Source organism: Lampetra planeri, chromosome 2 (assembly GCF_965212315.1).
Source record: "Lampetra planeri chromosome 2, kcLamPlan1.2.h2, whole genome shotgun sequence".
Taxonomy (NCBI): domain Eukaryota; kingdom Metazoa; phylum Chordata; class Hyperoartia; order Petromyzontiformes; family Petromyzontidae; genus Lampetra; species Lampetra planeri.
Genome location: NC_136108.1, coordinates 29,192,101 through 29,308,968, shown reverse-complemented (window position 1 = coordinate 29,308,968; position 116,868 = coordinate 29,192,101). Strand labels below are relative to the sequence as shown.

The 116,868-nt window shown below is 44.8% G+C and overlaps 5 protein-coding genes across 11 annotated transcripts; 4 read left to right on the top strand and 1 right to left on the bottom strand.

The window, feature by feature from the left end:
* Positions 1-1,148: 1,148 nt before the first annotated feature.
* TAF1B (TATA-box binding protein associated factor, RNA polymerase I subunit B) lies at positions 1,149-22,258 on the bottom strand. Its single transcript, XM_078611945.1, has 15 exons — positions 21,959-22,258; positions 19,868-19,966; positions 18,166-18,259; positions 17,954-18,051; positions 17,342-17,443; positions 16,839-16,971; positions 15,409-15,562; positions 14,706-14,805; positions 13,431-13,578; positions 11,851-12,028; positions 10,844-10,887; positions 10,071-10,158; positions 9,235-9,308; positions 8,515-8,713; positions 1,149-6,937 (listed from the first exon to the last, which is right to left on the bottom strand). Exons 1-15 carry the CDS (start codon positions 21,971-21,973, stop codon positions 6,799-6,801), a joined length of 1,665 nt encoding a protein of 554 aa, XP_078468071.1. The 5' UTR covers positions 21,974-22,258; the 3' UTR covers positions 1,149-6,798.
* Positions 22,259-24,069: 1,811 nt separating this feature from the next.
* LOC144731006 (zinc finger protein 706-like) lies at positions 24,070-35,950 on the top strand. Of its 7 annotated transcripts, none has more exons than XM_078612002.1 (3): positions 24,070-24,150; positions 31,528-31,664; positions 32,652-35,950. In XM_078612002.1, exons 2-3 carry the CDS (start codon positions 31,530-31,532, stop codon positions 32,745-32,747), a joined length of 231 nt encoding a protein of 76 aa, XP_078468128.1. In that variant the 5' UTR covers positions 24,070-24,150; positions 31,528-31,529; the 3' UTR covers positions 32,748-35,950. The 7 variants fall into 7 exon arrangements, with proteins under 7 accessions (XP_078468128.1, XP_078468091.1, XP_078468081.1 ...); XM_078611965.1 differs by having other exon boundaries at positions 24,123-24,288; XM_078611955.1 differs by having other exon boundaries at positions 24,131-24,297.
* A 6,512-nt stretch (positions 35,951-42,462) lies between these two features.
* On the top strand, positions 42,463-61,753 carry LOC144730950 (14-3-3 protein beta/alpha-like). Its single transcript, XM_078611834.1, has 6 exons — positions 42,463-42,571; positions 44,267-44,581; positions 48,312-48,435; positions 53,270-53,433; positions 57,837-57,932; positions 59,212-61,753. Exons 2-6 carry the CDS (start codon positions 44,288-44,290, stop codon positions 59,266-59,268), a joined length of 735 nt encoding a protein of 244 aa, XP_078467960.1. The 5' UTR covers positions 42,463-42,571; positions 44,267-44,287; the 3' UTR covers positions 59,269-61,753.
* Positions 61,754-64,366: 2,613 nt separating this feature from the next.
* LOC144730939 (uncharacterized) lies at positions 64,367-73,619 on the top strand. The gene is made up of 6 exons (XM_078611822.1): positions 64,367-65,547; positions 66,080-66,263; positions 68,451-68,613; positions 68,910-69,120; positions 70,390-70,531; positions 71,801-73,619. The coding sequence occupies exons 1-6, from the start codon at positions 64,799-64,801 to the stop codon at positions 71,867-71,869; spliced, it is 1,518 nt and encodes a 505-aa protein (XP_078467948.1). The 5' UTR covers positions 64,367-64,798; the 3' UTR covers positions 71,870-73,619.
* A 2,111-nt stretch (positions 73,620-75,730) lies between these two features.
* LOC144730956 (protein argonaute-1) lies at positions 75,731-111,911 on the top strand. Its single transcript, XM_078611846.1, has 19 exons — positions 75,731-75,915; positions 82,149-82,317; positions 83,107-83,227; positions 84,774-84,955; positions 87,118-87,254; positions 88,389-88,523; positions 90,613-90,700; positions 91,638-91,785; positions 94,494-94,613; positions 95,884-96,006; positions 97,210-97,343; positions 98,198-98,382; positions 98,864-99,023; positions 100,167-100,257; positions 101,583-101,777; positions 102,535-102,669; positions 103,852-103,953; positions 104,680-104,879; positions 105,362-111,911. The coding sequence occupies exons 1-19, from the start codon at positions 75,885-75,887 to the stop codon at positions 105,468-105,470; spliced, it is 2,565 nt and encodes an 854-aa protein (XP_078467972.1). The 5' UTR covers positions 75,731-75,884; the 3' UTR covers positions 105,471-111,911.
* The last annotated feature ends 4,957 nt before the right edge of the window (positions 111,912-116,868 follow it).

Genomic DNA, 116,868 nt, shown 5'->3' with positions numbered 1-116,868 from the left:
TGTGTTACTTGGCTAGAGCATAACGGTATTAATCATCAAATCAGAGAGGATTAGCTTCAGCATCACCAGCATCATTAGCATCTTCGGCATCACCATAAGCTTCACCGTTAGCATGAGAATGTCCATAATCATCATCAGCAGCAGCATCGTCATAATCAGAAATAGCAGCAGTAGTATTACCATCAGACTCGACACATTCGTCAATACCAATGCCTTAAAAGGAACAAAATAAGATTGAGGTCAAAGACCGTTCATGTCGAGTTTGGTGTAATTGTGTACAAATTGTATGGCCTACCGTTACCATCGTCATCGGTAGTAGTATCGACATCAGCATAATAAGTAGTGTCGGTGTCATGAGCAGCAACGTATTGGTATCATTAGCCGTGATTTATCCACAGCTGGATGAAGGCTTCCCCAAGTTTGTCGCCATTCTTTACGGTCCTGCAATGCAAGTTTATTATTGCTCCTGTACACGAGCTCTCATCTCATCCACAGCATCAGTAGACTCATTGGCGGTAGAATCATCATCACTTTGGGGTCGATAAACGTATTACTATGTGGCCAGGCTCCATAGCGGAGTGCAAGAAATTCATCATGAGCAGCTGTTGTGTTAAAATTGAGGCAAACAACATCAGAACGTGGAACTTTCACCGTTTTGTGTGGGGAAACGGTGGCTGTTGCACAGTTTTGAAGTATACTCTTAGGTTTTTTCGGTAAAGTCACGTAGGTAAAAATTAAAATTAATAAAAGTAAAATAATAAAAGTAAAATAAGTAACATTTTATTAATTTTAATTTATTTTTTTACCTACGTAACTTTACCGAAAAAACCTAAGAGTACGAATCCTTGCAGTCACGAAAGCTTCAAATCTGAAACAGTTTTGAAGGTTTAAACTCGAGGTCCGTCGCAGAAACGTGGAATGCCCACCACGTGCTTATCCTTGCCTTAGCAAGCTTGTGAGCAGATGCTGTTATGTAATTGCATGTTCCCTGAATGTGTTACTACTGTAACGCCAGTGGTGGCGGATTTGTAACGTGAGAGCCTTTGCTGTACATTGAATGGACTGTCGTCTATTTTACCAGGTGAGCAGCGAGAGAACCGCTTCGGGTATCGACGTTCGATTTCAAAAAAGACCTGTAACAATTGAAGTGTAAAAAAAAAAGTTTATAAAATTAATAATGGCGAAAACATGACTCTCAATAATACATGTTTTACTATCGACAGCTATAAAACAATCGTGCAACACGTGACCTTCAAATGAGGGCGAATGGGGTGATGCAAGGGGTAAGTATTAAATAAAAACAACACCCAAAGTTGAGATTACAAAGCATACGAGTCTCGTGAGGGTGCTGCGTTGAGATGTTTGGTCAATTCCGTTCATGAATATTTTGGAATGTATTTGGAACATGTGGAGAACACCACACATGTACGAGGGGATATGGGCCAAGGTTCTTCAGATTACTGCAATAATCCATTGTTGCACCGCCACCTCCTGGCCATAATGTGGATAAAATGCCTCCCTGTTGAAACCAGGATTGAGCATTTGTCATCTAATTTGTCAGAGCTGAGCCAGTGATGTAAATTCCACATTCTCACGGCGAGGGCCACTCGACAGGATTGTAAATGTTGTGGGTTTACTCTCCAACACACCGATGTGCTGTACTAGTAACGAATTGGCATGTTTTGTTTATGTGACAAACTTTACCAATTGGCTGTATCGGGTGGTGGCGTTTTTAACGATATTTACGCGATCTCACCCAAAACACCTCGATGCACTCGACATGAATTCACGTTTTGGTTATGAACGCTCGTGGGATTTGGGCCATGACTATGGCAGAATTGATGCCTCGATTCGTTGAATATAGATTCTCAGGCTCAAAACACCAAATTGCGGGAGTTCAAATGTTCAATTTAGATACATGTACAGCATCGCACACAATCGGTTAACATGATCCCAATAAGCACTAAAACAACGAATCCATTGTTGAATAAAAACGTGGCCTCAGTGCAACATTCATTCATTCGCTGGGAGAGCAGCAGAACGTTTCTCCGAATCGCGACATTTTTTCACAATCTCTTATTCTACAGCGAAGGGCGCACTTTGGTAATGGAATTATCAGGCAATTGGAGTGGGAATCAAACCATGAACTCTGTGCTAAGTAGCTCGGTGCAATACCCATACGTGTTAAATTGTAACACCCCAATGCGTAATTCTCCTGAAATAGTCTGGAGACTCTGGGAGGCCTCGCTGGATAAATAATGATATACGGCACACACTATATACACAAAGTGTAAACAAGACTGCTACTTGCACGAAAACCCGTAACACGCACACCCATGTAGCACCCCCTATGGGTCTTGACGACCCCTTGACAGCAACAGATCTGGGGGCAGTAGGTTGCACCGAGATGATCTGCAGTAAAATACTTTGAATAACTTCTTTCGCACCGTACGTAGCCAGGTACGTAGCCAGGTGCGGAGGAAGGACGCCAAACTGAACGCAAAAAGCTGTTCAAAAGGAATTGGTTTTCAACTTGTATTTAGAAGCGCATATCTCCAAGTGGATTTCTAAACTATTGGCAATTTATGGACACTCTTCGATTAACGAAATCGAATCTCCGCGTTAATGACAATTCACACGGCACGAGATGCTCAGCACCCGGGAGGCAGCGTCAAACATCCGCGACTGGAGATGTGACAAAGAGCTTAATAGCTCATCAGATTCCTCCTCCAGTCTAAATCAGAGCTGATTTTCAGCAACGAGGTCCAATCACATCCAAACGGTAATGTAAAATACTGAAATGAGTATCTACTGAATGCTAGTCTCAAGTTTTGCAGTCGCATTTTAGACGACCAATTCAATGTGAACCCAGCCAACTCTTGGGAAGCGAAGCAGCAATGAGCATAATCAGCACTTGGACGGGCGACCACCGTGGCTTTCCAAATGGAACTTCTTTCGCACCGCACGTAGCCAACCGTGCCACAATCGAAGGTCTGGCCAGAAGGCAGTGTTGAGCGTTACTCTGCAGCAGTACGCATGGGTTTCTCTCCCACGTGGCACACTTCAATGGAACCAGCCCGACCGAAAGTCTCGAGACTGTGGAGGCTGTTTTCACGGGTAAATAAATCGCCACCGTTATTTTCACATTGGTCATGAAACTGGCCTTTGCTCTTCGTCGTATTATATAAACCTTCGCACCAAAGCCAGCACACGTTTTAGGTTGATACAGGAACCGTTGCCACATTCGTTTACTACCATAAAAAAACACTTTTATTCCGACAGCTATGGAGTATACACGCACACGGCAACTTTGATTTCTCCAAAATCAAGCGAAAACTGGGCTCCTTTGTCAAGACTTTTGATATAAATAAATAAACATGACAGTGGGAATTTTAGTGACTTAGGCAACGGCGGATTAGCCACACACATGCACCCAAAACAATGTTAAAGCCTCTAGCCGTGCGATGTGATCCCTATGAAAACACTTGTTGTTCTGGTTGGCAGTGGCGATAGTGACAAATCGGTCTCCAAGCACAAACCGTATTTTGAAAACAGCACTGCGGGGAGGGTGTGTGTATGTGCTCACTAAGTCAATGCCCTACTGCCTTGGGGTTTTTGTGTCTGTAAAATCATACGGACGGGGTTTCTCTCTTTTTGTTGTTGTACATAACCACTTGCACTATTGACATGCGCGTTTGTTAAACTATCCAAATAAAAACAAAGGGAATGAACGATGGCTACTTGTTGTCGCTGTCACGTTCGTAAAATATGTGCATGGACGCGACCCGTGCTGAAACATGGTCTCTGTGCAGCTCGATTGACCGGGAGAAGTTCAAACTACACTGGTTGATCTTAGACCTTTTAGGAATACAGGGATGAGATTGTTTTCAAGTACAAGTGTGATAATCAACACCCCGACGATTTTTGCAATTCAGGCTAGCAATTTGATTCAATAATCAATTCTATTTTAACACTGGTGAATGCAGTGGTCACTAGTTATGGTATCTGCCACGGGAACCTACTACATACAGCACCGAGTTAGAAAAACATTGATCATTACACACACAATGCGAATATTGTGAATGGGTATTAATCGAATCATTGATGCGTCTTTACACCCCGACTGTGTAACCAGTTAAAAGCCCAATGAGACCGAAAGTCTCTTGCAAAGGAGACCTGGCACATGGGAAACGAAGTAAACTTTCCACATGTCATTATCACTGCCTTAACACGAAATATATAACAGACTGACAAGAAGGACAATGGCCCTTCTTCACAGCACCGAGGGCATAGGTCGACTTGGAGTTTGGAGGTCACCACTTTAGTCTGTAGTGCCCAAGGGAGATCTACTTGTGACACGGGCATCGAGCTAACCAACTTCAAAACACTACAAATCCCCTCGCACCCATAACATCACCATTTTAAGTTTTCCGTTTAATTAAAATGTCTTGTTGGTTAACGACTTGTTTTGCGCAAGAGATTACTTTTTTCCATGCAAGGACAAGGCAGGCATCTTGCCAGCTGGAAACAAAATATATTGCCATTAACAACACTGCCCAGTAAAAAGGGGGACCAGTGCCTCGGAGATTAGTCTGATTTAACCAAGCGTATCCTCAGGCCAGTCTCAAGGCGCTCTTTTTCCGATGAGTCGTTCTCGAGACGTTTGGCCAATTTTTTTTAATCTTTTACGTGCGAACGAGGAAACCGCACCTCGTGATGGATAAGAGGGAGAATAACTCGCATAGCTGCACAAAGATAAGTTCAGCAAGCCACTCGCGAGACAACCTTGCAGGCCGGGGAGTACCAACCCCAGCCTCCTGAATGCTCGACGACGACGACTGCGCAGCAATGGTACATTCCAAATTACTGTACAGTATTAGTATTTGTTCCCAAGCGAGTGCGGCTACACAGACAAGGGGTTATTTACTTTGAAACGTTGCACTGATGAATAGGGGTGTGGCATCTTTCAAAGGAGCAAAAAAAAGGTTTTGTGGTTCTAAATGTACACTGTATGTATGTATACATGAATGCTTGTGCACACAAGCATACACACACAGAGAACCTTATACAGACGGCAGGAGAAAGTGCTGTTAGCGAGCACATATTAGGCCGGCTTTGCACACAAGGTGGTGGTGCCAGCAGCAGACAAACCCCACCGTCACCACTTTGTATGGGGTACCCATTCGGGGCTGAGTTAACCTAGTGGAGGCCAGGCGCATTCAAAGAGAAATGCAATCCTGCGTGAGCTGCACACTGCTCGGGTCTCTTTATGGTAGACATGCTTCTCGTCGAGGGAACGTGGAATTTCCACTCCTTGGCTTTGGGCAGCCAACGGATATAGGAGCAGTGAGCAAGATGTCGAGTTAAGCAGAAGGCTGCGAGTACAAATCCTGGTCTGAGATTGACCCATCATCCGTACGGGATTAATACAATCTGTACCACGTTGTGGCAAGTGAAGTGGCTATGAATTAGACCTGCCTCTGCTGTAGGAATGTGGAATTTACACCACTGGTTCAGGGCTGCGGTGGCGAGATGTGATCTTCCTCCCCTGGGGTGCAGGAGGTCTTCGGTTAGATTTCGACCGCGACGCTTATATATTTGGAGTTTTAATGTTCTCCCTGTAGTCGTGTGGCTTCATCTCCGGGTTTTCCCTCCACATTTAGAAACATGCATTTAGACTATTTTTGCTGCTATACGTTTCCACATAAGCCACTTCTTTTTGCTATAATTTGTGTCCAGGTTCGCTTATGAAAAAGAGCTTCATAGCTGTGAGCTTCACCTGTTAAAATACAAGTTTTAGTTTATAGTTTAGTTTAAGTACCACCACACGCTCGTATAAGCAGGAAACGACGCTGACGTGTTTGAAACGATAAACAGGAGGTGGGTGTTTGGAGGCCGGGCAGCTGAGGGGGTCAGAATGGCTGTGTTGGAGACACCAAGAGTTGGCATTTCACCCGCCCGCGATTAGGCCGGGTTCTCAAGTGTAGCGCAATCGTGGATCTCAAGCCCAGTCACCAACAATTCCACGCAAGAATAACTTAACGCTGCACCTTCAAGATCTAAAAATGAAATGTTTTATGACCTTGCAACACTCTTTGCAGGGAACATAAAAAGGCATGCATGCCCCCTCGTGTGGATGAGAGGCTGCTGACGAACCTGAGGAAGTAGTTCTGATGTTATCTTCCGGGCTCATTCTCTGAAACAAGGTGGTCGACTGCTCACTGCCAGAACACCTTATCATCATCAGCCATGCTTAATCCACTGCTGGACGAAGGCCTCTTTCCAGGCTGTTGCCACCTCTCAGTATCCTGCGCTAATAACACATTTACCTAGCACTTTGCACACGAACTGAGCTCATTGGTCCATCTCCACGGTCGGAGATGCCCCCCTCGGACGCGTTCTCTTCCTCGATGCCGATGTTGCAGCCGGAATATACTTGCGAGATGTCACATGGAAAGGACGACGAACGGTGGGAAGTGGGGGGCAAGTTTTGGTGTTAACTAGCTCGTCTGGTATGCAGGAGGTCGTGGGTTCGATCCCAACCCCTGACGATGCCTGCATATTTGTTGCATGTCTCTCTCCCCGTGGTCACGTGGAATCTTTCTCCAGGTGCTCCGGTTTTTCACTCCACATTTCGAATGTGCGTTTAGAGTCCTTGGCTGCTTTAAATGTCCACATGATAAGCCACTTCATTGAGCTATCATTTGTGGCCAGGTCACTTCTGAAAAAGAGCGACATAACTTAGTGGGCCTCACCTGATAAAATAAAAAGTTCATAGAGTGTTTAATAATTTGGCCACTAGCGCTGCCTGGGCAGCGCGCGCACGGCCGGCAGCAACTTCTTCTCGATAGAGCGCACCGCGCCGAGGAGGTCGCTCTGCTCGGCCCCCAGCATCGATGCCGTCACCTCCAGCACAAAGCGGAAGCTGTGGGGAAGCCTGGGGGGTCACACACGTCGAGAGGGGGGGGCGACAGCCAGAAGTGAGCATCATGCATCAAAAACTTCAGATGTTCCAAACCAAGTGCCAAAGCAATGTCCTCAATGCAAATGTGCTGCTGATGGGGGAAATCATAACCTGTTCCCCCCTTACAGAAGCGAAGGCGACATCGTCTGACAGCAAGATGGGCCTGGGTTCGAGTCCCGATTTGGGGGGCCTTTCTGTTTCGAGTTTGTATGTTCTCCCCATGTCCTCCACGAGTTTCCTCCGGGTTCTCTGCTTTGCCCGAATAACTTAAAAACCCACACACAATGCAACTGGCATTGGCAAAGACATTCCAATGCTGAACAATTACCCACAAATGACTCAACTGGAATTACATAACGATAAATTGTCACCCCCAAATATGAAAGCTTGGCAGAATCCTCCTGGAGTCTTGAGTCTCTGTGAGGCTTTCCTAGGTAAGCAAGCGCTATAATAATGGTTGGGGCACATCCTACACATGGACAGTACACGGGCATGAGCCTGCAAGCACAACGCAGGCTGAGCAAACACTGCAGAAGACGTCACTAAACAAGCTGCTTCGATGCTGCTCACGAAGGTGCTGGTATTAATTCAGGTTGGAATGCAATGCGAGTGGCAGGCGACCTGGTTGTGGGGTCGATGGCACCCTCGGGGTCTATCCTATTATTCGTGTTTCCTCTCGCAAACCACTCCCTTTTATACGGGCGGCGAAGCACAGATAAACGCGGATGATCGCCCAAATTTTCCGCCACTGTCAAATCACTCGGATGACAGCAGAAACCTTCCTGCTCACAACGCGACTTGGCACGGATCAATCGGCGACACGGATAAGGATGGATAAGGATGGATAATCGGCCAACTGTTAGGACGAGATTTGCTCTGCCAGCAATACCGGCGCTGGGAATTAGCTGAGAAGGGGTCAAATGTTAAGTGATGCCCACGGGCGAGTGGGTTGTTGCCACAGCATGGGCGGCACCTCCATCCCACAGGGGTGGGTGGGTGGGTGGGAGGGAGAACTGGCATCTACTGCATAGATGGGTTGGGAAATGTTTTCGAATTTGGAAAATATGGACATTGACACCGGTACACAATAGCCTACTCTTAAGAGTGACATCACAGGATCTTTAATATCAACTTTGAAGCAGGCGGCACGCAGAATATTACTGTTAATACGCCCGCAGTAATAACCAGGGCGACTAACAGGATGCCAACCACGAACCTCTGCAACAAGCAGCGAACGCGCTACCGCTGGGCCATGTCCTCACCCATGACCAGGGATCGGCAAACAAAATAACAGGAGCCATTTTATTCGAATACGGTAAAAAAAACTCAATATGTCAAGAGCCGCAATGTGAATATGATGCGGTGGATCCTTAATATATAATGTCACGAAGCAGTCCTTAAAGAGCCGCATTCGGCTCCAGAGCTGCAAGTTGCCAACCCCTGCCCGCCCATGACAATGGGCTGTGGGCTATTTTTCCTCCTGGGCCTGGCAAGTTGGGGGTCCATGGCTCCACAGCGCCACTTCCCGTGTCCGAAGTTCCCCCACGTACCCATGTTTCCCAGGCTGGCGGGGCGTGCTCCAGTAGCGTCCGCTGCTCACAACGCATCTCTTGAGGCGTTTGTCCATCACGCCAACGACGGCGTGGCCGTAAAAACGCGACGCCGAGTCAGCGCCAGGCCCCGGCGCCTCCTGCTGCTCCACTCCGGCCAGCGAGCGCCGCACCTGGTGCTCCAGGTCCAGCGCCAACTCTGTGCCGGGGTGGGGGGTGGGGGGGGGGCGGGCCGGTAATCCCACAATGCACTGCACATCGTCAAGTGCCCTGACCGCAGCACTACTGGGCCGGGAGTTGTCACCCGGTTCACATCATTGGTGAGTTACATCTAAACCTGTTCTGGGCACCATTTTCACCAATATGCCTTGACCGGCAAGGAGAAGCATGGTCATGACAGGCATTGCGTCGGTAGCCCCTCATCCAGCAGTGGATTGACACACGACTGTAAATGGTTACTTGTTATTATCTGGCCAGGTGGCTCCGTGGTAAAGCGAGTGGCCCGCAATCGGAAGGTTGCGAGTTCAGATCCTGTTTCGAGGTTGACGCAGCCCATTGTCCCTGCTGGAACCGATAAACAGAAGACAACTCTGTTGTGGGGAAGAAGTCAATGGTAGTTGTCTTCTGGATAAACTCGCCCCTGCCATAGGAATATGGAATATCTACAATTGGCTCAGGAGTATGGTGATGACTTGCTGTTGCTGCTACTAAGTGACTCACTCTGCCTTTTGGCGCACATGCAGTGGTAGCTGCGGGAGCTGTAGTAGAACGTACGGCTTTGCACCCAGGACCGCCTAAAAAACGACAACAACACACGGACACATTAACCCCGATGCAGACGTCCCTCGACTTGCAATGCAATTACAGGCAACAGCAAAATGAGGCCGAGTCTATTTTTCAAGGGAGAACTGCGAAGCGAATAAAATACGGAACACATTTGGATAAAACAAATATCGAAGGCCGGTTGCAATGCTGAGCAGTATAGGAAAGCCTTCGATTCGTACAACGTTTAACAAGTCTGCAGGATGAACTCTATAAACGGCGGTTAATATGACCAAAGCTGGCTAATTGTAAAACGAAGCAAGGGGCATGGTCCCAACAGCACTTCCATTCGTACCGTCTAGCAACAAGTCTACCTGTCTGCATCACGAGATGCCATCGCACAAGCGTTTCACAGGTACAAGTTTGACTGTTTAGTCTCACGCCGCACCCAGACTGGAAGGAAGGCATGTAAAGATGCACGGTAGTAGAGAAGCAGCACCCTTCCGGATGCATACAAACATCCAAGCAGCATTTTTATAGATGCAACGATGCGGAAAAGCAGAGGAGCAGCACGCTTCTGGATAAAGAGACGGAGAGAATGAGCACGCTTCTGGACACAGAGAAGCAGAGAAGAGAGAAGTAGCACGTTTCCGGATGCAGAGGACCAGCACGCTTCTTTCTGGATGCAGAGTAGCAGCACGTTTCCAGACACGAAGAAGCAGAGGGGCAAGCATGCCAGCGAGGCAGCGTGGGCCGCGGGTGCGGTTGGCCGTCGCGACATCACGTGACCTCACCCGGAGCTGACACGGGCCTCGGCGTCGCGCTCTCGGCTGGCGAGAGCTGTCGCCGCGCGGCACCAATCGTCGAAGCAAAACCACGGCTCTGTGCAGCAACGACAGAAGCAAGCCTTGGGCTCGCCGATTACGCTCGACTCTCACGCACGCAATGACTTAAGTGAATCAGATTGCAGGTTTTATTTGTCAGCAGCAAGGGCCCGATGAGCTGCTAGGCTTTATTTAAAGGGCGTCCTGCGACTGTACAGATGTTGTACAGTACACAGCTCTTAGTTACAATCACAGCGACAATGGTCACAATATAAACAGTAAGTACCGGCTGTACATGTTACGGGAATAGAGAACCAGTTGTAAATGTAAAGAAAACAAAACATTTTATGGACAAAAAATAAATGAATACATTTAATTTAGGAAAGCAAACACAATCAATAACCGAGAACTCTACGTGTAATCCACACAGACTTGGGCTCACGCTTCTCTGCGGATTTATTATAACTACATCTGTGAAGGAACCTGAGTTCTCGGAGCAAACGGAGGTTTCTCACGGCCGGCAACGATTGAATTCCCAAATATATTGTGATGGGCATTCCAAAACGAGGGAGCAGCCACATTTTTCACAGACGACATGCAAATTATATCAGAATTATTAAAAACAATGTCCACAACCAACACGGCATGGGAAAGCATTCATCCAGCCATGGATTTACAAGGGGGTTGTATAAAAATGTTGTATGCATGCCCTGAACCCATGACCCCAGGAAACTTCCACGTACCTCCTGGCTTGGCAGGGAGCTTTCTCACGGCTCTCGATATTTTCCTGGTTGAAAGCACAAAGCGTCAGCCCCCACACAAAAACACCAGAGCGTGAGGGTGACGGTTAGTGTTGGGCGTTCGGCCTAGGGTCACTGTTAATGTTTCATATCAGGGGTAGGGTTAGTGCAAGTGTCAGTTTGCACATTCACGGTTAGGACTAGCGGAGATGGTTGTGTGGGCTCGAGGTTTAGAACACAGACCTGATAGGCACCGATGAGATCATCATGGGTTATAATCTGGGAAGCCGCTATTACCAAAGTAGTCAGTTAATGGCCTTCGCCCGGTCAGCAATGACTGCACAAAAAAGACAATGAAGATTTTTTTCCTTCTTCAAATTTCCAGATCCGAGAATCAAAGCGATGTTTGGCTCGTCAGCCCAAGAAATTGCACGTGGAAAAGTGCCGTGCACCTCGCGTGGATACGACGTGACTTGAAGGGTTCTCAGAGGTAGTTCTGCGACATTAGCTTCCACGAGCTGCTCTTGTAACACACAGGGGTGATGCATCACGGCTCTACGAGAATTCTGAATGTGCACTACATCTCATGACATTGTGCCAATAGCACAGGTGAGATTAGATTGCTAAACTAAACAATTTGTATTTTACCAGGTCAAGCCAAGAGCTATTAGTTATTTTTCAGAAGCGACCTGGTCACAAATGATAGCTAAACAAAATGCCTTAAGAGGAAATTTATAGCAGCCAAATACCCCAAACGCATGTTTCTAAATGCGGAGGGGAAAAATCAGAGGACCCGGAGAAAAATCCACGAGACCACGAGGAGAACACACAAACTCAAAATATACAGGCATCGTCAGGGTCGGGATCGAACTCGCAACCTCCTGCATACCTGGCGAGGAAGATAACATCTTATTATCGGGGGCGTGGGCTGAAGGAACGTAAAAAATTATTTGAAAAAGAGCCATGTTTTACAGATGCTAGTGCCGATGAATAAAGGCGGCAGGACGCACCACTCCGTGCAGTCGTCGAGCACCAACAGCAGCTTGAGCGCCACCAGGATACTCGCCACCGCCACCAGCTCCAGCCGCAGCGTCTCCCAGCGTCGCGCCGTGGGGTCAAAGGTCAGCCGAGAGGGAATGAGCAACTGTGGCAAGGCCATCACCCAGCAGCACCAGGGCAGCAGCGAGTCTGCAGGGGAGCACAGCAGGGGTAAGCGGACACATGCCACCGCCTTCACGCACGAGCAACAATATCGATGAGCAGGAAATTCGCCTCCATATATATTCGTGCCACCACATATTTAAAAAAAAAGTCTATTGTACATTCCATCATCAGCCAGCATGGGCTTGTGGGAATGGATAATATCAGCAACACTGGTTCAATACAAGCAATACTTCTGAAATTGTGCATCTAAACATCGAGCCATTCACCAACACAGAGTTTCCTTGTGTTGAACCACTGCTGCTGAAAATGCACTCTGAGAAGGTAGTGTGGCTGAAGAATTGTATGCGCATGGATCACGAGGGGATGTGTGGTGCACACGTGCATATGCTGTGCCCAAGGGTTACGTTTGACCACGTGGTAGGCATGCTACAATTTACTTCTCCTCCTCCGTCAGCAATTCTATGAATTGTCACGATTCGGAATTGTGAATCAATTATAAAAAAAAATAATGATTGGATTGTTTTGATGTTTGTTTTATAAAGATTATTTCGCTTCATTAGCTAAAGTGTAACAATGACATATGCTATTCATAACATTTGCATAAACGGTCATTAGTCGATTCTCAAACGCACGATTAAATCTCCGTATCATGAGTTTAGGAATACATTTTTAACAAATTAGATTCGAGAACACGCAAAGGTGTAGTTGCTCACAAACAGCAGGAAGGCACAACTCCCCCCTCATGCACTGCACGCGTGTCACATGACCACCACATCACATGTACGATGCACTCAGCCTTGTCTCAGCCACCAGCGCGAAAAAGCATGATCGTACGGAAGTATTGTTGTTTAATTCTAGATTTGAAGTTTTCGTGACTGCAAGGGTCCATACTCTTTGGTTTTTCGGTAAAGTCACATAGGAAAAAAATAAAATAAAAATAAATTAAATCACGACGTTTCAGAGGCAACACAAGCTTCCGTCTTCTAAGAGGAGGCAACACAAGCTTCCGTCTTCAGGCAATTTTGCTGTGACGGTGCCACCTGAAGACGGAAGCTTGTGTTGCCTCCAAAGAGTATTGTTGTTTAGGCCGCAAACTGCAAAACAGTTCAAAATGTCGTCGTCCCATCGGTCAGTAGAGAAATAACGAGCCTGGTCTACGCCCGTCTCTTGGTACCGGGCAGGCTGAGGCGGTGCAGGAAGCTCGCTGTGAGCACGTGTGGGTGCCTGAACACTGTGGTTGTTGTGGTTGGTGTTGTGGTCATTGTTGTGATTGTTATGGTGGTAGTACCGTGCAGGTCTAGGTGGTGCAGGAAGCTCGCTGTGAGCGCATGTGGATGTGTGACCACTGTGGTTGTTGTGGTCATTGTTGTGGTCATTGTTGTGGTCATTGTTGTGGTCATTGTTGTGATTGCTATGGTCGTGGTACCGGGAAGGCAGAGGCGATGTAGGAAGCTCGCGACGAGCGCATGTGGGTGCACGATGCTTCGCTCCGTCACCTCGGGGAAGCACGGCAGCTCGAGGAACTCAGCGAGGAGCTGAGACTCGCGCAGGACTAGTCGGTAGCGGGGCAACCACTACTCACAGGGATACAGGGACAGGTGGACATGAGGACCAGGGGACAGGGTGACATGGGAACAGGGAATACATGGAAAGGGGATCGTTAAGTAGGTAATAAGGTAGTTATGTGGGTTGGGAGCCAGGCAGTGTTGAGATGTATGCATGTTAGGCAGTGGGTAGGTAGGTAGGTAGACAGCCACCATTTAAACCACGAGGCAACACAATGCCACACACACACAATCTTTGGCAAGGGAAACCTGAACTGTAAAGAAAATACGCAAACTCGAGGCGAGATGAAGTGTTTACGTCCCGAATGCTGACACAAGGCCAATGAATCACGCGTTAAGAACCCCACGCCTACATTGTGCCGAGTCTATTTGCGCTGTTGCTGCTGCTGCTGCTGTCAGCTTCATGTCTCAACTCTCAACGACAGTGCGGGCTTTTCCCTCCAAACACAATCGCGCCAAAACACCATTGTGAGGCTGCTGCGCGTGCGACCACCAAACACGCACCCAACGTGTCCAAACTTTTGTCGCCCACCCCACCCCACCAACGCAAACAGCCCCGTCGCTATGACCACCGCGACCAGAGAGGGGCGGCCAAAGAGGGGCAAGCTCGCCGCGTGGCGCATACTCGGCAACACGAAGGCTGCGGTTGCTGGCACCTCACTGCCGCCTAGGGGTCGTAACGCGAAACGTCGCGTCCAGCGCTGGGCGAGGTGCCGCGCCGCCCGCAAGCCTCAGCACTCAATCGAGCAGAAAATCACCCGGGCGAGTTTTTTTTTGTACTCTTAGGTTTTGTCGGTAAAGTCACGTAGGTAAAAATAAATAATAAAAATGAAATAATAGAAATAATAATAGAAATAAAATTATAAACCACGACGTTTTGGAGGCAACACAAGTCTCCGTCATCAGGTGGGACCGTCACAGCTAGCTCACTTGACTTTACCGACTTGACTTTACCGAAAAAACCTAAGAGTATGAATCCTTGCAGTCACGAAAGCTTCAAATCTAGAATTTTTTTGTAGTGGGAATCATGAATTTTGAATCGCGGCTCAATGCCCCGTATGTTTAAGATCTGACGATGGGAAAGAGGCGACCGCACGCTCGCCGCCCCAGGGAGGGCTCGCCATGCCAAGTCTTACAGTCGGTCTGAAGAAACGAGTATCATGACCATAGATCTTCATCTCCTCGGGGAAGCTCTCAAAGGCGCTGGCGTAGGGCACAGTGCCACACCTCACGAGCCTGCGCACACACACGGAGACAAAAATCCCCCATAGAGCCTAACGGGCTGCTGGGGCAAGTGCTGCTCACGAGCACCTGTGAAGGCCGGCACAGAGGGTAGGTGGTCAACACCACGCTGGGCTGAATTTTAAGGGCCTGGGGTAAGACTGTGACAGCTGCTGTGGAACTTTAAGTAGACTTGGGTGAGGATTGTGTGGCTCCAGAATAGACATTGTACATTTTTATTTTATTTTACCAGGTAAGGCCCACTGAGCTATATAGCTCCTTTTCAGAAGTGAACGGCCCACAAATGATAGCTCAACAAAGTGGCTTGTCACGTGGAATAGCAGCCAAATACTCTGAACGCATGTTTCTCAATGTGGAGGGAAAATCGGAGGACTTGAAGAAAATTTAAGCGACCACAGGGAGAACATGCAAACTCCAAATATACAGGCATCGTCAGGGTCGGGATCGAACCCACAACCTCCTGTATACCAGGCGGAGTAGTTAACATCTCGCCACCGTGGCGCTTTGAGGGCCTTGAATCGATTATAAAGTTGGGGAGATGCCCGGGTGAGATTTTGGCCCCCCCGGTGAGGTCATCCCCGGTCACGTGATGCACACCTCAGCAGGTCAAGCAGGGTGGGCGGCTGGCGCAGCCACATCAGGGCCAGGTGGCAGAAGGCGAGCGAGAGGGAGAGGTGAAGGTCTTCCACGCGGCCGCTGTGGGACAGCAGCTTTCCATCCACCGAGCCCATCTTAGTCTCGCACTCATCGCCTGCGCAGCGTCGTTCATGGCACAATTCGGCAGACGATAGCGTCAAGCCCTCGTGTAATAGCAGTAGTGCGAACAGGATATATACGTGCGTCAATGAGGGTTTATCGCGGTTCAGTCATCCCAGCCGGTTAGTTCAAAACACCTCAGGCTGACCCCACGACCTCATGCCAGTGAAGCCTTTGACACTTCACGTGGACTTAAAGTACACCTAGCCTGGCACAAGGGCTTTGGTGACGTCACTGCCACTTCGTGGCGAATGGCAGCTGCTGCTGTTTCTGGATTGCGGTTCACTCAGTGTATTTTTAAAAAAATACAATCTTCACGAGCTCGAGACTAAATTACAAAGAGCCTACAACAAAATCACCTTGAATCTCGTCAGATTTGCTACGGCATAGCATATGCTTCTGTGTGGTGTCAAAGTATACGCCACTAAGTGATACATACCGGCTTTACCGACAATTTCCATGGTGTTATCTTTGAGGGATGGAAAGGTTGCTTTTGTAATTCACATTTCCATAAAAAAAATATGTAAATGCACGAACATATAGCAACATAAGATATTTATTAATCAATAGCTTATTGATAGAATGAAACAAATACTGTTTATTTTGTCATCTCATATTGAAGTATTTTCATTTCAAAACAGGGAAATGCAGGGTCCATACATATACGCTGTAAATTACGGAAGTTCTATGCTAATCCCTTTCATTCGTACGCCATTTGAGAAGCAACTTGCAAAGTGTTTTAGCTGTGCGTTGAGTCTGGTAATCCAATCGATGGCATCAGGAGTTGTTTAATGTATACGCGTTGGTGTCTCCAGTGTAAGCGTAGTATAATGGGCAGTGGTCGGCTATGTGATTAACAGATCGCACTTCACCACATTCACAATAGGGGCCCATTCTTGCATGTTATATTTGTGAGGAAACATCCACAAATGCGGTATGTGCTATGAATGCGATTAAGCGGAAACCCGTTGCCGTATATTTAGGCTGAAGCCGGGCAATTAAATATTCGCTGTGACATTGAAGACTAATGAGGCAAAAAAAAAACATTAAAAAAACCGGGATGGTCAAAATTAGACGAATAAGAAACGATTCTCCAACGGAATTGTGATAACCAGTCGTGACCATCTACGCGGGAGTGAAATCGTCACGTGCCTGCCCAACAGACGTGCGTGTATGCGAGCCATTTGGTTTTTTGGGCCGTCTTCCTTTACGTCTCTCCAGCGCTGCGAGTGAAAGCCTCTCCAGCGCCGGCGCGTTGGCAAAAGACTCACCAGAGGAGTGGCCGCTGCCGACATCACCACTTGTGGCGTCGCTCTGGGACGACCAGGCGGAGAAGGAGTTCAGGCTCGTCATCTCCAGGTCAATGGGGTTCACGCTCAGTTCACTGCCGCTATCCACCGGGCTCTGAGGCACGCGGACACAGAGACGTGCGAGATGTAAACTAGTGAAACAAAAGCAATGGCTCAATAGCTCGGTGGACGATTGGTGTGGTCATGTTGGAGACACAAAGGCCAAATCCACAGACTTAACTATTTGTTTCAAGACTCAGTTCTCAGGCTTAGAAATTCTCAGAATTATGTTTGCATCTTGGGTTTAAACCTTGTGTTTTTTTGTGTCCTGCATCTTAGACTTAGGTCCTGAGTTTCGGGTTTAGCCCTTAAGGTTTATGCCTAACCTTCCATTGTAGGCTACGGCCTTCAGTCTAAAGCCCTGTTTGAAGTTTTGGCCTCGCCTCTTAGGCCTGGGCCTAATGCCGGGGCTGTGCCGATCATACCGTCATTGGGGGCTTAGCAGGGGCTTCACTCTCCCCGGGTTCCACATATGCCCTGGCCGTGTACTGCAGGTAGCGCCTCCACATGTGCAGCAGAAGATCATCCTGCAACGACAGCAACCGTCATTCACTATAGGTCTTGGCCAGGCTTGGTGCATTAGCGATAGTTATACAAATTGTTGGTGCAAATGCTGTTAAAGAGCCCCTATGAAGGTGCGCAAGCACACAAGGGGGTGGGTGGCCAGCACCAGACCCAGCCACCTTTTTCTCCCAACTGGTGATATTTACACATCATACCAGGTACTCATTTGAGGCTGAATCAGCATAGGACTAGTTTAGACAATCATCACTGATGTTGGCCTTGAGCAGGAATCAAGCCCGGGTGGCCAGGATTGTAGCACAGCACGCTAACCGCTACACAAACACTTCCCACACATAATCATACAGACATATGGTATGGTAGGTAACCGGAGAACTCAAAAGAAACACATGGAGAACAGGGGGAGAACGAATATACACACTCCACACAGAAAGGTGCCAGAGAAGGGAATCGAACCCAGACCATTGTCACTCTGAAGCAACAAGTGTTACCACTGCATCACCGAGCTGCCTTACCTTGAGGCGAGCATTTACGCCCAACGCTTGCAGGGCATCTGCCTGCATGCACAGCACCATTTGAAAGCCTTCGCACGTGTACCACGTGTAGCTGCGCCCTGCACACAAAGCGGAGGCAGGGCTGTGGTTTGCGCGTGGTGTGGAGCTTGAGCACGCATAATAAACACTGTGACAGCAGCAGCAGCAGTGTCAAGATGTGCCTACACTCGTACCAGATTTGTCCTTTCCCCTGATGCCCTTGCTGATGGTGATGACTTTGGCCGAGGAGTCAAAGTAGGCACTGGGGTCATCGCATTCCAGCACCTTCTGCTCACAGTCACAAACGTCCATGTACTTAGCAACTCACAGCCACAACTTACACTGAAACTGCATGTAAAAATATTGTCTTGTTTGCAATTTTACGTCGAGTGTTAATGCGATGGCGCTTTGAGTGGCAGATTTGTGCCAGAAAGGTGCGACATTGGTAAACAAAAATAAAATTGACTTGACTTGCTCACAACTGTGATCACATGATCGCACGTGTCGAGAAGGTTGCGTGATTACTGAATTCGAAAAGCAACAATTCACACCTCCCAAGATTGGACGAACTGTCACGTATTCCTAGTCACGATTCAATTCTGCTTCTTTCGTGTTTCGTTTCTTATTCCGACAGTTGAATTAGAGGAATCGCAACGGTGCCATCTCAGCCCTCTTCGTCACCTGGCCACCTCGACAGCCGTGTAATTGCTGTATGTAATGGTCACATCTGTCCTTACATGTGTAGCTATGACAGGGGTCGGCAACCTTCGGCTCCGGAGACGCACGCGGATTTTTAAGCACCGCTTGGTGACGTGCCGTTATTTATTCAGGACCACTGTTTCGTATTCATGTGCATTGCGGCTCTTGAAATATTGAATTTCTTACCGAATCCTCTTCTTGTTATTTTGGTTGCCGACCCCTGAGCGATGACCACAGGTGTGCCCGGCTATTGCAGCTATCAGCTCTAATTCTGATCACGGGTGTAGGGAGTCTACACATGCATTTAAGATCATTTAGATTATTACATGCTTTTATTTAACTCTGTTGTCATATCCTCAAATCTTGTAACTAAATTTTTGCCCACTTCCCAATGTGCTATTGACTGCAAACTTGGTATAGGTATGTCATACTGATGACAACACTATATTCTATCATTAAAAAATAATATTTTTAAACAATCTTTTTACGGGTACAATTGTCCACGCTCAACTCACGTTGGCTGTAAATCATCACGGTCCCTGACGTTATGGCAAGCTTCGGGGAACCACTTCCTGGAGTCGTGGAGTTCTGCCTTTACTCGTACGGTACATTCTAGATTTTAAGCTTTCGTGACTGCAAGGATTCATACTCTTAGGTTTTTTTCCGGTAAAGTCACATAGGTAAAATAATAATAATAAAATAATAAATGAAAATAACTAGTGAATCACAAGTGATTTAATAGAGTTATTTTTGTATTTTTACCTACGTGACTTTACCTAAAAAAACCTAAGAGTATCATACGGTACATTTCATTAAAGCGTGTTTTTTTAAATAAGTATTTTTTTATATTTTATTTTGCTGCTATAAATGTCCAAATCATAAGCCACTTTGTTCAGCTATCATTTGTGGCCAGGTAGCGTCTGAAAAATAAGTTAATACCTCAGTCGTCTTTGCCTCATAGAATGGGGATGGTTCAGTTTTATTTGCATGTTTGTGGGTGATTTGTTGACCTTTCTTGTACTTTGCACGATCATGTTTTTTCTATTATTTGTTGTTGTAACGTTCTTACCCCGTGCACCTACTGGACATCTGTGAAAAAGAGCTTTACAGCTCATCGGATTCCTCCAGTATAAATATTCTGATTCTGTAGCCAAGTGAGCACGGGCGAGGAGACGCGGCGCTGTCGGCCCCGCTTACGTCCGCCACGGTGTTGCACGACTTGCAGTAGAAGCTCCTCTCGTCCGTGATGCCCCAGTTCACGTCCTGACACACGACGCAGCACTCCGTGTACGAATTCTGCAGCCACAAACACCGTGCGGGGTCCGAGCGTTGAAGCCGACTCGGCACAATTAATATTAACGATTTGCCCCCCCGAGTTTAGACTTCTGCCCCCTGAGGTTATAATTCTGCCCCCCCCCCCCCCCGAGTTCAGAAATCTGCTCCCTCCCTCCATCTGTCCTGTCAACTCCCTATCCCCATGGGACCCTAAGCCAATACGTTTCAAAGACAATGCATATATTATCAGGGCATGTTTTTTTGCATATTTTGTCACAATTATGTGTGGTTAATGCAGACTTGATGCCTTGCAAAAGGTTTATATTTGGTGTTTGAACATCTGAACACCTGTTTTATTGCCAGAAAGGGAAAAAACCTATTCATATCTTTCATACCCATCCCTCCCTGTTCAAGTCCAGCATCAATACTTCCTCTCTCTCTGTCCATGACTTAACTCTCGAATTTTAAAAATTATATAGCTTATAAATAGGCCGTATATTCCCTCGTACGTCCAATTTTTGTTTACATCTTCAGATGCGGCGGTTGCCTTTACGATTCAGATAAATCCAAATTATATCGCATTCCTGTCAGCCCGTACGGTCTGCCCGTATTCTTGTACAGGGAATTTGAGTTTTCAGGTCCATACGGCGTACAGCCGTTTCAATACGGGCACATTTTTTGGCTATTTGCTTGTGTTAATCCCTTGTGATGATGGGACGTTGTAGGATGAACGTTGATATTTTTAATGACCAATAAGGTCTGAATTGGTCTGCAATAGGGTAGTCACTGATAACAATTAGGGGTTGACAGGTCTGCATTTGCTGCGTTTGAACAGAATTACACACGGTTGCCGGGACAATAACAAACACATTTCAAGTTACATAGAAAACAATTAACACGTGTCTTGAATTGAGGACGGTTACATAAACTTTGGAAAAGAGACGACTGAACGGAAATCTACAATCTGCAAGCAGTGGGGCGAGTGAGTGGTGGTTGCGTTGTTGAGACCTGGTGCGGTGTGTAAACATCACTGGGAAGACAAAGGCGGTCGGGCGAGGGGCTGACCACACACCCCCCTCGTGTGCCTTGCCGGCCTTCATTAAGTGCTCGCTAACAGCACTTGCCCCAACAGTCTGCGAGAGGCTATCCGGGGGGGATCTTTGTATTTGTTTTTTGCAGTGTGGTGGGTGATGGTTGAACAACGCAGTATGGATGAGACCAAACGGTGTCTAAACTCAACTTTTTTTGTTATTTTACCAGGTAAATGTCCACTGAGCTATACAGAACTTTTTCAGAAGCGACCTGGCCACAAATGACAGCTCAACGAAGCGACTAATCATCACGTGGAAATGCATCGCAGCCAATTACCCTGGAACGCATGAGCATTTGGCTGAGAGAGAGGCACGCAAACTCCAAATACACATTCTAGATTTGAAGCTTTCGTGACTGCAAGGATTCATACTCTTAGGTTTTCTCGGTAAAGTCACGTAAGGTAAAAAAAAATAAAAGAAATAAACTATTATTTTATTTCTATTTTTTTTACCTACGTGACAAACAGGCACAATTCAAAAAAAATGTGTTATATTATTTTATTTCTATTATTTCTTTATTTTTACCTACGTAACAGGCACAATTCAAAATAATAAAAAGAAAATAATAGAAATAAAATAAAAGTAACATATTATTTCTATTATTATTTATATATTTTTTTACCTACGTGACTTTACCGAAAAAACCTAAGAGTATGAATCCAAATACACAGCAGGCGTCAAGGTTCGAACCCACGACCTCCTCGCATTCCAAGCGAGGTAGTTGACAACTGGCCCAGCGCCGTTCGATCCCAGTCGTCCACGTACGAGGAGGGATCAGTGGAGTGGGCACACGTGGCAGTCGTCGCTGTTATTGTTGCTGTTGTTAGTGTTGCTCTTGTTATTGTTGCTTGTTGTTATTGTTACTATCGCCGCGACTGCTGAAGTTCGCGAATGTGCCCCGGAGGCCCGGAATCTCACTCACCGCGTCGTCGTGCATGACTCCGGCTCTGCGCTCTGCTCCACGTGCGCTCTAAGGCGCCGGCAGGATAACACGCAGCGACTTGGCACACTATGAGAGAGGGGGGAGGGAGGTACAGCTGATGGGGGCCTCTGCCGGTCATCTCAGTCAGCCGGGTCTGTCCCGTGACCCTTCCACACTTCACGCGAGAGCCTCAAGGTGCACCTAGCCTGGCACATGGCGCGTCCTTGCCCATGCATGGTCGTGTGGATCGTCAAATCGACGGAATTTGGATCGATTCCCCGCAGTCGATCCGATAGCCAGCTTTAAAGTCGATAATTTGCGGGTTAATCGCTGCGTCGATACCATTGGCAATCGATCCATGGATCGAGTAATCCCCATTGGTTAGTGTGATCCCCTCCCTCCTCTTTGTTGATTGGCTAACTGCATTATATACTCTTGGTTCTTTCGGTAAAGTCACGTAGGTAAAAAATGCAATTAAAATAAAACAATAAAAATCACGACGTTTCGGAGGCAACACAAGTCTCCGTCATCAGGTGGGACCGTCACAGCCAGATTAGCTGCATCAAGTGAATTAAGTGCATTAATTGTATCGCAGCGCTGTAATTGGCTGGGTGAGACGATGTACCCCAGGTGTGAGGCCGTGGTTAAGTGAAGTAAAGAAATTCCAATTGGCAATTCCAATTCACCCCCCTCCACCCTACATGTGGCAATTATCGAATCACGCCCTGAAAGCCGGCGTAGGGAGAGGCACTCAATCGGCACTGGGCCGATCCAAGGGTTGTACATCAATACATCGACCAGCATATATCGATGCCGTTTATTCGGAGACAATATCAATTAAAAAAGTTAATAGAAATTCCGATATCTTTTTAATCACACTATTGTCATTGATTTGAGGTAATGGTGAAAAATATGGAATTTTGTAAAATATACCGTATAAAGTTTGTTTTATATTAACATTCTTGTTATTTTTCTTCTATCTATGTACGTGACTTTACCGAAAGATCCAAAGAGTACATTAGCATAAGTTACAATACAGTACACGTTTTAAGAGTGCTAATGCGTCTTCCCTCACAGGGTTTGTGTGCACCTGCTGTAAAAGCGCAGCCCTGCAATTGCTCGCTCACGCGACCGCTGGCGAAAAGTTCCTCCACTCGGAGGGAGCTCAAAACGAAGGCCTCTCAATTATGTTTTGGCCTAAACCTTCCACACCCACCAGAGACCTCTTGCAAAATAACAACCGGCTCCACGTGTTATCATTCCACGAGTCGTCGCCCAACGGGTCACGTGAGTCCTCTCAGCCAATCAGCTGCGCCCTAGTCGGCACATGGCGGACCCCTGGGGGCGGCCATGTTAAGTTATTCTTTGGTTCTTTAGGTAAAGTCACGTAGATAAGTTCACAGAAAATAACAAACTACAACGTTTCCATCGCAACACAAGCGTTCGTCATCAGGAAGTGAAAACGTGGTAGTTTGTTATTTTCTTTTACCGAAAGACCCAAAGAATATTAATTCCTGCAGTCATGAAAACTGCGACTTCAGCAGTTTCTTCTTGCTGTGGTTGTCCCACCTGATGACAATTGCTTGTGTTGCGATCGAAACGTCGTGATTTGTTTTATTTTATTTCTAACGACGTGACTTTACCGAAAGAACCAAATAGTATGAGTTTTTTTGGGTCAACCCCCTTCACTGATTGGTTGAGTGGTTTCGAGGGAGGAGTCCTGCCCGCATGACGCCATTGGTCCGTTTGCCCATAAAAGGAAATGAGGGCGTGGATCTAAGGGAAGGGGGCGGTATAACCTGCTGTGATTGGCTCTTACCAATCACGTGGACTTGCGAGGGAGGAGTCGGGACCGCGTGACGCCATTGGTCAGTTTGCCCATTAAAGGAAATGAGGGCGTGGATCCAAGGGAAGGGAGCGGTATAACCCGCTGTGATTGGCTCTTACCAATCACGTGGACTCGCGAGGGAGGAGTCCCGCCCGCGCGACGCCTTTGGTCCGTTTGCCCACAAAAGGAAATGAGGGCGTGGATCCAAGGGAAGGAGGCGGGGCGGTATAACCCGCTGTGATTGGCTCTTACCTAATTACATCGCCCCCCCCCACCCACTTAACTCCATATAAGGCGACGGAAAAGGCGTGGCCTGTTGGGTGCGAAGGGTGGGGTCAGGGGTGGTGGTGACGTCACGGCATTGGTGAGTCCGCGCGGGAAGGCCTCCTCCCCCCATCCCCAGTGTCGGTGTTGTAGCTAGCGGGCAAAGTCGCGCTACGCTCCTCTCTCGCTCACACAAGCCGCCTCACGGTGCAGCAGGGACCACTCGCCGCCCGCCCGCGTAAGAGAGGTCCGGCTTTGTTTGATTTCTCGCGTAGCGTGAGGGAGAGTTGAGGGACGGGGGGTTGGGGGGCGGTAATGGCTGCGGTGATGGTGGCGGCTTCGCATCTCGTCGCGGTTGTTGTCGTCGCTGCTGCTGCCGTCGCTTTTGAGTTGCTTTGTTAATTCGCACGCGGACTCGAGGGCGCGGGTTGTGTACACGCGTGGCCCGCGCGCACCTCCGTACGTTTTAAGAAGAAAAAAAAGACAAAAGCGGCGCTAGGAATCGATTCGTAAGGAATCTAAGCGTCCCGTATTAACGGTGATTCGATTCCTTCGCTGTTGATTCCTTTCGTTTTAGATATCACCGCGGATCGATTCTAGTGTATTTCCCCCTCCCCGATTCGATTCTCGTGCTGGTTTATTCCGGTCCGTGGCGGTTTGTCGCAAATCGATTTAAAAGGAATCGATTCCTCGCGGCGTGGGTCGGGTTGCTCGGTGGGCGATACCGTGGTGAGATTCTCCCCGTTCCTGCGACGGGGCCCCGGATATTCGTCGTGTACACCTTGACATGATCGTGGATATGGTAACCCATGGAATGTTGTGGTGGTGGCGGGGGGGGGCCCATTTACGGAATTTAAAGTCGTGCCCCGTGTGTTGCTGTACAGCCGACTTGTCCGCACGATTCGAGTGAAGTCACCAGTTCATCTTCTTGGTTCTTTCGGTAAAGTCACGTAGTAGGGGAGTAATAAAAATAAAACATAATGAAATACAATTATCACTGTTTTATTTTTTATTATTTCCCTTCTACGTGACTTCACCGAAAGAACCAAGAAGATGAATCCCTGCAGTCACGAAAGCTTTAAATCGAAAATTAAAGTCACCAGTTGTTGCGGCCATCTGGGTTACTCGTGGCAGATTCCGCGTGAGCTTGGGGCATCTACACCGAAGTCCATTAAGGTTCAGTGTTAATTAGTCCCCGTTAGCTTTGCTCTGGGATACTCAGGCGATAACATTGAACGCGAATGATAACAGGCATTTGTCGATGGGTTTCGTTCTGAGTGCTGTTAATAAAACTTGATGTGGCAATAATGATATTCCGGGACGTTGAGCAATACTTAACCACGAGGAGCAATTGTTTATGATGTAGTCTGCGTGTTTACGAGAGGTTTATTACGAGCAAAATACTCTATTCTGAACGCAGATTCTGTGTACCTTTTTAAACAAACAAGCTCTGTTGTGACAACGCGTCCCTAACTTTTGATTTAAAGCTTTCGTGACTGCAGGGATTCATTTTCTTGGTTCTTTCGGTAAAGTCACGTAGAAGGGAAATGATAAAAATATAAAACAATAAAATTCTCACGACGTTTCGACTGCAACATAAGCAATCATCATCAGGTGTGAAATCCACACCAGTCGAAACGTCGTGAGAATTGTATTGTTTTATAATTTTATTATTTCCCTTCTACGTGACTTTACCGAAAGAACCAAGAATATGAGTTCCTAACTGCTAAGAATACAGAGCAGCTGGGGCCAAAATATAGAACGACTTGTGACATCCCTGAGTAAAAGTAAGGGAGTTGCGTGTGTTTACTCAAAGTGAAATCTTGCGATTTGTCTGGCCCCACTCATCAGTCTATTATAACCAATAACTAACATTACATACTCTTGGGTTCTTTCGGTAACATTACATCGTGATAAAATGAGTACATAATTGAATACGTTAATTATGTATACCTGTCAACCCCTTATCAGTGCCTACCTTATTACAGACCAATTCACACCTTATTGGTCACCGTGCCCTTATACATCTCCTACAAAGTCCCATCACAAGGGAAAAACTCAAAACAAATAACCCCAAAAAATCGCCCTATTGAAACGGCTGTACGCCGTATGGAACTGAGAACTAAATTTCCCCGTACAAGAATACGGGCAACCCGGATGGGTTGGCCGCTATGATGACGTCAACTGTAAAAAAGCTCGCACACAGGAACCGGCTTAAGTTCATGGATGGTAAATGACGCCTCTCACGCCATTCTGCATGGGTGAGGTCACGCCGGCCATGATGCATGGGGGTTGACTTTCTGGCAGGTGATTGGCTAATGCAGTGGGCGTGCTGATGTAATTCCTAGTAATAGCTGAGAGCGTACGTTACAATTGCCCGGCGTGTGATCAGTGTTCTCCGATGAGAACATCGACCAAGAATTGCAGCTGGACTTTTTGCGAAATCGTAAGTGACGTTTTCCGTGCTGTGGCCCAGGTTCGATTGGGTATGGCTGTGTGGCAGAGCCGATTCGGCAGACCTCTTCAATGGCCACGCAAGACAGACACGGGCAAGGCCAAATTACTCTACTTAACTAGACCGTCGAGTTGCCTTGACATTTGTTTTGGCTGTATTTAGGATGGTGTTTTGCACAGAAAACACGATACAGGTAATGTCACTTATAATCCATGCACTGTCGTTCCTTGTATAGTGTGGTCATCACCGTAGTTAACTAGGCACAAATGTATTAGTTTAGCAGCTTAAAACCTGATTCACAACAATGTATTCGAGTCTAGGAATTATTATTTAATTTTAACTATCTGTGGTATTTCTTTTTACGGGTTATGTGTTTAACTTCATCCTGTAGTGTGGCATCGCGTAAAGACGATCCAATATGAACAAAGTGTTAGGATGACGTCATGGTGTTAGGGATTTCCCATATTTAAAGCTAGTAACATTGGTCAAAGGTCTTCCAAAAACACGGTGCAAAAAAAACAAATCAAGTGTAAAACGGAAGAGCCTTTTCGGCCAAGGCGATGTCGTAACAGACGCTGCTTTTTCTGTGGGAATCAAATGTTTACGTCCTGTGTCGTGCGACATCTTGTTACGCGCTTGATATGTAATGGTATTGCTAGTAGATTACTTGCAATAACAAACGCATGTTGGATAGCGTTCCAGAATCCGTGCATATGCATGCTCTTTTCTGGTTTAAAAGTTTAGTTTTTTCAATCTTATTTCAGTTCTTCAAGCGACATAATCCATTTGGAATGCTTGGAGTAGTGCAAACATATGTCAGAGAATGATAACGGAATTAGGATTCCGAACTGCTTCTGAAATCCCCTCTATCCCAAGTACTAGATAGTAAACTTTTCCACGTATGGTTACAAATAATGTTTCATAAGTTAAACAACTTTTAAAAAGTATTTTCTAAAATGTATTTCTATTACGTTAAAACCCAAATTTAATGTAATTAGTTATTTGCACATTAGTGAGCTTGTCCGCTCCCTGCACTTGGAGAACCCAGTTTTTAATAATGAACACACTTGGTATTTTCACCATTCTTATTGTGCAAAGCCATCTACTCTTTTAGGATGACTTCACGAGTTCTTTGTAATATTCACTGTTAAACACGACGCATATTTTATGGTTAATACTCCTGCTGTAAGAGCTAAGGTGGTCTGAAACAAGTGCTGCCCTTGCTGCTGCTGGGCCATATCACAAATAAACACAGGTGGCTGAAACCCAGATTCTAACCCAAGGTCTGAGTGTTGCCGACTCAATATTCTGACCCTGAAGTTTTTTCAGCCACCAGATGTGGCTTAAAAAATACGTGACCATCGGGAGAACATGAAAAATGCAAATATATCGGTATCAAATGCACGACCTCCTGCATCCAGGCAAATGAGATAACATCTCGCGAGTTTGTTGTTACCCACCATTGGGTCCCTCAAGTTGAGCCATGTTATTTATGCACAGTCGCTTGTTCCCCGGCTTTGTAAGTGATGCGAATAATCTAGGCTGGCAGGGGACTATTGTATTCGCAGGAAGCCGGGAAAAAAATTATATACATGAGCACATCTCCAATAAAAGTCCCTTGGGTCCAGACTGTTAAGACTAGGTACTTCGTTGGTTCTGTGTAACAGACTGAGGAAATTAGGAGGGATTTGAATGCTTATTAATTCTAGATTTGAAGTTTTCGTGACTGCAAGGATTCATACTCTTTGGTTTTTTCGGTAAAGTCACGTAGGTAAAAAATTAAAATAAATTAAATCACGACGTTTTGGAGGCAACACGAGCTTCCGTCTTCAGCAAAATTACTGTGACGGTTCCACCTGAAGACGGAAGCTCGTGTTGCCTCCAAAACGTCTTGATTGAATTTATTTTAATTTTTTACCTACGTGACTTTACCGAAAAAACCAGAGTGTTATTAATGTCACATGACTTACTACGCAATGCACCACATAAAGCTATGTAAAATTACAAGCATATTTGGAGATGTATTGCCTCTTGCAAAAAGCACTCTGGTGACCCAAGATGCTGTGGAAGGGCATTATTGGAATTGTAAGTGTCTCTGGCACAATATCGATGAAATGGTATCAGTCGGTTATAAAAATTAAACAGCGACCTGGTTGGGGATGTGGCCATGTTTAAAATGGCCATGATGACAGAAATCCTTACAGGCTGCTTCCTGTAACGTTCATTTGTCTGTCTGTTTTCGATTTTATGTAATAGTGACTGCCGCCACATGCTGTTTAAGTGACCAGATGCGGTGGTGGTGACGCACGCTTCGAATCTTGCGAGCTGGAGGTGGGGGCCTGTGGTCGTGCAGAGATGAGCGTCCGTGTTGTGAATGAGACCCTCAACTCTGCGTTCCTAGAATGGCATTTAAACTCTGGATCGAACGATAGGGAGAGCTTTTGTGCTTTAAACAGTAGTATGCCGCCTTGAGATCCGAAGTCTGTCAAATGAGGCCTAGTCAACATAAATACGTTTTTTGGAGTAATGTTATAACATGCACTCCTTACAGGATTTTATTCAAAGAAGTTGGGCCTGAATGGAGGTGAACTTGACTGGAGTCTGGCCAGTTATGGCATGAAAGTGTTTTAATTTTTGTTCTGGAGCTTCCATACAATGTAAATACCAAAGGTTGTGTTGAATGAATCCACAGTAGTTCCGGTTAAATTGTGGGATTGTGTTTGCATGGCTGACTTGCCCTGGTCGTTCTCTCCAATACTGTAATTCTATTTGTCATTCAACGGATGCATGCTGTGGCGTCGTTTAGCCAAATTTTTTCATGACGTGGGTTTGGTCCTACTCGAATTTGTCAACGTTTGCAGTGAATCGTGACAGAAATATAGAAACGCTTTCTGGCCCACGGTCGTAACATTTTGTTCTTAAACCGAAAATAATTATGATAGAGCTATAATTATTAGATCTTTGCTCATGAAACTCATTCTTTAAGGACACTTAAAGATGGGTTCTTAAGATCATTGAGGTCAGTTTATGCTATCGAGACGAAATATACTTTGGATATATATTAAACCCAGTTTTTAAACCAGTGAGCCATAACGGGTATGTGAAGCGAATTCATAATTGCGCTCCATCCTTTCTTGACCTTTAAACTCGCTGCTGGTGTTTTGCTAAAAAAGCACTTTTTTGTCTCTGCTGCAGGTACCAGCCTATAACAATTGTGTGAAGGCTAGCGAGACGAGGCAGCCATAGACACACTCGAGCGCATACAATTAAAAAGCGCAGACGTATTTCTGCGCCGGTTTGCCGTCCCACTGACGAGCCTGTGCCTGGCACGGTGGGATTTCCCGTTCACGTTGGGCAATTGTGGTGTCTTTCAAGCAGCCGCTCTCATGAGATTGCAGCATTTCATTGTCTGTTTGAGGGTTAAAGATGTAGCCCTGCGATTGCTTGCTGTCACCACTGCTTGCGGAAGTGCCTGCACTAGAGGGTGCTGCAGAAACCTCCACTGATGGGTATGTGGCCTACTATAACATCTCAGCCAGACATCTTGGAATAGATGTTGCTGCCTACAAAGTGTAGCCTTTAGACTGTTGGAACAATTGCGGTTGGTAAGCACCCAATGAAGGCTGGGCATGGTACATGAGTAGGTGACCAGCACCACACCTGGTCTCCATTGTCTCGTGGCGATTGTTAAAACACTGCACCAGGTACTCATTTGAGATGGAGTCGACCTAGAGGAGGCCCAGGACTGGTTAGGATAATCGTCATTGGTGGTGGTCGTGAAGCGGGAATCAAACATGGGTCGCCGGGTTTGTAGCGCAGCACACTAACCACTCCGCTCTCCACATTTCCTGCACTAACCTATCGTAAGTTACTGGCTGATATACTAAACTGGTTTATAATAAAACTGTTAATTTGGATTGCTTATCCATTCTGATAACCATTATGCCACGGCAGCATTTAAAAGGATGCAACCCAAAGTCACCAACTGCTTTTTGCTTGTAAGGACATGCCTAGGCTATGTCCTGGACTGTCCAATATGAGCACAAAGCTTACTGTGATGGGTAATGAAGCTTCCAACTCATGTTGGAATGAGATGGATGATTTGTCATGACTTGTAATTTCATTGAATATTTCGATGGTCATGCACAAATCATTGCACATATCAAGCATATAATCAATGTTATTTCGTGTCTTTTTGCATGCCTAGTTTTAATACATTGTGAGTGAGTTGTGGAGTGTCTGACTGTAACTTTAAAGTGTTTTTCTCATCAAAGCCTCAAACTTGCACATCCCAGAATACATTGCTTAGGTGTGTGCTTGTAAGATAATAGTTTTCTGGTCTGCTGCTTGTTTTATCTGCACTGGGGAGTTCAGCTATTCTGCAGGGTGTCTGTTGCAATGGTGATGTGGGTGTCCTCACATGAGGGGTCATTTTGACATTTTTCTGCATATTTTCTTACCGGGGCCATGACCCTAGCACCCAACTGGTGTTCTGTCATTGACGACATCTTGTGGTTTTAAAATGGTGACTCTTTTTTTCTAGTCTGCATGTGGTTTTGTGCACTCCCATACTGTCGCTGTAATACCGGTCTGTGGTTTGGCCGCTTGCGAGTAATTGGTCACGTTGTGATGAACTCTGCATCATGAGTTGCTGGTGCAGTGCGGCATCTTAGGGATTGAGGGTTGCACATATGAGTAGGCATGTATGGTGCCAACTATCATTGGCACATCCAAGGTTGATGCAATGGGGGGGGCATTCGCTGCTCATGCCCCTTCCCCACTCACCCCCCCTCAACACCCCACCCTCGAGACCCCAGAAGTTGGTATTTGATTGCTATTTACCACCTTGGTAAGTTGATAGAGCCACCTCTGTTGGTCATACCATGTGGCCACAGGCAATTAACTGCTGTCAGATTTAAATATGGTCCAAATATTGTGTTATGGGTATGATATGGGCAATGTGTAGGGTTCAATCAGTCTGTATACGTTTGGTGTGTGGTGGTGTGCTTGCGTGTGCTACAGTAATGGCTCGGGGCCAGCAGAAGATACAGTCTCAGCAGAAAGCGGCGAAGAGGGCGGCCGACGCCAAGAAAGCCAAGGGACACGACCAGAAGAGCGCCGCCAAGATGGCGCTCGTGCACACGTGCGGCATCTGCAAGGTGAGGCCATGCGCCCTGGGCTTGGCACCGCAACAACCACCAACTACAACCCATCACAATCACCACAACCCGCACCAACATCACCACCATTACCATCACTCCCACCATCACAACCAACACTGATAACCATTGCCACCATCATGCAAACAACCATCACCACCCTTTGTTGAAATTGAGATTGGGAAACGGTAGTGAGTGGGCTTGTAGCAGGGCACCCATTCATTGATCAAATTTTATCCTTGGGCTTGGTATTGTGCATGTAATAAAAATCTATGATTTACATTTTATATAACTTACCGCTAATTTACATTGAAATAAGTAAGCAATTGAGACGGTAAATACAAACGATGTCAAACGCGAGACAAAAATAATTGATTCCTTAGTTAAATCTCAACCCTGAAACGTGCCAGTGTATTGGTACTTGGGGGTGCGGGTCAATTATGACAAGCCTATTGGAGATTCTGGGCCCTAGTACACATGGGCACAGCACCTATTATAAGTAGGAGACAGTCAGATGTCGACTTTAACAACTGCAGCATCTGGCAGAAGGGTGTTGCTGATGACAGTATGGTGGCATCCATGTTGTGATGATGTCTTTGCCGACCCTGAGGGGCTGCCTCTCAACAAGGGGTGCACAGAGGGCACTTTTGTTTAAAAAAAAACGAACAGGTGTGGTCTTGTAGCTATGTGCAGGGCTGTATACCGGGCTTTCCTGCCCAAGTTTGCAGGTTCGTTAATGAGAATAAACACTTCAACGTTCTGTCAGTCGAATAAAAGTGCTCTCAGAGCACTCGTGAAAGCTTCTCTGACTTTTTGAGGAGGGTGCTGTATTGGGATGTTTGGCCAATTATATTCATGAATGTTTGGTTTTACTGGAGGAACTGGGCTTTGTGGAGAGACCACTCAACATTAGGGCATAAGTCAAAGCTCCGGACAGATCAATAATCCTCTGCTGTGCTGCCACATTTTCACTTGTGGTTGTTGCAGACTCAGATGCCGGACCCCAAGACCTACAAGCAGCATTTTGAGAGCAAGCACCCCAAGCAGCCCATGCCCCCAGAGCTGGAGGATGTGCAGGCGTGATGACCACATGCTCTCCCCCCCCCCGCCCCCCCTCATCCGTATGTGCCCCCATCCCTGGCTGCGCACACACACGCATACACACACGTAATGCCTACTCGCAGGTTAATATACGTGTAGAACAAGGGCCATAATGTCACTTTCATATTCACACACAATCACGGGGTCTCTTCCTGTTCCCTTTGTACCTCGCTGTGCACGCAAGCTATACATGAACACAACCACTTTCACAAATGAAGCTACTCGCATAAGAGCCGTACGTTTCCTCTCGCATACACACAAACACACTTGCCCTGTACGTCCCTTCGTGTCTTGCTGCATACTTACGCTGGACATTCACACTGATGGATGCAAACAAGTGCTCACGCCTCTTGCTTAAAGGATGGATACACACATAATCATACACCTTTGTGCTGTCCCCGTTACCCCTTGCTGTTCACACTTGGATACGTACAGTCTTGTGAACGGACACAAGCTCACATGCACCAACCCCGCATGTCCCCTTCCCTGCTAGACATTAACATAAACACACATTTACATGAACGCATACACAAGTGCCTACTTGTATGCCTACACCACACATACTGAACATGCACAGCCACTTGTGCACACAGACAATCGCACATGCTCTCATACAGCCTCCATTTAACACTAAATGGTGGTAATCACCACTGCAGTTGTCAGGCTAGGTTCCCTTAGACCATTTTGAAACCACCCTTACAAATACAATAAAGACAGTGTTGATCCCCCTTATAGCCTGAACAGACTTTTGGGGTAAGTGCTGTTAACGGGGCACAAGAAGGTGGGTGGTCAGCACCACGCCCAATTGGCTTTTGTCTCCCCAGTGGCAATGGTTACACATCGCACCATTTACTCATTTTGGGGTGAGTCGACCTTGGGGAGTCCCAGGACCTGTTCAGATATCCATCACTGGTGTTGGCCATTGAGCAGGAATCGAACTCGTGTCGCTGAGTTCGTAGTGCAGCACACTGACCACTACTCCCGCTTCCCACAAATGGATTTACACACAGACACATACACAAGCACTCACAGCTGCTCATGAAAAATCTCAAGCTGTAGTATAGAATGAGCATGCCCTTTACTCAGAATTTCATAGCTTGTTTAACCACACAGATTCAGATTTAAAGTGCACATGAGGAGTTACTCTTGTGATGAAAGCTGGCTTTTGTGCAGACCACCAGAGGGTGTTATTCATGGTTTCGACTCAAAGGAGGATGTTGGGGGTACCCTGCACAACAGGTTCATTCACAGCTTTGTTTTTAAATCTTTCCATAAACATTAATTTAACCAGGAAAGCTTCAGTCTTTCAATTTGTTTCGACTGGTCCTTGCATCGGTTTGTTTGACCAAATCCTTAGCGAGTTTGGAATCGTGCGTCTCACCTGGTGTGAGAGTACTCGCTGCATTTGTGTTGTGAGCCTAATGAAGGTTACGTGCAGGCAGACTCGCCATTCGCGCAGGTCTCGTACATGTCGAAAGTGTAAATATAAACGGTGCCGCTATTGGCTGGCTCTACCCTTGCGACCCATTTCCTCCGTGGGAGCGAGGTGCATTTGCGAATGTAATTATTGGTCTCCATCGTACAAGGGTTGCGTAACTGAAGGTCTCTGCAAACAAAGCAATGTTAACACCCAATGGCCGTGCACCCGCTAGGCCCAGGTTGACCACTGGGCCCCACTGCGCGTTTTAATAATCGAGCAATCGGCAGCGTCCCCGGTGTCCCGAGTGGACATGTGATCGGATAGAGGAAACATCGCATTTTAAGCCTAATGAAAGTATTTCCTTTAATTTAATTATGGAGGGTTGTGGTTTTAGGCCTTTACGTGAATCAGATTTGACTCGTGAAATGTGGGTGTTTCCAATGAAGGTGATGTCCATCGCAGCCTTTAATTATTTTTTTGTTTGGTTCTATCAGCTTTGCTGTGGCGACTCTCATTGTTTATTGTTCACACCGTTTGGCATTTGCTTTTCCACTCGGTGTGCATTTTAACATGTGTAGGGTTTCTCAAAATATTTTTTTCACGCAAAATTAAATATGCTCAGTTAATCGGACCTCCACATGGGATTCTTCGAATATAAAATATGCCTTCACCCACAGTTAATTAAAATCGCCCCCTTCTCTCACGTACAATCCGAGAGTATTTTTAGTAGTGTACATAAGCATTTGTGACTTTGCCTAACGTGTGCAAGGATACCTTTATTTTTAATTGGTAGTGGGCATGTTTCGATTCCACGCTTTGTGATGCGATGACTTGTCACGACTTTGGACCATGGTTTGAATCAAACATCGATTATTTTGTTAATAATTATTAGTCTTGTTATGCCTATAGTTGTTAACTTGGCCAATTTAACATTTGCATATATTGTAATGTGCCTAAACCATAAATACAATAGTTGATTCTTGCGCACACCATTGATGCGTTTATCATTAGAATCGATTTTTATTGAAATATTGTTGCCATCACCTACAGTGGAGTAAAATCGCCCATTCCCCGATTGCATTAGAAAAGTATTTTTTGAAGTGTACATAAAGAAGCATGGCTAACATTTTTTAGCGTGGGTCTGCTCACGCTTGCACTGGATACGTTGCAGTGCTCAAGTGTTTCCAGATGGTGGGGCACTTCATCTATATGTCCTTGTAATCTGCTTTAAACAGCCCTGCTGTTATGTTGGGGGGTGGAGTGTAGAAAATACACTTTCACAGAAGGTTACTTTCAATAAAAGTGGGGCTTTTGCGTTCTGGTTCGTTCTATTTACGTTTGCTTTTTTGTTCCTGTGTTTCAGGAGCTGTTTACTGGATGTATATCTCGGGAGGTGGGGGTCCCTGAGATTTTATTTGAGCAGATGTCGCTCTGAACGTTCCCCGGCTTCTGTTAAATGTGGCCTCAATAAACTTTGAAGGGGCATTCCATGCCCTCAGGAACCCCTATAGGCTCGAGTATGTTAATTAATCTCTTTAACAAGTGAAGTCTGCATTTTTTTGGATATTTCCATGTTTTCTTTTAGGTTTTGAGTGGCAGTTGTTTCTGTATCACTTCTGAAGCTGCCAACTTTTCTGACCTTGTATTCATGTATCCACATATTGAAAAATTCTGGTTTTCTTCAAAAAGTTGGTAATCACGCAAGATGCCGTCTGCTGTTTGGTATTTAAGTATGGTGAAGCTAAAATAAAATCTGATTCTTTAACTTTGTCTTGGTTACATTTTTCTCAAATGATTACATTTTATAGTGAATATGATCTCGGAAAACCACACGTGTGAGATCAAGCATTTATACGGAGTTCTGTAGTGGGATGTTTTGCTAAAACATTAAGGCATAGCATGTGGGAGGACTCGACACAATCTCCTGGTGACCTGGCCTACAACATGAAAAAGCCCTGATTTTCACCCCAAGACTTAAAACAGAATGCTTCTGAGACCTGACAAGCTTGGTGCTTTGAATTTAATTTCCAAAAGTAATTTTGGCTTTCGGACCCCTTTTTGTTGAGGGTCCTAATAATATATTTTTTGCAAAGGTACCAGAGTACCCAGAGAAAATCCCACGTATGAGTGACACTCATCTACAGATATGGAAGAAGTCTGCTTGCTGGACTACATTACAGATAACACAGCGGTGCAGAAGGACACAGCCAGCTAACACGAGATGGGCAGTTCAAATTGGTAACCAACAATGTGGCTTTTTAATGGGTTTCAGTTGTCCAGGCAGGCAGGCCACTAAATCGTGATGTAAAATTACGTTTTTCTGACTTTTTCGAGTGGCAAGGTTCATGTCATTATGCTTGATGGAATTAAGGGTTCAGGCGAGCCCAAGAATATAAAGGATTCTGAATACAGCCCCATCAGACTCGTATGCCCCGTTCACGCTCAGAACTCCTGTGAGACCCCAGACTGCGTCCAAGATGCCTAAAACCCACCCACGTAATACATGGATTCATCCATACGGTGTTCAACCTCTACACTAGGTCAAACAACGTCTCTTTTTCCTTAAGTGGTCCTTCACTAATTTTCAGAGGGGGGGGGGGGGTGCACTTTTGCAGATACAATATCAGTGAGGGCTGCCACGTTTGAAACCGTTTGGTTTGAGAGAATGATGGGGTGTTTTTACGGGACCGCAAGTAGACCGTGTGGACCTTGCAATGAACACTGCTGTTCCTGCTCCATTTTTAAATTCTCTCCCATTGTCTCTTCCTAAGTTAGGATAACCTTGCTCAATTCAGGATACGCATAGTAACTCCTACCGAGAGTGCAGTAGGACACCTTTAATAGCGCTACTTGGTGTTACGCCCTCGGCAACTGCTATACAAAGCGGCCTAACCACGAGGCTTATAACCTCCTACGCATTTAACGACAAACCATTGAAGTGAAGGGGTTGGTGGAGGGGGAAGTGCCCGTCCACTGATATGGAGGCCCCTCCCATTTCACAGAAGCCCCCCCCACCGGAACAGAAGCCCCGCCCGTAATGCATACGCTCCTTCCTTTTCACAGAAGCCCCTTCCACCGCAACAAGCCCTGCCCGTTGATGCAGAGGCCCCGCCTATTTTCCCATCGCTGCAGATGCCCCCGCCCACCAGACCAGAAGTCCCTCCCCCACGACGTCAGAGATCGTCTACGCCACAGTTCTAGACCCATGGGACATCGATCGCTATACGTCGTCCCATGTGCTCGTATTCTGCAATAAGGGGCCGTCCATAAATTACGTCACTCGATTCTGGACGATTTTTGACCCCCCCCCCTTCGTCACACGGCGTCACAGTCAGACCCCCCCCCTCATATGACGTCACAAAGCTCTGCCCCCCCCCCCCCCAAAATAAAACATGCTTCAAATCGCTTCAAACTACTGTATTGTCATTGTAATGCGTATTTAATGTGGCGCTGCACTCTGATGTTGTTGTCTATATTTAAAGTTGCGCGTTTTGATGTGACGTCACATTTGTCAAACCCTCCCCCCCCCTCGTCACACATCGTCACAAATGCCTGACCCCCCCCCCCCCCCGGTAGGTGCGTGACGTCATTTATGGACGGCCCCTAAGGGCACGGGTGTGACCAATAAGGTCTGAATTGGACTGTAGTAAGTTAGGGCACTGATGAGAGGTTGACAAGTATGACAATATCCGTTGCAACACCACCAACGTTTTGGAACAACGTTGTTTTTCGTGCCTTGACACCATCAATAAAAAAATACCCTGAAGCAGAGGATTGGCGCATATTGCAAATGTGATTTATACCCTTTGATCCTGACCCACGTATCGATAGTTACATTTTAATGTGCAACATTGTTTTTGAGGGATGTATGTGTGTTGTCTTGGTGTGGTCTGGCGCTGTGTTTTACTGGTCGGAACCTCCTGGTTACACCAGCCCACAGGGGATTATTGTGTCCGTCCGTCGTGCAGGTAGGGGCTGGATGGGGAGGGGTTGGGTGGGGAGGGTGGGGCTGGGTGGGGAGGGTAGGGAGGGGCTGGGTGGGGAGGGAGGGTGGGGCTGGGTGGGGAGAGGTGGGGCTGGGAGGGGAGGGTGGGGAGGGGCTGGGTGGGGAGGGTGGGGAGGGGCTGGGTGGGGGGTGGGGCTGGGTGGGGAGGGGCTGGTCACCCCGTTGTGCCCTTATAAAACTCAACGTTTAACCTACTCACGCCGGCTTGTGCCCGCCCTCACAGTCGGCCATATTTGCGGAATACACCACGCCGCCGTTGACCCTGGCCATTGACCGAGCAACCCAACGTTCCTACCAGCTCCCTCCGCAGGAATGTGTTTGTTATTGTCTTGCTGCAATGCCCAAGCTTACATTTAGTTTTGAAAACAAAAAATCGGCATTTTTATAATTTTATTTACTTTTCGTGACTCACCTTTTCTAAATTATGCACTCCTATCGTGTTTTTTTAAATATTGTTTGTTGTTGTACAGTAACATTATTACCCACAGAGGTGGGACAAAGTCATTGTTATGCAAGTCCAAGTCGAGTCGCAAGTCATCAAATTCATGACTCGAGTCTGACTCGAGTCCAAGTCACATGACTCGAGTCCACATCTCATAGGTGGGACAAAGTCATTGTTATGCAAGTCCAAGTCGAGTCGCAAGTCATCAAATTCATGACTCGAGTCTGACTCGAGTCCAAGTCACATGACTCGAGTCCACACCTCTGATTACCCACCCTATTGTACACATCTGTGAAAAAAGAGCTTCATGGCTCATCGGATTCCTCCAGTCGAATTTTGAAAGTTCCTTATTCAATCCGTTCAAACAATCAATGTAACACGTAGGCTTTGGCGACCAATATCCACAAGAGGTTTTTTGGGTTCGATCGCGTAAATATAAATGTCTCGTTAAACCAGCCACCACCCGACACAGCCAATTAGTAAGGTTTGTCACGTAAACAACAACATGCCAATTCGTTACAGCACACCGGTGTGTTTGATGTTAAACTAACACCATTTACAATTAGAGTACAACGTTTCGCCAGTAATTACAACGAGCATCATCAGTAAATATAAATGCGTCGTGAAATCCGCCACAGCCAATTAGTAAGGTTTGTCACGTAAACGAGACATGCCAATTCGTTACTTACTAGTACAGCACACCGATGTGTTGGGAGAGTAAATCCACCACAACATTTACAAACCTGGTCTTTACCTGAGGACGGCTGCTTGCGTTGTGGCCGTAACGTCGTGAGAATTATTTTATTATGTTTTATTTTTATTATTTTATTATTTCCATTCTACGTGACTTTACCGAAAGAACCAATAAGATGAATCCCTGCAGTCACGAAAGCTTTAAATCGAAATTTAACATTTACAAAATAAAATCAACGCAAAGGTGGACACGAGGTCCCCCGCCTCCTAAAAGGCAAACAAGCCACACCCACAACACCCAAGCTCCGCCTTTCCCACGTGATCGGGAAACCCGCCTCCTTAGGGGGCGGGGCGGGTAGTGTGAGGGGCGGGGCGGGTAGTGTGAGGGGCGGGGCGTGTAGTGTGAGGGGCGGGTTGTGTGAGGGGGCGGGTAGTGTGAGGGGGCGGGGCGGGTAGTGTGAGGGGGCGGGGCGAGTAGCGCTCCGCTGCGAACCTGGCTGCCCGGGTTCGATTCCCGCTTACGGCCAATACCTGTGACGGATTATCTGAACCGGTCCTGGGCCTCCCCTAGGTCGACTCAGCCTCAAAATAAGTACCTGGTGCGGTTTGTAAATATCGCCAATAAGGGAGACAAAGGCGGCCGGGCGTGGTGTTGGTCTTAATAGGTGCTCGCTAACAGCTCTTGCCCCAACAGTCTGTTTTTCTGGAAAACAATCAAATGTATCGAAAAGGCATCCAAAACAGATCATCTGCCCGTTCAGCTTAACCGAAATGGGGAATATTTTTCAGATCCCCAAAAAATAGTTGACAATTTTAACCTTCATTTTTCTGAAGCTGGTACCCTATTTGATAATCTATTGGGAGTCACCCCTGCTCATGCAAATTCCTACACCCCTATCCAAACATTAAGCGAATTTAGTTTTCAGCCAATCCACGAAAGTAATGTTCTGAAACAACTGTCCTTCCTCAAAGGGTCCTCCTCTACCGGAGCAGATAGTATTCCCGTCTTTGCTCTACTAAGTGTTGGTCACCTAATATACAAACCTATAGCCCATATTTTCAACCTGTCCATCAAAGAAGCATCAGTTCCTCTAGAATGGAAACATTCCTATGTTCGTCCACTTCACAAAGGGGGCCCTAAAGATGATCCAAATAACTACCGACCTATCTCAATTTTGTCCCCGTTGATGAAAATTTTTGAAAAATTATTGAACTACCAAATTATCAGTTTCCTGTCCGCCAACAATCTATTACATCTAAAACAATCTGGGTTCCCAAAAAAATACAGCACCACATCTGCTGCATTAGACTCTATGAATCACATTTACAGTAGCCTTGATAATAAGCAGTACTGCGCCTGTCTTTTTCTTGACTTGTCCAAAGCTTTTGATACAGTAGACCACAACATCCTGCTTAGTAAAATAAGTTGCCTCGGTTTTTCCGAAAACACAGTAAAATGGTTAAAAAATTACCTCTTTTCTCGCACCCAAACTGTATTCACAGATGGTTGGAGGTCAAACAGTGTTAAGATAACAAAAGGGGTTCCACAGGGTTCCATTCTCGGCCCCCTCTTGTTCTCTCTTTATGTAAATGACTTGGGCACTGAACTGGATTATTCCAGGGTAAATCTTTTTGCAGATGACACGGTACTAATTACTGCTGGCCGCTCTCCGGATGACGTGATTGCTAAGCTCCAGAGTGATTTCAACAAACTACAACATCAGCTAGTTGCTCTTAAACTAGTCCTAAATCCTGCCAAAACCAAGGTGCTATGCTTCTCACCAGGACTAAAGCGGGAAGTTATTTTCCCCAAATTACATTCCTTAAATAATGATCAAATAGAGCAAGTTAAGATATATAAGTATATTGGGATCATCCTGGATTCAAAACTGAATTTTGAAGATCACATTGATTATATTGGGAAAAAGACAAAAATTAAAATTGGTTTTCTATATCGACACAAGCACTGCTTCCCCCCTATGTTCCGTTTGGAATTGATTAAAGCTACCATACTGCCTCTACTTGATTACTGTGACATTGTTTATAAATCAGCCCCAAGTACTGTACTGAAGAAGCTTGACTCAATGTATCACTCGGCCTTAAGATTTGCATTGAACTGCCCATATAGGACTCACCACTGTGACCTCTACATTGGGTCAAACTTAACATCTCTGAATGTTCGACGGCTTGTGCACCAGATCTTATTTAGTCATGATGTACTTGCAAAAGAATCTGCAGATTACCTGCTGGATCTCATCTCTGTTTCAAAGAACAAATTTGACCTAAGGTCTACACTCATTTACCAGCTTAATATTCCCTATTGCCGTACATATACTGGAGGAAGGGCCTTTGCTATTGATGCCCCCAGGGTCTGGAATGCTGTTGCCAATAAATTGAAACTTGAGTCACTACCTATGAGATCTTCACTCAAAACTGCTCTAGAGGAGTTGTACACCCCTAGCTGCCAGTGCTATTCAGTGACCTAAAATAAAATGTTTCGCTCTGGATGATCGCTACAAAGTATGACCTGTGTTTTGATTTAGTGTGCTGATCTTAAAGGTGGAGTGACTCATGCAGCCAGCTATGGCTGCAGGGTTTTGGTAGTACATGTTGTTTATGCCATTTATTGTGAAAATTCTGTCACAGTTCCTATGATTGCTTTTTCATTGCTTTCATGGCTTTATTTTGGTGATTTCGAAAAGTGTATTGGTTTAGCCATGTTTGTTTGTTGTAGTACAGAGTTAGACTGATGGCCTTAATCTAAGCTGTCTTGTGGTTGTTGTTGTTGTTGTTTGACTTGCATCCCACTGGGATTTTTGCACACAGCGTTGGTGTACGGTGTTTTTTCTGCAATATTTTGCTGTCTTTTCTTGGATTTTCTGTTTGCACTTAGTCACATATTCACTTTAAGATGTTTTTTGTTCATGTTTTTGTTTTTTGTTTGTTGCGGTTGCACCCGATTCAAGAGCTGAATGGCTCACAGGGCTATACCTAATAAATGAACTTGAACTTGAACTTGTTAGAGGCTACACGGGGGATCTTTGTCTTTTGTGAGGGAGGGGGTGGGTGGGGGTGAGGAGGGGGGGAGGGGTAAAGGGGGAGGAGTCATTTTTTTCCCGCCATTGGCTCGCGCCTCACTCGGGCGGGGCTCGCGGTCTCCTTGGCAACGGGTGACGTCACCGCCCTGCGCCTCCATTTGACGCAGAGCCTCGGCGGGAGACGGAGCTGCATTATTGTAACGCAAGGTATCGATTGATGGCGCGTTATAACAATTTATGGTGTTGTCAACGTTGCTATTTCACAAGCAATTAAATGCTTTTCGTCGTGGGCATTCGCCGCGTTAGTTTCCGTTGGTGTTTTTGTGAGGAGATTGTTACCTCGGGCGAGCGAGGCTTACTGTACCCGAGCACTGTGCGTGAAATGTCGCTTAAAATTGTTTTATTATCTTCGATTCAAACATTGAAATCTTAAATTGATACGGAGCGTATTCGCGGTCGTCGTAAGTTACATGCATTGTGTGTTTTTTACCTCGTGTACGTATATGTATATTGAATGGGGGCGGGGGGGGGGTTACGTATGTACGTACAGGTAGAGGTGTGTTACCTTATGCATTGACGTGCGCCGTTTTAAATACCCTTAAATATCCACGTATGTATGGCGGTGTTGTTCATAATATGGTTGCGTTTGTTGCGTGTATATACGATGTTGTACCGTGCTAGGGATTTTATTTTAAGGCGGTGCCTGGATCGCGTTATTAGACGGAAGAGGCGGACAAGAACCGTATTCATCTCGTGCTGTTGGTAAAATTGAAATATCATCTTGTAAAATAACATACCTCCGTGTGCCTTAAGGAAAAGAACGTGCTGTAATCGGTGCGTACTGCTTCCTACGACATTCGATTCGGAAGCGTGGTTATTCATTTTAAACATGTAACAAAAACTGAAAAGCGGAACGCATGGATTTTGTAAAGTAATCGGGTTAATTGCATTAATTTAACTGTTAAGAAAGTGCAGTGGACTTGGACCAGACATGTCTATGGATGGCATTGTGTCCGAAGCGAAGGAGCGATCAAATCTGCACCCTTGCAGGATCGCGATAGATGTCGGCTTGGAGGCTTTCATCCAGCAGTGGATTGACCATAGATGAGGATGATGTGTTAGGTATTGCTTATACTGTGTGTTTATATGTAACACGTAGGCTTTTGCGACCGATATGATTCATTATTGATGTTTGGGTTATGTCCGTCGCATGTATGTGTCAAGTAGTGTATGTGCATGTAGTACTGTATGTGTATGATGTATACAGTATGTACAACAGTTACAATCGCGGCCAGTATACGTCTATGCATCATATTCCATATGTGTATGGATTGTTTTGTAGGCCTTGTATGTGCACATTTGCATGGCATTGTTAATGGGTATCTGTGAACAGAGCTTGATAGCTCATTGGATTTTTCAAGGATAAATAAAGATTCTGATTCTAACTTTACGTATATTCAGTATGTTTATGTGCATGCTATTTAATAGGTATTCTGTAGATACTGTATTCCATTGTATATAGGTACTACACGTTAGGTAAATGTGCACGCCATTGTATAGTATGTACAATATATATGGCATTTTGTTAGACACGAGGTTTTGCATAGTCAAGAGCAGGTTCCTGCCCAGACGAGTGCTGGGCCGTTTGTGTTATGTTCATAAAACGCATATGTTCACCCTTATTTACAACCCTGAACAAGCGTTTGAAATACCACATTCTTTTGACATAAGCCCCTTACATAGTTCCTTATAACAGCCATTTGACTTTCCACACAGTGATGCCTCTTTTTTAATAAACCGATGGATGGAACACCCAGTCAAAAGCAAAACCGGCATTTGCAGTTGTATCGTTCCAATAAAAAAAAAGGGCCCTTGATAATGACACTTTTTGTGCGAGCGCAGGCTGACAGTGGCGGCGACAAGATGGAGAAAAGCGAACTGGTACAGAAGGCCAAGCTGGCTGAGCAGGCCGAGCGTTACGACGACATGTCAGCTGCCATGAAGGCGGTGACGGAGCAGGGCCACGAGCTCTCCAACGAGGAGCGCAACCTGCTGTCGGTCGCCTACAAGAACGTGGTGGGCGCGCGTCGCTCCGCTTGGCGCGTCATCTCCTCCATCGAGCAGAAGAGCGATGCCAGCGACAAGAAGCAGCACATGGCCAAGGAGTATCGGCACAAGGTGGAGAAGGAGTTGTGCGACATCTGCAACGATGTGCTGGTAAACGCTCGCGCCTGCGATCCGCCGCCGCCGTGCTCGCCACTGCCCGTTTAGCCGGAGGGCTTGCCCGCAGATCCGTAGTCTGCTAGCCGCGACACAAGGCATGTAACGATTCATCGCATAAAGCTGATCCTTATGCTTAAAAGAGAGAAAAACACTTCATTGTTCAAAATGGGACATTTTTATCGTAAGTGCAATGGAGCAAATTAAACGAACAAGACGTACAACATAACTAGACTGTGAATCAGACTACAGTTTAGGAAAAGGAATGGATTCTTGAATCGAATAATTGGAGGGGAAGGTGAATCCCAAAGTTTTAAGTATAACTATTCAACCAAAATGGTTATTAAGTGTGCTTTTTCAAAGCTAAGCTGCAATCCAAAATTCGCCCCTCTGTTTTTGCAGCTTGTGATGCCTCGATTCAGAGTCCCCATGTTGTCACCAGCATACGTGGTTTACCCTTTAATGTTTTGCACCTGGCAATGCGCCCAACGTTGTGACTGCAGGTCTCTTGCTTATCTCTCACGAGGGCTGAAACTCAAAGGCCATTTGATATTGTTTATTGCATTGACAACCAGAGGGAACAATAGTGTGTGTTTTGTAGGGCGTTTGAGTGGGGATGTGGTGGGGCCTATCCCTCATGCACAGGTTTTCTCCAGTTACTGTAGTTTCCTCCCAACACACATTACATTATGAATTCAATCGGAATTAGCAATACATCCTCATGCATGACCCTTCTGAAAAAGAGTTGGGACTCCTATTATTTGGGTCTTTCAGTAAAGTCACGTAGATAGGTTCAAAGAAAATAACAAAAAACTACGACGTTTAGAAAACTACGACATTTCGATTGCAACACAAGCGGTCGTCATCCCTATCCTGATGACGACCACTTGTGTTGCGATCGAAACGTCGTAGTTTTTTGTTATTTTCTTTGAACCTATCTACGTGACTTTACCGAAAGACCCAAAGAATATGAATTCCTGCAGTCACGAAAGCTTTAGGTCAAGAGTTGGGACTCGATGAGGCTTTGCTGAATAAATATGACATTTTTAAAATGAAACTCGTCATGGTGATGTGGGGCAGTAGTTGACAAATCATATTCGTGTTTATTCACATGTCATTTGTGCAGATTCATGCATGAATCAGGATCATTTTGCCACCACTTCCTCTTCTACAGCTGTGACACATTATTATACACCGATAATAGAATGCATTGCCTCTCTCTGCCAGGTGACTGCTATTATCTGCAAATAATGATACAAGGAAAAATAGTTTCATAACAATAGGATTTTCTGCAGATCATTTCAGGGTGCAGAGAATAGGAAGGCTGGATATTTAGAAGGTTGATAAGAGGAGTTTCACTGCATTGAAATTATGGTGTGAGTCTCTCAAAATCGCCCGCAATGTGCTCGATCCTGTGAGATCTTTAAACTAAGCAGGGTTGAGCCAGGATAGCACTTGAATGGGCAAAATAACATACAAAACAGGTGAATTATGCAGTGTGAGCATGAGAGGGTAGTACAGAAAAATCCATTATTATACTGTACTCCCCCCGCCTTAATTAACTCGTTTGGTGAAGTATGGTGATATAGCCCTAAAGGCCTGTACAGCATTGGATTGACGAATCCACATTACATTTTAACTTTATAAGCATGATTCTGTCGGCGTCTGGTTTTGTGACCTTTTGCCTGATTCTGGGCGTCTGAGTGCATAGCATTGCTGCCTAGGTAATTTTAGAAGCCGAGCACAAGCTCCCTCACTCTCAAAATTAGCCTTACCACCCACGGGCAATAACTATTTGTGTGACTTGTGCTAATCTCAACCGTGCTCACTTTACTGCTGCTATAAAGCTGCTGTTGCTCGCTGAGTCATCGCAGTTGGGGCGATGAGTGCACTGCCCAATGTGCAGCAGCTACACACTGTACGTGCTAATGTCTGACGTGTTACAAAAGAGAAACCCAAGTTAGAGAAGGAAGCCTAGCTCCAGTTATCATGTCCTCTCAGAGCGATGCATTCCTCCTTCGTAGATGAACGGTGTGTAGTCTGGAGGTTGTATATGGTAGACCCTTGGAGGGTGTCGGCCAAAAAGAAACGTGTGATGTCACCCCTTGATATGAGAATTGTCCTTACGGGGAGGTGTAAGAATCTTAAATCTGCTATTTGAATGCATAAATGTAGGCACGCATTTTTTTTCTTTTAGCACACAGAATACCACTTGTCAAGTGGATGCCAATTTACTGACATACCACAGCGTATCTTGTCTATAAAACATCAACCGTGGCAAAAATGTCTGTCACGTCAGTATAAAACTGATGCGATCTGCCAGGACATGTCATCCATTTCCTTCTTCCATGCATGTCGCGCGCATAATCGTGTTTGATGAGGCAGAGTTCCACCCTCTGCCTGCATTAGACATAATGCGTAAAAGCCAGACTCGAGTCAGCCAGAATTTGGAGTAAGCCTGAAGGCTTACTCCAAATTGTCGACAGAAAACACTTAATTGGCACACAATACTTGATGCTATGTGCTTAAGCAATTATAAAGTTATTTACACATACCGTACTTGTCTGTAAGGATATTTGGAATTTGTATAATTTGACAGTACATGAGACTAGGGCTGTCGTTTTTTATATTTTTCTTCAATAGATTTTTCAAATTAAGGAAATTCAGAGTTCACAGCGCACCATTCTAACCACTGTGACACTGCTCCATCCCGTATAGATGTAATTGAAAATGTGTGTTTCTTGAAATTGATTTAATCAATTGCAGTAGTTTGGAAAACCTCCAATTGGTATGGCTTCGAGAGGTTGTACTGTGCTTTGCATTCATTTAGAAGTGGAATGTCATGCCCGCAATAAAGCGCTGCTTGATAAATTTGTTCCCATGCAATAAAGACTCCAATTTTTCTCAACCTAATGGATGAAAACGTGGTATCAGCAAAATATCGCAGACAATTTATGTCCTCTTGATGCCAGCGGTAGATATTGACCAGAGACTGTTTCATCTGTGGGCTGTTGGCCAATTGGATGTAAGCATAAATGGGAGGTTATTAAAGCAAAAAAAATATCGCAAACTGTGTAATAAACTTTTGAATTCAGTTCTAGACGTTTTATGTCGTAGCTCACCAGTTCTGTTCATCATTTTGTTATCACACATTATTTGAAACCTCTTAACAGTTTTATCAAATAACCCAGGGAAATTAATGTCTGCATGTAGACCACTGAATGAGCATTCATAAGCTCTCCCTGGGTTGAAGTTCCATTAAACTGGATTCGAACGTAGTTTGGTATTAAGTCATGTGGATTGTGCAAGATCATATTTTAACTATAGCAGCCTGCACCTACTCGTGATGTGACCATCCCTCCAAATATAGTATGGTTGTGTCTGTTCTAAGGGATGATAAAGATACAAGGCAGAATACCAACAATATGCATGAATGAAAAGTGCACACTTTTGTGGTTATGTAAATGAAGCAGTCGTAGATTATCAGTACACACCGGGCATGCTATTTCATGGCATACATAGTGCTCAGCTGTTTGAAGCAAACCGTGGGAAAATAATATTTTGCACGACTGCTGGAAAGTGTAAATATATCAGATAAAAAAAACACTGCAGTAAATTAGCAATGCATTGTGCAGTTGGTAAACTGGTATTGAGGTTTTGTGCTCAAGGTTTCTTTTGCATCTAGCCAGGATAAATACAAGCCTTCATTTGGTCATTTGTGCTGCAGGCTCTCTTGGACAAGCACCTGATCGTCAGTGCGACCAGTGCAGAGAGCAAGGTGTTCTACCAGAAGATGAAGGGCGACTATTACAGATACCTGGCTGAGGTTGCAGTCGGAATAGACAAAGCCAGTGAGTATCCGTGATCACTCCATATCTCTGGTTGTGTGCACATTTATTCAATAATGTTTGTCTTCATGTGTTAACATGTCTGTTTTTGTTGTATCTGTGATTGTGTGTACATATCTGGTATTGGAAAATCTGTGTGTACATGTGTGGCATGTTTGTTTCTGTGTGTATACTGTATGGGTATGTACAGGTATCCCTTGATTTACAAACGTTCGGTTTACAAAATTCGCGTTAACGCAAATGACAAATTATGGACACTGTTTGATTTACGAAATCAAATTTCCGCGTGAGCAAAATTTAAAATGGTGTGCGCCACGAGATCAAACAAGAAGCACCCGAAAGGCTGCATCATCCATCTGTCACCTTTCCATTCATTCCAACTTGAAGATCTTTTCGTGAGTTCCTTGAAAAGGTGATTTATTTTAGTTTTAAAATAAATAATTTCATAGTTTTAATATTTGTTCTTTATTATTTTTGTATTGTGAAGTGATGTTTATTTTAGGTTAGGAGTAGAGTTGGAACGACTATCCGAAACACAACACTAATTTTTAAGGATACATTTAACGGGAAACTCCATTCCGATTGACTAAATTTCACTTTACATGTGTTTTTCGAAGAACGCATCCCTTTAGTAAATGTAGGGATGCCTGTATCTGTTTCTACATATTTATTAATATTTGTGTGTGTGTGTCCGTGAAGAGCAGTACCACAGTGGCAAGTTGTATATGAACCTCTCTTGGGCCACCTCGAAATCAACACAGCCTTAAATGAGTGCCAGGTGTGGTGTATAGACGTTTGCACTGAGAATATAAATACAGCCGGGCATAGTGAAGGGCACAATAGGTACTTCCTAATTGCACTTCCTCAACAGTCCTTCAGACTCAACAGGGGGAACTTTAACACTTAGGCTTTCACGACCAATATCCATAATGTATGTTTTTGGGGTTAGATCGCGTAAATATATATACATGTGTCATTCAACCTGCCACCACCCGACACAGCCAATTTGTAAGGGTTGTCACGTAAACAGAATGACAATTCGTCACTAGTGTTGGAGAGCCAAGCCACAACATTTACAATCTGAGTACGACGTTTTGCCAGAGAATCGTCAAATAATACATTGTTGAAATACATGCCTATACAGGCCACCATACTTCAATAGGGATTACCGTTGTTACGGCTATTTTAGTACACAAAATGGACAGGAAGTACAAGATCAATGTGCTCGCATAATGCGCATGCATAATGTACGTTGATTCATTAACCCCCCCCCACTCTGCGCAATAAGAGCGCACAGTGTTGTCATCACATCTACGCCTCTATATAAAAAACGAAACAGGTGGACTTCACAAATCTGGCTGTCACCTGATGAAGCTACTTGAAATTACTGGCAAACGTCATACTCAGATTGTAAATGTTGTGGCTTGGCTCTCCAACACACCATTGTGCTGTACTAGTGACGAATTGTCATGTTTTGTTTACGTGACAACCATTATGAATTGGCTGTGTCGGGTGGTGGCGGGTTTAACGACACATTTATATATTTACGCAATATAACCCAAAAGCTGTATTGTGGAGGGGGAACTTTGTTCACACACATACTGCAATTATAAATGTAGGACTTCCAATTGTGGTCGAACGATTCTTCAATTCATATCAATCCCAAAGCACACAAGATGATATGTGCATATAATCATGTGTGAATGAATAAATTCTTTTTTTACTTTGGTAAATCTGGTACGTAATGAATATACATAACCCCAGCAGCCACGAGAGGCACAACCATTTACGCTGTGTTAAAAAATAAATCCATTCTTCAATTGTGCACCGTAATCTCGACATGTAATTGAAGCAATGGCAACGCTAATTGGTCAACTCACAATATAAATGTTATGCGTACATTTATTTCCACGTATGCGTACATTACCACAGCACGATGACATGCTTGCCTGCATGTAATTAGCGTTGCAGTTGTTGCGAGGTCTCGGAGGACACAACACCCGCACGCGTCTGTTTCGTGTTAAGTGCGGCTACGTGTCATTTTTGCTATTTTACTCGTGACACATCTGAGGCATGTTTGTGATGTGCGTCCTGACCATAACCGGCTGGTTTGGGATGCCACCTGTCCATTTTGAAAGTGGGGATGTATGCTAAATCGGCTTGTGTTGGTGTGTATATCTGTATGCGCTCGTACTCGCACATCATCTCAAGGTAGCACAAATGTAAAATGTGTGCAGAGAATGCATGTATGTACTAGACGTGTAGCAATGAATTGCATTTTAGCATTTAGCAAGCAGTAGTCGCACTCAATTGGCTTTTTGGTGTGATGATGATGCTGATATGTGAATAATGAATAAGCTGTCCCAAGTTATTGGTGTAACCAATAAACCAGCTAACTTCAATTAAGCACAGACAATGGAATCTTGATTCATTTTTAATAACATGCAACACAATTCTAAATAACATAATTTTTTATTATATGCCAGCTTTAAGACTTCCTAAGTATAAAAATTCATTTATGATGATGACCAGCTTTAAATTCCTAGCAGCAATTTTATTTTCAAGACATAGATTAGCAAAATCTCTCTGTTGCTCTTAAAATGCTTGATTACTTGTCTTTATTTAACCAGTTCAGATCCCATTCATATATATAATACCATTTTAAAAATGGAAAACTTTGAAAAAACATTTACAGGTAGTTTCACTACTGTGGTATTTAGGATATGAAATGGACACACTGGCATATTCTTGCAAATAATAATGATTTACATTTGCAAGGTGCATTTAACCTGTAGATCCCAATGTGCCATGTTTGGGAAACCGGAAATGAAGAGAACCAGGGTAAATGGCCAGAACTAGAGAATTAAGGCCAATTTAAATAGATGAGTTTTCAAGACAGACTTAAATATCTCTAACGACTGATTATCTTATGACCAAAGGCAAAGCCTTCCATAGTCTAGGAGCTGCACTAGCAAAAGCTTGATCGCCCCAGGAACAGAGCCTTGACCTTGGAGTAGTTAGAAAGCAATCCAAAGATCCTCGGACATTGTTTAGTATTAAAATGTATCACTTCCTGCAATTATTGTGGGGCTAACCTATATTGAGAGCCTTGTCGGTCAGCAGCAAGATCTTATTATAATCCACTGATACTCTACTGGTAGCCATTACAAAGACGAAATCAGGTGTGATGTGCTTGTTAAACAGTGTGTGCGTAAGCACTCCAGCTTGTTGAGAATGCATCTGCTAAAGTCTCCCCAGAAACGTAATGTGCTGCAGTAAATAGTCTCAAAATCTTTCGCATCCAGTTTAGAATCATCAGCTTTGTGAAAATTGACCTAGAGGTTACACGTCCTAAGCTTGTGGTTCCTGAATCACAGGGTCTTTGTTCATAAAACTAAAAGATGCATTCTTAAATGAATAACAAGTTCAAGTTGATAAGACAACAAAAATAATGAGTAAGATGAGTCTGTTTATACAGCTTTGAGAATTACACATGGGGAGTGACTTCTCCGACAAAATAGTGTGTGGGCGTTAGTGTGCACTCTTCGTCCAGCATGATGTCACCCATCATATGACAGCATTGCTCGTGCTAAAGAAGGAAGTTGAGCGCATGGCTTGAGGAACCAATTCGGTCCGCTTTGTGACTCAGAGGCGCCAGTTATTTTAACCTTCCTGTTTTGCTACATTGATTCTACAATTGTTTCACTGTCTGGTTGGTGGGTTTTCTTGTCTCATGTTCATTGCTCTGCCCGTGGCATCCTTATCACATTGAACCTGAGTGAATCTCGCAGTTTTAGACACCCTTGTTGCTGCTCGGGCATGAGGACTCCAGAAGTTAATTTTCAACATTTAGGGTAAATTGTCAGCTTAGAATTCACGGGTGCATGAGTCCTATGCTATAAAAATGGGGTTCCCCATAAACATTTAGAGCAACAGATGCCTCTGGCTTGAATGTGTTTGTGGGTTGAATTTGTTTAGTGCGATTATGTCTGGAAGCCTCACAGTCGGAGACCAAAACTCATGATATGCCTAGGCTGTGTTCTGAGCGGTCCAACAAGAGTTTTAAGCTTTGATATTGAGATAAAAAGATATGGTTGTGGTTGAAGGTATCTTTAATGTTATGCTACTGTATTTTAAATGTTTAATCAAAGAATCTTCAAACTAATGTTATACATCTATAAACACAGCCTACGTACAAATTTACAAGAAACAAATTCTTTGGTTACTAAAATTTAAACTTGTATATAATTTTTGGCTCATTCTTCCAAAGGTTCGTTGTTGCTCTAACGATGTTCATTATATCCCTCCCTTTGGACTTCTAAATTAACCCAGTTGCTTCAAGACTGTATAAAAAGTAAGACCTCCATATTGTTTTCACGTATTAGATGAGAGTATATACCAGTTCACGCTAGGGATAATGTTTTAGTTTAAATAAAAAAGTGATCTGAAGCAAGCCACAAACACAAGTGGAGAGAATGTTGTGCATTGTGCAGAATTTCACTGTACATGACCCTGTAGTGTATATGATAGGCTTTTGCCCTTAATATCAGGCAACTAGTGGTATTTCTTTAACAGACCATACACTGCAGATGAGACCTAGTCAAAACTGATCCATAAGGCACATAGGTGTATGGACTGGATAAACAAAAAAAACCATGCCTCTTTATTTGCTGTCACTTTATTCTGATGACACAAATGCTTCTTGCGTCTATTCCATTGTCCAGAAAGTCCATGTGCTAATTCACTTAAAACATTTTTTTTATATTTACTCTGTGACACAAACCCACGTCTGTTTTATATATTTGTTATGTGCGTGACCACCCCTTGCTCCCCACAGGTGCCATGGAGCGGTCACAGGCTGCCTACCTGAGCGCGTTTGATGTCAGCAAGGCAGAGATGTCACCCACTCACCCAATCCGCCTGGGCCTGGCACTCAACTTCTCCGTCTTCTACTACGAAATCCTGAACTCGCCCGAAAAGGCGTGCAACCTCGCCAAGACTGTGAGTTCTCTGAGTGCTGAGCCCTGACCCCGTGGCTTTGGTTATCCATGTGGTGTGGTCCCATAGTTGTCCTGGAGCCCTGATTAAGAACGCTTGGTTCGGAAAATGTATCTGATGAGAATCATGGTGAGCAGTAGGCATGTAATGAATTGCCTAATTTTAATATAGGAATTAAAGTCTCTTAGGACCATGGGTTCTCAACCAGGGGTACAGAGATCTGGATTTGGCTACAGGCATAATTAGGGGATCTACAAAAGCCTAAGGGGTCTACAGAGTGCAGAGGAGTGTGTGCTGGCTCCATATAGCAGTACCCTTCACTTCATATTCAAACCATTCAGTGTGACAGACCACTTAACTTGCATTTGTAAAGGCATAAGTTCAAATTCTGTTGTCCTATGCAGATATTATTCCCCTGCATGAGAATATGGAATTTACACTATTTACGTATCGCTACTAACAGTGATGAGTACTGCCCCATGCTTTGATTTGCATATCGCTGTACAACATTGCTCACTACAATAGGGTATGTGAAGATTTGACATGGGCTGTAATTGGTGTAGATTAAACATTAACGATTTACTTGCCTGCAATTCAATATTTGTTTTACATTTGAAGTCATTCGATTGAATAATATTTTTTGGTATATATATTTTTTTCACCTTTAGTCTCCTTTTTTCTACTGTCTCATTCTCACTGCGACCATACGCCTAAAGGATAATATCGCATTAAACAATAATACATTTAATTGTGCAATTGTATATGTACATGAAATGTGCACAATAAACAGATTTCTTTCAAAATCTGTATATATGTCTAGTCCTAGGTCCAAAGTGGTTGAGAGCTACCAGTATGGATCATTAACTTGTACCATATAAACATTAAGAGTAATGGAAAATAACATGGCCATTTGATGTTGAGAGGAAAAAAAACATTAATAGAGCATTTAACAGACCACAATGCGAAATTTCCATACTTGAGCCCAACCGTGAGTGTTGCATTAAAATTGAGTCACGATGCCCTGTCCATTTGCATGCACAGCAGCAGCTTAATGCCCAAGCCTTGGTTTATTTATGGGAATGAGTCACTGGTTGCTTCACCAAGCACATTATGGCATTCAAAATAAACTGGTGGAAAAACTGATGGCCTGCCTGCTCCAAAGACTTTGTAGGGGCCAGTGGTCAGCACAAGGAAACTTGAAACGACCATGGGATTTGTGCCAGTTAAGGTGCAAGTGTGTACGCGTCTTTAGTGCTTTGCTCATAAGAAGTGGGTGCAATGTAGACCCATGTGGGTCTTCATTACACGCTTGATGACATTTTGGAATATGAGCATTTGCGGTTTTAGTGTGCAGGCATTTCCTGCTTGTGATGAGTGGAGCTGGCATGAATTAGATGTTAATGTAACACTTTTGGCAGCATGGTTACCAACATAAAGAATTGAATTTCCCTCGTACGCAATCCCCTTTTCATTTGTATGTTTCCAGCACAAGTTGTGGTGCATTGTAGTTGATGGATTTACTAATAACTGTTATATGGGTAATATAATTAGTGATAATCTAAAAGTGGGTATTGTAGTGAAATCTGCTGCATTCTGAAATATAGTACATGCTTTGTATGGTCTTTCTTTAGTAGCCTCGGCTATATGTTTTAAACGAGTCAGGAGAGTAGATCACTATAATAATAGGTTTTACCCTTTCTGTTATTTATTACAATAAAACCTGTTTTATGGCTAAATAGAAAGGGTAAACCTATTATATTTTGATACTGGCAAGGGAGGTCCCATGATGTAGCTGCTCACCCCAAGTTCTCAGTGCCCTGAGTGCATTGTCTTTGTGCTGTTTGTCTTTTCGCGTCCTCTGGTCTAACACTGTTTGAGACTAGGCCCTAAAGAAAGCCATCTCTAGTGTGGACCAATCAGTTTAAAAGAAAATGCATATACTACCAGAGCATGTTTTTTGTTTCCATGTTCACCACAAGCATATGTGGTTAATGCAGACACGATTCCTTGCAAAAGGTTTCTGTTTGGTGTTTTAACATCTTAACATCTTAACACCTGTTTTATTACTGACAAGGGAGGTCCCATGATAGAGTAGATCAGCATTTATATAGCTTCTAAATAGGACCACATCTCAAATGCTGCCCAGAACCAGTGTAAATGTTTTCCAAAACAGGAGCACTGTAGACATTTTCACAGCACGACAGCTCCAGGAGAAGTGTCGGGAGCAGCACCAGGACCTCTTCATGGCTTTTGTCGATCTGTCGAATGCCTTCGACGCAGTTAATATGGAGTTTGTGGGACGTTTTCCTGAAGTTTGGCTGCCAAAGAAAATTTGTCAATATCCTGCGTCAATTTCATGAGAGGATGATGGCACGGGTGACCATAGGAAGCCAGGAGTCCGAGCCCTTCAGGGTGCGCACCGGCATACGCCAGGGGGATGCTGTCCTTGCTCTGGTACTCTTCAACATCTTCCTCCTATGTGTCGCCACGCTACTGCACAAGGAGATTGAGAAGGATAGTGGTGTTACAGTGGACTTCAGACTCCGAGCAGTCCCAAAAATAACATCCAGGCCTGTTATCTAGCTGCAGTATGCTGATGACTGTGCGCTCGTGGCCAACACACCAGAGGCCCTGCAAGCTACCCTTGCAGCTGCTGCAAGTGCGTATGACAGATTGGGTCTCTCTGAAAATCATGAAGACTGAAGTAGTATGCCAGTGGGCATCTACTTATCCACCCACCTTCACCGTCTTTCAGAAACCACTCACAAAAGTGGAATCCTTTAAGTACCTGGGCAGCTTTCTATCTGACGACTGCAGCATTGAAAGGGAAGTATAAAACCGAGTAAAGCAGGCATCATCCTCTTTTGGCAGGATCAGAAAAAGGGTATTCCACAACAAGGACTTTGGCCTAAATAACCATCTGCTTACCAGGCAGTGGTCATCACAACACATTTTTACAGCTGCGAGACGTGGACCTTGTACAATTGCCACAGCAAAATGCTTGAGGACTTCCATATTAGGTGTCTTCAATGCATCCTGGGGATAACCTGGCGTGACCGGATGCCCCATACTGAGATACTCTGCAAAACCAACTGTATCAGTATGGAGGCTGCCATCATCCAGCACCAACTTCGCTGGCTCGGTCACATCATCAGGATGCCAAAGGAGCATCATCCATGTAAGGTCCTGTATGGCACCTAGACCACCGCTCTACAGGGGGCCAGAAAAGGCGCTACAAGGACCAACTGAAGACGGCCATGAAAAAGTGCAACCTGAACCCCACCCAGTTGGAGGACACTGCCACAAACGCTCCATTTGGCGCCATTGCCATTTCTGCCGGCATGGAGTGTCAGAGCTCGAAGAGGACCGAAGTGAGCTACGAAAAAGGAAGCGTCTCAAAAGACATGAAACCAGAACAATACCCTACACCTCCAATCAGCGACTTCACCTGCTTTTGTCTGTAGCAGATGCTGTGGGTCAAGGATTCGAATTTACAGTCACACAAAATCCCACAAATAGAGGCAGAGGAGGAAGGTCATCATTGGATACGATGGACAACCCCGAAGAGAAAATAAGAAATGTTTTCCTACATAGAGGCAGTCCGTCAAAGGCAGAGGGGGAAGTTCTTGAGCATGGAGTTGGACATGGATTCAACTGTTGGCTAGGAGAAGGGAATTCCAGATGATTAGGGTATTAGAGGAAAACAAGTGTCCTCCCACTAAGTGACTAGGGACTTCGATGGAAAGCTTTGCTTGCTGGAGTGAATCGCGCACAGAGAGGATGACAGGGGAGAGGTAGGGAGAAATCAGCAGAGGATCTTTCACGTCAGTGGGTATAAGCTTGAAATTTATCCATGACTGGATTGGTATCCAGTGAAGGGATCAAAGTATTGGTGTAATGTGGGCTCATGTACAGGTGCAGGTGAGAAGTCTGGAAATTGCATTTTGGATCATCTAGAGTGTGAAAATTAGAGACTTTTGGAGGCCATAGAGGAAGAAGCTCCAATAGTCGAGTTGAGATGTGATGAGGGCATGGATGAGTCTCGGCAACATCTGGAGCAAGGGCACAGTGGATGCAATAAATGCTGTGCAGATTGAGTTATGAAGTCTTGCGGAGTTCAGATGTGGGAATAGAATGAGAACCAGACATCAATGACAACTCCAAGATTTCACACACTCTTAGCCAGTTTAATGTTAGAGTTTAAGAAGTGCACACTTAAACTGGAGTCTGCTGAGTGAACTTTCTGCCAATGAGAGAGTACTTTTTTGGAAACAAATATCTGATTACACTATGGCCAAAGTGTGACAAGTGGCAGCACATGGTTGTTACCGGACAGAGCCAAAACAGGAATTGTGGAATCCACAGAAACATGCTTTGTTTAATGTTCACTACCGTTGTGTGCACAGGCATTCGATGAAGCCATCGCTGAACTGGATACTTTAAATGAAGACTCGTACAAGGACAGCACGTTAATCATGCAGCTGCTGAGGGATAACTTGACGGTAAGAGCCACATGTGGCTTTTTTATTTTCTTAATTAACTTGCTTTCATTACCTGCACTTTCATGTCAAATAGTGCTATAGCAGAGCATTTGACAACAATACAAATGAATACGAGCTTACGTTTTAATTGGAGTTGAACAAACCTATAATTTACAGAAGATTCCATATGCAACTGCATTTTGCAGGATTGTAAAGCCTGAATTTTTTTAGTCGACTCAAAATACTTGAGCAACATCTATATAATTAAAAAGATGAAGAATCCAGCCTAATATACCAATGCTTTTGTAAAGATTAGGCAATTTTTGTTCCTCTTTCCAATGACTTTCACTGCTGTGAAACCTTTGTTACTTCTTCATAAATACCCACTTGGTGTTTTTTCTTCAGCAACTTGGCAAACGCATTGCTCCACTGCAGAATATTTTTTTTCATTCACTAAGACGTCCTTCGCATATTAGAAACCCATTGGAGCTATGCACTCTTAAATGGAGATTGAAAATATTTTCTGTGTTGCTTTTTGTGTTCAGTTTATTGTCCTACCTCCACCGATTAGCACAGTTGGCTACGTACAGTGCAAAAGAAGTTCATCATACATACAAGACTGCAGCGTTATTGTTGACCTCTTTAACGTAATGCGCTACTATTCACTGACAACAGCGAGTTAAAGGCATGACATTATTGATGGGCTATTAATTTTCAACTGTTACATCATTGATGCACACTGCAACGTGGCGAGTTTGCTAAAGGGGCTTGGATCATAGAGCACCGAGCTGGAACTTCTAAGATCCTGGGTTTGAGTTTTGGCACCTACCCATTATTAAATGAGGTTCCCAAATGTGGTGAATTTATGGTCACTTGACTAGTGACCATGTGCACAAAAACACATCGTACTGCATTTTATTTTTCACTTAAATTGGCATATTCTGACTCCAAGCACAAACACATTATTGGTTTACCATGCAACACACACCTCAATGGCAGAGCATTGACTCGGTGCATTACCACTGAGTGTGGATAAGAGGTAATTTAATAACGTCGGAAATGACATTATGATGTCGTATTCCAGAGGCAGTTCTATAACATAAGCTGACGTTCTGCTTTCAGCAACAGTTTAAATTGTAAAGTTTATTTCATTACATTACATAATGCCTCGCCAGCATGCTTTTTTACTTCTTGGGGAAGCGACATGACAGGAAGTACATGACCTTGTTACTTGCCTGAGCAACATGCAGTGATAGATAGTAACATTCTATTGTTTTTTAAAATGTATTTGTTTTTGCAGCTCTGGGCCTCAGACGCGCAGAGTGAAGATGCAGATGTGGATGGAGCCGAGAACTGAAGCGGGACACGAAGAGGGGTACGCGAGCGAGCGACAAACGTAACACCAACAAAACCTCTCTCCCCGGCTTGACAGAATCAAATACATCGCAGAGCTGTCATGTGCGATCGGCTCATTGTACCATCATCACCACCACCTCCACCACCCATCGCGGCTACAACACGATTACAATTCTTAAACACGAGCAACCGGCCACAATTGGGTGGACTGAGCACCAATATTTTTTGCTTCACAAAAGCATTTTCTCGGCCTCTCCTCATTGCCTCTCTAAATTATCTCTGCTCGGCAGCTTAAGTTTTTTTATTTGCAAGTGGCAAAAGTCTGTGAGAGGAAGCACTTGTGCAAGGCACACGCATGAACACTCCAGTCTACATAGCACCCACCAACATATCTCAATCTCAAACAAACTCTGGTTTGTACTGCTCCTGTATGCTCATTGGTGGTCTTACCATAGTTTATTCATAATTGGTAAGAAGGTTAAATATACGTCAAGTGTATATTTATCAACTCCTTGCATTGACAGGTGTTTCTGCATCCGTTCCTCTGCCGCAGGGACAATTTGAATGGCAAAAAATGTTGACGTCAACCGTTCTAAAATTCAATCTTTTAGTGCTTTGAATGTTTGAGAAAGTTTAAAAAAAATAATTATTGAAAGTATTAATGATTGTAAAGTGTACCCCTGTTTCTTGGGCATGACAAGTAGTTACTGAAAAACGTTATCCTAAGCTATTGTGCGCAACTGCATTGCCAAATGCATTTTAACATCTGTGATGAGGCAAATCTTGCAGCCTTCACGCGAATAGCCTAAATTTAAATCCTCCTAGCGACGTTAACTAAAACAATGGCAATTGTACATTTAACCATCTCAGGTTGGTTCAGGGCAAGTCGCACTCGTTTTTTTTACAAATGTGACCAGGGCACTTAGATGATATGCTGTCCGAGGCCGTTCTATCGCAGGTGCTTGTTTAAAAATAGTTGCTCGTGATTAAGAGGCCAATGACCTTTGTGCGTGCGTGCTCCACGCGTGTTCGTGCACACATGCAGCTGCTCCTCGTAACCATATGCACTGCACGCGCACATCCATGACTCCGTGTAACTAAAGCACGTTGTTTACAGTCATGTGCACACGTACGTATACATACCGTATACATACTCGCACGCACGTTTAAACATGGTATCATCCACGCACATCACATGCATGCACATCTTCTTGCAACAGGACACTAACACGCTTGGGCACCCATTTACAGAAAGGGCACAGCGAACGCATGACATCCACACTGGTGCATGTTACCGCTACCACAGCCCACCACGTATTGCGCTAGTGTATGCACACGACCCTTAAAACATGTCGTGCCACACATCACACACACCTCAGCTTGAACTACAGCACACCAAATACCCCCACTTGCTGTGACATGTCAATTGTGAGGTGAAATTGTCAGTGTGCATACATTCCATTTTACTGCATGCACTCACATTATGTGGAAGTGTAATTGTGATGACCTGTTCAAAAGTTGTTGGGTTTGTTATTTTTTCTTCTCATTTTTTACCCACTTTCAGTTATGTTTACCTGGTATAAAATAAATACATACCAATAGTGACATCAAAATATATAAAGAATATTGTAGGGTATTGAGACGTCACTTTTTAATTATAATCGGCCTTTGTTAATCGTTTAAGTATGATAAGATGCCGCAAAATGCCTTTGTTTTTCTGCAAGTGCAGAATTAACCTAATAACAGTTGTGAAAACAAACCGTAAGTGAAAGTGGGCAGCATAGCCTCTGATGGAATGTTTGCAAATGGAACTGTGGTGAAACATTTGCATCCAACGTTAAGTCCACAAATGGTATATTCCAGTAAAACATTAATGGCAAAATATAAAAATGTTACTCCATTCTACATATGGCAAATAGTCCAATGGTAGCATTATTAGTCCATTTAATATAATTCTATGTTGACAAATACTTACTTTAGGTGCTTTAAGGCATCATACTGTATACCAATAATCGTTATAATTTTGGCATATTGTGATATTCTTTAGTTCAAACATACTAGTGCTTTTAATTACACTTGCCGTATAGATACATGTTTGACAGTCGAGTGCAGTGGTAAGCAGCCTGCGGCCTATAGGCTGCATGCGGCCCATGGTGCCCCTTATGGTGGCCTGTTTTCAGGGTATCTAGGCTTATGCGTGGTGGTCATGTGGCCCACTGACCATCGCTAGTTTATAGTATACTGGAAAACAATATAAGCACTATATTACTTATTGGTGTTTATGAAGCCATGTTTCCAAAAGTGATAATTGTAGAGAACAAGCTGCTGTAGTACTTGGTCCATTTGTCGCCTAAACGTTGCCAAAATACTTCACCACAGTAGTATGTGTTGCACCGTCTGTGACAGATTTCCTGCTGAAATAAATACAATCTGAAATCCGATTTTGAAGTATCCACGTCTACAATAAAAGTTTGTTTTGCCTGGCATTTGGCTGTGTGTTTTAATTTCGCGCTATAAATAATAAAAATGTGACTTTGTGAATATGCCCCAATCACAATTCTTAGCTTATTGCAGGCCATGAAAGCTTTGGGCCAATCCGGCCCTCTTTTAGAAGTCAATCCTATTACATAACAAAATAAGCAAAGTAGGGTATGTTAATAGCAAAACAACTTCCCATATTTATAACTACATACAAAATATAAATATTTAGTCAATTGGCTGTATGGTCTTCTGGCAAGAGCATCAAAACAGGATTGGTTCAAAACAAGAACCGGAGCGTTTTCCCACATTCAGAATCTTATCCACAGACAGGTTTACTTGAGCCAATGCTGGTGACTTGATCCTTGGTTAAAAACTTGGCTTCAAGCAAGCCTGATTTTTCTGATGAGAGACAATTTTGAAACCAATGCAGCTGATAATATGTACTCCCTGACGGCCGTGCAGCTGATTGAGTTTTCTAAGAAATACGTCCAAAAATTACATAATTACAAATAGGGGAAAGGGGCATTATGTATAACGTATCAATCGTACAAATCGGTAAGCATATTGGTTGTCACATTTGCAAGCAAATGGAAAAGACTGGGTGAAAAGAGTCAGGTGTTTTGAACCCCATGTCTATGCAACAGTCCAATATGGCAGTCATGGATAACTAAACTCTAAAGGTATAGTTTGCATTCAGTACAGAAAGATAGCAGGAAATTTGAATCCACATCGACTGGAGCCAGGGCTGGAAGTGTAACTTCTACATTTTGGTTTTGGGGCAATAATATCCATCATCACACTGGTAATTGTATACAGTTCTAAAGCTCACTGATTAGTGCTTAGAATATGAAACTGGCCATTTTTTGTTGTTTCATGGCTCCATTGCCAATAGGAATAATGAACATCCACCAGTCTGACAACTCCCACAACTACTGTCCTCGCCCATATATTGAACACCGCTTTGTTGGAAACTGCAATATTTCCTGAAAAGCCAGTCTGCGAAGATGAGACCTATTTTTACCCATGACAAATATGGATATATTTACACAATTCAAACATTTTATTCAAACATTAACTTCCTATCAACATGGAAGTTGTGTCGATCCATAAAAAAACACGTGTTTAGCGATTGATTAATTATTCCAATTGTGCTGTCGGTGTCATGCCTTCAGACTGAACAAATTTGTAACGCCAGCCTCGAGCAGTGCACCTTGACTGAGAACCACTTTTGAAAATATCACGCAATGACTTCTCTCGTCACTTCATATACACTAGGAGCGCACCTTGTATATATCCTGCATAGTCGCATATCAATCCAAAAAATGCATTTTCAGAGCTGCAAATTATATTTTTATCAAAACCAAATGTCATGTATTCGTATGCTGAGGCCATGAACTCACTACACGTGAGAACCTGGTGTAATCATAGATGGCTTAACCCTGGAATGAACCTAGGTTGTCTCTGCAGTACTGGCCTCTGCTCTAAAACAACTGATAAATGGGCACACAAAACACATCCTTCACGTATCTGTCCCTCCACATTAAAAAAAACATTTACACATCCCATTAGTATGAGTGCAACACTACCAAACTGAACCGGTTTCAACATTCAAGTGTCTCATTATCAATCAATCTTGCTTGAACCAATGCCGGAGAACCACTAAATATGTACAGGCAAGGACTTTCTGTTAAATATGAGTCCCCAGTTCGATACAACCAATGCTGGTAATATGCACGATATTAAAATACGTGTGGCTGATGGGATGTGTTAAACAAAACTTGTATTTATTTGCGTGGAGGGACAGACATGTATGTGAAGGTGGTGCATTGCATGCTTATGCATTTTACTACTTGCAATTAAAATAAATATACTTAACGTGCCGCTCCTCCGGATCGAGAGAAGCCAATTGAGGTGGTTTGGGCATCTGGTAAGGATGCCCCCCGGTAGACTCCCCTTGTAATTTACAGGGCACGTCCCACTGGGCGAAGACCCTGGGATTGGCCCAGGACAGGCTGGCGGGACTATGTCGCTCGGCTGGCCAGGGAACGTTTGTAAATTCCCTATGAAGAGCTAGAGTCTGGTAAGTAGTGTATAATGTATAGTAATGTAATGTAGTGTCGTAGTGCTGGAGTCTGTCGCCAGGGAAAGGGAGGTCTGGGCCGCCTTTCTCAACATGCTACCGCCGCGACCCTCAACCAGGACAAACGGTGTGAGAAACGAACGAACGACATGATAATTGTTTTTTTACCCTTTTATCTGGCAACAAAACTGACACCTTTTTTTACAAGGAGTCATGTTTGCATTGACCACAATACCTGCAGTCAGAACGCAAAAAAAACATAACTCTGATAATGTATGCACTGTCCTTGAAATTGATTGGTCCACACCCGAGACAGCTTTTCCTTAGAGCCTAATCTCACATGGTGTTGGACCAGATGACGCCAATGAACGCCGCTTTGATTGCTGCGTCCAGGAGAACCTCGGCGCGACGCGCAGGGGATCGGATTTTAAACGCGCGCGCCCTCTGTGATTGGACGGCTCGGTTTTGTGGGCGGAGTCTAATCGGCGGTATAAAACCCCCGGTTAGCGGTGACGCGTTTCCTGTCGGAGGTCGCCGTTCATGGACGAGGTTGGTCGAGGCAAAAGGGTCCCCCCCGAGTCGCGTCGAGTTAAAAAAATAAAAAAAACTATCTTCGTAATTAACAACGCGGCAACACTGATCCGCGCAACCACGCGCTGTTGTTGTTATTGTTGTTATTATTATTGTGAGGCGACTCTTTAAAGGTTCATTGGAGTGCGTTAAAAACTTAAATAAATATAAGCGGTGACGTCACGAAGAGGTTCTCAAAACCGTTTAATGCCGTTGAGTCTCTAACGTCGGCACAGCGCGGATTATACAACATTATTAAGCGTTTACAATAGTAACCAGCAGCTATTTTATACCCGCAATACCACCAACAACAGCTATAATAAATCGTTACGTGAATATAACAAATCCTGGAGCAAAAAAAAAACGAATTGATAATAGCGAATCACTTCACATTTGATCAATGGGGGACCCCAGCCAATATATTGATGAGCAGGGCCAGGTTGGACCCACGGGGCAGTCGGCGCACATGGACCGTGATGACCTCGCAAGCGAGGCCGTGGCAGGGATGGTCCCGGGGGGCCCCTACGTGGAGATGAGCGAAGTGATTTACGCGCAGTTGCACCAAATGTCCTACACCTCCATAGCAAGCACGCCGACTGGGCAGGGGCAGCAAGAAGGGGGCAGCACTGAAGACGAATGTGTGGAGGAGACATTGGTCGCTACACAAGGCCAGCAGGATCAGCAGGTGTTAGTTGCCCCTGCCCAGGACAATGCGTTTCAGGCCGCAGTGCAGCAGCAGCAAGGCCACATGGACTTTCACGACCTCAAGGCGATGCTGGTGAATGAGCCGCCCTCTGCTCACCAACACCATCAGCATCATCACCACCAGCAGGACCAGCAGCAGCATCTGCTGGTCGTTCACAGTATGGAGACGCACCCAGAGATGCAGGTGCACGAGGTTGAGTCTCCACGGCTGCTGGATCTCACCACAGTGGGGCCGTTGCCGCGGGACACGGAGGAGGACGAGGAGGAGGAGGCAGGGGGTGGTGGTGGCACCGTGAGATGCCAGATGCGACAAGGGGCAATGGGAGTGAGGGTTCGGCTGGAGGATCGCTTTGCGGAGAATAGCAGCAGCAGCAGGGACTTGATGTGTGAGAAGTTTCTCTCTGCCCAGAGACAGCAAAGGGGTCCGGCCTTGGAGCACAGCAAGTAAGGGTCAGATTCCCCGTCTGGTTAGTGAGGTCTATGGGGCCAAGGCATCTAGGCAAATTGGAAGTGCCAGGAGATTGGGTTCGAGGGTTGATCCCAGAATATATCTTTTGTGTAACATTTAGAATAGTATAAATGTATGTTGAGTTTGGAAAATATGTTATGGGATCTGGATTCACCAAATAGATTCCGTGTGTTGGGTAGTAATCGGTGTCTGTAGGGAAATTATGGGTAATGTGTGGGGTTTTTTTGGGTGTTCTGTTGCCCTTTAACATGCCAAACATTAATTGAATTGCCCAACCATTCCAATTTAGCACTGTCCTGAAAAACGAGTCTTGAGACATCAGTGGGAAAATAAATGCCATACTTTTATATTGATATGACGTTTTCCTAAACTTGTAGTGAAGTTGAAAATGTCACAATGTATATTAGATGTGCATCTAAATGACTGAGGCAAAGGTGTGCCTTTCAATATAAGGTCTAGGGGCTTTACTGCACAACTGACTGCGCTGTGATGGCCTGTGTCCTTCAGCTTGGTGTCTGGGGCTCAGCACCTGGCTGAGTATTGCGGGCAGCAGACTCTGGAGCAGCAGCATCTGCAGCAGCTGCATTCAGACCCAATCACTGGGGAGGTCGTTTCAGGGCCCAGCTCCTCGGTCGTGAAGTTTGTGTTCCCCGGTTACAAGCAACATAAGTGCTTTCCCAGCAGTTCCAAGGTGAATGAGCCATGTTTATTTTTTCTACATCATATCACTGTGAGTATGCTCGTTCTCATCAGAACTCACACGCAAGGTTGGGTCTGGTTAGTAATTGAAATGAATACCGGGCTTAAGCTTGGGCTGCGAGGTGGCCAGGAGATGGCATCACATTCTTGAGTCTAACTGCTGAGCTTTGAGTGTTTCCCTTCATATGCGTGGGTTTTCTCTGGTTTCCTCCCACATGCAAAACACTCTTTAATTGGTCAAATATCCCAATACCAAATATCCCACGGTAAGGTTTCCCTGGGTAAATAAAAAGCACTGTAAGACAAGTTAAGGGTACATGTTTGGATGTGGTCAATGGCAAGATGGGGCTAATTATCTACTTTGACCCGAAATTAAATGCTTTGGAGGCAAGGGTCGGTGTGGGTCTCAGATTTGTGAGCTTCCCAAACCCACCGAGCTGGAAAATGAGTAAATCAAGTGGGTTAACTCATCTATGCTTACCTTTGAGGGTATGTCTTGCATGTTTTGCTTAATTCAGCTTCAAAGGTTTACTCCCATAATTGGGGTTTCACTCCGTGGCGGCTTTGGACATTTCCACTAGGTGGGGCTGTTGTGAGTTACCTCTGAATATATTGTGTTCTAATTATGAAAAAAACATCGTCATGTAATTGGCCTTCTCGTGAAAGTGACATAACTGTCTTATCTACCAACGGTAGGCATTTATAAACAATACGAAACAAAACAACAGCACTCAAATTCTGCCCCCATGACCCTCATGTCCACACTACACAACCCCTTTGACACTGCGAAAAGCCTGAAGAACAATTAAAGATCAAAGGGTAATTAACACGACTCGACAAATGAGCCAAGGCAACCAAGACACCGCATACTGTACAATAACAGCCACATACCGTCGTAGGCCGTGACCTGTTATATTAGCACAGTGCAACCTAGCGTTGTAACATAGTAATTACAGCTGTGGGCGCCACCCAGAATGGGTCTCAAACGGCGTGGCTGAAATGCTCGAAGCTAATCGCAATGAATGCAGGGACATCTCTCACTCGGACGCCTTCACAGCCGCTCCGAGACCAGCGGTTTCTAAAATTAACAACTAAAAATGTTATCTTCATTAGGCAATTCACGTTGAAAGAATCATATTTTAAAAATTTCAAACGCAACAAAACTATAGAAAAGTATTTTTCGACAGATGCTTGGTGGGGCGGCGCCCCAACGCCTCGAGTGGACGAAGCGCGCATGGTTTTACTTTAAAAATATGGAACAGCTGAACTGAGATTTCAAGATGAAATGTGTCGTCAGTAACAGTTTTCACAGCTACATTACAAAATGTCTTAAAAAATGCATCGCAAAAAATAAAGAGAGAAACATAAAAATGGGAAAAGTAGGAACCATAACTTTGCTGAATACGATCCTAATAACCAATGTAACATATGCTTGAATAACTTTTAAATGGCTGCAGAATTGGGCTCAAAATGATTGAGCAGAAGAAGTCACATACAATTCACTAAACAAATACAATTATTCTTCTTGGTTCTTTCGGTAAAGTCACGTAGAAGGGAAGTAATAAAATAATAAAAATAAAACATAATAAAATAATTCTCACGACGTTTCGGCTACAACGCAAGCCGTCTTCACAGCTGCTTGCGTTGTAGCCGAAACGTCGTGAGAATTATTTTATTTTATTATGTTTTATTTTTATTATTTTATTACTTCCCTTCTACGTGACTTTACCGAAAGAACCAAGAAGATGAATCCCTGCAGTCACGAAAGCTTTAAATCGAAAAATACAATTATTGTTGACGGGACTTCTGATGAAACAGCAGAATATTTATAACCAGGGCAAATATTGAAGGTGGATCTGAACAAAAATTACGAAATACAGAGGTGAGCCTAATCAGGTTGGAGTGCTTTTGGATAATGATAATGAAAAGCAACATACCAGTGTGCCAAAAGAGAGACGTTTTCCATTAGTAAATATTGCCTACTCTGATATATAAATAATCAGACATGAACGAAAACTGAAAAGTATCTGAAGGAGCTTGGAGAGATACATGCTCGGACCAGAAATCATACATTCCGAAAAAGAATACTAATTTGAACTCATCAAATGTGCTGTGTACAAACTGCTGCATTCAAATAATGTGCCTTTTGTTTGTTCTTGTGTTAAAAATTGTTGCTCAGATGGTGCCTCCACCTCAAAATATACCGACAGAGCAGTTACTGGAGTCTTTGCACATGAAGTTCAACCAGGGCTTGGAGGCCCCAATGCACATGGGTTCGCTGGCACCACCAGTCTTTAGCACAGACAAGCATCCATCCACACAGCCCTGGAAGAGCCAAGAAGGTGCGTTTGTCACTTTTCGACATACAACAATGGCAGTACCTGTCCCTAGTCACGACAAGTGTGTTTGTGTGTTAATACATAAAAAGTGAAGAGCAGTTGTTACCACACTTTTTTTTTTTTTACAAACGAAGGAATATGCACTCATCTCCACTTGTACATACTCGTATAATCCTCAGTCATAGTGTGTGCAGTCAGAGTGTCTATATGAGTATATGTGAGTGCATGCATGCGTATAAGTATGGACAAGCATGAGCTTGTGTGTATGTGCGCACACGTGCCTCTTTGCATTTGTTCAGAGTTGGAGAAGGAACTGCGCAATGTTTTCAACGAGGCCAAGGTACAGCCCAAGCGGCACCTCGACAGGTCGGAGCGCAAGACCCTGGGTGACATCGGAAACAAGATGAGGGGGCAAGCCCCGTCGCAAAGCTCGTATGCAAGCCCGGCCTCGCCGCCGGAGGGGGGGAACTACAAGCGCGTGCGGCACAACCTCATGGAGAGAGATAGGAGGTGTGGCGCTCGGGCTCACGCCTGCGACCCTGTGCCTTGGAGGATCAATGGATCACTTCGATTCGTGAATTTCCCAAAACTGTTGAGATGGTGATATAGCATGTGGGCTTGAGATGTTGGGTGTTGTCTCATCGTGCGTTTTGTGGGTTTTCTGTGGGTACCGTGGTTTCCTTCCACATGCTAAACTTTCAGTAATCGACTGTGCCAAACATCCCAGTGCAGAATGTGTCTTAAAAGTAGGCCTGACTGTTAGTATCTCTCAGGGAAAAAAATGACATTTTGTTAGAGCAGGGGTCCGCAACCAAAATAACGTTCAATGTTTTTTAAATTTGATAAAAAAAAACTATTTCAAGAGCCCACAATACACGTGAATACATACTGCACATACATAACGTCACGCAGTCAGTAAAGAGCCGCATGCGGCTCCGGAGCCGCGGGTTGCCGACCCCTGCCCCTGACAATGCTCTGTGGTCTATTTGCCTCCTTAGCCTCTCCAGCAATGGGTGTCAATAATACAGTTTGGCATTCTAAATAAATGAAATGTGACTTAATAAAAAAAATGCAAGGTGTGTAGTGGTGGTGCGGTGGTTAGCACACTGCCCTATGAACCGAGTCACATGAGTTCACATTCTGGCCACGTATAACATCGGCGGGGAGTGCTATCTAAACATCCTGGGTCCTCCAATCACCAACCTGTAACGACCAGTGTGGCGAAGCATGGTCAAGCAACCTTGATCGACGTGGCTTATGGAGGCAGATTATATTTGTATAAATGTATTGGTTGAAGGAGAGGGTAAGGGGGTGTTGCTATGGAGAGAAGTAATACGCAGAAGATAATCATAATTCCTAAATGATAAAAGCATGACAATCTCGCAATGTAATGCGATTTTAATAAGAGAAAATGAGCCCTGCCTCACATTCATTTGAAGAGGGAGAAGCCTCGACTTCTTAATGGTACTTCATCCCGAAATATCTAAACTTCGCCTCAAGACTCATTTTCAAGAGGGTCCTGTTTAAATTGTTTTGGCCAATTACCAAGCACATCTGCATATGGGAGGAACCCAAAGTGCCCATACAAAACCCACGCATAGGAAATAACATTGAACTGACCCAAACACATAGGTTAGTGACCGATTGGGTATACTGTCATTTCTTGGCTCCATCATGTGTGTGCGATCCATCAACGTGCTGGATTATGGTCGTGCAGCGAGATGAGCAAAGGATTGTCCCCCACCCGCCCACCCCCCCACCCCGTGCTGATTTGTGCAGGCGACGCATTCGTATTTGCTGTGACGAGCTCAACTACCTGGTTCCCTTCTGCAACGTGGAGACGGACAAGGCCACCACCCTGCAGTGGTCAGTCACGTTCCTCAAGTACATTCAGGAAAATCATGGCAAGCACCTCAAGCAGGTGAGGCCACACACAACACGGCATCCAAGTTCCAATGCCAGAATTGTATCTTGACGACATTACCTCAACACGTAATTTTACTCGTTCGCAGTTCAATATGTTTAGGTGATGTTTTGTCCAAATTCCAGCTGGTGGTTCATTGTTATCGCAAGCATCTTGCAATTGGAAGGTTGCGAGTTCAAATAATGGTGGGGGGGGGGGGGGGTCGACTGAACACATCTCTACAGGGTCAATACAATAGATACCAGTTTGTCGGAAAGGCAACCGTAGTTGTCAGATGGATAGACTTTCCCCGGGCATAGGGATGTGGAATTTTCACCACTGGTTCAAAGCTGTAAACAGATTAGCACCATCACATTTTTCTTTGGAGGAGGAAATTACACTTTTATAAATCTCAAAGATCATATGAAAAATTTGCCAAAATGTTCATTGATTCATTATCGTTTTAACTTTTATATATGTTTTACTATTTTTCTTTTTTTATATAAACTCCCATCACAATTGTTCTATCGGAGTCCTATCAAGAAGGAAATAGATATATGCAGTTCATAATCAATAATGCTCATGGGAAAGGGAGATGGACTGAAAGGAAAATACAACTCAAAAAACATACAACTGGTGTCTGGTAGATATATATCTAGGTTGTCTATCTCAGATTGACCCGAATTTGAAACTTCGTGAATGAATAATAGACTTTGAAATCCCAGGTAAATGTGTCATTATGAAACTAGTGATGTCACCACAACACTTCTTCCGAACATGTAAATACAACGTCAATGCTGTGATATCACTCGAGCTTACTGTGACTTTAAAGTATTCTTTTAAATAATCAACAAAGCATTAAAACTCTTATCAGACAGCCAAAAACACGTACCCTAAGTACATATGTGCAGGGTGGCAAGAGCTCGTCTTCTAGGCTTTCTTTTAGGAATGTTACCAGTTTAATTCAATTTCCCAAAGCAGCAGTTAAAAGGGAAAGTTGTTTTTTCTCCCCGCCTCTGTTCACCCAGCAGTATAAATGGCTATACCACAGTAGGTCACGTGTAGTTGGGTAAAGTGTGGGTAACTCCTCCCTCTCCAAATACGTCTGGCCAGCTTGGAAGATGACGAAAAATTACCTCTAGAGGGACTGCAAAGAGCTCCCTCGGTTGGAGGGTTTTCTGGCAGCGGTGGCGTGAGCAAGCATTTGCTCGGCTGTACCTTTACCTTACTTCCAGCTTAAGCAGGGCATCTCTGTGTCTGTGTGTATGTGTGTGACTGCGAGCACAGGAGTTTGAAAGCATGTTCTGCAACAAGGCAGAGCAGTCAATTAAACCGAAGGAGACGAGCAGGGTGTGAGAAGAAATGATGGCGCCACACACAACCCCGTTGACACATCTCTCTCTAATCCTGAACAGCTATATCTTAACATTTGGTTCGTCATTTAATTTGCAGTTTGTGAAACGTTTGTATTTTGTCAAGTTTTGTTGGTGAGTTGTTGCACCCATCGGTGGCAATGGTCATGAATTTGGATTGTTGAAATGCAGAAGAATCCTCGTCATGATCCCGCGGATATTGATCTATTTTTTTGAAGGAAAGTGTGGCGAGACCAGCTCATGGAAGAAATGTGCAAGCTAAACATGCTCACAATAGCCCTGCTCAATATATTCTCAATGAATATCCGAGGCTAAAGATGATAATTGTTCACTTAATGAGCTTTTTAACTGTCATATGTACTGTTTGTACAGGTACCATTTTTTCTGGGTAACTGTTGTGGAAATAGTGGCAGTAGTGTAATCGGGTTATATTGCACTAACAATCCAAAACTTGGGTGAAACCAGCCTACAATTGCCATGTAGAGAAGCAAACTTTATACTGACGAACAGGCCATTTGTTACCTTTCCATTATCAATGTGGTGGCTGGATCAGTTAGCTATGCTTGTGTATCTAGACTGATGATGCACACAGGGCAGTGAGTTATTTCACGATTTATTGCACTCTACTGCAAATATAGTAGTAACCGTGTTATACTTGAAGTTTGTGTAGATAGAGTATTGTTTTGAACAGCTTTGGCAGGCTTTTGCAGGAGGTAGCAGTTTCACATTTTCGTTCCGTAATGTATTTGAGTTGGGCTTTGTAAAAAACCCGTTTATGGACCTTTGTTAGTCACCATACTTTCAAGACTAAAGAAACCATATATCTTTGGTCCTAGAGATGTGATTTTTGTTTGCTTGGGCAGTGAACTCGGGGAAAGCCATTATTTACAAAATGCAATTTCTTGTATTCTTATGATGCTTTGTTGGTAATTTACTGTTTTGTTAACTTTTGTTATTGTTTGAATGGACTTTGCACTTTTATGTTGGATTTGATTTTGTCAAGAATTTGGAAAATGTTAATATTTAAATATCAACTTAAATGCAAAGCAGCTGGAGTGGCAGCACTGTGTTAGTGCACTGCATTCTGAACCTGCCAAAGGCACATCTGTGTCTGTTGTGAAGCTTGTTAAATAACGTTGTTTTGTAATGCAGTGTAGTGCAGTGCCCAGTACATTCAATTCTGTATTTGTGCAAATAAATAATACTTTGAAGTTGTGCACTGACTTTCAGTCCATAGCCGCACATGAGGATTCTGTTCTTAAGATGCTCACCAACCAAAACTAGCAGTGTGGGACTTGGGGGCAGCCCTGGCCTTAGCCATAACCTCTCAACCTGAGTGAAACTGCAGTTACTATTACTTTGAGTTTTTACAGCTGCCTCCACTGGATGAGATGTGCTTTATAATTAATGTCAGGCTCCCTTTGCTTCTGTGACTCATTTAAGTGTCGTCACCCTGTGTCACATTACACGTCCTAACCGTTTAATTTGTTGCGTTATGCTCACTTACTTGAGCGGATCAGTTTGGTTTGGATTTGATGGTGAAAAATGCTTCTAAATGCAACTGCAGCCCAGTGTTTGAATTCGTTATATTTGTGTGAATATGAACATCTTGAGTCTGTAACCTCTGCAGCATGCTGGTTCGTATACAATGGTTTATATGTAAGGTGTTTTATGATTTTCCTACGCATGACATGAACAGTTATTTAAAATGCAATAAATATAGTTACAAAGTTCTTTCATTTTTCCTCATTACTGGCAATGGAGGCGAACATTTCTGTTTGTGATTTTAATTGTGGGGGAGGAGATTGTTGACGAAGCACAGGCTTGGGGATGCCGTATTGAGCCATTAGATGGCAGTATGCACTCATACGATTGATAACTGTCACGGTAAAAACAAATCATGACCTTAGTGGCTGAGGTGTCTTCACCTCTCAAACTCACGTCACTGCCTCCACTAGAGGGAGCGCACGATACCCCGAAATTAACTAGTTTACGCCGAGTCAACCAGTAAATTCCCTGATTTGAAGCTTTAGTGACTACGGGAATCCATACTCTTTGGTTCTTTCAGTAAAGTCACGTGGATAGAAAAAAATATCACGACGTTTCGATCGCAACGCAAGCAATCGTCTGATTATAATTTTTTCTATCTACGTGGCTTTACCGAAAAACCCAAATACTGTAATATGAACTACTGCAGTCACGAAAGCTTTTAAGTCAAGATAAAAAAAATAGTTTATAGAGTATAGTACTGTACAGGGTGGTCCAGATGTCTTCTGAGCCCCTGTAAAATATCTAAAACTTCATGTTTTTTAAGGAAGGTTTATTTCAAGCAGAAATTAATTATTATTTGGTTCTTTCGGTTAAGTCACGTCTAAAGATAAAATAATAAATTAAATTAAATAATAGAATACGACGTTTCGATTGCAACACAAAACGTCGTATTCTATTATTTAATTTATTATTTTATCTTTAGACGTGACTTAACCGAAAGAACCAAATAATAATTCCTGCAGTCACGAAAGTTCTAAAATTAAGATAGAAATTAATGACTTGGTGGGTGGGGGTCACAAGACATGGACAGCCCAATACATTTGTATATTCTTGGTTCTTTCGGTAAAGTCACGTAGAAGGGAAATAAGAAAATTATAAAACAATAAAATAAATTAGTTTTCTAATAAAATAAAAAAATTATGCAATCACAAAAGCTTTAAATAAAAATTCACCCAATACATTGTTGGAGGACCCCACGTAAGATGGCCGCGGAATTTGGCTTCGGAGTCGCCTTCAAGGTCGCCCACTGGGAAATCACGTGGGCAGTGCCCAGGTCACGTGAGCAAATGTAGGGAGGGGCAGCGAGGGTGAAAGGTGCACCTAGCCTGGCACATGCGCAGTGGTGACGTCGCCGTCACATCGTGGCGAACGGCGCATGTTCGAGGTTGTTGTTGCATACAGAATCGGAATATTTATACTGGGGAATCCGATGAGCTATAAAGATCATTTCAACAGATGTCCACTCGGGGCGAGTCAGAACCTGACAACAAACAGTACAAAAACACGATAGGAAGGTAAATATATAACTTGGATAAACCATACAAATACAACTAAAAGGGAAACAATACCGAAAGAACCAAGAAAATGAATCCCTGCAGTCACGAAAGCTTTAAATCAAAATACAACAAAATTATGTTTTTTTTATATCTTTCCAGGCAAAGCCCACTGAGGTGTTGCCTTTTTCCTTAAGCGACCTGGCCACAAATGATAGCTCAACGAGGAGGGGGGGTTAAGATCACGTGATCTAACAAGGGGGGGACAGGGTGGATAAGATCACGTGATGCAATAAGGGGGGGGGACAGAGGGTGGATAAGATCACGTGATGCAATAAGGGGGGGGCAGAGGGGTGGTTAGATCACGTGATCCAATAAGGGGGGGGGGCAGAGGGTGGTTAGATCACGTGATCCAACGACGAGGGGGGACAGAGGGTGGTTAGATCACGTGATCCAACGACGGGGGACGGACGAGGGGGATAAGATCACGTGATCGTGCCAACGGTTGGGGCCCTGAGGGCGGAGGGGGTGTAGGGGGAGGGTGCGTAGGGGAGGGGGTTTAGGGGGAGGGGGTGTAGGGGAGGGGGTGCGTAGGGGAGGGGGTGTAGTGGGAGGGGTGCAGGGGAGGGGGTGTAGGGGTGGGGGTGCGTAGGGTAGGGGGAGTAGGGGAAGGGGGGTATAGGGGAGAGCCCCCCCCCCCGCACAACCCAGTCACGTGGGTGAGCGCGCAGCCAATGCGCTGCGTTGTTGAGCGCGAGGCCTCGAGCCCGTGCATAACAAGGCCCCCCCCTCCCCCCCGCTCGCGCGCGCGGGCCCAACCCGGGCCCCGTCTCGCACTCTGCCCGCGTCCTCCTCTCGGCGTCTCGCCCGCCCGTCAGGCGCCGTCGTCGTCAAACCTCGTCAGTCCCTGCGATTGACGACGCTCACAAGACGCGCCTCCTCCTCGTTAATGGCATGGACACAGGAGTAGAAGCTACCGCTGTGGGTGCGTTGAGAGAAACAACAACACCCGTGGCACAGTTGCGTTGTTGAAGAGTGGCCCGTAATTGTGGTTAATTCGTGATGTTTTTGTGGGGCACATCTCTTGTGTAAAAGTGATATTGCCGCACATATTTGGTATTTTTTGTAATGTGTGTGGCCCTTTAGTACAATGTTTACATTTTGGGTTTAAAAAAAAGTCGAATTTTGGAACAAAATAAATGATTGTTTGGCAACATTGGTGGCATTCGGTGGGCCATTTCTGGTGCAAAAGTGTTTTGAGCCACAAATTACCACCACTTGTTTGTATATTATATATTTAACCAATGAGGTTTCTCTAACTTGTGTGCTTTCCACGTATGCACCTTTAGTTTGTTTATCATTCATACACGGTTATTATATATATGGTCAAATGTTTTACAGTAAGCACAGTCGCTGTGCGAATTTCCATTGTTTGGTGATGTTGTTATTGCCACTTTCTGGATGCTGCTGCTGCTGTTTATGACTTTGCTTGAGGAGTTTTTGGCTCGTAAAAGCACCCGTGGTTGAGAGCATAAACCACCTTTTTGCCACCTTTTCGCCACCTTTTCATCTCTGCGGTGTAATTTACAACAACATGGATAAAAGGCAACAAACATACGAGATATTTATCTCGAGCGCCGCTGATGCAAACACGCTCCTGGTCCCTTTAAATGCGGCGGTGGCACCGACGTGTGTCTGTTGAGGTCGCTGAGTCAAAAGGGGGACAACGCCACTCGGATGTTGCGGCTGCATTTACTTCTGTGGTATTGTCGTCACAGACACGGCAATGTGCGTCTAAGCTCGATTAAGTGACTTGTAGAACGTCGGTGCCGTTTGTCGCGAAAGACGGGAGCTGCTGCTGATGCGTGTGCGCTTCATGTAAAGTGATCGATGCCTTGGCACTGTATTGTTGGTATGTGTGTGTGCGTGTCAGCCAGTCGATGTATGGATGTGTGCTTAGTATATTATTGGTGTGCGTATTACGTGTTTGCATTATGCCTTTGTTAACATAGGTTATGCGTTTGTTCGCTATGAATATAGCTTCAAGTTCATGTATTAGGTATAGCCCTGTGAGCCATTCGGCTCTTGAATCGGGTGCAACCTCAACAAACAAAAAACAAAAACATGAACAAAAAACATCTTAAAGTGAATATGTGACTGAGTGCAAACAGAAAATCCAAGAAAAGACAGCAAAATATTGCTGTTGCGTTCGCGAGCAGTTTCGGGATTGTGATTACTCTTAGTTCTGTATCAGCACTGTCCGGTATTTATTTCCTGTTGAAGTGTTGTGTATGCTTTGCGTGGGCGATGGATGTCCACTGTTATTGTTGTTCATCTGTTAGCGCAAGAGCAGTGTGCTTTATTTGTGTATCTCATGTACAATGTGTTTACTATTAGTGTTAGTATGGTGTGTATTCACGAAGTATGAACACTGCACCGTGATAATTTGTTAGTGGGGATGTCGTTTGTCCACTAGTGTAGTTTGCTGTTACTGTTAACTCGTGTGGACATTGAGTGTGCGTTAACTCTCTGCGTTGTTGCTGTGTACCTTATGAGTGGAGGTTCTGTGTGTGATCCCTGTTAGTGCGAACACCACTGCACCCTGTTCGTGAATTGGTGACCTGCCCATCCTGGACATCTATGAAAAATAGCTTAATAGCTCATCGGATTCCTCCAGTCTAAATACATATTTTGATTCTCAGTCCCATGTGCATTAATAGTGTAGGGACTGTTCACGATTGGTGTATCCGCTGTGTGTTCACGATTATCGGTGTGTCACAGGTTCATTCGTGTTGTTCCGCTTACTGTGTGTGGGTTAATCAATTATCGTCATCAGCCGTGGTCTACACAACTGGATGAACGAATCCACGTACTCTCAACAACCCTCACAGCCCTGAGCTGATCTCATTGCTCGATCGCAGAAGTGGTTGTTATCTGTGAAAATGCTGTCAGGTGGCTTCAAGTCCGTCTCTCATCTCTTCCATTGGTCACCATCCCTTAACAAGTCAATACCTTCTTCTTACACGCGTTTGTCCCACTCATGTGGGGTCCGCTGTCCTTGCCAACCTTCGCCACGCTGTCCTGTCCTGCGCCATCTCTGTTTCCTCTCCTCGGGCCACCATGTCCGATCGTACCACATCGCCCACCTCTACTTCTGCCTTCCTCTTGATCTCTTTTCTTCCACTTGCATCACTTGCACCTTCTTACCTACATAAATTTTTCCTGTTGTCTCTCTGTTGTGAAAATGCTGTTGTCTTTTCCATTGCAACCACTCGTTTTGCCTCTCTTCTCACTACCAGGTATTCTTCCAGATGGTCCCTCTCGTGTTCTGCCACTCCTTAAACTTGGCCTTTTTCTCTCTTGTTGCCTTTTGCACTTCATCACTCCACCATGTTTCCTTCTGTTGCATCTGTCTTCCTTTGCTCACTCCCACCGTACTACCTGTTGCTTTCAGTATTGCACTCACCAGTTGTGCCCACATTTCATTCACACTCCTCCTAGGCCTTACACTTGTTAAGTTCTCCATAGCTTGCCTGCAGTATTTTTCTTTCTCGTTGATTAGTTGCCACCATTTCACCCTACTACAGTTCTTTTATCTCACCTTCCTCTTCCTAACAAGTAGTCTATGTTGTCCAGTCACACACACTCTCCAGGGATTACTTTGCAGTTCTTCACTCGTTGCTTCCTCCTCACCAAAATAAAATCTGTCTGGCTCTTCACCTCTCCATATGTCCCTCCTGCTTCTGGAATTAGGTTAATCACCACTGCAAGATCATTTGCCTGGGTCATTCGAAGTATGTCCTCTCCGCCCCCATTCCTACTGCCATATCCGCATCCTCTATGGTTCCTTTCATATCCTTACCTCTTCCCGCTTTTTCACTTAAGTCTGCGCCCATCACCACTGCTTCATCTACCGGTAAACTCTGAAACTCCTGCTCTAAGCTCTCCAAAAATTCATCCTTCTCTTGCCTACTGCAGCCCATCTGCGGGGCATACGCAGGCACCACATTTACAACCCCACTGTCCAGTACTAGTCTGACTATGATCAGTCTGTCATTCACTCTTCTGACTTCCACCACCTTTCTCTTAATCTCCTCACTCGGCACAACTCCAATCCCATTACGCCTTGCTGTGGTTCCATGGTATAACAATTTAAACCCACAGCCAATCTATTTCGCTCTGCTGTCTTTCCATTTTGTTTGCTGGATGCATGCGATGTCGACTTTCCTCCTCAAGAAGTCCACTAATTCCTGACCTTGTCCTGTCATTGTTCCAATATTCCATGTGGCCAACCTTCCTCTCGGAACAACCTTCTGCTCTTACCATTTTGTTTCTCCATTTTGATCTGTGCAGACAACATACTACCACCACCCGGGTCTGCACTCTCTGCAGCGACAGAGTCATTGGGTGCCGAGATTCTTCGCACATCCTCTGCCCACTTAAGGGCTGTGGGGGACTGAGGACCATTTGTTTGCAAGGACTTTATATCTTCTTGGTTCTTTCGGTAAAGTCACGTAGAAGGGAAATAATAAAATAATTAAAATAAAACAATAAAATACAATTCTCACGACGTTTCGGCCACAACGCAAGCAGCCGTCCTCAGGTGAAGAACAGGTCTGTCGGTAAGACAGACGCTGTCTTCCCGACAGACCTGTTCTCCATAATAAAATAATTCTCACGACGTTTCGGCCACAACGCAAGCAGCCGTCCTCAGGTGAAGAACAGGTCTGTCGGGAAGACAGACGCTGTCTGTCGGGAAGACAGACCTGTTCTTATTATTTCCCTTCTACGTGACTTTACCGAAATAACCAAGAAGATGAATCCCTGCAGTCACGAAAGCTTTAAATCGATAAGGACTTTATATGTTTTGGCTTTAGGCTTTTACGGCCGGTTGCTACCAGACTCCAACCCTCTTCTCTTTTTATCCTGGCATGGGACAGGCAGATACGAATTTCTGGTGGAGTTGATGTCTATAATTTGTGTTGTCAGATCCATGTATTTTTCTTTCTGCCTGTCAATGTAATTGGAAGCATGCATCTCTCCGTGCTTCATACTTCTTGGCTTTTGTTCAATATTCTTTGTTAGTGTCTATTTAAATATGGAGTAGGCTAAATGACCAAAATGCATGATGAATTTAACTACTAAATCAGGGTAAAGAAAATTACATCATTGTAAGGGGAGACTTCAATGTAAAGTAACTTAGGCTGTGACCAACTTTAGCTGAGGACAATGTTAAACTATTATTGTGGATATGTGATACTGTGCCTGTCTTTGTATCATCTGATTGATTCTTGAGATGTTTGATGTCTGTATGCACTGTTGAATTGTTTGCATGGTTGATTATCGTGTTAGTTATTGGCAGGCCAGTTTGTTATATGGTCGTCTGATGTAGTGATCTGTTTGGTTCATAACTACTATGGTGTTTGAATAAAGAAAGAAACAATAATTCTGCAGCTTAAGTTGATGTGATGTCAATGAGAATTGCATGGGGAATGGGCCATTACCCAGGTACTCAGGTGCATATATTGTATCCAGATGTTGCCACCACGTGTCACTCGTACCGCGTGGCCAAAGGTGGTAGTGCCCTGACACAACTGCTCTTTAGAAACACAGAAAGCCTATTGTGTCACAACTAGTGAAATGTATCAAAGAATGTAGCTGCAATATGTTAAAAACTAAGCATCGTTGGAAATTTCTCAAATGGTCAATCGCAATTGAGACTCGAGTGTATATCTAATGTTGACAGAAGTGGTAGGCCAGTGTTGCTCTTTTTGACTTGTTTATTTTGGACTAGCTGTACTACCCGGCTTCGCCCGGGACTTGGATCCACCACGCGCGACCGCCTTTGTCTCCCCAGTGGCGATGTTCACACACCACAGCAGTTATTTGTTTGAGGCTTAGTCGACCTAGGGAGGCCCAGGAGCAGTTGAAATAATCGTCACCGGTGGTGGCCGTGAGCGGGAATCGAACTCGGGTCGCCGGGTTCGTAGCGCGGCGCGCTAACCACTACACGACAAGGCGTTACGCTTCCACATGCGCGGGTCACGTGACAGATTTGACGTCACAGTTCACTTGCCGTGCAAAAAATATATGCATTATTGAGCCCCCCCCCCCAAAAAAAACAAAAGTGTATTTTTATAATTTTTGCATGGTGTACTGTCTGGAAAGTACCCACATGGCAAATTTCAAGTTTGTTGCATGTCGGGAAGTACGCTAAACATTTTTGAACAGACACACATGCACAACTTTGCCTTTTATATATATGGAGATGGAGTCTGAAATTAGATTTTTAAAAAAGTTGTGGACTGATGAGATAGAGAGAGAAGCGTTTCTGCACAATAATGCACGTCCGCACACTGTGCATGCCACAGTGGATTTGTTTAGAGTGTAGCTGAGATGTTCTGGTACGTCCGGCACACAGGGCAATACTTCAGATCTGTTTGGAATTCGGACCTCCGAGAGAAGCTGCACGAGGAAGGCAGTTTGTTGGCTATGGATGTTGTAAATCGACACCCTCATAAATTAGATGTCCCCTCTAAACGGATATTCCAGCTAAATATTATAAACCAAAATAAAAAAATTAAATAGTGACAAAGCGGTGATGCTATCATGACTTATAAAGACCGGTCCGAGGATGTCTATGCTTTTGGCATTAGGAAGTATGTGGGCTGTAGAGGACATGTGTTTTAGTAGAGGGTGGCTAACCATTTAAAAATAATTTATGGTCCTTTTTTAATCCACTGCTGGATGAAGGCGTCTGCATTCAATGTCGATTATTGGGGTTGTTTGGCCATTATGCATTGCAGGTTAGTGAAGGGGGTTCAGAACTGGTGGCCAGGAATCAAACTCGTTCAGCCTAGTACGCTCATCGCTGTCCCACCACTCCACCCCAGAGGGAGACTATATAGATGTATGTTCTGTTTGTCATTGATTCTCACAACTATTTTCTGCAAAAAACATATTTCTCTTTGTTGAAACACCCACATATCTGGATGTTGACATGGCTAGCTGGATAGTTCTTCCTTTTGTTAGCCGGTTGAATATTGTTGGATGTTAACATGCTCAGAATGGTACTCCTTCGCCTAGTTTCCGGAGACAGCCATACTCATACATTTCCATTATGCTGATTCTCCCCTATTCGAGAACACATACAGGGGGCGACAGGGATATTGGTAAATATGGCTGATTTAACTCTTCCCTCTCTCCCTCACCCTGCAGGGGATGTGCTGCCCCCTCACCTGCAGGCCCCTCGCAGGCCTGGCCTCGGCACGGTGGGAAAGCACATCAAGCTTCTGGCAAACTACTTTGAGGTGGACATCCCAAAAATCGAGGTGCATCACTACGACCTGGACATCAAGCCCGAGAAATGTCCTCGAAGAGTCAACAGGTGCCTAAATGCCTTTTGCATACTGCACGCTGCTAAGCTCATCTCCAGATGATGTGTTGGTACCCGCCTGTGATTCTGCGCTTTGGTTGTTGATGGATTTGGTAGAGATTTGTGAGACTCCTAAACCGCTCGGCTGTAAGGTAACGAGAAAATGGTACTACAGCTAGTGAGTTGGTGAACCTGTTTGTGCAGACATCTACAAATGCTATCTCTTCATATGCGTGCGGGTTTTTGTTTAATGCATGGCCATACCTGGAAGGCTGAGGCCAGGGATTTAGCGGCAGCTGTTCATCTCCCTGTGGCATCCTTTGCAGTGATGTCATTCATTGCGATGACTTCCTATGCACAGCCTCGTGTTAACGGTAGTCTATTTTGGAGGTGTTCTTGCTGGATTGGCCTGTTTTATCCACTTAGTCTGGTTGGTTCAGACTACCGGGTAATGTGAACATGGCTATTGAGGCCCTGTCAATTGAGGTATGTTTAACCCGTTGCCCAAGGAGAAGAGATTGACCTCTGAATTGAGTTAAAGACAGTTCGGCTCTCAAATAACCATTACCCTAAAGAGATTTGTGGTCTCAATAGGCTTTCACCGAGTTCAAAATGAAGATAATTTATTTTAGTAAATAAAATAAGAATATCTCTTGAAACAGCATGGATTTGCTCTGTCACATGTGCTCATCATTGCTGCTGGCACTGATGTTATTGTGCAAACGTGTTGCTCTTCGCCTTGTTGTAATTTAAATGTAAATTTTCCTGTATAATTTTTTTCTCGTCTCTCGTGGGAACTAGGGAGGTCGTGGACTACCTGGTCAACCGCTCCAATGTGCAGTTTTTCCGGGATCGCAAGCCGGTGTTCGATGGCCGGAAAAACCTGTACACGGCGAGTGCACTGCCCGTCGGAAGAGACAAGGTCCTTGCTGCAAAAGCACAAATTAACAAAGCATCTCAACATATTTGTCAACAACACTGTTTTTAAAAACGCAAAAACTTTATAACAGGCAACATATTGAGCATTTGCCGATCAGCACGGTTCGCGACGTATGGTTCTAAAGAATTTTGATTTAAAGCTTTCGTGACTGCAGGGATTCATCTTCTTGGTTCTTTCGGTAAAGTCACGTAGAAGGGAAGTAATAAAATAATAAAAATAAAACATAGTAAAATTATTCTCACGACGTTTCGGCCACAACGCAAGCAGCCGTCCTCTGGTGAAAACCAGGTCGAGGCGACAGAGTCATTCACTCGACGGACCTGGTTTTCACCAGAGGACGGCTGCTTGCGTTGTGGCCGAAACGTCGTGAGAATAATTTTATTATGTTTTATTTTTATTATTTTATTACTTCCCTTCTACGTGACTTTACCGAAAGAACCAAGAAGATGGTTCGAAAGAAGTTCAACATACATGTATACATCCAGACTGAAGAGGTAGCGCACTAATCTCTCGGGTCTCTTTATTCGAAGAGCACCTTATCTCTCTGGCCTATTAGTGCTGTGAAGAAGGACTATTGTCCACAATTACACCTATTATATACTTGTTAAGGCAGTATTATTGACGAAGTTGTTGATTTGTTTTAGAGATCCATGTGTGTTGTGTGTAATTTGTTTGTGGCAAAGGTTTCTCTACACTCATTACGTACATGCTATTTTAGCAAATCCCCTCCCCAGCTAGTCAGACCCTGGCGATGCAGAATTCAAGCCAGAGCAGGTAGAATAATCAAAATATGTAAATATGTATTGTAAACATAATATAATAAATATAACAAAGACATTTACATAAATAGTATTTAAGAGTATGGATTCCTGCAGTCACGAAAGCTTAAAAACAAGATTGTATTTAATTGTATGTTTTGTCATTTAAATATGTATAATACAATATACTAGAACATGTTAAATTGTTTATAGTGAAGTGTTATTATTGTGTTTAGTTTGTTATCCTACCCTCGCACTTCCAATTACCACGGGTGGCTACTTACGGTATGAAAGAAGCTCAACATATATATCCAAATGTACTCGCGTCCATATGTGTGTGGTGGAGTGGGTTGATAGGAGCCGGGCAATGGGGAATAGGCGTGGGGTGGTGGGGGATAGGGGGATTGGTGTACCCTCGAGACCAACGGACATACTGTACCACAGCACATAACGTATGGATTATTTTTTGGTCTGTGCAATAACACGCTACACATACTATATATATCATACATGTACTGTTGTTTTTTCTACAAAGATTTTTGTTGAAATAGCTAGCTGGACTAGGACTCGCCCCTAGTTCTGGCCATCAACCTGGTTTTGTTTATTTCCCAATTTCCGTACATGGCGCATTGAGATCTACGAATGAAATGCTCCTTACAAGTGTAAATAATAATTAGTCCGGCTAGCCGGAGTTTTACCATAAGCAGATTCTGGAAAAAGACTAACAAATTAAATTTTCCGTCGTTGTTGCCGCCGCTCCGCTGGTGCAGGTGGAGCTTGAGGTGACGCTGCCGGGCGAGGGCAAGGACCGTGTGTTCAAGGTGGCGCTCAAGTGGGTGGGCTACGTGAGCTGGCACGCACTGCACGACGCGCTCGCGGGCCGCATCATGCAGGTTCCCCAGGACCCTGTGCAGGCGGTGGACGTCGTGCTACGACACCTGCCCTCCATGCGGTGAGTGGAAATTCTACATTGCTATGGAGGAGAAGGTCACTTTCTCTGTGTCCGGAATTGGCAGGCTTGTGGGCGCCGTTGTGGTGAGATCTTGTCTGCCTCGCCTGATATGCAGGAGGTTGTGGGTTCGATCGCGACTCTTGTCGCTTGTATATTTGGAGTTTGCATGTTCTCCCCATGGTTGCATGGATTTTTCTCAGGGTCCTCTGGTTTTTTCCTCCGCATTGTGAATCAACATGCGTTTAGAGTAGGGTATTTATTTGGCTGCTATAAATTTCCACGTGAAAAGCCCCTTCGTTGAGCTATCATTTTTGGCCAGGTTGCTTCTGAAAAAGAGCTACATAGCTCAGTAAGCCTTACCTGGTAAAATACAAAAATTGTTTCGCTCGTAGTTTTAGTTGAAAGATCCGATGAAATCGTGCCGCAATCATGGCGAATTGTGCTTGGCACAGAGAATCAGTGGGCACTGAGAAACGGTAGGCACAGTTATTACCAGGCTCCTTCTGCCTTTATATGGCCATTGATTAAAAATAGCAATATGGTTCAGACCACACGAGTTCCTATTTCGAAGCGCCTGGGAAGCCTGCTCTTTTGTTGCTTTTACGCGAGGGCGTTCGTCGATGCAACTACGCCCGCCCGCTCGCCACCCCACCCCACCCCCCTCACCACCACCTCCTGCCTCCCTTGCCGATCCTCCACGCCTTACAACACCCAGCAGCAGCAGCAGCAGATTTCAGTGGAAACGCACTTGACCAAGAAGCGTGTGCATTGAGCAATGAGCGTGCTGGGTCTCTCTCGGGGCCTGGCTTGCTGCTGGGTTCGTGTTGTGAAAGACAACCTTGAGGTTTCTGTGCAAGTGGGAGAATTACTAGTGGAGATGGAAACGTTGCTGCAAACTGTTGTGATGAAGCATTCTCATTTTTGTGTGTGAATGTCTTTGGTGTATAACGATTTTTCAAACCTTTTATGAGTGTGTGCTGAGCTTTTTATAATAAAAAAAAATACATGCGATGCTGTGTGAACCCCCAAAAGGTTTGATTTGTGCTTATTTTGTGCACAGCAGCATAAAGAGTTTGACCTTTCTCCTCCAGTAGCAATGGGTTTTCTCCAAGCACTCCAGTTCCTTCCACGTAAAGCAGTAGAAAAAAAGTGAAATCTCTTTAATAAATAAATACTTTATTTGATCGATTCCTATGAGACAAGGAAACGGCCAAGCGTCACAAGCTGGATTCTTCTGAGAATTAATCTGAAGGAGTCTGTGAGATACTTCCTCAACAATGATCACATGTTATTAATTGGGTAATTATGCTTTTTCTTGCGGTTGTATTTATAGGTTACATGTGAACCAGACATTTCCTTTGAGCCACAAGGCCAAATGTTGTGCCCCTATTTGAGCATTACAAGTAGCTATTCAAGTGGAAGCTGGAGCTGGCTGCCGTTGTTATGGAATGTTATATAATAACCTATGTGAGTGATGCACGCTAAAGTCCCACGATCATTAACATTGAGTCTAACCACATCTTACATTCGTGCGTTGTTACATAATGTGTAATTATGTGCAACATTACTATGCTGTCTAAATTAATATTTCAGATATTTTTTTTAAGGATCTGATTGGAACATTTACTTTGTTGAGAATTAAATACTCAATGAATTTCTTGAATAAAGTATCGCATGTATTTATGACTTTCATCTTTTACATGTTTACACTTGCACTGACTAATTGTGTAATTGACTCATGTAGGGTGAAAAGGTCACCACAGTCGATGCTGTTGATGCCATCACCCCTCAGCATTGTTTCCTCGGTCTGATAAATCCCACCGCTCATGCAAAGTTGACACCTAACCTTCAAAGTCCACTTTTACAATCGTGTCACCTCCACCGCTGTCTGGCTTTAGGTCTTCCCCACCCCAATGCCTGTCATGGTAACCTGCTGTCCGCCATTGTATGCAGGAGTCCCACCCATCACAGCCTCCTTATAATTAGGCTTACAGTACTTTTTTTTTACCACATTTTTGTCTGAACTTCAAAATTTCCCCTTAATTTTTTAAATGAAATTATGAACATCTTCTGCTGTGCCATACCAGCCTTCATAGGTACTTGCTAACAACACTTTTCTGAACAGTCTGTTAAAGGCTATACGGGGGATCTTTGTCTTGTAGATACACGCCGGTCGGACGCTCGTTCTTCTCGTCTCCCGAGGGATACAGCCACCCATTGGGTGGTGGCCGCGAGGTCTGGTTCGGTTTCCACCAGTCTGTGAGGCCGTCCATGTGGAAGATGATGCTCAACATTGATGGTACGTGTGTGTGTGTGTCTGTCAGCATGAGTATGTGTGTGTCAACGTCTGTACGTGTGTTAACGTGCACGTGTGACGGTGTGTAAAATTATTGCCACTGGGGAAACGGAAGACGGTTGGACATGGTGCTGGCCACCCACCCCCTCGTGTGCCGTGCCGGCCTTCATAGGTGCTTGCTAACAGCACGTCCCCAAACAGTCTGTTAAGGCTATACGGGGGATCTTTGTCTTTGGTTGCATGTCAGCGGGGGCGCACGCTCGCACGTGTGTGTCAGCGTGTGCGCTTGAGTGTGTCGGTGTGCTTGCGAGTATAATGTTATGTTTTTTTTGCATATGCAGTCATTATTGACCTGGTTGAGACCATAAACTTGCTACACATACAAGCATAATCTAGTCATCTGGTAGCTGAAACCCAGAATCGAACTGAGAATCTCGGTGATGCTGCTTCGGCATCCTTTACCCCTGAGTTATGTGACCACAAAGAAGTCATCGCCTCATAAGTTTCACTCATCTCATTAATCATGTAAAACTGGAAAAGGAGAAATATAGCTGTGCTGAGACTGAATGCAGTGTTATATCATGTTTGTATGCATGCTTGCGAGTGTGTGTGCAAGTGCTTGTGTGTGTGTGCCGATATAAACGTGTTCACGTGTGTCTGTGTGTGCGCGCATTTATGCTAGCCACTTGTCTGGTGCAATGATTCACTCGCCAAGCTATGATTCCACTTCGGATCCATTGCAAGCATCCTTCAGAAATTTCTACGGACGTTTGGTGCAACAGCAGCGCTGTGGTGTGTGCTCATTGAAAGATGATTGTGGTTATCGCACAGCGTTACAAACCTGGCAACGTGGGCTGGATTCCCAGCCATGCTTGTGAAAAATGGCAAGTGGTACTGAATGAACCTAACTTGGCCCTTTTGAAGATTTTGACTTGGCTTTCAATGAGCACTCGGTACTTGGTAGAGTATATAAATAAACATCAGCATGGAGACGATGGTGCCTTGATGTGTTGTTGGACACACCCTCCATTTGCGGATTGTGCTGGATTTATAAGGTGGTCACTAACAACAATTTCCCTACAGTTCATAAGGCTCTATGCGGGATAAATGTGTGTGTTCGTGCTTGTCTTTGTGTAGTGTCGGCCACGGCGTTTTACAAGGCTCAGCCGGTGATCGAGTTCATGTGCGAGGTGCTGGACATCCGTAACATCGACGAACAGCCCAAGCCACTCACCGACTCCCAGCGCGTAAAGTTCACGAAAGAGATCAAAGGTACAAAATCCTGAGCTGAGGTTAAACGGGAAAATTTTGTTTCGATAATATTGCATTAAAAAAGCCAATGTCCACGTTGCTTTGTTTAGCGTGGCCCGCGATACTGAATGAATAAAGTTGCAAGTTGATCTTTGACACGGAAGCAACCGTTTGAAATTTGTTTTAGTGCACAAGCAACAAGTACTGTAATTGGCTGGACAGGGTTATATGGTTATGGCAATGTTCAATTCAACACAGCTGAATATTTGTTTTTATGTGCACAGTGACTTGGAGATAGTGAATACGAAAAACTGGCTTTATCTGTCAATGTAATGGTAAATATCATCATCTAAGTTATTATAGCAGTTCCACTGCTGGATTATTTTTTCCGCCTGAGGACGACCGCTTGTGTTGCGATCGAAACGTCGTGATATATTATTATATTTTTTTCTACCTACGTGACTTTACCGAAATAACCAAAGAGTAAGTTATTATACTCATGTTATCAATGCAGTGAGGGTTAAATATTGTTTGTTGCTGATTTTCTGACCCGTCCTGACTGGACATCTGTGAAATAGAGCTTCATAGCTCATCGGATTCCTCCAATTTAAATAAAGATTCTGATGTAAAGTGGTAGGCCTCATGTGACCTCGGGCCCAATGAAAACGGCCTGCAGGGGTTGTAGGTTTATAGTATTTGGCTGCTATAAATTCCCACTTGATAAGCTGCTTCGTTGAGCTATCATTTGTGGGCAGGTCACTTCTGAAAAAGAGCTGCATATCTCGGTTAGCCTTACGTGGTGAAATATATTTTTCAGATCGTTTAGTTTTCCTTTTCGGGTCACCACACCTGCTTGAGGCTTTACTGTATACATGATGAAAGGCACACAGGGAACATAATTGAATGGAATGAGTGGGCAATGCCCAACTCTGTTGTGAAAGAGAAACAATGATGTTGCTTTGTTTAACACGGGATGTTGCACCACATTTGAAGGCAGCAACAATGTTACGTGCACAAAGATTGCAAAACTAAGGCAGAGTTTGCAGGGAAGTCTAATACACGCGGCAGAAACATTCCAAACCACTTTACGCAGCTGCTGTTTTTCTTTCATGTGTTTTGCATTCTGGAAATGTTTTTTGTGGCTCTAGTATCGAGCCAAGAGTCAAAGTATCTTCCTGATTAAATGAGCATTTGAGTGGTGCTCATCTCTGTTGGGGGTCTGAGCCTAGGGGTGGATATTGACCGTTTGATGGCAGGGACCAAGACTATCCATAACACAATCACAAAGAAGGAATTGTGATGTAAACTGAGTTTGCAAAATAGTAGCGAGAGACATGCATGCATATACATTTTATTCATAGTCATGTGGGAGTCCATTGAGATGGTGGTTTGTCACAAGGGAGGCTTGAGGTGCAAAGTACAGTGCAACATTTCACAGTGCAAAATTTCACAGTGCATAACAATGATAAATACAACCAATAAACATTAAAAATGTAAAAAAAGAACCCTTAATCATTCTGTCTAATTTAATATAGAATATACAAGAACACATACAGTACAAAACAATATGGCAAGCCAGTTCATTAACTGAACCTGAAATCCTATTAATTTACAAGCTCGCACTCACGCATCCTAATATATGTGCATTAGTCATGCTCGTATGCAACCTTACATAACATTTGTTAAAGTAATTATGTTGTGAAAGTATTCGATTACCAATCCTGCCCGAGAACCTATAACAATTGAGCATTGGTGTTGGGAAGCTGCCTGCCAGTTTCATGGCATTTGGTTTGTGCATTTTTGTAATTTTCTTAAAAACATGCGTTTCCTCGGATCGGTGGATGTAATCTTTTCAAGGTATTTTAACAAGCAGCATGTCGCGGCTCCCTTACATAATAAAATCTTACAGCTGCTCGTTCGCCAGAAATAAATTGTAAAGATCTCGTCTCCTAACACTTGCTCCCCACCGCCCGCCGGGATAACTGGCCACCTGCAGCAATTATGGGCCGAGCGTTCTACAACCGCGTCAGTAATGACCCTGGTGCCACTGTGAGGCGTGCGTTGTAGCCCAATATTCGTGTGGGTTCGTTACGCGTGTTGTTTGTGCCAGGCCTCAAGGTTGAGATCACGCACTGTGGGCAAATGAAACGCAAGTACAAGGTGTGCAATGTGACGCGGAGACCGGCCAGCCACCAGACGTAAGGGTGCACACACGCACGCATACACACACACAACAACAACAACAACCGCCATTCGCCACTAAGTGGCGGTGACGTCACCACGACGCTTGTGCCAGGCTATGTGCACACACACGCATGCACACACACACACGCATGCACACACACAGCAACAACAGCAGTCGGCCGTTCGCCACTAAGTGATGGAGATGTCACAATTGGTAGGTCCCGTACTTCTTTGAAATAATGTCCAGTGGTGACTACTCCCTGGCAGGAGGTCACGGGATAGACCCATGCATTGCGGAGTCACAGACCAGAGTGGCTGACAATGGTGGTGATGCTGGTAGTGATCATAGTGGTAATCGTGATGGTGGTCATGGTGGTTGGGTTGATGTTGATCGTGATCGTGATGATGGTGGTTATGATAGTAGTGATGATGATGGTGGTGGTGGTGGTCATGCTCGTGTTGTTGGTGGTTGTAAAAGTGGTGTTTATGTTGAATACAATGGTGGCAGCGGTGCTGGATGCAGTGATGATGACTAATTATGATGATGCATGCAATCATCGTGAAAGTGACAATGATTAATGACAATGATGGTGATGATTGTGGAAGGAATATTTAAACTGGTGATGACCACAATTGTCTTCTTCATGCACACATATCGCCTTAATAGACTGTTTGAGCAGCTGTTAGCGAGCACCTATGAAGGCCTGCACGACACGCAAGGGGGCGGGTGGCCAGGACCATTTGTTTCTCTAGTGGCGATATTTACACATCGCACCAGATACTTATTTGAGGTTGAGTCGAGCTAGAGCAAGAAGCGGTTCAGATAATCGTCGCGAGTGGTGCACCTTGAGTTGGAATTGGAATCGGGTCACCGGGTTCGTAGCACAGCGCGCATAACCACTGCACTTACGCTCCCCATATGCATACGCACACACACATGCGGACCACCAGGTTCCCTCTGCAGCTGGATACGGGCCAAACGGTGGAGTGCACGGTGGCACACTACTTCCGCGACCGGCACAAGCTACAGCTCAAGTACGCACACTTGCCCTGCCTGCAGGTCGGCCAGGAGCAGAAACACACCTACCTGCCTCTCGAGGTGAGTGCCAGCACCCGCATGTATGCAAGTTGAATTTCTTTCGCATCGTACGCAGCTGCAAATCCGTCACTTGGGCCACTCAGTTTCTTTTGCTCTCTCTTCAAGCCACGCGAACAGAAGGGCATACACTCGCAGGCTTGCACCTATTCACCCCCAACAACTTGACGATTTGGTCTTGTTTTTGCCGTCTTGTTTGTTTAATCACACATTTTCCACTTGTCTCGCAGGAAAAATCGCACGTCAGTTGCATGTAATCTGCGTACTTGATGTGTTATCAATGCTTTCACGTGCAATTTAATGCATGTGTATTGAGTCCGATAATTTCTTGTATAATTAATATGCACTGTTACGTGCGTACATTTTGGCATTGCTTCTGAGCACACAACTTCTCTGCCTTTGCTTCTTGGGGGTTCGTTTCTGCTCTGCTGCCCACGCTGTCTGCAACTCTTGCTCTGTGTGTACACTGCTCACTACTCCTCTTCGCTGTTTGGAACCAAGCTTGAGATTTTCCTTTTTTCGCCTCTGCCTACGTCTTCTCTCCATCCACTGTGCTCATGCTTGCCCATATCCAAACGTTGATATTATTTCCCACTGCTTGGCATAATCATGCCACCTCTCGAATTTTTTTTTTACAATAATTACCCTTCTCTTCTCAAGGCCCTTCCCTGTCCAATGGCTCATGTTCACATCCCCATCCTTGTACAGTGGTATTGTATTTAGACGGTTTATACAGTCATGAGTTTCTGATGTCATTATTTAAAATTGTATTGTGCTCGAGATACATATTTCAAGTTGTGTGTGAAAAAATGATGTACTGTTTGGGTGAAACTATATGGATACCACATGTTAGACTAATGATTCAAACGAGATGTGAAAAGAATGACAGACAATACAGGACCTACTTAATGATGGCAGCTATACCAAAATCAATAGAGATTCTACCAACCCCCATATTACGAAAACCAACATCATCACTGATTCGACATCTTTAATCGAACCAACCAAGCGGCTTGCCTTAAAAGCCTCTGCTGCTAGACCACCCAGATTTTATGGCTTACCAAAAATCCATAAAGAAGGCGCACCACTCCGCCCTATCGTCTCCACCATTGGCTCACCCACCTACAAACTGGCCCGATTTCTGTCTGAAACCTTGCAACCATTCACTGGTAAGACCACCTCAGCTGTACTTAACTCAGCTCACTTGATATCTTCCATTATGGACATCTCACTATCTCCAGGTGATTTGCTTGTCAGTTTCGATGTGGTGTCTTTGTATACCAAAATTCGTGATTTGATCCCTTCTGTGAAGGATGCGATCCCCAACATGCAGTACCCCGGTGTCTACAAACTAAGCTGTGTCTGCGGCAGCAGTTACATTGGGGAAACTAAGGGACATGTCTCGGACCGGGTCCGTGAACATAAGGCAGATCTGAAACACGGTAGGACCAAGACCTCAGCCGTGGCTGAGGTGGGTGCACACGAAATTGATTTTGCCAAGACGAAGGGCCTCTGCAAACCCCCACTGGCTATCAACAAAGATTCGTTCATGAAGCCATCCAGATATTTCAACACAGACACAATTTCAGCCGAGAAGATGGGTACAAACTGAGCAATCATTGGAAGGACGTTATTAACTAGTTTAGGTCATAACTGGCTGTGATGTTCCTATCCTACCTAGCAGTTATTTTCGACTCTGTGAGTTACATTCACTAACACAGCCACCGTTAGCCGTGTTAGTATCTCCTTGTGGCCACTGCGCTGTCTGAGCTCTCGCCGAGCTTCAAATTTCTTACATTGACATGCTAATCTCTCACAATACAATGGCCACCCCCCACAGCTCCGTAGTACCTCCCCCACATTGGCATGAGCTGCCCCGCCCATCTCTCAACCATTTGTAAACAGCTCTTTGATTGGTGTAGACCAGGGGTGTCCAAACTTTTTGCAAAGAGGGCCGCATTTGATAAAGTGAAGATGCCCGGGGGCCAATATTTCCTTTTGACATTGTTTTAACCACAACGTGGAAACACACACTGTTATAAAAAATTTTCATTGTCACAATTACCTTTATTTTTCAAATGACAATGTAACCAAATATAAGCCACTCAGGCAGACGGAAACAACTCTAAAAACGCAATTCTGCCTTTCATTCAGTCAGATAACATTGAACAAACTGTATAGAATACCTTAAATTTCCATGAGTTTTATGATGTATTTATTCTGACAGAGCTGGCGAGCCATAACTAACACATTATAAGACCGAAGCTGCGGGCCGTATTAAATCTGCCCGCGGGCCGTGATTGTCCCGCGGGCCGGGCTTTGGACATGCCTGGTGTAGACCTACTGCAGGTTACGGAGACCTCTCCTACATTAACATTAGCTGCCCCGCCCATCTCTAAACCTTTATAAGCAGCCTGCCTCCGGCAGTTTTCCCCCCCTTTTTCACCTGAAGACGATTGCTTGTGTTGCGATCGAAACGTCGTGATATTGTTATTATTTAGATTGTTTTTTCTATCTACGTCGCTTTACCGAACGACCCAAATAATATAATTCAAAAATAGATTAAAATAAATAATTCTGCAATCGAATGTCGACCGTAATGACAATTTGTGGACTAACGTGTGGGGGAGGGTTTTTTCTATCATGCGCCTATTGGAGATATATCTTCACTGTTATTGTGGTTGTTTTTTCTCCGCGTGACCCACGTGCAGGTGTGTAACATCCTGGCGGGACAGCGCTGCATCAAGAAGCTCACTGACAACCAGACGTCCACCATGATCAAAGCCACGGCTCGCTCAGCCCCCGATCGGCAGGACGAGATCAGCAAGCTGGTGCGCTCCGGTTGAGCTTTTGGCACGCGGCGATTTAACCGTGTTCTCAATGACGAGGAGTTAATTGTCTCGGCCTGATCCCCAATTATTGCGTAGAAACTTATACTGCTAGGAACCTCCTGGTTACACCAGCCCACAGGGGATTATTGTGTCTGTCCGTCTGTCGTGCAGGGAGGGGCTGGGTGGGGAGGGAGGGGCTGGGTGGGGAGGGAGGGGCTGGGTGGGGAGGGAGGGGAGGGTGGGGAGGGAGGGGAGGGTGGGGAAGGGCTGGGTGGGGAGGGTGGGCATTGGCTGGGTGGGCCTGGGTGGGGGGTGGAAGGGGTGGGGCTGGGTGGGGAAGGGCTGGTCACCCCGTGGTGCCCTTATAAAACTCAACGTTTAACCTACTCACGCCGGCTTGTGCCCGCCCTCACAGTCGGGCATATTTGCGGAATACACTATGCCGCCGTTGACCCTGGCCATTGACCGAGCAACCCAACGTTCCTACCAGCTCCCTCCGCAGGAATGTGTTTGTTTAATTCATTTTGATTCTACATTTGGCTTATTCCTGCTCTAAGCATGAAACAGTTTCAGTTTATTTGACATGCGATGAACACAACATTTCCTGGAAAATATTATTTTGACTGTGAATCTACACTCCTGTGTCACTCCCCCCCCTACTTAAGCTTTATGAATGCTAATTTGTATGAGTCCCTGCAGGTAGATGTCTGGAAGTTAGTGGGCCATTGGTTCAGATTGTGTCACTGTCCACCCTGTTTACCTCCCCAATGTGGGTTCCATGCCTACCAAACTATTTTCTAGCAATGCGTTATTCAACTCCGTCACCCATGCAGCAGGCACTTTTTTGGCGTCATGATGTTGGGTGAAGTTTGAGGGTGACCCAGTTTGCATTTTGATAGAAAAAAAATGTGTGGGTTTAATGGGGAATTACCCTGGTTTATATGTGCAATACATTTATAAAAAATATTTTTTTCCACTATATTACAGACATTTCGTGTGTGGCCTGCAAGCAAAAATCACATTCTGCCACGTGACATATTGAGACCGGCCAAAGGAGGGCATCAATGGGTCCCCAGAATAGATGGGACCAGCTGTTGAGGGGTTAAGCCTGTTACAATTGTGGGGATGTTTTCTGACTGATAAAAGTGCGTTTTCTGTGCTGTGGTTGACTCATCCTATATGAAAGGCAGGAGCATCCAAACCCGTTGTCGTTGGCGTATTTAATAAAACACATTTAAAGCTCTTTTCCCATTGTCCGCGCGTGCGTCAGATGAAGAACGCTAGCTTCAACGTGGACCCGTACGTGCAGGAGTTTGGCCTGCGGGTGCGTGACGACATGACGGAGGTGACAGGCAGGGTGCTGCCTGCTCCGATGCTGCAGTACGGAGGCCGGGTAAGGACATTGTGACACACAGTCACATACTCATCCATATGGTACTGTTAGGCATGTGGCGATGCATCATCGCACTGTTCATGGAATAAAAAATATCTTTTAAATATTAGATTTTGTATGTAGTTGGTTTTCAAGAACCTGCAACCACTAGAGCAGTGGTTTTCAATTTGTTTGGAATTGTGCCCCCCCCAATAAATTCCACTGGTCTCCTTGCCCCCGTACCCCCACCAGCTTCTGTAATACAACCAAGATTACTAATGCCACAATACAGAGACATCACATGTTCATGTCCTCTGGCCCATGCAGTGTTCGACATTTGTTTCGTGCTGTGTATTGGCGAGTTTTGTCACCAAAACGTGATGCCGACGTTCACCGCACGCACACTTACACACTTAAAATTTCGCCTGCACGGTATCCATGCCGCAGCTTGCACCCATCCCTGAAAGGAAAGGGGGCACACCTCACGGGTTCAGAACTGCTACATTAGAGACTCCACATTCACAATTGCCTGGTGCCACACCTCAAAATGGGTTGCATGTCTAACTGCTTCTTTGCTTAAATTAGCATCTCCTCTTAGCATGGTTGGCTATGTACGCACTGGCGGAGCCAGTGGGGGGGGGGGGGGGGTTGGGGTGGCACGTGCCCCCCAAATGATCCGATCGAAATCCCTAATTTCGATCGGATCATTGGGGTTTATTAGAAATAAATTGGCATTTTGCGACCCCCACTGCCACTGTGTAGCACATTAATTATGTGCCAGGGACTCTATGAGATGATAGGGCAATAGTCCAAGTCCATAATTGGCAATAGGTAATGGCAAAGCAGTTACAAGTGACTCACAGAATTGTGCGCAGTTGCGTACACAGTACACGACTTCCCTGAATGCATACCTTCAGCGAGCGAGATGCCGATCACACACGGTTCGAATTCGACCCTCGATCATTGGCTGCGCCATCGCCGCACACGCGTCGAATAAAAAGCAAGGGACATGTCTTTACTTACTAACAACTCCTATAATTTTTAATTGCTGGAGGGGTTGCCCCCCTACCTGAAAATCCTGGCTCCGCCACTGTATGTACGCTGTGAAGGAAGTTCAACATCCATACATACATTGGCAGCCCTGAGCCAGTGATAGGAATTGCACTTTGTAATAAAATTTGTTTTTTTTACTGCTGCTGCTGCTATTGTTGCTGTGTGACCCAGAGCCGGGCTGTAGCGACGCCCAGCCAGGGAGTGTGGGACATGCGGGGAAAGCAGTTCTACTGCGGCACGGAGATCCGTGTTTGGGCCATCGCCTGCTTCGCCCCACAGCGCCAGTGCCAGGAGGACGTGCTCAAGTAAGGAGACCGATGGATACCCACCCCACCCTCATGCACAGACAAGGCTGTCCCGTTGAGGAGCGGCCAAGCACCCGTCAATGCTGGCAACGCGTACGATGTTTTGCACACTGCACTAGGTACTCGTTTAAGGCTGAGTGGACCTAGCAGAGGCACTCGACAGGTTCAGATACCACTTGCCACGGATCTTATGACACGGCGCTGATCGCACAGTAGTTAAAATGTGCAGTTGGTGCCAAGTCATGAGAAGAACAAACTACTATTTAGAACCCTTGCAGTGAGCATAGTAGCATCTTACTCTTTGGTTCTTTCGGTAAAGTCACGTAGAAAGAAAATAAATTTAAAATTAATTCCTGCAGTCACGAAAGCTTTGAATATAGTAGCATCTTGTGTCTGGGAATGCTCCAGTGATGCATGGGAGTTCTTTTTATTCATAGAGTCACTTCAGTAGCCTCTTTTTTATGCTACTCACACATTTTAAATACCCTGCAAGGAGTGCTTATCACATGTCGCTCGAGAAGAAGTGTTAAAGTCTAAAATCTAGAATATGCTCAAATAACTGGTCAAACCCAATTTGTTTTGGTGCTTTTTATTATGCAGCCAATTGTAACCAGGCCCTAGACCATCAATTCACTCAACTGGAAAACTCAGATTGGAACGGAGGATCTCAGTGGTGCCGCACATTCGATTTCCCCGCACCTCCAATTCGCACGGTTTTCTGTGTTCCGCGCGAAAGAAGTTCAGAAGTATACACGTGCCAACTCGGCTCTGGCACGTTGTCGCAGCCCCCTTAGCCGCCCCGGCCGACCTCTACTCAATCTTGAGTTGGTCATTTGTGCTTTTGCGTTTTGCAGGGGCTTCACTGATCAGCTGCGGCGAATCTCTAAAGACGCGGGAATGCCCATCCAGGGCCAGCCGTGCTTCTGCAAGTACGCCCAGGGCACGGACAGCGTCGAGCCCATGTTCCGCCACCTCAAGAACACCTACATGGGCCTGCAGCTCATCGTGGTGGTGCTGCCTGGCAAGACGCCTGTTTACGGTGCGGGGAGAATCGGCGTGCATTTGCGTGGCTTTTAGAACGCTTTTTTCAACATTTGTTTGTCCTCTGATATAATTAAATGGCGATCATAATGTAGCCGCTCATCTTAGCCGGCAGGGCCAGGATACCACGCCATGTTTTTGTTCAGCGCTGGCTTGCATCTCCAAGTCTTGAGGCAACCCTTTGAACAATGTCTGGTTTCTGTCACGTAAGTCCCTAATACAACTTTATCCTGAAGTTGTATTCATCTTGGATCAACTTTACGAGAGTTATCGTGGCTCCCCACCCACAGTTACAGACAGACGGATGGTGCAATTCCATAACGCTTTCGGTCTCCGTTGGAAAGCTTGAACGAAATCGGAGGCATCTTCACGTACAAAGCTCTCATTGTTCCATTCGTAAATGTAGCTCTCTTCCTCGCCCCCGTCCTCCTGTTATCCCTGGCCGGTGTGCGACACGCGACACCCGGTGGTGTGCGCAGCGGAGGTGAAGCGCGTGGGAGACACGCTGCTGGGCATGGCGACCCAGTGCGTGCAGGTGAAGAACGTGCTCAAGACGTCGCCGCAGACGCTCTCCAACCTCTGCCTCAAGATCAACGTGAAGCTCGGCGGGGTCAACAACATCCTCGTGCCGCAGCAGAGGTGCCCGTTTGTGCCGCGGCTGGGGCGGGAGGAGGACGGGCTCCAGATTTGCGGCCGAGGCCGTCGGTTTGGGGCGAGTTCACGACGCGTTGAGTCGTCGATCGGCGCCGATTCTGACGCTCGCGATGCACATTATCCGAGTCGTGCGTGTGAGAACGGATAGCTTTGCTTTTCGTATATTTGTTGTATGCGATTGGTTCGTGTGAACCTTGCAACCCACTGCAGGTGCTACGTTTTCCAAAGTGTTAAAAGGTAATGCCTTAAATTTTAATTTAAAGCTTTCGTGACTGCAGGGATTCATATTCTTTGGTAAAGTGACGTAGAAGGGAAATAATTAAATAATAGAAATATTAAACTATAAAAAATTATCACGACGTTTCGACTGCAACACAAGCACTCATCATCAGGTGTGAAATCCACAGCAAGAAAATTATATATTTTTTAATATTATTTTATTATTTCCCTTCTACGTGACTTTACCGAAAGAACCAAGAATAGGTAATGCCTTCTTGAATTTGATTGCGACCCACAAATGGGAGCCCACCACTCTCCCACTGGTACTCATGTTATTCACCATGGGAGGATGATTTGCTGAGTCAACCCTGGACTAGATTTAGAACCCTCAGTCACAGTGCAATAATACACCCATAATCCTAAAATCCAATTAAAAAAACTGTTTAATGAGGTGCTGAGAAAGGTGGCTGAGTGGCTCAGGGGTCAATCTGTGATTCAGCCACCCGCGATTAAACTGACTGGTTGGTTGATAGTCTCAGCTGCAACTACACAATATTCAAATGTAAGCGTTTTAAATAAAAAAATTTAATTCACGTTTTAACAATAATAAATGCACGTTTGTTACGCGATGAACATTTTTCTCTCAGGGTATTTGGCGAAGTGGATTTTTTTTCCATTTTTTATTTAAAAAAGGTCACTGGGAGAGATATCTTAACAGACATTGCTGGTTGCACCGGTCATTCCGAAACATGTGACGATGCAATACCCCGAGAGAATTTCACCCAGACATTTATTTGCATCACGATTTGACGCAGAAAACTTGATGTTGAGTTCCGTTGTTACGAGATATGCAACTCACTGTGTGCTGTTCTCACTGCTTGCGTGGTGTGCTTCCTCGTGTACTGGCAGGCCGGCCGTGTTCCACCAGCCCGTGATTTTCCTGGGTGCGGAGGTCACTCATCCTCCTGCCGGTGATGGGAAGAAGCCTTCCATCGCCGCCGTGAGCCCCTCGCCACGTCACGTCGTGTAGCACGTTTTCACGGTTACATCACATTGTTTGCGGTTAAGCCAGCTTCTCAGGCTTGGCAAGACGATGGTCGAAGCCCCAGATGTGATGGTGCACACCGCTAACCCAGCGCTGTGTTAACAGCGTTTATGAATCGCACGGAATCTGTTATGTGCGGGTGGCACTCCCAAACTCCCTGGGCTGTGGGGTGGCCAGGATGTGGCAGCACAGCAAGTGGGTTTGTGAATTTGTCAGTGCTGACGTCGGAGTGCTATCCCCTCCTGTGTGCGTCGGGTTTTCTCTGGGTTGTTCAATTTGCACACCCAACATGCGAAACACTGCTGAACAATCAAATGGTCAAACGTTACATTGCAGGGCCATCCTAAACATGAGTCTTGAGACTCGGTGAATCTTTGGTTTTAATTGCATTTGGATTTTCATCATATATGACCTGGCTCAGCTGTGAAGGTTTTAATCTAATTTACGAATCATATGTCAAAGACTCCTTTGCAAACAGCGTAACATTGACAAGGGCACCACGGGGTGGCCAGCTCCTCCCCACCCAGCCCCACCCCTCCCACCTAGCCCCACCCTCCCCACCCAGCCCTTCCCCACCCTCCCCACCCAGCCCCTCTCCACCCTCCCCTCCCCACCCAGCCCAGCCCCACCCAGCCCCTCCCCACCCAGCCCCTCCCTCTCCACTCAGCCCCTCCCTGCACGACGGACGGACACAATAATCCCCTGTAGGCTGGTGTAACCAGGAGGTTCCTACCAGTATCATCATTATCATTGTCATCTGGAGTTGCCCATTTGTGAAGATATTGTTCTACTGACATCGTCATTATGAGTCATGGTCTATCCACTGCTTTGTGAAGGTCTTCCTACACCATCGCCATTCCTTTACGTTCCTGTGAAGCCACAATCCAACGCACACCCTGCACATTAACCGATCTGATTTTTCCATCTCCAAGGTTGGTCATCCTCTCAGGCTTGTTATCTCCTTTGACTTCACGTGAAGTAAATGTCTCTTTAGCAGGGCATGCGGGAAAGTTCTTCACCCCTTAACATGTCTATAGAAAACAGTTACTTGAAGGGATTTCTGAAGATGTTATATTCCCCTGCTACGGACCGTTCTCTAACACACAGGTTAATGCGCTGCTCTGTAGCTTTTGCAGTGGACACTTGGGCTCATGGGATGAAGACAATATTACATGTGTACATACAACTGACCGGAAGGGAACATGTATTTATGTATGTTGAACTTTGTGGAACTTCTTTCGCACCGTACATAGCCAACCGTTCTACCCATGTTTGCGAAGGTTGTGGGCAGCATGGACGCCCACCCGAGCCGCTACTGCGCCACGGTGCGCGTTCAGCACCACCGGCAGGAGATCATCCAGGACCTGGGCACCATGGTGCGTGAGCTGCTCATCCAGTTCTACAAGTCGACGCGCTTCAAGCCGACGCGCATCATCTTCTACCGCGACGGCGTCTCCGAGGGCCAGTTCCAGCAGGTGCAAGCGGACACGCCCCCACCGCCCGTGCGCACGCTACCGGCGAACTCGCTCTCCCGCCGGCCAAGCTGCCCGTCCGCCCGCCCTGCCATGTGCTGCCAGTTCGGCCACACTCACTCTGTGCCGTCAGCTGACTCACCCACCCCTCTGCCTGCGGCTCACGGTGGCGAGATGTTAACTCTTTCTCATGGTATACAGGAGGTTGTGGGTTTTATCCCAACCCTGATGCCTCTGTATTTGGAGTTTGTGTGTTCTCACCCTGGTCGCGTGGATTTTTCTGCGGGTCCTCCGGTTTTTCCATCCACAATTAGAAACGTGCGTTGAGAATATTTGGCTGCGAAATATTTACACATGATAAGCCACTTTGTTGGGCTATCATTTGTGGCCAGATCGCTTGTGAAAAAGAGCTTTCCAGCTCAGTGGGCCTTGGTAAAATAAAAAAAGTGTTTAGTTTCATTCGTTTATCCCTGTGACGGCAATGTGCCCACTCATCTCTGTGGCACCATTTAGTTCATCTCTGAACCGCCACGACCACCACCACCACCTCACTCGCATGCACATGTGCCGCCAGTTCTCTCGTACTATGCGCCATGAACTCACTCAAGCCCCTCTGTGTCAGCATCTCCCCCTCACTTTTCCTTGTCCCACCACCGTGCTTATTCGTCGTGTGCCACCATCCAACTCCATGTGCCACGATACGTGTGACTTGAGCCTCATTTGCTGTGTTACCCCTGTGCTGTCCCACTCGTGCATGCAGGTGCTGTTCCATGAGCTGCTGGCGATCCGCGATGCTTGCATCAAGCTGGAGAAGGACTACCAGCCCGGCATCACCTACGTCGCTGTACAGAAGCGACACCACACGCGGCTCTTCTGCGCCGACCGAAACGAGCGGGTACGCGATTGTCCGCGTCACGGTTAGCGAGTCTTCCCTTCTTCAAGGAATGCAGAGGTGACCGGGGGGTGGCTCAAGAACATCGAATGCATAGGGCAGTGGTTCCCAACCTGTGATTCGTGAACCTGTGGTGGTATGCAGGGCTGTGGGAAGTTGTCCGAAGAAATGTTGCAGATATATTTTACACAACAATAGTTTTGACTGCATGGTGGTCAATGCAGGTCCACAAAGGTTTGTAACCACTGCACTTTGGCAGTTGTCACTGGTAATGAACACTGGGATTCATCACCGGCAGTGGTAAAATCTGGACGAATCAAATCTCTGCTCCCCCTAGAAAGAAACTGGGATAGCAACTACCAATCGGATCGCAGATAAGGTTGCTTGACTGCCTACGTTTTTCGCGTTTTGTAGACCCATAACTGTTCAATCTTGACTTAAAGCTTTCGTGACTGCAGGAATTAATTTTCTTTGGGTCTTTCGGGAAAGTCACGTAGATAGAAATAATAGTAATAAAATAATAAAATTTAAATGGAAATGAAGTGAATGAAAAACCTTTAAAACAGCCTGCCTCAGCAGCTTTCCCCCTCTTTTTTCTCCTGATGACGATTGTTTGTGTTGCGATCGAAACGTCGAGATATTTTTATTATAATTTTTCATAAACTTTATTTTATTATTTTATTGTTATTCTTTTTTCTATCTACGTGACTTTACCGAAAGACCCAAAGAATACCATAACTGTTCATCAAATGCACTTGTCAGCGAACTGTTTTCATTGGTTAGGCAATGTTCCGGCACACTCTGTCATCGCTGTACCACATTGCCATAATTCCTCATCGTAATGGTGTTACCGGCGATGACTGTCAGTGAGAATTACCCTAAAATGCCCAAAGTGTGGCATGGCCTTTAGATGTCAGGGCAGTTCAGTTGATATTCTAGTTTTACATTTGTGCAGAAACCTGTGGTTTAAGTGGATTTTCAAGTGTAGTTACAGTCATTATGATTACGGGTGCTATGCATTACACAAAGCACAGTGTGGCGTAGAATATAACTTTTCACACTAGTGTGTAAACGCACATTATTGTGGCATGGTTTTACATGAATTCATATTTCAAGTTATTGTTGTTTTGTCTGCATTGTCTTGTATTTCCTGCATTTGGCGTGCTACAATATTCCTCCCCCCAGATCGGGAAGAGCGGTAACATTCCGGCAGGAACGACGGTCGACACGAAAATCACGCACCCCAGCGAGTTTGACTTCTACCTGTGCAGCCACGCGGGGATCCAGGTGAGTGGCGCCCACTGCCTGAACTGCTCTAGCGAGCGGCCGATTGTTTCAGGTGAACCCTATTGAGTGACGCTTGTATTGTCACCCTGAGAATGATCTGCATTTTCAGAGCTATGATTATAATCGCACCTCCAATTAGCACGGTTGGCGACATACAGCGTGAAAGAAGTTCAACATACATACTTGTTGACTCGTGTGTTGATGGCGATGTCTCGCCTTCAATCCCTCAACTTGGTGGTACCTAGCACACTCGTCAACAACACTACCTTAAAAGAAAAAAGAAAATAATATATATAATCGGTGACGTTTCAGACAATGGCCCTTCATAGCACATGCTAACTGCTACTACTGCTCCCCAAAGACAAAGATCCCCCGTATAACCTTAACAGACGTGTGCGCCAAGTGCTGTTAGCAAGAACTTATAAAGGCCGGCACAACACGAGAGGGTGGGTAGCCAGTACTATGCCGGGCCGCCTTTGTCTGCCCAGTGATGTTTACGCACCACACCAGTTTCTCATGTAAGACTGAGTTGACCTAAGGGAGGCCCAGGACCAGTCCAATGTTTGTTACTTGTGTTGGCGGTGAGTGGGAATCGATCTCTGGTTTCTGGGTCCGTAGCACAGTGCACTAACCGCTATGCTCCTGTTATGCAAACACCCGCTAATATACACACCAACTTCCTCGCACACACACCGACTAACTCGCGCACTGCCTCGCCCTCCACAGGGCACAAGCCGCCCCTCCCACTACCACGTGCTGTGGGACGACAACCGCTTCTCTGCGGACGAGCTGCAGGTGCTCACCTACCAGCTGTGTCACACGTACGTGCGCTGCACGCGCTCCGTCTCCATCCCCGCGCCAGCCTACTACGCCCGCCTCGTCGCCTTCCGCGCGCGATACCACCTGGTGGACAAGGAGCATGACAGGTGGGTGGGGGAGGGCCGAGTGGCCTCATCGAGGTCACTCAGCTCCTGTGTATGTGTGTGCGTGCATCCCATACTGGTAAAAGGTTTATGAGTCTTTGTGTATGTGTATATAATTTCACAAAGCCTCTAAAGTTAAGTCGGGAATCTGTATGTCTGTCTGTGTTGCGACTCTTCAATCTCAGCATAGTGATGATTGAAAGGTCGTAGTAAATTGACAGCTGTTTGGTTGAACCTTATAGGAGTATAAATACTTGGGAATAGCACAACTTGAATGATTGTTACTAAGCCAAATGTGTCTGTGAATTAAATAATTGTAAATCAGCCAGCAAATTACACATCACAGTTTAGCAGCATACACTGTGGCTGCCACGCCACACCGGCACATAACGCCGTACCCACACTCCCTCGCTGGCCACCCCTGCCCTACTTGCGCGGAATGAATCGTGATAAACTCCCTCGTCCTTTTTGTCCTCCCCACGCAGCGCTGAGGGGAGCCACGTGTCCGGCGCGAGCAACGGGCGTGACGCGCAGGCGCTGGCCAAGGCTGTGCAGGTTCACGTGGACACTCTGAGGACCATGTACTTCGCCTGAAGGCCGGCGGGGCGGGGCGGAGCGCCCGGAGCGAGCCGGGCCCCCGCCACCCGCAAGTATCGCTCGCTCGCCACCGACGCCCCCCAGCACTCGCGCCTGCGGTGGCCGGCACCCTCAACCTCTCGTCCGTCCGCCCATTCGCTCGTTCGCTCGGTGGCACGTTCCCTCCCAGAGGTCGTGTCCCGCAGTGTGGTGGGAGGGGGCGGTGGTCTGAGCACGAGTGCCAACCCGCTTGCCTCCTGTGCTCGCCCCGAAGTGCGCCATTTACTTGGGGAATTACTCAGTGCTTTCTCATGGATGAGCGGCAGGGGGCGGGTTGAGGGGCGGGGAGGGTGTGTAGTGGCAGCAAACAATTCTCACTATGGAGACCGTGCGCGCTCACCCCCCGAGAATCGCCGCATACGAAATGCAAGATCTTTTTATTGCGTTAATCGACGATTGCAAAGTTTGTGTGACATTGATTATAAACTAACAGCGGCAATGGTGTTACATTTGCAGAACTGTATCCATTGAAATTTTTTGGACGAATTGTTTGATGTCAAGCATGGCTTAATACTGTTTAAGAATCTGAAATTAGAATAGCAATGTAACATTTATTTTTGATGTTCAAAAAAAACCTAAACAGAATTTTTTCAAATATCATCTCTATAGTGAGGATTGATCTAAAAATGTTTTATTGTTCCACAAATTTCCACCCGGTTATTATTATTCTTTTTTTCTTCCCATTGCCATTCGTTGTGGCCACTGACTGATCAAAAAAAAATCAGATTCTTCTAAGAGAGAGCGATTTGCTTCACCGTTCCACAAGCATCGGTTAATCGATAACCGGAACGATAATGTAGGCACTCCTTGTTTTTACACCAGTGCTTCTCTGTCTCTCGGCAGAGAGTGTTTGTTACCCTGCGGTTAGATTGGCTTCTGCCAACCAATGGGGCAGCTCGCATGGAATCCATTATCGCGAACCGGAGAGTTGTATAGAACGGCAGCTTGGTTTAGATTCCTACCTGGACCAGGCTGCGGTCTTTTGGGCCAACAAACATCATGGGGAAAATACGGATATAAAGCAATCTTCATTGGTCCAGGTTAACGGATCATTTGCTGGTGAAACCAGGTGTAGAGATGGCAATGCTTCGTGTATGTGTGTTGAAATTATTTCGCATCGTACATAGCCAATCGTGCTAATCGGAGGTGCCAGGAAGGACAACAAGCGAAACATAAAAGCAGTCCAAAAGAAATGAGTTTTCAATTTAGATTTAAAGGGCGTAGCTCCAGTGGCTTCCGAATATCGGAAGAAAGAGCGTTCCAGACGACCGCAGAAGCGCATCTGAAAGCTTGCGATGCGGTGACCGTCTTTGTTCGATGGTTAGCCAAAATCCGCTGCTACGAGGATGACCGCGGTTTTTCGTGATGGTTTATGCTCCTTGACAAGCATATAGGTACTTCCTGGTATTTGTCAACAGTGGGGCATCGATTGGTCCGAAGATTGTGAGCAGCGGGGTCTGTGTTGTCGGTGTTGCACTTAGTTTAATGCATGTTCCAGGTGGCCGAGGCTCATGTTTGGAGGCACTGAGGTGAACAGGGGGGGTGGGGGGGCATTTGCGATTCGTTCATGACGGGCGTGATTGGCAATGGGACTTTAGGGACTGTGGCCAAATCCAGAGTTTTCCGTGAATTTGTTTTAGATGGGAAAAAAATCAACAAAAAATGCAAACACAACAACGAGTAACAAAGTAGTTTGTACAATGTTATTTAGTGTTAGGGATATTTAAACAAAAATGGCTTGGTCATAGCTGTTAAAGGTGCTGAAACTAAGGAAATCGAGGGTAGTGTAATTGAACAAAGTACTTTTCCTTCCCAATGAAAACACTTTTATTGTAAGATATATAACTTTTAAATGACACGAATGCTGTAAGTCTACAGGCACGTTTTAGTAATGTTGAGTCATTGAACGAGGTACTAGTTTTGTATTGAATGGTCTTTTTTATCGGTGTTTGTAATGTGAACGAGTAGCTTGGTGGGGTTTCCATGTCACTACAGTTCAACGCTCAGAATAACAGGTGCCCCAACATTACCTATCATTAAATAGAGCACTTGTACACTTCAGTTTTATGAATATTCACCGACATATTTTTTCTGCCTCTTAAAAGAAAAAAAACTGTAGGAAAAATATTTAGGTGATAAGGTTTTTTTAATCACTGGGCTACTTGTTCTTGAGAAGGCATCATTCTGCTTGGGGACAGATTTGTCACTCTTGCATACAGGTTTTTGTATTTTAATACGCCGCCAGGTTTATCATGAGCTACTGGAAAGTACAGCACTAAAGTTGTTGCAGCATCTACGTACGCCGTGAACATGTGGTTTTGCCATTGTGGAGCGAAATCCGCACCACGGTCCATTTCAAATTACTGCCGGACACACACGGGCTGTGATGTGGGTGCACATTAACGACTGGGCATTATTCTGGGGAAATTGTATTTAATTTTTTTCTTTCTAAATTTGACCCCACTTTAAAATGTACAAAATCCCAAAAATTTGCTCCAAACAAATCTGATGTTTTATTACTAAACATGAAAGTGGAAGACATGCCGAATGCTATGCACTTAAAACAAACCCTGGAACACAACACCAGGCTTGTCTGAAAGCCAGGCTCGTAAAAGTAATGTTCGTTGATAACATTTCGAGCTGAAAATGAGCTGGGATTGTACTTTGACGAGGTCAAGGCTCCAGGCTGAGCGCACTGTTTTCCTAAAAACGGTCGCAATATGAGAGTCCTTATGAGCCTCATCGTAAGAATCCTTCACGATGACGCTCATCGTAAGATCGTCATCGCCGCGTGCAGCTTCTCGCGCGTTTATGCCGGTGTCTGGGTGCATCCGCCGCGGGCTTCTCATCCTGGGGAGCTCTTCCACACGTGACTGGCGACAGCGCTCGTTAGAATTTGCATGCTGGGTCTTAAAATGGCAATCTGCAAGAACGAGCACATTAACGTGTTTTTTTTAATCAGATTTTTGCTATGGCCTCAAACTGGTAAACATTTAAATTGGACGATGGGCGTCTTGCTAGGTGTGAGGAAAGAAAGTGTGTCGAGTCCCGTCTGGGGGTTCATTCATGTCTGGATGGTTTTCAGAAAGCAGAGGGGTATGCTGTTGCGTCGGAGTGACTGGCTGTGTCTGGGAGTGGTGCGTTTTGGCGGCTCGCGTCTCCACGTGGCTGTATGCTCGAGCCTTGAGTCCTTTGTGTGCACGTGCATTTACAACCGCATTGCCTAGTCCCGGTCAGGTTCGTTTGAAGCATAAACTGGCTGCGACTGGGGCCCAGGTCGACGGCAGTTGAATAAAAATGTAAAGGGAGAAACGCGGAGTTATATTTTATCTTATCAAATGTTAACATAGTGCTTTACCGGCATCGCTGAGATCTGGATTTCAATTTTGGGAAATCATCTATGAATAAATTAGGTGATTAATTGCAACAAGTTTATTGTTTCGGCCTGGTCACAATGATAGCACAAACTCAGATGAGTTTTTTTGTTGTTGCTTAATTTGGCCGAATACAGATTTTCACATTTGGTTTGATTAACATGTTATAAGCACTCTTTCCAAGGCATGTAAATAGTTGTGCCCCTAAATGTTGTTGAAGAGGTCCACTGTAGTGACTTCAGAATTAGTTACGTGATGTCATCTTCCGAGGCTGCTCTTTAACATGGCGCTGCACTGTTAGCCCCGCGGGTATTCCCGATGAAAATCATCTTCACGTAATCGGGTGAGCTCTGTAATTACGAGATAAATAAGTCGCACATTACACCACACATCCAGTTGGTTGCACTTGTACAAGTCTTTGGCGCACCTTTTAAGAGGAGGCAAACGTTTGGTGAGGTTCGGGGCATCCTATCAACAATCTGTGTACACAATCACCGCCATCAGGAGTATTTAGGAAAGATGTGAACATGACACTTTATTGAAGGATGCAATTGACAATATTTACACTCGTAAACATACTCTTTACATCTGGGATGAAATGGAAATGGAACAACTGGTGTTGCATAACTAAATCGACAGTGCTCATGTCAGAGTTTTTATTCCTGTATAACCCAGAGCCGGTTAGCACTGTCATGTCACCATTTGCCAAATAATTTGTGATTTCCAATTGAAAGTGAACAGCCAATTGAATTCTCAGAAATGCACTCGTATTCTCTTTTAAACCTACCGTTCCTAAGTCCTGCCAGCTTTGGCAAAGTCCGATTTTTTTTTAAAATAACCACAATAATGCTTGTTTTATTTCCCCAAACGTCAATGCACTTATTCATGTTACCACAAGCACGCAAAGGTGGAAGTTTGCTTCAGAATAATACAAATGCTCACCATTTGTTGTGAGTTTCTTCTCAAGGAGCTGCCCACAAAGGCGTTTTGGCTACTCTTGTTATGCACTTAAGTTGTCAGGAAATGTGTTCAATCTTTGTCTGTTACAGGTAGAGGCTAATTCATTAAAAAAAACATGCTCTCATTAATAACAAGTGTCACTGAGTTACATGTCTCGTTTCCAGGAGGTTACTACATTGGGTTGTTTGAGAAATTTAATTTTAACATAAATTGATTTGAATTGAACCTTGACATTTTACGTGTTTAAATGTGTATGTTATTGATATGAAATTTCACAATTCCACTGGGAACGTCTGCCATGAAATATTGTACACTTAAAAACAAAACAAGGGCAAGGGTCACAGTGGTGCAGTGGATATGGCTGTCTTTGCCCCCCCCCTGTTGGAGGGTCTGTAGTAATCCATGGGTGGGCTCGACACAGGAGGCATGCAACGATTTACCCTCAACAAGTGACTCTATGAACTGTCGCCAATATTCCGAGGTCAGGATTTGATCAAATAATCTGTGCTTGTCGCGTTTTCACCCTCGTTAGTATTTTCTCAATTGCACATTTGTGTCCGCACCATGAAGCCTGGATATAACATCAGAAACAAATTTGCATTCATTGCAAATCATCTGTTCTGCCAATCACGGGTTCAGTGCATGTATCATGAGTGTAAGAAAATGTTTAATCGATGCATCATTATATTCCTACTGCACTGGGGTTCTTGATGGCTAGGGTTATGGTTAGGGGCCCTGCAACAACTACCATTAACCCTTCACCCCCCCCCCCCCCACTCACAACCATTCGAGACCCATCCCAGGGAACCAACAAACCAACTGGATTTAATGCCTTACCATGGAACTGCTCCTGAGGGCCGTATCGTAAGAGTCCCGTACTGGAACGCACTTGGTCAACGGTCGGTCACGTTTACATGTTTTCGCTCGTGCCATTCCCCCAGCTGGCGGCGGGCACGTTTGCGTCGAGGTGGTAAATCTGTGAGCTCTGAACGGAACGGCCGTGGAGTGGCGTGGAATGACTCGGGGGCCCGTCTGCATGGTCATTCGTTCACACATGCCTTTTTGCTAACTCTGCAATAGCTTATCACGGACGGGTGTCCCCTTCCTTGGCTTCGGCCTGCGTGGGGCAGTACCCATTGAGACCATCCCAGGGCAGGATGGGGTCACTCCTGAGCCAGTAGGGGAAATTCCGCATTCCCATTGCGGCCTCGAGGCATGTAACGATTTTACCTTTGTGGTTAGACGAATTGTCAGGATATGGAGTCGCGATTTAAATTTAACATGGTGTTAACACCTCCAAGTGGCTGTGCAGGGTTCCCGTGAAAACCCAGTTGCATACAACTTGTACAAATAAAAAAAAAGTGGTTTGTGTTTACACGCACGATTCAATGCATACGTTGCGAGCTTAAGAATCTTATTTAAATCGATGAATTGATGCGTCGTTAACGTGCCTGGCAGCCATCGTTATCTCAGCAGGACTGCGACTGTAAAACTTCTTATCTCAATTACAGTGTCAGGAGTTGGTACGTGTTTTTAACCAAACCTGGTTTAATGATGAACATTATGGTGATGGAGCGGAGTCGACCATGAATGGGATCCAGACTTATTTTCTCAATTACAGTACTGGAAGCCTTCCTGCGCAATGAACCACGTTAAATGCGAACTTAATGAGATCTATAAAAAAAATTATATATATTTTACAAATACTTTAATAAGGCATGATACTTTTATAGAAGCACCCGGTATGACATGACATGGGCAGATGTATAATGGTGTGTTTATCAGCTCTTGACATTCTTATTGTCTGCTTATTAAAAATACTTTTTCTTGAATTACGATAAAAATATTATTCAAAAGGAATTTTTTTTTTATAATGACCATTGAAATTATATAACACTCTTCGGTAGTATTATCTGCAGTTGTTCTAGTGATTGAGAATGTGTTAAATGAACAATGTATTCAATTGTATACAATAATACTTTTAAACAAACATGAAGGTATTCATACTCTTAGTTTTTTCGGCAAAGTCACGTAGGTAAAAAATGAAATTAAAATTAATAAAAATAAAATCAAAAAAATCACGACGTTTCGGAGGCAACACAAGTCTCCGTCATCAGGTGACGGAGACTTGTGTTGCCTCCGAAACGTCGTGATTTTTATTTTTATTAATTTTAATTTCATTTTTTTTCATCAGGTGACGGAGACTTGTGTTGCCTCCGAAACGTCGTGATTTTTATTATTTAATTTTTTATTAATTTTAATTTCATTTTTTACCTGCGTGACTTTACCGAAAAAACTAAGAGTATGAATACTTGCAGTCACGAAAGCTTCAAATTTAGAAACATGCAAGTCTTCATTTTAAGTCATTAATTACACTAAACTGAATCGGGGGGAGGGGGGGGGAAATATCCTTGACAGAAAATGTTAAATTACATTTTGGCAACGTCCAGCAAAAGCAAACAGTCTAGCTTGGTTTTGTAGAGCGACAAAGTAGTTGTGATGTTTACACGAATGGTGCTCGTTTAAAGTGTAACATTTGAAGAGGGATGTGAATTGAATGTGGTGTTTGTTGCTATTGCAGTCAAGTGTTGAGCCCCGCGCGTCATTGATCCTGGAGTTGTCGCAGAGCTTCAGTGATTTACTGAGTGCAGTTGTAAGACAAAGTCCAACTGCATTGACTGAAAAAAACAAGAAGAGGTTTTACCCTTTCTGGCAATAAAACCGGTGTTAAGATGGTCAAACACCAAATAGAAACCTTTCGCAAAGGAATCAAGTCTGCATTAACGACACGTGTTTGTGGTGAACATGCAAACAAATATGCTCTGATAATATATGCAGTCTTTGAAACTGATTGGCCTACCCCAGAGGGGACAGCCGTTTGTCTCACCAGTGTCAGACCAGAGAACGCTGAAACAGCACAAAGACAATGGTTAATGCAGGCTTGATTCCTTGCAAAAAGTATCCATTTGGTGTTGGAACATCTTAACACATTTTGATTTAAAGCTTTCGTGATTGCAGGGATTCATATTCTTGGTTCTTTCGGTAAAGTCACGTAGAAGGGAAATAATAGATTAATATTTTTTATTATTTTATTATTTCCCTTCTTCGTGACTTTCCTGACAGAACCAAGAATATTAATATCTTAACACATGTTTTATTGCTAGAAAGGCTAAAACCTTTTCTTATTTTTTTCATACAGTATTTTGATACTGGCAAAAAAAGGGTCCCATTTCGATTTGACTGAGTCCGCTTGGATTGTTGCTGTAGTCAACAGTACGTAATAATTTAAATGTATAGAGCGCCCTTAAATGATAATTTTCAGGGCGCTATGCATGGCAAGGAGGAAAATAGTTAACAACAACCAAGTAAAGAAGAAGTGAGAAAGTCAATTGAAAATAACTAAAGAGAGAAAGTAAGTTTATACAGATCATTTTTTTTTGAGATTTGAAGATTTTTGTAGGGTTCGTGGTGAAAGCAGCATGTTAAAACCACCAGCGCTGCCAATGTGATCTCAGTTTAAGTGACCCTTTTTTAATACGTTAGAGTCCTCATCCCGTCCGATGTCGAGCCATCGTCTTATCAACACAGAACCTGCGTCTAATTTGATGCACAATTCTTATATTACTTAACATGGAACCATTTTCTCATATGATACAAATGCCAAGTTTCATGATAACCAACCCCTGATTCTTACAATGTATCAGCTCAATCGTGTAATATAGAACCCCGATCCAGTCAGATAGAGATTCCCTGTCTTGTCTGAAAGGGAAACATCTTGATCAATGGATACAGAACCCTCATCTCATCCAAAGCAAACTCTCAACTAACACAGAACTAGTAACGACCCATTCAATACACAATCCCTATCTCATTCGATACATAACCTTTATCTCATGAGTTTGGCTCTTAGGTTGCTTGGTAGGCTAATTATAATCAACTACATGATCATCAAATATCATCGGCAGCCAAACCCTGAAATGCGTATCTAAAATATGTAAATTCTACCACTCAATAATTCGACATTGACAACAAAACGACTGAAGGCAAATCTGCCTCAGTCTTTAGCTGTAGCCGTAATTTATATTCTGAAACCGTTTTGTTATTAAGTGTGCCGAATGTGCTTCTCGTTCTTGGAGGCATAAGTGGTGGTTTAAAGGAGTAGTCGCTATGTGTTGAGTTCTTTTTTGAGACCGACGCTTTTATGTGAAGGGTTCAGCTGCAGCTTTGGATGGGTTTGCAGCACCAAGGGCATTTCACTCCCACGTCTCAGGTCCAACCGGTTTGGACTCACGAATTGTGTCACGTTATTTGGATCGCAGTTCAATTCAAGAATTATTATTCGTTTTCTGTCTCGTCTTCATAGTCTCCTGTATTGTGTGTCGCTTGATCGGTCTTATTTGTACAGCTTTGTTTGCACCATGAACCTAAATGAATTGATTCTCACGCTACTATTCGATACGTCCATCATGAGTGTAACATTCAACCTTGATTGATGAATTGATGTATAGTTACCTGCCCAACAAATAACACTTTACCTAGGACAAGCTCAGTATCAAGGCTCGTTTTCAGAAGGGTCCAGGATCAGTCAATGAGATTTTTGGCAAATTTTTATTTAAGTATTGAAATTTAGCATGGAAGGAAACTGGGGTGCCCACAAATGAAATAAACCCTCTCATACGATGGGATAACACTCAGATTTGTCAGTGACATTCTTACTCTACTGCCCCCCCAACCCCCACCACTACAGGCACCGTGTCACTGTCACTGCACGTGGGTCTCACGCACGTAATCATGGCGCGATCCACAAACCCCCCTCTGAATTTGCTGGATCACAGCGACACGTCAACGCCGTTACTTTGCGAGAGAGATTGCGCGCACGTAAACCTCTCTCACAGCTTCACGAAATGCCGGCTCTCGTGGCTCCCCTTTTTTGAGCTGCGCCTTTCTGCGTATCCGTGGTTTGGGTCAAACGTTAACACTGAGCGAGGCGGCAGCGTGTGTGCACGCAATTACTGTTTTTTCGGCCTCGTAGACTGTTAATCATTTTTACGCATCTTAAATCATTCGTCGTTATTGTTGTTATTCCGTCAGAAGTGCTATTTTAGACGTTGCACTTTTGTCAGTGAATTCGCGGGGGGCGGGGTGGGGGGGGGGCACAGCGTTTGTCTTGTTCCTCTCGCCCCCGTCGGAGGCGACGTTTTTTTGCGTAAGCGGTCGCAGTGTCGTTCATGGACGAGCTCGGCCTTGTCCAGTCGACCCGAACAGGCAGGCTTCACCTTATAATCATGGAGTAGAGAGCCACTCTAGTACACGGTGGGGGGGGGAGTCTTAGAAAACTATATCTTTTATTAAGAGCTCATTAAATATGATGGTCAGAGAGCCTAAAACAAGCCAATATTGTACCTACTGTGTATCTGCAATTTCAGGGCTTATCTATGATTAAGTAAGTGTATGTAAATGTATTATTATAATAATGTGTAGTATTTTCTTTTCCCCATTTTGTAAGACATTATCCAAGCTGGTTGATAGTTCAACAACCGATTATTTTATTTATGTTTCACCGGCATGTTGATCGAATGAGAGCCACTGTTGTGCAAAATGTAAAATGAAAAGCGGGATGACAAGGGAGAGCCTTGGTGCCTCCCCCCACGTCAAATAACACACAATATAAAACACTTTCAACAATCCATTCTTCAGCCTGTTTGAAAACTAACCACTGGATAGATAGATTCATTTGTTTCTGTTAACTCTTTTATAGTGTGGTCAATATCTAGTCATCATACCCTATCATTCTCGTAGGTGTCAATGCAAACATGACTTCTTGTAAAAAAGGTGTCAGTTTTGTTGCCAGATAAAAGGGTAAAAAATCAATTATCATATTTTGCTACTGGCAAAGGAGGTTCCAATGGTGTTTAGAAAAGTCTATGGCCTGGCGCGTGTAACCTTTGTTAAGTTGTTATCTGTACGGTCCTCTTGCAGTTCAGTGTCGAGAAGAACTCCTGAAACCACTTGTTCACAGTACACATGTCATTGTCGCCAGAGAACCACTTTTCTTGTCGGTGTTTATTTTTTTACAATGGATCCATGGGTAGATCACTGGGAGCCAGGCATGGGAAGTTTGGGATTTTACTTTCCAGAATTGTTTGGATATTTTCTCGTTTATTTTTCCCCGAGGAGTCTCTGTACCTTATTTCACATTTTTTTCAGAGGACGCAAACAAACATAATTTTTTATTTATTTTAAAATTGCAGAGTTCTGCTGTTACTCTGAAATGTAGAATTTATTTTTAAAACGAGAGCTGAACTTTCCATTCACCCTTGGTTGCTTCACAACTTCTTTCTATATCGGGCTGAACACATTTGCTCAGCCCCCGGATAAATTTACGCTGTAAAAATTCACGTTTAGTTTTAAAGCAGTCTGAATAAGATTTAAGTTGGGTGAATCGTCCCCGAAACTGAAGTGTCGCTATGCCTTGGCTCGTTTAAAATCATGGCTTCCTCCTATCTTTCATTTGTTTTTTTCACAGTTTATTTTTAGTTGACCACCAATTTAGTGCTACCTTTTCAGGCTGTCGAATAAAAGGTTGCTTTGGTGATTCATCCGTGTTCCACGCAGGAGATGCGATTAAATTAATTGTAGATTTGTTATTCCATGTAGTTAAAATTTCTCCCATTTAATATTTTCCTCCTTTCCTGCTTCACGGAATATTTCGCTTATCAATAATTTTCTCACTGTAAGGCTAATCATTTACCTGCTCATATATATTATTCTCTGCAGTTTGTTTTCTAAAGGTCAGTTGTTTTAAGAAACACAATCCAATAAGTTATAAAAACCGACAATTCGGTAAACACGGCACAGTAATGTACAATTAACCGAAAACCTAGGTGATTTTGCACACCGTAAAAAAATATCACGTCAAGGATGACCCGTTAAATATTGAGCAAGTTTTGAATTGGCAATTGGTGGCATGTGACACTGGCAATGCACATGGATCCCTGAAATACGAGCACCAAACATCTTGT

Excerpts from the sequence above, each read along its gene's own strand:
- LOC144730950 (XM_078611834.1), top strand. The coding sequence starts at position 44,288 with ATGGAGAAAAGCGAACTGGTACAGAAGGCCAAGCTGGCTGAGCAGGCC. Across the intron at positions 48,436-53,269 it reads AGTCGGAATAGACAAAGCCA|GTGCCATGGAGCGGTCACAG; the intron begins GTGAGTATCCGT and ends TGCTCCCCACAG. Across the intron at positions 53,434-57,836 it reads CGTGCAACCTCGCCAAGACT|GCATTCGATGAAGCCATCGC; the intron begins GTGAGTTCTCTG and ends TTGTGTGCACAG.
- LOC144730956 (XM_078611846.1), top strand. The coding sequence starts at position 75,885 with ATGGACACAGGAGTAGAAGCTACCGCTGTGG. Across the intron at positions 83,228-84,773 it reads TGCCCGTCGGAAGAGACAAG|GTGGAGCTTGAGGTGACGCT; the intron begins GTCCTTGCTGCA and ends CCGCTGGTGCAG. Across the intron at positions 90,701-91,637 it reads AGACCGGCCAGCCACCAGAC|GTTCCCTCTGCAGCTGGATA; the intron begins GTAAGGGTGCAC and ends GCGGACCACCAG.
- LOC144731006 (XM_078612002.1), top strand. The coding sequence starts at position 31,530 with ATGGCTCGGGGCCAGCAGAAGATACAGTCTCAGCAGAAAGCGGCGAAG. Across the intron at positions 31,665-32,651 it reads ACACGTGCGGCATCTGCAAG|ACTCAGATGCCGGACCCCAA; the intron begins GTGAGGCCATGC and ends TGGTTGTTGCAG.
- LOC144730939 (XM_078611822.1), top strand. The coding sequence starts at position 64,799 with ATGGGGGACCCCAGCCAATATATTGATGAGCAGGGCCAGGTTGGACCC. Across the intron at positions 65,548-66,079 it reads CCGGCCTTGGAGCACAGCAA|CTTGGTGTCTGGGGCTCAGC; the intron begins GTAAGGGTCAGA and ends TGTGTCCTTCAG. Across the intron at positions 69,121-70,389 it reads CTCATGGAGAGAGATAGGAG|GCGACGCATTCGTATTTGCT; the intron begins GTGTGGCGCTCG and ends TGATTTGTGCAG.
- TAF1B (XM_078611945.1), bottom strand. Across the intron at positions 14,806-15,408 it reads ACCCTGCTTGACCTGCTGAG|GCTCGTGAGGTGTGGCACTG; the intron begins GTGTGCATCACG and ends GTGTGTGCGCAG. Across the intron at positions 12,029-13,430 it reads ACATCGCCTCTGCCTTCCCG|ACTCGCTGCTGCCCTGGTGC; the intron begins GTACCACGACCA and ends GCTCCCCTGCAG.